We start from the raw sequence: 123,304 nt of genomic DNA on the forward strand, positions 1-123,304 counted from the left end.
GAAACGCCCGAAAACGCAAATATCGGAAGGCAAAGATCGAAAATCAAAAGATCTTAAGTCGAAAGATCAAAAAAAAAAAGGGTGCATGTTAAACGGTACTATGTATATATAATATATATGAGTGGTATGCGGTGAAATTATATCTCTTTTTGTCATACAGCCTTGTTTAATGTGCGCGCGCATAATACGGGAGAAAAAGCCTGTTCCCCTTGTTCCTGTTGTATCCTGCTCGCGCAAATTAAGTGAGTATGTACGAAGGAGGAAGAGACCCTTTTTTTATCTTTCTACTTAAGATCTTTCGATTTTCGATCTTTGCCTTCCGATATTTGCGTTTTCGGGCGTTTCACTTTCGGTCCCGTGAGGTAGACCCACATATATCATATGTATATGTAGATAGATGAAAGGTAAAGACGTCCAACAAGGAATAGTCGTCGCGTGCTCGTAGGATGCTCGCCTATTACATATGAAGTTTGTAACCTTACAATTCCTCTTTACGTTGAACCAACTCGGTGACGAAAACGTTGTGCACAAGAATATGCATATATGAACATGCAATTGATACCGTGATGTTTAGCCTAACATCAAGCAGGAGCATTAAGCCAGGCTCCACCGCAAACGGAGCTAAAATAACGTATATTGATGACCAAAATGATCAATATGGCAAAGTATGAAAACGATCGGATAAGAGATAAGAGATATAAAAAATTACCACTAACACGAAAACCATGTGAACTGTATAAGAGGTATGTAAAAAAAAGAGGTGAGAGGAGTTAAAGGAGAGCGAAGCTAAAAATTACACGAATGACGTGAATCTCTACTGAAATGAATGTATGTATATAGAAGTTCGTGTGGAAGTGCACCACATATGTACATATGTAATACTGGAAACAATACTATACGTGTGGGTGAGGGGAGTTGAACCTCGCCTCGTTCCGCTTGAAACTCGTAACCCATCCATTAACAACAAGGCTGCTACGAACTCTTTTTAAACGCTCGCCTCTGTCCTGGTGGAGCTTCAGCAACTATAGAAATTAGCCATTGCGAGCTGAGCTCAGCTAGGGATGACTCTGCTTTGTTCGCAGTAGAGCTCCCTCGTGATGTTTTAGCCCAACGTCAAGAGGGAGCATTATATACATATGTCCCTCTGAACATTGGCTCAATTCAGTGACAAAAACTTTATGCTCAAAAAATACTAATATGTAAGCAGAAGATGCCGGTCTTTTGTTACGACTAAGCCAACATCGAGAGGGGGCATTGCACTTATCTGAATTTTTGGAGTGCAATGATGATAATTCCTCAAAACTACAGACCTGGTGCACACTGGGCGTTAATGCGCTTTTTGTGTCCAGATGTGCGCTTAAAGGAAATTTTAAATAAATAATAGTTCTTCGTAAATATGTAGCTCTAATTAATTGTATTTCAATTGTTCAGTTTCTTAAGCTGTAATTTTCTTCCAGTATTTTGCTCGTTGAAATTAATGCAATGATGATTACAGACCTACAAAACTACAGACCTGGTGCATACTGGGCGTTAATGCGCTTTTTGTGCCCAGATGTGCGCTTAAAGTTAGAATATAAAAATGATAGTTCTTCATAAATATGTAGCTCTAGTTAATTGTATCTCAATTGTTCAGTTCCTTAAGCTGTGATTTTCTTCCAGTATCTTACCCGTTGAAATTTTAATGGGTGGTTTCGGAAAGGAATTGATGTGATTTGAAATTAAATATTTATTTATTTATTTTATTTTATTTTATTTTTATTTTACATATATACCAGGAAGGCCTTACAGGTAAATCCCAATGCGCCTTCCTGGCCAATTACAAATACAAATACAGCATTTTTATTATAAGTCGTTGAATTGCGAGACACTGAAAAAACTCGCAAATTAACGAGACATCTATGAATTGTACATAAATTTTTATTGTACATCAATCAAATTTTTCAAATAGTGGTGACATAGTACATAGGTCGGAAGGATTTTTAGCCAATTTTTTTTTCCGGGAACCGTTTCAACAATGAAATCAGAGAAAATTGGCAAACTCTGATAGGAAACGATCAACCTGGAGTCACAAATCCAGGTCTGACCAACAGCATACTCTGAAAAATTCATTTTCATTCAGGGATAGAACCCGGCACCTTCTTGACGGTAAGCAGAAGCTTAACGTCCGAGCTATGCTGCTGGCTATAAATATAAAACTTATCTAATATATAATTTCGAAAGAGACTTTGTTGAGAACTTCGTAAACAAAACAAAGTTTATCATAGGATGACAATTCAATTGGTTGAATATTATATTTTTTTCGATCCTATAAATTTAATAAAAAAAAATGAATATATTAGATTATCCATGTTTACGCTGTTTATATTACAAATACTGAGCGAAGCCGGGTAAAACAACTAGTAACTTATAAACCAACAACGTGGAATAGTGGTTAGTATATTATACTTTCGAGCAGAATGGTCACCGTTCGATTCCCACTAGTAGCTGTAGGCCAGACCCTGATTTGTGACTTCAGGTCGATCGTTTCCTATCAAAATTTGCCAATCTTCTGATTTTCATTGAAACGGTTCTTGTAAATTGGCATCTCCTTTACAATCTCTCTTGCAAATCTCAAGCTATTAGGCGTCTTGATCTTCACCAATTTGTATAATAAAATGCTGCAAAAATGTCTCCATATATGTCACTGTGGATGATTTTTGTATGAATTCGCATTGTATAAAAATGCTTGTAATGTATTATTATATAGTAAATGTATCAATACACACGTTGCTTTGGAGCCATCTGTAAAGGCGACTGTACATGAAACAAAATATAATTAAATAAAATAACTTTTGAATAAAATAAAATAACTTTTGTACGTATGTAACGGTGCGATAACGCATGTAACGGTGCGTTACTGCACGTTGCAGTGCGTTATAGTACGTTATGGTGCGTTATCGTACGTTATGGTGCGTTACGGTACGTTATCGTATGTTATGGTGCGTTACGGTACGTTATCGTATGTTATGGTGCGTTACGGTACGTTATCATACGTTATGGTGCTTTATCGTACGTTATGGTGCGTTATGGTACGTTACCTTACGTTATGGTGCGTTACGGTACGGTATCGTGCGTTATCGTACGTTATGGTGCGTTATGGTACGTTATCGTACGTTATGGTGCGTTAAGGTACGGTATCGTGCGTTATGGTGCGTTACAGTACGTTATCGTACGTTATGGTGTGTTATCGTACGTTATGGTGCGTTACAGTACGTTATCGTACGTTATGGTGCTTTATAGTGCGTTACGGTACGCTATTTTAAAAAGTTATCAATACTGCATTAATAACCCAATTCAGCCAAATTGTGCAATTATCACTTTTGCGCTCTAAGGGCGCAATTTGGAGTTCAAAACTTCTTGAATTTGAGACCAATTTCAGAGCAGTGCGGTTACACCTCCCTATGACTGAATGAGTCCATGAATCTTCTATTGTTCCCTGACTATTTAGCACTGTAACCATTTTTTTATTATATACATTCAGGGGGTGTGACATTTCAAGTCAATTAATGTAAAAATAATATTCCGTAAACGTCGTGTCGCTTAAATGAATGCATACTCATGATTTACAAATGTTCTGTAGTATTTAAATGTAACTGGAAAATATTTATTTTCTATATTTTATTTTTTTGTCGTAAATTATTTTCCAGCCACACTGTCCCATTCCACGCCGCAGTCGTATTTATTCAAATTGTAGATTTTGGATCAGTTTACCGGAAGTCTGTCTAATGAAATTTCAACAGATAAGCCCTAAACGAATGGCGTAAACCAAGGGTCGACAAAGGATGTATTTTTTAGCAGGCCACACCATAACGTAAAATTGTACTTTTTAACAACCATGTTTTCGATTTATTCAAACGGTTTCAGGAAAAGAAATCTTGTTCAATATGCAAATAGAATATGCTCTCTTTCCAAAATGGTAATAAAATATAGAAAACATGTTTTCACTCATATTTTCAATAGTGCCGTTATTACATGGAGAGTCATAATTTATGACCCATAAATAATATCTAAGTACACTTTGGCTGTTACACTGCATTTGCCACAAAATGCGTATTCAGTATTTGACCAACACCCCACTTCATCAAAACTTCCATGCAAATATGTACATATAATTGTAAATCAAAATTTATCTTCCACTAGGCAAATTATTTATGTTATGCTAAATGCATGGAATCATATGATAACGATTGACTTTGGCCTGATCAGATCACTTAAGATATTTTCTCTTGCGTACATTCTAAGGAAGTGCCAAATGTGTAGAGTGAACATTCGCGATGCTTAAATCAAAATGTGTCATAAGAAAACATTTTTTATATGTAGCAAATTGAGTTGTTTGGCAGATTTTCAACTGAAGCCTCAGTACATTATTGTAATAGGCTAAGGTAGTCTAATCTTTCTAAATTTATTATTTTTATTATACCTTCTAGGCAGCACCCAACATATATTTCGAGACAATAAGCTAGTGCCATTAGAACGCTTAATGCTTAATGCCAATGGTATCGATCTCGTTAAAATATTATATAAGTTATAGTATATTCATTGCTTTTAGGCCATGTATATTAAACCGGTAAACTGAAATGTAGATCAATCATAAAACTGACCAGTCTAAAAACTCAATTGAAACTTTTGAAGATAATTTAAAATTGAATTGAAAGAAGTTGAGACACATCTCAAAGATTTACTGATTCACAATATACATACATATATAGCAAGGTGATTAACAAAGGTTTTTTTTTATTAGGTTTCAGGAGCTATTACTTGAAATAAGAAAATTTTTAATTGAACGATAATTGTGCGATATATCTTCGAAAGAAAGAGGCAAGGAATATTAGATGAATTTAGCAAGAACTTTACTGACTTTAATGTACTTTATAAAATTTGTAGTTTCTTATAGTATGAACCTTTGATTAATTATGAATGAATATAATGTCCAAAGTCGAAAACCATCTCAATGATTTTTCCAATGAATCTGAGAAATTTAGAATTACACTTGATTGAATTGGAAAATGACGTTACGTTGACACAATTGAAATCTTCTTATATATAAATATGGAATGTATAGAAAAATACTGATAATAAATATGTAATTTATAGAAAAATACTGATGTTTAAAGGACCGTTTATGACATAAAATTTATAAAAATAAAAGAAATTATTCTGTATCTACAATTATTTAACGATATTCTGCCTTCGAAAATGAATATTTTTAGTTTATATATAAGTATTTTAAAAAGCAAAACGCCAAAAAGTCGATCGCCATGAAAATTTAGATGAAAAGTATCTTCCAACTTCAAAAAGGTTGGGTTTTGCGAACCCTTGTTTTAGTGTATTAAATATAAACGTTTTACAAACAAAATTTTTGGTTAAATGATCCAACCTACATTTTACATTTTGTCTAAAAGAACAGTGGCTAACTTTCACTCATATATAAAGTTATAGAATATGATCAATTCATGGCAAAGTCCTATTGAAAAATCAAAATTAAATTTATTATTTAATTTTGACATCTTTGTAGGCTGTTTTCAGTAGGAAAACTATAACCATTTATGAATTTTGCATGAAAATATCATTCCAATTTAACTTTTGATAGGTATACAAAATAATAAAAATCGAAAACATACCACGAAAAAAGGAAATCACATCCAATAATACAGTATTCAATTCATCCAATAATAGTATTTCATCGTGCCGGTGTTATTCAACCGCTTTATAGGGACGTCCATTCCTATCGACATGCTTTGCGTGTCCTGACAAAACGCACGTGTATTACATAAGTGTGTGGCAATTGGTGCCCCGAGGCGCAGCCCCCGTCCCCTCGCTGGCCCCTGTTAGTGGATAGCAGCGGGGGCGGCGCGCCAGCAAATTAGTGTCATTAGTCCCTGCTGGGAGAGCCGCAACTCACGGACTCCACTAATATAATCTTATGTTCGTCCTGGCATAACACGCTCCGTGTACACCACTGTGTTGACCGAGTGCACGATGGTGCCTCCGCTCCGTGATTTTCTACCCATTACATATACCTATATGATCAGAATTAGCCAACATAAACCTTTCATTTAATGCTTTTTTATACAGCTATGAATTCATACTAAAAATAATACTAGCCAAATTGTCAAGAGTTCCTCAGGTGGGTGAAAGTTGGAAACTAAAACCACCAAATTTGGTATACTATCTCACAGTACTCTTACTTATACTCTAGATCATTTTTAAAATTTGACTAACTTATTTCAGCCATTTTTAAAACTAATCCTCATCGATAATTTGATTTTTAAATGTTTTTTATTATTACGAAATTATGTTCACAATACATCTTATATCTATTTTAATAGCTACTGATCTACTGATCATTTTCTATTTTACAATTTAATTTAATTTGGTTAGTAATCATAGTATTATATTATTCTAATGTTAATGTACAGCATAATAGGAAAAAGAGTTCAAAAACCTATTAACAATTCTTATAAATGCTCATAATACATCTAATAAATAATATTAATTAAAGACTCTCTAAAGTCGATGACCTAAAGCAGATTGTGTTTAGGTAATCTGTGTGTTATACCTGAAGGGTATAGACATTTTGTTGTAATCACCGAGACTCTTCACAAGTGTGTTAGTATGGTTATTAGTCATCAATAAGAAGCATTGCAATTACTATCAAAATTCACACATTCACCGTTAAGTATTTAATACATTATTAACGAAATAATTGTCTGTGACTTTGTTACTAAACTGATGATACCTATTTCTTATGATTTTAAATACATATGTATACAAAATGTTTAATATTAATTATAAATATGATATTTATTATTAATTATTTAATTTTAATATTATATTAATTATTATTTAATATTAATATTAATTAATTATTATTTAATATTAATATTAATTGTAATATTAATTATTAATAAATATTTAATATTAATTGTTAAAATGTTTAATATTAATTTCATATTAAAATATATAGGGCAATTCTTATGTGGATGAGTATTTTTATTACATACCTCTTCTTATTAGAGCTGTAGAATCATTTCAGAATTTACCGACTCTGACTTGAACGATTTTAGTAAGATGAAATTTTCTTACCAAAGTATAAAATTATTAATAGTAAGAATAATGGTGAATGGTGAATGAATTAAAATAAACTAAAAATCGGCATGTAAGCTGTTATATTGAATTATTGGTAATGAAATTGCTATAAATAAAAAGTAAGTACATTTATAGTGAATGAGTATAAATTTAATATATTATACAAACAAATCAATTGAATAAAAAAAAAGTGAAATTCAGTAAAAATGAGAATAAAAAATGTGTGAGATGGGGAAATCAATCGGTTTTGACTTAAACACATCAAAATATATACGTGCAATTCAACGGTTTATTTATAATGTAATTTAAATTCATGATTTTTATAAAGAAATTGTCAAATTTCAATTTATTAGTGGATTTACTTCAATAAAATTGGAGACTCTAGTTGACCGTTATACTATTAGAAAATAATAAAAAGGAGTCGGAGTCGGTTGATTTTTTACAATCCTGACTTCGCTCAAAATGCTACTCCAACTCTAGGATAGGCCTTAATTTTTATCAACAATTTATCTTCACAATAACCATATACTCAGTATAACTAAAAATCATAAATTTTGTATAGAGAACATTTTTCCTTGTATATCATAACAAATTATTATAAATAATATTTCAAATTGATACAATATTTAACGTTTCTTTTTAACACATAATAGACATAATAGAAGAAAAACTTATTGAACTCGTATCAATATCTTAGTGTTGTAATTTTCAATTTATTTCACTTATTAATGAATGTATGTTGTGCATTTCAGATCCTAACATCGAGGAAGTAGGAGAACAGCTCGAAAAGTCCAATTATGGTACACCAGACTGTTGTTATGTTCACTGTGGAGAGGAGCTGTGCTACAACTGTACGGTTCTTCCAAACAAGAAACAAGTGCCCGCGCCGTCGTGCAGCGGTCCCCCACCATCACCGATGACCGCCGAGTCATCCGCCTCTGTTACCACGGCCTCATCTTCTGTTATCATCTTTTTCATTGCCTCACTTTCGATTCTCAACAGTGCGTACAATAAAATAGTGTTACAAATGCAACTGAACTTAAATTATGTAATACCAGTGGACGCTTTGACTTTCGATACTGTTTATTATTGTATTAAAAGAATTATGAAAATTATTCCATGTACAAGGTTATAGTTATACGTTTCACAAAGGTGGATGGGAGGGGGCGCGCCACCCCCCGACCTCCTCCTTCAGCGTTGGCAAATCGGCCCGCTCACCGAACTGCGTACACTCCTGACGCTGTCAACTTCATTTCTGCTGTCCCTTTTACACTCTTCTCCCAAATAACATCCGAAGAGCAAAGCAATAACAATAATAAATATATTTTAATACGAGAGCGAGTATTAACATAAAATAAATTAATAAAAAACACATAGTGATAAACACAAATGTACTTACTCATCTCATAGTTTAATAGCAACTTAAAAATAACTTATAACTTTATCAAGAGAAAAAAAGTGATTATAAAACTAAAAAAAAATTTTTGGATTGTAAACTCTCATTCAATTAAAGGTTTCATTTGATTTTCATACCTAAAATCAGTGGCAGATTTATTGGTATATAAAAATAAAAATTGTATATATATATATATATATATATATATATATATATATATATATATATATATATATATATATTTATATATATGTATCAATTATTATACCTAATATAGTATATGAAACGTAAATATTCAAATTCAATTAAGTAACTTTTGGTGTAAAATTATTTTGAAAAATTTTATTGTTACAAAATATATCATTTAACAAAACATGTAGGTTCCAAAAATCTGTCACTGTTTAGAATGCAAATCAGTTTGTTTATTGTAAAAATTATATCGAATTACAGATTGTGTGTTTGTGTAATCACATAATTCAATTGTTAGTGTTGCCATACTACTCGCCTTAGCATTATAATTTGTGTATGACGATTCAACATACTCTGGCCTTAAAATTTTTAATATTCGATAATGTTATTAATCGTTGAATCTTTAATAAAACAGTACATGTTAGTTCAACAACAATCATTAAATTGTTAAATCATGTACGTACGGATTTGACGTATATTTTCGATTAGTAATCATGTCGCAGGAAAATTATATACGCACATGTTTTCGTATTCTCATTTTACGACGTGTTCCCGCGAAGAAAGCGAGGAATTCGTTAGAAATTAATCAAAAAAAGTTCTTTTGTACTGAAAATGGATCTCAAAGTTTATTTTAATTTCGATTAGTGATACCTTTGTAATAACAATTAATTGGTGCTTTATTTTTAATATTTTTTTTAACTTTTACATGTGTATATATTATATATTCACACCAATAAGTGAAAAATGTAGCTTTAATGTATTTTGTGGAAGTTGGCAGCATCGGGAGACATTTTTAATTTTATTTAAATTGTGGAAATTTGTCTGTTGTTTTTTTTTTATTATTATTATACCAATAAATGAAAAGGAACGGTATGAATGTATCGAGTTAAATGGTCAATTTATTTGTCAAATATTTTTTCTGCATTAAAGTGAAGTATTTATGAAAAGATCTAACGTGAATTTTCTGAAATATATCGCTGCTTATCTTTCGTCCGGGTTAAAATTTCGATTTGCTAATGAATGACGTCTTATTTTATTTCTTTAACCACGAAAAACATTAATAGCGAGCCAAGATTGTCCAAATTGAATATATTGTGTATGTATACATATGTACATACTTTGGATTTTGATATAAACATAAGGCTGACTTTTCCCCGGGAATTTCACTCGTCGAATGATCGTTGCAATAAAACTATTTCATTTGTCTCCTATGTATTATAGTTTACATGTGCCTGTGTGGGACTATTTTTAATAGAAAACAAAATATTTTAGACGAATTTCAGTGATAATAATATTTATATCTCACCTTGATGAATGTAATGTGATAGAAATAATACACATTTGGACAAACTTGCGCTTAATTTGGGTGTCGAACACATTAAAATGAGACATGCTCCCGAGTTATTTTCACTTTTCTATTCTTCGAATGAAACTAAAACTCATCCATTGTATCGTTAGATCTGGTTCACAACAGAAACACTGTGATACCTATATATTTTAGTAAATCAATCAATGAATATTTATTGTGATATTATTGATTAAAGATGTCAAATACTATCCGTAATCACAATTCAATGAATAACTTTTGAATTGTTGTATATTTTACGTCTATGAAGTTTGATGATCAATACATAAATATATAATTTTCAATTTTTCATGTGTGTGTTTTTCATTAAACTTCTTGTGATATCTTTTAAAGATTTGTCTGTGAAATTTTGTCGTTAAAACTGTATATTATACATATGTGCATATTATTTTGACTTAATAATATTTACTATCACTATTCTGAAAAAAATATATAATAAAACTTTACTTTTATATACAGAAATAAAACTTCCATTAACATTTAATGATGTCTAATAAAATACCTCATTGTAATCAGTCACCTACATGATTAAAATCGTATTGTTATCCGTCCTGGAATTGTCACATATTTTGAATATTTTAATGTTTGATGGTAAAATTTTAATTCGCTATAATATAAAGAATGCTAAATTGTAAATGAGATCCATAAAAATCGCTTTTTTATTCAAAACGCAATGTATTTATTGTTGATTTGATTGAATATTGGTCATCGAACTTCTTGCAGGTTTAATATTAATCGGAAATTTATAATGCGGGTTATTTATACGAAAGAATATATTGTTGAATGTGGTTATATTTAATTATAAATTCATACATCATGGTATATCCGTAAGATTCGATCTTATATATGCTTATAGTTGTTAAATTTATAATTAATATTATAAAGACACAGCCGACGTGTTTGATTATGATTTTTCATATTTAAAAAAGAGAACAGATATGAATATATTGTTGCGCAAGCGTTTATGAAATATATAAAATAAAGGAAAAAAGATATTACTCAAAAAAATATTTGTCATACAAATGAATTGATTTTTTAATACATATATATCTTTGTAACTATTGATTAATTATAAAGAGAAGAAAATTGTTATAATAAGTGTGGTTGAATTATGATATTTATAGAATTTAAAAAGGAGATTATTGTAGTTGTTTTAAATAAATGGTATAGTAGTTACTTAAAAATACCGTCTTATGAAGATATATTATGCCAGGGAGAGAAGCGATTAGAGAAAAAATAAAAATTGACACTTTTATCCTGTGTGCTGAGATTGTCTGATGTTTATGAACCCATTCGAATTTCTCTCACTAACGTAAATGATAAATTTTCTAATTACCCAATATCAACAAAAATCATCAAATTTTTTACTATTCGATAATACTTTTCATCTTGCATGAGTGTTAACCTTATTGCGGCATCCAACCCGTTAAAGTACACCATCAACACTTTTCATAGACATTGTTGCATCATCAGAATTCGTCGCTAACGAACGTGTGTGTAAACACTTATGCTTCTATTTACATTTATATTTTTACGTACATTCGTTCGTACGTATTTAATATCACTGAATATTGTTTACTTAATTTTATTTCGTTATGTTTAAATGTGTCTTCCTTGTCTTCGAATACAATTAAACCGTAAATCCTTTAAATACTGTAGTGTATATGTTGAGAACATAGAAATTTATAATAAAAACAGTAAAAAGATGTAAAAAATAGACATTTACATTTCAAAGCAGTATTATTTAATAATTGCTATAAAAAAATTATGGAATACAAAAATTTGAATTTTTTTAAAATTTTCACCCACATATATACATATGTATAGTAAATTTAAATATAATTACTTCACTACATATCTCTTTATTCACTATTGTCCATGAATATTTTTATAAAAAAAAAACAACTAAAAAATTGGAAAATACAAACTTACACTATTTTAACCAGTCAAATGGATGTTAAAACTGTTCAATTTTTTATAATAATTACAATATATAACTGCATATACTATACATATATAAGTAGATAAAATAAAAATTCAAGGTAAATTGTAGTAAGATCAAATGATATCACATTTATTGTAAATCTTAAATGAAAAATAGTCATCTTGCCTCCATTTGACTGATTAATAAAGTAACCAAAAGGATTGAAGTTTTGCTTTGATGTTTTAAATAAATAAATAGCTTGGGTTGTTTTTTCAATTCATTTTTTTTTCATTTTATTAAAAAAAAATATTTATTGATTTTCTTATTTATGTATTTATGCATATTCTTGGTTTTTTTTTACTTGAGTGAACAATATTCAGTCCACGTGTTCTATTCATGTAGTCATCCTACCGAATTGTCATGTTGTACAAAGATTTTCGAAATTCTCATTATCAATTTGTATGAAATTATTAGAGGTGTCCCAAACCTTGATATTACTATGCTTAAAATGATAATTGTGCAATACTAGGTTTCGTTTTCCAATCGGTAGTTCAGTTTTGGAATCAGTATTCTAGCGTTGTAGACACTCATCTCAAATCATTTCATCTGTTTGATTTAATTACCAGTTGTAAAACTTTGAAAGAATACATATAAAATTGTTTAATTGACGAATTGAATTGTAATAAATGATATGGAAGAAATTAACTCTTATTTGACGACAAAAATATTCACTCATTTATACACTCGTTTTTTGTGTGTCAAATTTGCTAAAATATAATCTTTTAAATGCATTGATAATAATTCAAAAATCAGTTTATTTCAAAATAAGTAAGTAAAAGAAATTAAAACTTGATATATGTATTTAGATCACAAGAATGTGCTAAAATCTGTATTTTTTTTTAAATTTCCCAAATCCAATACCTATGAATTCAAGGAATGAATTTCTTTTTTTTATTGTCATTTATTGTAAAAACAAATTAAGAAAAAAACATTTGAAATCTATTTTTTTTTCAAACATTTGATAACTAAACAAAATATTCAAATTTTGCTGATAAATTGTGATGAAATGTTTTGAGATACGAGTAAGCCATATTATAGACTGTCAGTGATGAAAAAACACCATAATTTAGAATACTTGTAATTGATGCAAAAAAAAATGTTTTTTTAATCATCAGCAACATTCTAAGAAATTAGTTATTCGAAAGAAAAAAAATTACCCACCTAAGTAGACATCTTTCATTATCTGTGTGTTGTCTATCCTATTGCAAAAAAAAAAACATTACAGGTATATCAAATGATAAACGCAAAAATAAATATAAATATAATATATTAGTGAGGAGAAATTATACATTAAAGTTGTTCATGTGTATGAAATAAACAATACGAGTAAATAGATATATATATTTAAATGATTAATTAAAAAGTTGAGGACCTTAACTTCGTTATATGAACGTGAAGGCCCACGACTGTCTTTTAGCCGCACAATGTATGTAAAAATTAAATTAATGAATAGTTGTAATATGTACATTGATTAAAAAGTTATTTATCGATTTTTTTGTTACTGACAAAATTGCTCATTCAAATCTGGGAAACGCAGTTGTATAGAAATTAATACATACATACATAAACGTTAACATTTGACTCGTCTTGTGATAACTGTTGTTATAGTTGTAAATTGAGATAAATTTATATTTTTACTATCGTTGCAACTTCCATCTTACACAACAAATTATAATGTATATCGCAACGATAATGCTAAATATATACATATATATATATATATATATATATATATATATATATATATATATATATATATATATATATATATATATATATACATATATGTATATACATATGTGTGTACGGTGAAGTCTGACGACCAACTGTTATTTACATATATATGAATTTGATCAGTAATGGACGGCAGAACATATTGTTGACTTTGACCAGGGTACAGCCTAGAATATAGACGCTATCGACTGTCTCGTTATAAATAAAATATTTTTCATTCATGTGACACATTGTTAACATTCGATTTAATTAAAATTAATATCCTAGGCTCAACCCATGTATGGTCCATGTATTGAATACGTCTTACACTGACGTAGTGGAAACTGGAGAATTTTAAGCGCGTTTTAATTTGTATTTCGGAATAGATTTTATCACTATTGAACTATACTTTTCAACGTTTGAATCCATTTATAAACATAATCTAATTTCGCTAGATTAGGATGAATCTTAACCGTGATAGTTTGATTCAATAGTGTACGAAATATTATTCCACTTATTATTATAAATTGCTTTATTTTCAAAAATAATGTTGCCAATGATTTTAAGAGGCATTTTAGTCGATATTTAATTTTTCAATGTCGAAATCATTTTCCTTGCATGGAACTATGTACTTTTATGTAACATTTTTCTCGTCTACGTCTACGATTAATATTAAATTTTGGTCACTTTCTTAAACTCTAATTGTAACTTTCACTCTCACTAATTAGACATATATTTGCGTATTTAATAATATATTAAAATAAATGACCAAAAGTGATATACCTAATGTAAAACATTGAGAAGACACTCTTGTTCCAGGATTTTGGGAATTTATTTTCTTTCGGGTGAATCCTAGTAAATCTCGCGAATCTGAAAAAGTTGGCAACTCTAATTTAACGACGTTACGGTTAGATATATATTTTTTAGAGTTTCAAGATACATTGAGTGTGCATTATTACAGGCTGCATTCCCAGATTTGACGATGACATAGTTTGTATGTATTTATTATTTTCAGCAACTTCATTACAAATCCAATCCGACTCTAAATCACATGACTGCCGGTTTTCGAATTAAAAAATACCAAAGCCTACAACTTGTGAGATTACATATGTGAATCAATTTTCGGTTTTTGCTTCGATTATGATAAACATGCACTTTGTGTGATATTTAAAAAATATATGTAATCTGCTATTTTTGTTCGTTTTTATATAATATATATATACTAACACTTTTAAACATGTTTTTCAAAAAAAAAAAAAAGGATTTCATTCGACAAAATCATTGCATTGATCAAAATATAATCGGCAAAATTACTAAATAGATTTCTCGTGCATGTTGCACTTAATTAATCATTTACATCTACACCAATAAAAGATTTTAATATTATAGTTAGTAAGAAATCGACAAACTGCTTCAATTTTTAATTCTACAGAATGTAATTAGTGTTAAGAAGAAGGCTTCTTACCTTAAAAATAATTAAAAGGTGAGCCTCGCCTTACATAAACGCAATATTAGTATTAAAAAAAGTAAACAAAATTTGTAAAAATTATACAAATTGTTAAATATGTTGTTTAAATAAAATTGTTTTTATACATCGATTCAAAATGCCAACGCTTGTGTCGATACTAATAATATTCAATCTCGGACTGTAGCGTAAGACCACTTACTTATCAATTAGTCGAATAAAATGTTTGATTTAATGTGACATTATCATTGAAAGCGACAATTTCGGCGTTTTAGTGTTACATTATAAGCATTTGCACAAATTTTGATAATAATGATTTTGTCGTGGACAATCAACTTTTTTAAGCGAATATACTTCATTTAAACTGTTGATTTATTAATTCAATTGTATGCACTTGTTAAGAATGTCACCGCAATTATCATTTCCGTATTCACCTCGGAAAGTATCTCACAATTTATATATATATCGTAATTTTTAATAGGACCGGCAGTCAACCACAAAAATGGTGCGAATTTAATTCTATCACTGATTTAAATGAAATTATTATAAATAATGTTAATCGAGCAAATGCTGTGTAATTAAATCATTTTTTGAAACATTTTAATAAATCAAACTGTAAACACCAATTATTATCAAATTGATTTTTGAAAAATTTTCAATTTGTTCAATTGTTATTAATAAGAGAAAATAACGTTTTTCTTTTCTTTTTTTTTCTACAAATGCATGAAACGCCATTTATTGGTTTTTCTACTTTTTACATCAATAATACAAATGAAATACCAGTAACGTAACTATCGTCCTCGTGTTCAAAGAATCGTCTGGCCAAATTAGTTTTGTGACCGATTCAATCAGAATATTAATAACTCAATGATTCAATCCGATATATATAAAACCACTCCGAGACTTGTTTTGGCGAATGTTATAGAATTTAAACTCAAGCAATTATTAAGAGGCAGTTGGACTTGTTGGCTCGGGGATTGTCTTTAGTTACGTTGCTGCGAAAATACAAAATATAATTACAATTCAAATAATGAGCCTATATACATACTATATATGTATATATACGTACATATATGGGTATATACATATGTATATAAAAAATAGTTTTAATCGATCACTTTGCTCCGGACCGTTGTATTAAACGGTGGCGGTGGAAAAGCGATCGATCGATGTTCGAAACACTCGTGCACGCATACTATTATAGAATAAATATTGAATTTTCGTTTCCATTATTATTATGATTATGATTATTACATTGTGGCACAATGTTTTGTGCTTGGTATTAAATGTTTGATTTGTTAAAAATAACTTTGTATGAAAATAACACGATTAACCCAAATATGTCCACATCGACTCTTGGGCGAAAGCGATGAAAATGCGACAAGATTTTCCTCAATTATATATATGTAGTATTACGGTCATAAATTTGAAGTTTGGTCGAATGATGTGCACAATCTCACAAACGCATGTGAACGTATCTGGGTTAATGTACCTTTTTTAATGTTAAATATTAATTAAATGTTAACCAATGCTGCCCACATCTTAATATTTACTAGCGTAAAGAACATCATTTGGTTCAATCGATATAAATCGAACCTTTCGACTTAACCGTGTATGATTTGCTTAGATAGTTGTATTTTTACTTATTAATTTTCAATTACAATATTCAATTATATTTTTATTCCTTTACTAAGACATTACAAAAAATTGTTAATAAAAAAAAAATAAAACATATTTTAGCCGTATCTCAGTTTTTAAAGGTGATTATTTTGTATTCATTTTACAAAAATTCACACACACACACACACATACACATATATCAAAATTGCACAAATTTTATAAAATATAGGCCGTTCCAATGTTGGCACAACCCATTTGAATTCAAAGCCACTTGTTCAGCGTGTTCAAAGTGTTTGATTCACACATATTTTAGAGTGATTAGTTCCTTCAATAATTAATTAATTGCAATATAAATGTGCACAATTTTTTTTTATTAATATTGAAAATTCTATTTTTACTCACAAGACATTAACAATACAGAAATAGCGTTTTATTTATTTTTTACATATTATGTTGTGAATATTGTGATCAATTTAATGCATTATTATGTATGTGTATACTTTTATTTGTGAATTCATCAAAATATTACACCAAACTATATAAATTTTATTCAATAATAATGAAGTATATGTGATACTTGTCAAATAAGCAAGATATATTTATAGCCAACATCAGCCACTTTGAAAATTTTCAATTTTGTTTTTTCATTATCATTGTTATTATTATTAATATTGTTAGAATGAGTTTGTAATTACACTATTTATATGGGAAATTTAATATGTTGAAATTTTTCCCTTTGTAAAACAGATTTTAGGACGAAATGAAAAATAACGTCATATGATAAAAAAATGTAATTATTGAAATCATAAGCAAGGAAGATTGTAGATAATATTATGGAATAACTTGAGAAAAAACGGTTAAATAAATATGAAAAAGTTTTACCATTTGTTTTTTAACCAAAATAATGAATTATTGCAATCAATATTCTGGTCTGTTTCATACCAAACACTCCCACAATATTATATCCCATGAAACAGATCGTATGTACAATCATTTGTTAAATTATGTAACTTATACAATAACCTTGTCAAACAAGATTTGGTGTTTTTCTTTCAAGCGCTTAACCAAGGAGATATTATTATATTATTATTAATTCTCGTCATAATGGTAAGTACATGACTATCACCCATTTCATCTCGGAAGTATCATCATTTCACTGTATCAAAAAGTAATTTCTTACCCTTTTTGGATTTGGAAAACCCTTGAAATCTCAAAGAATTTAGTTACATAAAAAATTACCCCTAGCTCATACATATCAGATTCGACATAAATTGCAAAAGCATAGTTTGTAAAAATTTAATGCAAATTCTCACTGAACCTTAATATATTTTTTAGTATTTATTGCAGATATTGCCAATAAATACCACATTAGTTTTCATTATACTCATACATAATATAAAAAATGAAATAACAACACATGATCAATTTTAAAATAATGTATATTTTTTAAGTTGAGTACATTCATAAATTAAAACAAAAGAAAATACAGGTTTATTCAAAAACCAGGCGTATTGAGAAAAAAAGTCAAGCTACTTTTTCACATTTCACTAAAAATATTTATGCACAAAATAATATTGAGCATCACAAATACTTTTATTATCTAACAATTTTATAGATCAGAATAAAATACACCTCTGTATCGACGCAATCTGGCCGTTGTACAATATCACTTATAATTCGTCAATTTCATAACTTCCTCCATATTTATTTTAAATTGATAATATTGAATTTATTAAAAATATATATATGTATCTTTCCATAACATTTTCAATCAATTTAACAGCATATTCTATTAAAAAATAATCAATACGTGCCAACTATTCGATTACAATGAAAACTACACTATTGTATGAGCAAATGCATTTTTAAATAATTTTCTTCAACACATTATTATAATTGACAATCATACAATGAAATCAATGAAAAATTTACAAAGTGATTTGTAAAAAAGTAACCAAAATTATAACAGCATGTGACATCTCATCTACAATGCTAACTTTTTGAAAATGAACATGCAGAATGCTGAAATTAAAGCCGCGATGGGAACAGTTACCACCCAAGCAAATATTATGTTCCTAAAAAAAATAATTAAATATTAATAAAATATCAAAATATTCCAAACATTTCGACAAAGTAATAATCACCTAAATATTTTCCAATCCACTCCATCCGACTTTCCTTTTGAATACCCAACAAACACAACCGAGCCGACTTTACAATGAGTAGTTGAAATTGGTATGCCGATTTTAGACGCAAGGAGCACCGTAAGTGCAGCTCCTATTTCAATAGTGAACCCGCTAAAACAAACCAAATTCAATAGATGTTACTTTTTTTTCACTTCTAAAATTGTACATAAATTGTAATGTAATAAAAACATACGTCGATGGGGTTATTTCGGTAAGATCTTCACCCACAGTTTGAATAACCCGACGACCCCACAGCCACAACCCAAAAGATATTCCAACACCACCATACAACAATATGAGCAATGGAGTCTCAGATGACTGTTGGGCAGATCCATCTTTATATAACAACCAAAGACCGACAACAGGACCAATCGCATTACTAAAAGAATATAATCACTTTTTCAAGTTAATGTACATATGTAGAAATTTTGTATAATCATTAAATAGCATACCTAACATCATTTCCACCATGTGCGAAGCTACCGAACGTTGCCGTTAATACTTGAAGGAATGAAAACAAATGACCGATACCACTCTTCCTCTCCTCTTCAGCACCGTGAATGCCGATTCTCTGCCGCCTTGCCTCCTTCTCGCCCATGGTCTTCTTCTTCATTTTACCTTCCATTATGAGAGGGACAGCGCTCGAATTTGGTGTCAATGAGGGATTGAGATCCACTAAGCTCACACCGCTCTGAACGCTCTGCAATTTGGCTATAGACTTGGCGATGGCGATACTGCCGGTCGACATTCTGTGCCCTAACAACCGATGATCCTTGTGCGGTTTGTTGCCATTTATTTCATGGGACGGCTGCAGCGCTATGGTCACCTTGCACTCGGGCACACCACCTTCAGTATCACTTTTAGTTTTGGGCGCTTGAAACAACTGCTTCAAATGGCTAGGTGGTTCCATCTTGTAATGGTTTTCGTGTATGCCGTCGCCAAAGTTTCTCAAGTAGCTGCTTCTGTTCGAATCGTAACTGTTGGCCAACTCGCACGGATTGGAATCGACACTTTTAGAAAAGCTTACAGTGTCGTCTATGTATCTTAAGCTTGTAACTGTTAAATCTACATTGTTCAAAGAGTTGACGTTGTAGTCGGTAAACTCTTTGCGCAAGTGTCCACCTTTGGGTGGACTTACGCTGGTCGACAAAACACTATTACAATCTTCAATAGATGCCAGCATAGCTTTGTTTTTATTAATGTTCATTCCTGTAAAAGATTCGGGCATCGATCGTCCATTCATAGATTGCTGCTCATTGTGCATTCTACTCTTTTGATTGTCGTTTTCGTTTGACGGTTGATTAAAGATTTCCGTCGACTCTGATACTGTACTAAGCGGTGTGTGCCATTCATTGGGAATGTTATTTTTCTTCTGTATCGGATCTTCTTCATCATTTTCTTCTATCGGATGTTCAGGCGATTTAATGGGAGACATATCTAAAACAATGTAAATTAATTAAGAATTTGATAACGGTTGGAGAGAAAGTAGCGAACTCTGCGAACATGTATGTGAGTTTAACCAACACTCAGGATAGTCACACATGTTCTACCAGGTTGCAGAGTATCTACAATTCTATCATACAAAATATTGCTTCAAAATAATACAAAACATACCAGATCCGAGAGTGAAATTTGGACGAATGGTTGAAACATCGGGTGGGTTCTTATTGTGGGAGCCGTGAGGAACAAGTAACAACCATGCTAGAAAAGCAGCTATGAAACCAGCTCCAAGACCGCATACTAGTGCTCCCCACATTGGAATACGATCCATATAAAGTACTAGAAATTATAAAACACATTTACATACATACAAATCAAAATTAAAATACATCAATTCATTATAAACGCTTAGTATTTACATTTAGGACCATCGTGAACTATACTGAAAACATTGACTAGAACAGTGACTCCGTAAAATAGTGGTAAAGCTTTATAGCCATTAAGCAATGGATGTTCGGTGTGGAGGATGCCACGTCTAATAATCATAAATATCACAACAGAAACTAAGCCGCTCATCAACGGAGACACAAACCATGAAGCAACTGAAAATTTTAATTCAATTAATCAACCATTCAAATAGATTATTTCAATTCTTGTACCAAATTATAATATCTTCATAATTACCAACGGTGGCCAAAATCGACCATCTCATTCCATCTAAACCACGGGCAACTAAACTGAAACCGACTGTGGCACCTACAATGCTATGTGTGCCAGATATGGGCAATTTCAAGAACGTAGCGATCATCATCCATGCAGCGCTGGCTATCAAACTGGACAAGGAACCCAACATCAGCTCACGTTCATGATCTTCATAAACGCTCACATCTAGTATTCCTTTACGCATTGTATCCGACACCTTATATCCTAAAATTTAAATGTTTACAAATCATTACTTGACAGAAAATGCAGTTATTTAAAAAATAGACTTTTTTTGTAATTAAAGTACTACGAACTCAAATATTGCATAATTTAAAATAAAATTAACACTACAAATAAATGTTCGTTTTTTTATACATTATACAAATTTACAGTTTTCAATTTAGGAGTAGCAAGATTCAATTTAGAACTACCCTGTTTCAATTTAGAACCTCTTAATTAGAGTAGATACTATGAAATAGTATACCAAATTTCATAGCTTTGAATTGAAAACTATAAATTGACAAAAAAAAATTCATCTTTTTATGGCATATCAAATATGGCTTGATTGTTATACATTCCATGGATTGAAGTTGAAAAATTCTTACATTATGAGAAATAGAATGTACAAAATTCTATAAATCATAATACCATTTCATATAATAAGAAAGATTTGTACAGTTATCATTAATCCTTACTAGAAGAAATTATTTTAGGACTAGTCCAAATTTTGATTTCATATAGGTATACATATATTAGATATACAATATGTTAAATCATATATGTATATTATATAAATAAGTAACCTTGTTCGTCCCCTAATTTAATTAATATACACTTTTATAACAAATCGTATAGTACGATTTTTATTATTTTATTGAATTATGAACTTAAACGAAATATAAATAAAATTGGCCTCAAAAAACAATTAAATTTTTGGTAATATACAATGTATTTTTGAGTGTATAATATTGAGAGAAATATATTAATCAAATTTCAGTGAAGTAATATAATATAAAGAAACACAAGGTTGACATTGCATAAAATAATAACAATGTTGCAGATCAAATATGTATACACAACTTTGTAGATATGCATTTTATGTTCGTGTGAATGTGTTGTATGTATGTACATATACATACATACAACATATATTCATTTTTCATCTGAAAAACATGTCAAGGTAAACAAACACTATTAGAACACTTATGCCTATTTAAGAATTATATGTTACCTATTAAGATAGCTCCAGCGATTTCAAAGACGGTTGCCAGGTAGCATGCTTGTCGTACGGTAAGAACCTTGGCTCCAACGCTGGTTCCGAAAGAATTTGCCACATCATTCGCTCCGATACCAAATGCCAATATAAATGCTATTATAAATCCGACGACTACTATCCACAGTACAGAATCAGCGTACGGTTCCAACATTGTCGTATCCTTAGACCACTCGATCGGTTGAAAATAAACGGTGAAGACTCAAATCACAAGATTTTGATTATTTAGTGTAATCATTGCTGATGCATAAATTTTTCCATCAATGCAAAATCTAGACTGCTGTGGTCAAATGTTTATTTAAATATTTATACGTTGAAAAAAAATCACACTTCTTTAAAAAGTAGAAAAATATTTTGATTATTAAATTATTTAATAAATTTCAGTTGAAAAATGATTCGTTCCGAAATGGACAGTATGAAAAGTATGCAAAATGTCTGTACTTGAAATGGTTGAACACAGAATAAATTATGTATATGTATATTATAAGACAAAGTATAGCTGGTTAACAAATAAGAATGACTGTTAAAATTTGAGATTAACTGGAAACATCGTAATTGTTGGTCTCTTCACGGAAATGCCTTTGCGTTTGAACCATATTGATGCCGAATTCACCGGAGATTCAAACGAATGAATGATTAATTATTATAGGCGATGACTGCGGCAGTGGAAAGGGTCGACTCTAACGAAGTTAAGCTGGTGAAATCGAATTATTTCGATCCTTAACTTGGTTGTCAGATAGTAACTGTACTCCTCGTTGAAAGGGTGGAAACGTGACACCGATGAAACCGCCATAAATAAGCCATTTCTGAAAACAAAAAAAAAAGCATAGTTAGCATTCAAAAAACCAAAACAGGTGAAAATGAAACGCAGCATTTAATTCTATCGATACAAATTATATTTTCTCATATTTTTTTTCCTTCTACATATTATATTTCATATCAAAATTTATTTTATTGGTCACGATTCAATTATTATTCAAATTTGTTTGATATGAGTATGTTGGGTTGTCAACTTCTTAATTTGTTTAATAAAAATTAATTTCAGAATGTGAACTAAAAAAGCAACACGAATAATTTTTTAAGCAAGCCAATACTATAACATGTGTACTATTCAACCGATGCGGTGCAAACGATCGAAAAGCACCAGATAGACTGAACCACAGATTAACGACACTTGTACGTTATGCGTGCGCACTGCTCGCACTTACACTAAGCGAAATCTACCCGAAGTCCCGATATATCTACTCTGTATACGTTCTGTGCTTCTGATACTTTAGTTCCGAATTTTGCCTTATTAAACTGGCCAGAAATATCCAACTCAATTTTAATAATTACCATTTTAATAATTGCATCTGTGCACATCGAAAGGTTACTCGTCATCTGATGTGCAATCTATCATTCGTGAAGTCGAGAATTGCGTTTAAAGCTGCCATCCAGCTAATCTGTGGTTCAGTCTATCTGGCGTTTGTCGATCGTTTGCACCAAACCCCTATTTAACACACTGTTTTTGGTGCACTTATCTTGTATTTCATTGCATTTCGTTCTAATGTCGGCCACACACCATCAAGACTTGATGATCAAGTCCATCGTCAAGTTTGGATGATACAACATACATACATTTTGGATCGGTGGCCCTTACGGCATAAATGATGAAGACTCGAAAAATGAACTCGTACCAAAGCATTAAGATTAGGAGTGGGGGTAGATGATTTCGTCAGCTACTCCCACGAATCTCACATATACTATACGAGTGTACATTGATTGATTGTAATAAAATAAAAATAAATAAAATATATCATATACGCGTACTTGTCCCGTAAACCATCTACCCCGATTCCTAATCAATGATTTGGTACGAGTTAATTTTTCGAGTATTCATCAACTCGGAGTTTGTGCCGTAAGGTGGACGCATATTGGATGAAGTGTATTCAATTTTCACTTTTCATGCAAATTGATAGTCACACACCTTCAAGCATACTTTATCCGATCTATCGTATCATACAAACTTGACGGTAGACTTGATGGTGTGTGCCAGCCATTATAAGAATGGAATCATAACCAAATAAGATTCTGAGTAATGTTGTGACATAGCACTAAATTCGATACTATATAAATTACCGTAATATTCAAACATCACAATTTACCGAATCGTTCCAGCAAATCGGATGGCGTGATTGCAGCATTAAAAACATCTTGTCCACATGACCACAGATAAAAGACTCTTCCAACGGAAATCAAATAACGATTAGATAAAGTAAAAGCAACCAACGGATTTTTAATGGAAAGCGTCTTACTCTCTTTTGCAACTGATATGTTGAAGGAGATCACAGTCCCTTCCACCATCACACGCCGCCGTGAACAAATTACAACTAACCAAATGAACGGTTGACGAATTCAAAAGGTGTACAGTACAAAAAATTGTTATACAGAGAGAAAAAAAAACTAAAGGTATGTAGGTATAAGTATTGCCGGTAGCCCACCATCCCAGTAGGTGCACAATGGGCACAAAAGAACCATTATGTGATCTGGGCGAGAGATTCAAAAGCAGAACCACTCCCCTGGCAACCTTGGTGACAATATGCGCATTTTCTATGACAAATGCTCCACATAGCAAATAAATACACACCGGACATAACCAAAACACCATAGTATAATTTCAGCATGTATTCAATTGCCAACATAAACAGTCAACAACATTCGACTGGGGTTAACTCTCGTGGTACTTCATTATTATTAATAGCAATTAAAGAAAACCAACAAATGCAATGATTGTAAAAATGTCAACATGTTATAAATCTGAAAAAAAAATACAAATCAATCTCAACTACAGACACGTGTGATAAAATCTCCCATTGTATATGTAGTGTATACTAGTGTTGTGTCCGATGAAATATCATCGCATGGCTTATGGCTAAAGCCCGGACCCAGAAGGTGCCGCGTATTTTTCAAATGTTGTAAATGCATTGTTAAAGGTTTGCCGAACCTTTTTTACAAAGGATTTACAACAATGGAACAATGAGCGACCCCTTGGCTATCCTACCTCTAGTTATGGCCATAGAAGTAGAATGCATAGAATCGCTCTCAGCCTCCAAAAATGTTGCTACAAATATTCTGCGCGGCAGAGTTTGTTCACTGTTTGCTCATTGTTTGCTAAACTTCGTCTTTCTCTCTCATGTCTCTCTTCTGACTTTCCGTCTCTCTCTTCAATGGCTCGCTTTTAGACGATACTAATGTTAACAATGACCATTCTATGCATTCTACTTCTATGGTTATGGCATATTAAGTTATTAAATAATAAAAAATGAAAAGAAATGTGTCGGTCCTGTGTTTGATCTGCACGCGGTGGTATTTTTATCAAATACCTTTTAAATATATTTAATTGTTTAATATGAAAAAAAGGTACAAACTACCTACCTATCTACATATAAACAATATAAAACACCAATAGAAAAATTAATTAAATAATTTTTCAATAAATGGCGCTAAATGCTCAGAGACTGGATGTGTCTAGATTAGGAATAGATTTTATATTCGGAAACTGTTTAAAATTGTGTATTTAAATCTTACTATATCGTCGAAGCATAATCAAATGTTATTTTGAAAGTATGAAGTAAATTTAAATCGCTGGTTGATGATGAATCTTCCTATGGAAATTGTTTTAAGCAATTCAGTTTATATTATTCACGGAAATTCGTTTATTCCCATTTTTATTTCAATAGGTAGTTGTTACATAGGTATTAGTATATACATAATATTGAGGTTGGAAATGGGCCCGACAAAAGGGCCCACGCAAATGTTGAAACTTACATTTCGAGACTAATAAAAAAAGCTAACAGATCCTTGGGCTGTTAAAGCAGGTATTAGTTGTTTGTGTATATCGTAAGAAATTTATTTTGTTGAAATACCCAAACTTTAGGTCCCAAAGTCCTATAAATTTTTACACACGTGAAATAGTTAAAAAGTTATTTAATTTTACTGAGGGCCCATATTTTCTAACAGATAGTGGGGCCCACATGCCATCGGGTATGTTCGCTTGTATGGCCAGTCCGCCACTGGTTGGAGCTGTGTATCCAAAAGACTGCTCAAAAAGGTGTCTTAAAACTAGAATCGCATTCAAGACTAAATAATCCATCTGTGGCAGGTACGAAATCTAATAGTAACAGTTTAGAAACCTGCCATTGTTTAATGTATTAACAGAAACTCAATGTTTGGAAGGATATCTGCACTTTTTTAGACAATTAATAGAGAATATAAAAAGTGAATCCACGCCGGATATATTGCTATTATTGATGGCAACAAAAATTAAATATGAAGAGTTTGGTTGTGCAGCTCTAAAATCTATTTGGTGTCCCGTCAATAGTGTGGATGCTGAAAGGTATTTTAGTAAATACAAAATAAATCTCAAAAAATAATCTGTAGAAATATGTTGAGTTTTAATAAATTTTAATTTGTATTATATTTTTATATTCATATTTTTTGTCTTGGTATTTTTAAATTCGTGTTTTTTGTCTTTGTTTTTTAATATACATATGTACATGTTTTTTTCTTTGTAATTTTAATTAAAAAACATTTTTGAATTTTTCTATTATTTTTTAATTGTTGTGTTGTCTTTAAATTGGATGTATATAAATTTTATTAAAATTCATCGAAATTGTTTATTTAAAATTGAATTGATGCTAAATAGACGCATAAATTGAACATTTTTAATGCCCTAAAACGCTAAAATACAAAATGAAAATGCTAAAATTGACAAAAATAGATGCCTAAAATACGTGTCTCTAATGATGAGACAAAGTTGCACCTTTTCTAATACACATGTTTACCACGTGTATACGTGATCAATATCATCAGCTAACAAACTCTGAATTAGACAAAGTGCTTCATTTAAGAAATCGATCCGAGATGGTAGGGGGAGTCAAATGGCGAATGGTTTTCGTATACAAGTCGGCATACTTTACGATGATCGATACATAGGCCTCCTTCTCCACATAAAAAAAAACATTCTCTTCCATCGACATTTTATTACTATTAGTCGGTGTAATAAATACGATACAGACTAAAAGATGAAAGACGATCTTAATTGAGATCAATTACGCGGTCGTTACGTGCAAAACGCACGCTACCCACTAAAATAGACCGATTGACCCCGGCACTCGGAGGGTTAACGGATTTTTCCGACACGTGCGAAAAGCGAAATGGCGTACCTACCTACACGTGACCCTAAAATTATGATTTAACTTTTGAGCGTATTGCGATTCACTTGAGTACGAAAATATATCGGTTTTATAACGTGTTTTTGCAAATACAGCTTCATACAGTGTACAAACATATTTGCACTAAAATCCCGTGATGTTTATTCTTGGTTAACTACCGTCCACACATAAGCTTCTGATCTGGGAAATTTGTTTACGTTTTTGTAACGAGCGCAGCCTTATCAGAAGATCTTATCAACAAAAAATAATATACATAAATAGGCATACAGATACATATTATATGTATGTGGGCCAAGTGTATCTACGCATGACCTGGATACCTGAAAACGCTCCTAGTTATCAACTGCTGGAGTATCGAAACGAAGGGTCAAAATTTCTATTCCTATACAAACACAATTTATAAACTTTCATTGTCGTAAACTCAAACATAAATTTTCAACTTGAATTTTGCCGATGTCGAAGCTCTGAAGTGCTTTAATCGATTGGTGCTATAAAAAAATAAGATGTTGATTTTTTTAACCTAATTTCCTTTTCGCAGAGGTCTTCTTTTATCGTGTTGGGAAAATCGGGGCAAGGTCTCAGATGGAAGTGTTCCAAGCAAATTTTCCAAAAGTACAAACTGACGCTGACGACAAATCGAGAAAAAAATCAAAGACGTCTTGGTCGCATGTTCCAAATTTAAACATTAACCGCAATAAAATGATTTTGATGAACGCTGAAAATATCCAAAAGGGGTCGTACACCATTAAATGTAATAATTAACCGAGTCTATATACGCTATAAACACTGAAACACTTTGCATGAAGCTGCCACGTGATCATTATAAACGTCAAACTGTATTATTTATTAGAAATGTTATGAACACAACTAATGATAGAAAATCAATTTATAACAACTCTAGCAGACTGCTTCGTTCAGATGCCAAAATGTCTATCTTCGAATATAGGAATGCATCATATCTTTCGATGGTCGAGAAAATTTCAAAGAACTCAACAGTAACCATAATAAATAAACCGACCGGTCTATGACAGGTACTATTGAAGGCAAAAAACCGAAAAATGCGTACAAAGGTAAAATTACATTGTTATTACGAGCCATTGATGTATAATACACCAATGTATTATACATACATCAATGTTACGAGCATAATGAAATGTTCGAAGGGATTTTTAAAGCCCTCAACGCATTGCGAATAATAAACACGAATAAAAAAGCGCCATTTGCAAATCTCCTTATATATTAAATGTATGGAGATCCAACACCTATGAAATGTGATGTTTTCTGTAAATAAATTAAGTTTCAGTTGAATGGCTAATACAATCAGCCGTTATTGGAAATACATACATTTTGAACTTTTATAATCAAAATACCATCGAAATCACGCAAAATGGTGAATTTAAATTCTTTTTAATCATTCAAAACTAATCATAATCCACTTATTTAAACTACAATAGGTAACTGTTCGCATATTCCTTTTTTTTAATAGTAAAAATTTTTTGAATGAAAATATTCTAATTTGTATCTGTTTTTTATTACAAGATATATCTTAGTTTCACTTATTTTCAAGATGTGTATATTGTTTGTTTGTAGACACATATGACTTTTTGTAATTTAACGTTATCTCGATAAGACGCAAGTTTTCCATTGGGTCTACTGTTTGAAATCTAAAATTTATATTTTTCATGTTGATATATTGAAATGTGACTAGCTGCCGCGTTATCAATCGAAATGAAATGATCTAAATATATATGTATGTATTATTCAGTATATGATCATTTTGCAACATGACCATGATGAAATAATTCCGTACAAAAATAGATCTGTCAAAACTGGCACGGAAGTGCAAAATCAGAATCCAATCCAGTTTAATGTACGCAACTTCAACACGGAAATAGACAAACAAAAATACGAAATTGCTATTTTACACGACAGCTCGATTAACCTTCAATACCTATGTACATACATAGGGTAAAGGTGCATGCATACATCTAAAAGGTCGGTAGAATCAAAAAAAGTACTAAAAGAATTTTCAGCAGACTGAACAGACAGCGGAAAATGAAAACCCATCTATGTATGTATGTATGTAGCTGCTACGAGAGAAGGCGAAAATTACCGTTGTAAAAAATTCACTCATTTTACGACATAACCGCGAGCGGAGTTTGTACGTGCGTATATGCAATAAAAATGAAATAAATATGTATTTGTAATTCACTCACTCTTTGTGGAGGGTTTTTAACGGATATCAAGGGGGTTGTAAAGGCAGAGGAGACTGTCGCGACGAGCGCCTTTTTTGCTTTATTGGACAGAAATGGGCGCCAGTACGTTCAATGTGAACTCAGCGACCCATTGGCGCCAAAATCATCAACCGTTGGCACACGAAACTTGATTTCACACTGATTTTATTGCATTTTTGGTATTGAAACACAATTTAAACACGTCAAAGTAAAAAATTGAGCATGGTCATTAAGAGGGCTGTACACCCGAAACCTCATTTTTGTTGCCGTTCCTTTCTTCGATATATACATATATTGAGTGAATGCGACAATATATATCAATATATATTGAGAGAATGCGACAGTTGCGCTTCGACCAGATAAAACGTATTTTAAATCGACAAAATCGAGGTTTCGTATTCTATTTTCTCCTCCGAAACTGGACCAATTTAAAAAAAAAATCATCATCGGTATGAGAAAGATATTTTCTGTGCAACTATGCGCGTATTTTTTTTTAAATCGACCGTTAAATAAGCACGCTGGACTCTTTTCGTGGGTGTAAAAAAGAGGCGATTTTATAGATGTTTGGCGGCTCCTAGCTCATATAAAAAATAACTAATCAAAAAAATAACACGATAGATGCATCCCAATGGTGGATGTCCATAGCATATTAAAAATTAATTTCTCTAGTGCCATAATTGAGGAAGGGAGAAGTGTAATACGTTTGTATGGACAAGGCGCTGGTGTCCAGCCCTCTTAACTATTGGGTATTAAAAACGGTTCGGTGATTATTCAAAAAGCGATCGTAACATCTGGCACCCAAAAACTCCATCAATCCATAGACACCACGCGAAATATTGTGCTAACGAGAACTCGAGTGCCAGACATTCCGTATTCGCGATTTTTGTGGCTACGATTGTCGTGCGCGCGATTAAAACATTTATAAAGCGGCAGCACTGACGTCATATTTAAAAATATTCCTTTTTATGTATATCTACTAGTTGTTTTACCCGGCTTCGCTCAGTATTTATAATATAAACAGCGTAAACATGGCGAATCTAATAGTAAATATTCATTTTTTTTTTATTAAATTTATTTGAATCGAAAAAAATATAATATTCAACCATATTATATTGAATTGTCGTCATATAAACTTTGTTTTATTTTCGAAGCTCCCAACCAAAAATACTTACATACAAAGTCTCTTTCGAAATTATATATTAAGATGTATATGTATTTCGGCTTTAAAAACGAGTTAATTATTGCTTTATATTACTCTCTTTCCTTTTTAATGCCTAAAATATTTTTAATTCCAATAATTCATAAAATACATATATAGAGGAAACGGTACAGTTATTGTTCGGTATATAAATATTTATTGGCCGATTGAACTAAAACGATACACCAGCACCAACTGATTGAACAGAAGTAGCATTGGAGTCGCAAAAGTCAGAAGATTCTTAATTTAATAAGTGGCCAACAACTGTACAATGTCAAACTGTAGCATTTCGAAAAATATTAAATTTTAAAAATTTATTTAATTAAAATGTTAACAAAATAATACATTTTGATTTGCTGCTATTCTTATCATAATTATTAATTTAATTTGTTATTGTTATTTATTCATTATTATATATTTATTCATCATTATTATATATTTAACATCAGTCTATTTGAATTAGATGAATGATTGTTATTTTATTCTTTATTATTTTTTTGTGTATTAATTATAATAATAAAATAAATAAATCAGAACCGGTAAATGTATTAATATTAAACTTATTAATTTCTCACTCCTGGTCTAGTTCTAAAATTCCTGCTTTTAAAAAATCATAAAGAGAAATAAGATAGATAAGATAAAAGTTATGTGCATATCGTGCAAATATGTCAATCTAACCATTCGTAGCTTTAATATGACTCAATAGTAATAAGTTTTCATATTTTTAGATTATTGATTAATTCATTGGGTAAAATGGTTTCCAACGTACGATTTTCGTAAATTATGTTATGCCATAATTTTCATTTGAAGACTCTATTGTTATTAATACACAATTGACTTTTTGATATAGATATGTTTAAAAAAAATGGTTAATTTGAATCAGTAAAAACATATTCAAGGAGATACACACATGCATAAGATTTCAATAGCATGGGGTAAATTGGTTTTTATTATACCTATAACTGTACTTTTATGTCTTACAGCATTTATGCATGTAATTGGATGATTATGAAATAAATTACAAATGCAATCGAACAATGTATGTATGTAGCTCCAATTAACAACCTCTGCACAGTGCCGCCACCCTAAATATCATTTCAAATATCACGACAGTAAAATTAATTGAAGACCACCTTTCACCTCTCACCGACAATGTGGAAAGGTTAACGCATTCAATAATAATTTAATATTCGGGAACAGTTGCCTGAATCAAAACGACGTTACCCAACGATGCGTTTGATTATTTTCCCAGAGAAGTATTGTCAAACAAGGCCGTTATAAATAAACATGTCCGTGACCGACAAATGTCTAGGACCGCTGAATAAATATGTATACGTTTGATAAACGCGTGTGTACATTGTAACATTGAATTCTCGTCAATTTTAAAATCTTTAATTCCTCCGAGTGACGAAATATAACGAAGTACCGAGAATCCCGCGAATTCAATCACGAAAGGGGGTGACTCAACGCTGTGAAATCGCGCACGGAAAATTTTTATTGCATTTAATTTTAATTTTAGACGTGCGATCAAACGAAAACTTCGCAAAATATAAACAACACACTATTGCAGGCCATAAAAGATTAATTTTATTTAAAGAGGGTACCATTTGCCTCAAATTCAACGTTCTCTTTTCGATGCACTGTCGAGTTTGTCAATAATTTTAAATGATCTATTATGCCTACAAAGTTTCACTTTGAAAGCATCATCATCTAAGTATAGGCAGTTGCGTTAATAATTCGTGTTTAGTGCGAATCGACTTTTCTACCTGCCTAGTGCCCAAATATGACAAAAATCCAATCACTAACTTTATTGCTATACTATAACTTTCTTCTACCTGCGTATTTGACTGCATATTATGTAGTCAAATATGCAGGTAGAAAAAAATTACTCTATTCAATAATCCCACTATCGGTTTTCAATGGAAATTTTTCATGAAAACATGGCCGATACATGTTACAAAACATGATTTATTAATTACTAAATGTATGTACGATAAATTAATACATACGACAATCGCTGCCACAAAAATCCGCGAATATGGAATAGCTGGCACTCGAGTTCTCATTAGTACAATATTTCGCATGATGAATTTTTTCGATGCCAGATGTTCCGTGATCGAAATTTTAGTGACTTGCGCGAGATCGCTTTTTGCGGAATAATCACCGAACCGTAAATTTATATATACTTTTCAAGACCAGTAACTTAAATTCTTATATATTGAAAACACCTCGATTTACAAATAAAAAACGCTCGCATCCGATAAACATAATAATATGATAATTATTACAAGATTTAAACATGACGACATTGATAAAAAAATAAATAGAATATGAAACGCACACGGGACAGCGTATTGGTGCGAGGTGTCGTGTGGTCACCCTAACCTAAAAGGGCATGCAAGATGGTATCGATCGACATCGCGTGTCCCCAGCCAAACGTCAACACACCGCATGCCCCGAAATCAATCAGAAGCGCGCTCGATACGGCGAATAGCGATCGATAAGCAACACGGTCGAATGGCAACACTGGCGTTTGGCGCGCCGGAAGCGTACGCGATTCGAAACGAAGGCGTTCGCGCCAAAACGACAACCATCAATTACGCAATCGTCGGCCATACGCACTTTGGCGCCAACCGTTGAGGGCTCGAATACCTGTAGCGCGCTATTTCTGGCTCGATGCAGATACTCGAATGTATTTGTACGCGGCGTAGACGGCGTGCGGCGATCCACGTGCCCGCCGACTGGCCGATTATTGATCGGACGGGGCGTCCGCTGGGTCGAAGGGGCGAACGGTTATCGTCTGGGGCCCGCTATAGCCTGGCGACTCGACTCGGCTGTCGGTCGACTCGGCGTGTCTTCAGCTCACCTGAATGTGGAGCTGAAAGTGCGGGGAGATGCGAGCAACGGCCGCCCGCTACGCACACTCTCTCAGCTGTGCCACGCCGCCGCCACTGCCACTTCCAGCTGGAGAGAACACTGGCCGCTCGCCCAAGGGTTGTTCGCCCTTCGCGCAAAATTTGAATCGACGACGCGACAAACCCTTTAAGATACGTTTCTAATCAATTCATTTGGATAAAGGAACGTTACAGTCGCTGGCCGTGATAAAGTCACTTACATTTTCAACCCTGTGACTTTATTGGGTCACTATAATAAAGTCGTTGGTCATGCAAGAATTGTGAAATATGTATTTCAAAATACTTAAAACCATCGCCCCAATTGAATTCAAATTAATAATGGTGTAGGGCGCGTCCTTCAAATTTTACACCAAATTTTTTTTCCGTAAATTTTCACTCACCCCTAAAGCAAAAATTTATATTTTACAACAAAAATGATTTGAAAATCAAAGTGTAAAATGCTGATGTCTTTTCTTGTCTGACGGGTAAAGATTTAAGGTCTGTTAATCAAAAACGCCACTCTGCCTGAAGAAAAGGATCTTTGATCAATGCGTTTTGCCAGTGATGACGTATGGATGTGAAACTTGGACACTGAACGCCAAGATGCTAAATAAAATCCAATGCACTCAAAGAAGTATGGAACGCTGTATGCTTGGCATAACGAGGAAAGACAGAAAGCGGAACACGTGGGTGAGAAATATGACAAGGGTAGTGGACATAGTGGATAGAGTGAAGAGATTGAAATGGCAATGGGCGGGTCACGTAGCTAGGAGGATGGACGAAAGATGGACAAAAGAAGTGCTTGAATGGTACCCGAGAGAAGGCAAAAGAGTAAAAGGAAGACCGCAAGGAAGATGGGTGAACGAAATTAGGAAAATGTGCGGAATGATATGGATGAGTGTTGCGCAAAACAGAGACGAGTGGAAGCGTGTTGGAGAGGCCTTCATCCAGCAGTGGATGGCGAATGGCTGTAAATGATGATGATTATGATGAATACCTATCCAGCACGACCCGAATACTCCAAGTACGGACAGTATTCTTTAGTACATTCTATATGGACGCGCATGAATGCGTAAATGCGCATGCGCGAATGGAGTATGAATACGTCCATATAATGTACCAAAGAATACTATCCGCACTTGCAGGACACCTGCAGGATACGGGTAGTGCTGGATAGGTATGAACAGACCTCTAAGCGTAGAAATTTAATGTATGGCATCATAAAATATCAACAAAAATTTTATGAACAAACTTACTGCTTAATTTTCTTTTATGGAAAAATATTCATCTTTGCTTTTTGTATAATTTTATCATCCACTTTTTAACACTAAGCCCAGCTTTAGTCGGGCAGGGTGGATTAGACGGGCACCGTGCCTGCGCCGATTACTAAGTGCTGTGTTGTATGGGTGGGTATGCAATGTTACTGACGGGTTGGATGAATCCACCGGTTAGGATTCATCCGGTCCGCCTGATGCGTACCCATCCATACAACACAAAGTCTGGTGCAGGCGCGGTGCCGGTCTAATTCATCCTTCCCGTGTAAAGCCGAGCTAAACGTGTAAACCTCCACAAATCTTCAAATCCAATATTTTTATGTTATTTTTTATAGATATTCCAAATCCCCTTCTATGTAAAAGTTTTCAAATAAAATTGTTAAAAATAAAACAAAAAAAAGTGGGATAAACACAACGACAAAACAATTAGCATTACCCCTTGAAAATATGTCATTCAAAATTTATGCAGTTATATTGGCGCTGTGAATGGTTCGGTGATCATTGATCACAAAGCGCTCCCCCAAAATTCACTAAAATCTCTATAACGGAACATCTGGCAGACGAAAAGTCCATCATACTAACATAACTATCATACTAACGAAAACTAGAGTGGCAAATATTCTGCATTCGCTGTTTTCATAGCAAAAATTGTCTTTGTGACCATCGCAATATGACTAATAATCCAATTACCCTATGAAAATAGTGTCACTTTAATTAATGACATCATTATTCAATATATATTTATACGTATAGATATTTGTTTGTAAATTTATCGGTGACGTCATTCTGCTAGTCTTCTAAAACTTTTCCACATTCGTATCTTGAATTTTATTATGAATAATCATTACTACCACTTATTACTGATTTTATTTGTAAATTGTGTAAAAATAACGGACGTGACATAAAAAATGGAAAATGAAAGGGAGTCAACGTGGAAAAAAAAGTGCAAGGTGATCGAATAAGGTGTTATGACTGTCAAGTGACAGGCTGTCAGTGCGAGTCTGCGGAGTGGACGGGTGCAATGCTCGCTGTCGGTGTAGTGTCGTGACGTGTCTGGGGCTCCGCCCCTGATCTACAGCCCTATGTTTCGCAAACTTAAGGATAAGATTGCCGAGGAGGTGAAGTCATCGCCACAGCGGCTGCAGCAGTTTGCTCAAGCCGCTCAGGTCGCTAGCTGCCCGCGTCATATACATATATCACACCATAATCACTAATAAACATACAAATAAATGTCGACTACATATCCATACATCACAATCATCATTATCTACCAAATATAGTTTAATGTACTTCGATATTTAATATCTAACTCTTCAGTGACAGAACGCCCTCAATTTAATAGTCCTTTCGACAACTTGACTGACTGATAGCCAATAGCCAATTTTCTATTCTACCAATCTTAGCTATTCTACGAAATTAACAAATTATTGAAAATCAAAACGTGAATAATAAATCTGAGAATCTTCACAATCAGTGTGTATTTATTACTACACACCTTTATGTAAAAATGTTTGTTTAACATTAAAATTTATAGTTTTGAATTAAGAACCACCTAATATTTATACTAGCTCATGATACTCTTAAATTATATTATATTATAGTTATGGAGCAGATTATATTATAGCTCATGATAACTTAAATCATAGATGATTTTTGAAATGATAATGGCCCATATAGTATTTTCTAAAAAATATATTTTTTTTTACATTCTTCCAACTTTCACCCGCCCGAGAAACCCTGCAATTTGGCTATATAAAGTAAAAACATTCACCACATTTATAAATTCCGTTCACCCTATTAATTCTCTAAACACCTCAAATACTTGTTCAATCATTATCAATTTATAATAATTCAAACTAAACATTACAGGCAGCTGTAACATCAGCCTCAAGCAGCATATCAGACATTTCAAATAATGATCTATTCACCATTGCAGATGACGGTGTGTATATATACAAATTTTCCACATAAATGTAAATATTTTAAATACTGTCAGTACTACAATATAATCTGTTTCAGACACTCCTCAAAATTCTCCATATCGCAACACGAATAATTTAACGCCTGGTGGTTTTCAAGATGTTTCTTTGAGTCACACGCCTTCGCCCCTCCATTCCAACTCGTCCAACGATAAACAAGAGACTGGCGATACGCTTGCTCCGTTGATTAGCAACCACTACAACAATACTAAAGGAGCTGTAGATAATTTCGATAATGGAGGATCTGCACCCAATTTGGGAATGTATCCACCATTGCCGGGGGGTACCAGAACGAGGCGATTGTCCAATAGTTCAACTGCTAGTGATGTATCATTTAGACTTCCTAGCTATGAATCGCCTGGTGGAATGTTTCACTTACAAGTAATCGTAATTTTCTTTATATCTGTATCATATTAACTGAATGTTTCTTCTAACTACATACATGTCCTCTTATTTTAGTCTGATTTGGATATATCTGCTAGCGAAATGGAAGACAATGTAACTGTTCCTGCCCAATTAGAACGTGTGAGTAAAGAACACTTATATGCAGCTTATAGAAGAACTAATGAAAAATATAATAAATACAGGGGAAGGTACACAGACTTAGCAAGACATTACAAAAGCCTCGAAAGAGAGAATGCCAAAGCTAGGGTAATATATTTTTAAAACACAACTCCATTTCTGATTATTTATATTCGACTATTTTACTGGTGAATTATACGTTTCAATTATATGCATTGTTTGCAGGCTGTTCTAGTCGAAACACAAGATAAGGCACTAAGACGAATATCAGAACTTAGAGAACAATGTCAATTAGAACAAAGTGCCAAGGTTAGTTAAAAAAAAACTCATATCTAGTGTTCAAGCATTTTTTTTCCTATCTTTTCTATCTTTATTTTCTGCCAGGCACATTTGGAGAATGCCCTTCGTTTGGAATTGGATGAGCGTAACTTGAAAATTGAATCGTTAAACACTAAAATAAAACTTCTACAATCTTACAGTTCCAGTGTATCTGATCCCAGTGGTAATTCGACAATTGAAGGTATTAAATTGACCTTTAGGTATTATCATTTTAAAATTGGTGCATTACATACGTATGTAATTTCTTTATGGTGTTTATTTTCAGATCCAATAAAAATTGAAGAAAAATCAGATTCAAAGAAAACTGTTGTTGCCGATTTAATTAACATTGATGACAATAGGTCTACGACTGATACAAATAATATTGAGGAATGTCCAAAAGATAATTTCACAGAAATACAAAATAAGCATGCTTCAGAAATTCAGAATCTGAACAATAAAATACAGAAATTAGAACAATTATTAATTAAGTGTAAAGACACTATCAAAACTCACAAAGAAAAAAATTCCCAACTTACTACAGAAATTCAAATCGTTTCTGGTCAATTAGAAAAGAAATGTTCTGAAAATGAGCAACTTGGTAATAAAATAATTGAATTAACTGATATCACTTCACAATTAGATGAAGCGAAAGAACAAATCAAAAAACTACAAAGCGAATTAGACAGTTTCGAATCCATAAAACAAAATGACATTTCAGTACTTAAAAACGAATTGACTACAGCGAAAGAGGAAATTTCTAATTTGAATGGTAATATAGATATGCTCAATCATCGAGAAGAAGAAAATGTCATATCACTGGCTGAAAATAAACTCAGTATACATAAAGAACTAGAGAGTAAAGAAAACGAAATAAAATCGTTGAATAAGACATTGTCGAAACTTAATTCTGACGTAAAAGCAAGTGAAATAGTGATCACAGATTTAAAACATAAACTGAAAGACTTGGAAGATGACAAATCCAGATTTAAAGAACAACTTGTTAACTTTGATGAAACTAAGGATCATATCTCAAATTTGGAAGGTAAACTCAAAGAACTAAGACTCAAAAATCAAGAATTCGAAACAAAATATGCGGGGCTCGTTGAAAACTTTAAATGTACTGAATTACAATTGAAACAAGAAGCTGATGAAAAATTAGCTATTATTGATAGAAACAACTTTTTGGAAAGTAGAAATAAACAGCTATCCGACGAAAATGCTTCCAAAAATAGGCTTATATCAGATTTGGAAAAAGATGTTATAGATATTAAGAAAACTGCGAGTGACCATGGTGGGCTCATAACTGAACACGAATCTTTGACGAATGAACATTGTAAATTGAAAAGTGATTTTGATCAAGTTTTGACCAGCAAAGAATCATTGGAAAACGAAGTAAATAAAATAAATGATGCTTTAAAAAATGCTTCAGACACTATTGAAAAACTGACAACTCAAAATATTGAACTTCAACGTAATTTGCAGACTTTGGATGCTGAAATGAAAAATATACAGGCCAGCAGAGATGAATTGAATACTGTAAATTTGTCAGTTAAAAATGAACTCGATCAACTTAAACTGAAGTATGACACAGAAATCAAAGAATTTAAAAATAAAGTCAATCATTTGGAAAATGAACTTAGTGCTAAGTTATCAAACAGTGACTCAAACGAAGAGGCAAATCTAAAAAAAAAGGTAGAAGATTTACAAAATCTACTCAAAACATCTACACTTGAAATAGAAAATAAATTAACTGAATATAACACTTTGCGTGAGGAATTGAAAGATTTGCATGACAGACATGAAACTAAAATTGCAGAATGTAATGAAATTAATAAAGAACTAAATGATGTTAAAATCAATTTTGCAAAAATAAGTGATGAAAAAATTATTTCTGATGAACATGCGCAAGCTATTGACGTTAAATTAAATTCTTTACAAAGTGAATTTGATCAACTTATTGTAATTAAAGAAAAATTAGAAAAGAAACTTTCTGCAGCTGAAGAAGAAAATGAAAATGTTAAATCTAAAATAAATAAAATGCTAGATGACATAAACCTTTTACAGAATGAACTCACATTAGTACGCGATTCTCACACACAGATATTATCTGAAAAAGAAAATATTGAAAAAAAGATACTAAAAATGGAACAATATAATAATGATAAGGTTCATGAAAATGATACCATATTGCAAGAGAAATTGGTAGAAAACGAGGCTTTGAATTTAAGTGTCGCTAAACTTAAGACAGAGGTTGATAAATTGACCAATGAAAAAGAAGAACTTACTAAAAACTTAAATGAAATGAAAGAGAACGTTAATGAAACTGACAGTAAACTAAAAGAATATTCTGAAAACAATCAAGTTTGGCAATTAAAACTTTCTAATATTCTTGATGATAATAATACTTTACAAGAAAAATGTGGAAAATTCAAACAGGAAAAGGAGATTGTGTTGGAAAAAGTTTCAGTCTTGGAGCAGAAACTTAACGAGTTTGATTCAGTAAAAGCACAGTTTGAAGAAGCCAAGTTAGAAAAAGAATTTTTGAATATGAGAATCAATCAATTGGATACTCATTTAAAGCAAATAAATTCTGAAAAAAATCAGCTGTTATCTGATCATGAATCAATTAAAACTGAATTATCCAAAGTAACAAATGATAGACAGTACAAAATACAAACCCTCAACGAAAATATAACAAAATTAAAGAATGATTTACAAAATTCAGAAAAGGAACAGGCTAACGTTAAATTAATGCTAGAAGAACAAAACAAGGAAAAAGAAAAACTATCCATTACGTTACAAAGTTTCACCGATAAAACTAGTGAACTTCAGAAGCTGCAAGAAGAGAAAATTTCTTTAGATGCTAAAAATCAAGAAATTGTAACAAAATTAACTGCACTCGAAACTTCCAGTGCGGAGGAAATCGATGCACTTAGATCAGAATTACAATCAATACAAAATAAAAATGAACTTCTTGAATCTAAATCAAATGAATTAAATGAATTGACTAAAAAATATGATGATTTAAAAATCGATAGTGATCGCCTTAATGTAAAAATCAGAGTTTTGGAACAGGTTGAATCAGAACACCTCGAAACTATAGAAAAAATGCATTCTTTGAAAGACGAAAACAATAAAATGTTGTCAGATATTGAAGGACTTCAAAATCAACTTACAAAAGTTTCAAAAGATAACAGTGAACTTAATGATAAAATCCGAGAATTGCTCGCAAGCGAAGAATTGATTCAAGCCAAGTATCAAAAAGGTTCAGAATCTTCGGTGCCACGAGATGAGCAAACTAGATCAAATTCACCCCCAGATCAAGCTGCATTGGAATTACAACTCAATAAATTGACAGATATGAACACGCAATTATTAGAGCAGTTGAGAGCCAGTGAAGATTTGAGCAATAGAATTTTAGACCTCGAACGTCAAAATTCAATACTGGTCGAAGAAAAACTAGAGTTAGAAGATCAGGTTAAATCTTCTATGGATCGAGATGAGCAGATCAGTAACGTCAACGAATCAAATGTAAATAGTGAACTTAAAAAATTACGCAACAACAACGAAGATATCATTAGAGACAAAATGGAACTTGAAAGTCAATTAGCAAACTTAGAATTGATTAACAGGTCAAACGACAGTAACACTAGGATTTTGGAACAAAAAAATGAAAAATTGAAACTGTCTAATGAAAAATTAGAAAGGCGTCTGGACGAAGCGCTTGTATCCCTCAGTCACATCAGGACTATGGAAGAAAACACAGAGTTGGAATATCTTAGAAATATTCTATATGAATATCTAACCGGTCCAACAAATAATAATATGGTGTTGGCAAAAGTCTTAGCTGCCGTTGTCAAATTTGATCACAGACAAACCCAACTTGTTCTTGAAAGGGAGAAGGAACGCCAAGGAGTCGTAAGTTATCATTGAATGCTTTTAAATTTAATGTACTTTACAATTTTTAAAAATCCTTCCTGAAAATTTCAGCTTGGTCAGTTGGGCTTACTGTGACAGGCCTCGCCACATATTTCAGACTACTTTCGTAAAATGCGATCGTTAAAAATTTTGTTATCCTGATGATTAGTTGTGTGCATTTTTTTATTAATCATATGATGATTCCATTGGTATTTAAAAGAAGTATTGTTATTGATTTGAATATTATTTATTATTATAAATGTATCTTAAAATTTTAAAATGAGAGATTTGTGCGTCTAGTGTTGTGATAAAAATGATGTATATTAAACATTCTAATTTTTTTTTGAATTTTCATGATTATTCAAAAATATTTTTATTTATTTTTCTTGTTAAAATGTCTGTTAGAATTACCATACATATGTAGTATAGTATTATAAACACTTAATTTTTTTTACCAAAATTATCATTTTGACCTTATTACAAATGGTTTTATCTTATAGTACTTATGTACTTCGTTTAGATTTTCTTTAAGCATATGTATATGAAAATTGAAATATGAAGTACTAAAATTTTTGTATGTATTAATTCTGAAGGGCTTGAATTTTTCCAATATAAAATATATTACATAAGTGGAATTATTATATTATAACTTAGATCAATTTTATTGTACATTTAGATATACATACATATATTATATTAATACATATTTAATATTCTATTAGTTTAATTGCTACATGTTAACATTTTTACATTAGTATAATATAATATAAAAAAATATACAAATTTTTACGATCACAATTTTGACCACAGTACCTCTACGTGAAAGGTAACTCAAACAATTTAAACCTTTACATACGAACGATATTTAGAAAATTATTGAACAATATTATTTCAAGCTTAATAATGAACCCGATTATAAATTATTACAAACTATTTTTTTTTGTTTATTCTTGACAATTGATGAAAATCATCTAGTTTTTTCATGATTTTATAAAATATTTTTAATTTTTAATGGCATTCAAACATTTTTAGTAAAACTAACCTATTGAGATATGTTCTAATTTTTGGATACCAGTTCTAGCGAGCGCTCAAACTGCATGAGATGAAGTACAAGAATGTTCTGTATTATTTGCGATTTCAAACATTTATATTTGACCAAATAATTTCGTTTCAGTTTCATTGTTAGTTTACTATTAACAAAGAAAAACATTTTTTACGAATAGTTAAAAATGACTAAATTGTCAATAGAGTTTTAATAAAAGGCTGCTTAACACGTGCCAGATCAATGTATGATTGTGTAAAGAAAACCTCACAGATTGTGATTGTCATGTTCTAATTAATTTCAAATTTTTATATTAAATATTTTACTTCTAAAAAATATGTTATTGAAGGAGATTCGGTTTGATGTTCAATTTTGTGAGTGAAGATATATAAATGAAATTTCCAGTTTAGCAATACAGACATTTTTTTTTGTTTTTACATTCGCAAAATGTAGATACATATTGATTTTTGTAGCATCTTAGAAAGCATTTATTTTTTAATATTGTCTATTAAACATTTTGCTATTTATTATATTTATATGCATAAAAATAAAACAATTTCACATCCATTTCCTATTTATTTATAGTACATAGATTTAATATTTCATATATGTATATGTATATTAAACTAAAAAGAATACCCTTTATTCCATTTCAATAAAAAGGTTGCTGACTTTTGGAATAGGTCTTAGACTAACAATACCTTTAAAATAGTTTGGGGGGTTAAATAGTATTTTGTATACCAAAAAATTCTTCTCCAGCATCGGAAATTGATATCCTTTATGATCAAAGTTGCCAGGGTGACAAGCATAGAAGTAGAATGTATAAAATCGCTCTCAGCCTCCAAAAATGTTGCTACAAAAACTGCGCGGCAGAGTTTGTTCATTGTTTGCTAAACTTCGTCTCTCTCTCTTCTGACTGTCCGTCTCTCTCTTCGATGGCTCGCTTTTAGACGATACTAATGTTAACAATGACCATTCTATGCATTCTACTACTATGGTGACAAGGCATCGATAGGAGTCATTTAAATGGGTAAACGGACTACTAGTCATATGTAAACCGGTCGCTCTAGATCGATCACACGTGATCACCCATCACACTAAAACTGGTCACACCCTAAAATCGGACACGAGAAAACTGGTTGACCGATTTTAGGGCGTGACCAGTTTTAGTGTGTCGGGTGATCACGTGTGACCGATCTAGAGCGACCGGTTGTCCTGTGACCGGTTCACATTTAACTAGTGATCACCGAACCATTTAAATGTTAAATAAATAAAACATGAAAAAAGCAGGTAAGTAATCATTATTCATATAATAATCCAAGAAAGTATAGAAAATCTCTTTCTTTGTATCTGCTAAAATAATTCAGCCATTTGTCTTGCATATTCAATTTCCTTGATCTAATATCTGAATCAGAAGTGTTTTTCTCCAAATAATTTTTCATGGTACACAAACTGGCTGAAGAGAATCTGTATTGATAGCATCGATGTTTTTATTTGTAAATATACAACAGTACCTTATATTGCTTCCCTTTAGCAAAAATGTAAAGCAATATGTGGCGGCTCGCTTATACGACATGGTCGAGTTTGGTTGCCTTCCTGCGAGTGGGAACCAACTCGGCTGGGTTCGGAGAGCTACTACTCACTCTGTCTTCAGCTGTCATATAATAAACACGTGCATTAACATGCCAGTCGTCTCATTCGTTCATCCTCCATACTGGTGACCCCCGACATCGAGCCACGCAGCCTCGATCAATTTCAACATGCCGCTCATCCCTGCCTCGCCGAGCCAGGCGGGGAAGCTACCCGCCGCGCCCCCATCGCCATCAACACGCGTCGCGGCCCGCGGGTGACAATAAACGAGCAGACACGGCTACCTACCTATCTACCTATCGACTGGAGTCCAGCCACAACGTCGACGAAAGGTGCTTTAAAAAAATGGGGGAGCGAATGAGACGACGATCTTGACAGCTGGATGTGGAGTCATGCGCGATCCACTACACATAGAACGGTCATCCAGCACCACAAGACATACACCACCTCAGCACCATCATCATCATCATCATCAAGGCCCCGTCCGTCCCCACGAGCGTCGTCACGCCGAGACGGGCGGTAGCGCTACAACACCTCCACGAGCCACAACGACTCACAGTCCAGCTCGGAGTATCATCAACCACATCGATGCCCCTGCCGCCCCCGCCGCCCCACCAACCGACATCAGCCTCGGAAGAGCGGCGCCGGCGCAGCATCGCATCGCATCGGCGCGACCATCGAACCACCCACCGTCCTGCTCGCGACGTCACCGCCCTCGAATCTACCGACCATTCAGGGCGGTACACCTATGTACACAGCGGATGACCCACGTCAACATTTTTTTTTCTCCCCACGTAATAATTTTTTCTCTTTGTGTAACAATAATTTTTTTCTTTTGTAAAATTTGTTTCTTTGTAATTTTGGTATCGCTGATGCTGGGGGGGGAGTGATGTGGCGGCTCGCTTATACGACATGGTCGAGTTTGGTTGCCTTCCTGCGAGTGGGAACCAACTCGGCTGGGTTCGGAGAGCTACTACTCACTCTGTCTTCAGCTGTCATATAATAAACACGTGCATTAACATGCCAGTCGTCTCATTCGTTCATCCTCCATAATATATAGATTGGGGAAAATGGAGAGAACAATTTTTTGCCGTTTCAGGGCGTATGACAAAAAAATCTGCAAGATTTTAATACGGGAATGGGTAGTGTAAAGGTCTGTTCATACTTAACAGCACTGCACGGCTTCAGCACTGCACGACTCCGTTTCAAATATGTCATTTTATTACATTTCTATTCATATCTACCTACACGTCGCGGTCACATCACGTTTACAGCAATTTGGCCGAGTGCAAGGCAAAATCGGCTTACTTATACATTAGAGGCCATGACGATACGGCGCAATATTGCTTACGTCGTATTGTCGAGTACTTGCAATATGAATGCATACACGTGCATTCGTAGCTACGCGTCAGAATACAAGTCAACAAAAATGTTTCGACGTTTATCAAATGAAAAATAATGTATAATCGCGTTGACGTGACCGCGACGAGTAGGTAGATATGAATAGAAATGTAATAAAATGACATATTTGAAACGGAGTCGTGCTGTGCTGAAGCCGTGCAGTGCTGTTAAGTATGAACAGACCTTAAGGCATTAAAGAACCATGGAGGCGTTTTGATGTGCATCCCATATTAAAAAATAGAAAAACCGAAGGAGAGTTTTGGACACTGTATAAGGAGCTTGTGGATGATGGACAATTTTTTTTTAAATATTTCCGTAAAAAATTTAATTTTTTTTTAAATATTTGCGACAAAATCATGTCGAAAGATTGAACAGCTGTCAACTGTCACTATCGATAATTGGTCCAAAATAGCAAAGCGACAGACTCATGGCACGTAATTCGCGAGTATATTTCCACGATGGCCAAAAAAAGGGATGCGATACGTTGACGGATGTTGCTGTAAGGTATGAACAGGATATTTCGGGTACCGCTGTAAGCCTGCCGTGGCGTAAACGTGACGGTTGATATGAATATACCCATACAAAATGTACCAAAGAATACTTTTCGTACGGCCGGATACCTGCTGAAGTCGATACATGCTGACTAGGTATGAACAGACCTTAATGCGGTGACATTTCAATTAATATAAGATGTATGGCAGCCATACTTGACTTATCATAATAGGAAAAGATATTAACAGTTCATAACAACAATGAATGTGAATAGTCAAAATCAAATGATTCGTGTCCGATTTAAATTTTACGTTTTATATTCAATAATAAATATATCCAGATTTGGAAAAATTATTTGCACTGTTATTTGTAAAAAGAAGTATTTCCCCTGCTATTTTTTGTAAATGGTTTATTTGTACTGGTAGCACTTGTCAAACTTAACCTCAACGTAATTGTCAAAAATGGTCTCTAGAATTAAATTAGATAATTTATTCAGAATTGCCATCGGTGGTGGAATTGTAGTCGTAATCACTGGATATTATCTAGAAAAGAAAATTATAAATCGAATAAAAGAAACGGAATACTACGTATCAGGTGTCCAGGCACTCAAAAGTCATCAAGGAGCATGTCAACTCTTAGGCGAGCCCTTCCGAGTTGTAGATTGGAGCCCAAAAGATAAGTCCAACAATTGCGACGGAGATACAGCATCACTGCAATTCCCTGTAAACGGTTCAAAAAAAAAGGCCACTTACTACTTTTGGGCCAACAGAATTGATGAACGTTGGATAATTACCAAAGCGGAATTACAATTTATAGACGATCCTAATCGAAGATTAGTCGTGGTCAAAAGTAATCCAACGGATGAAACCATAAAACTTTAAGTAAATAATTCATTATACTATCATAGTATGTATTATTATCTAGTCTATAATAAAATGTAACTAATTTAAATGATGTTTTTAAATATTTATTCCTCTTCAAATATCGTCACGAATTTCTAGTGACCTATTCTTCATAATGAAAGTGAAAACTATTGTTCAGTAATTTTGGAGTAATAAGAATACGGAAATAGTTCATAACAGAAATTTTAATACTCGTTATAGCAAAATTTGCAAAAACATTCTTAAGTGTACGAAAACTCTTGATTAAATATTTTAATACTAGGAGAGAGTGAAAAGATATTTTGTATTTCGTTTCAATATTTTATTTTAAGATATAATTTCTTATAGGAAACATGTTAAAGTCTTATATGTAACAGAATATTTCTATATAATATAATATAAATTAATTAACAATAAATACGTATGTACTAAAATTGACATTTCAAATTAAATTTTAATAGATTCAAATTTTATTATATGTTTATATAGCTAATTATAAAAGTAGTAAACTATTATATTAAGAACATGTGTTCTTTGACTAACTGTTTTCACCCTAATGTTTTGATTTATATTTCTGGTCGACTACATCCCTGCATAACAACAGTTCTACCTTGTTGGAACCGAGATAGCTCTTCGTCCAAAGAACAATCACTATTTTTTGCATCATTTTCTGATATATCATAGTGTAATGTTGTTATATTATCTTGAACATTTGCTTGAAATCTGTCATTCATTTGATTCAAACTTTGCTCAATATTACGGTAATGAGATTCATTCTTGATAAACATGTTTGCACCTCGATTCCGAAAATTCACACTATCCCTGCCTTTCAGACTGTAATGATTGTAATTTGAGTTAATTCGCTGAGATGTTAGACTGAAGACATTTGCATCATTGGTAGCTCTCTTTTCGTGTGATGTTTCCGTTCTATTCACAGCATAATTATTTTTATATTTGGATTCCGAGTTGAAAGGAATCTTTGTAGGGTCAGTACTTGTAAAGTTATATGATTTCCGGCTCATGTCGTACATTTGGCTGCAATGTGAAGAAATTGGTACACTATAATTCATACTTTCAGATGTTTTCTTATTATCAGCCGTATGAGATGTAAATTCTCTATCCATTTTTTGATCTGTCTGAGAATCAATATCTGTAGATTCGTTATTTTGTTGGAATCTGTAGTTATTACCATTTTCAATTATGTTGGAATTGTAACTATCTCTTCGGTTCGTATAATAATTGGTATTCTGCTGTTGATATTTATAATTCATTTCATCTAATTTATTGTATTCTGAATAGTTGCGATTATCATTGCTTATTTCCTGTTCTTTGACGTTGCTGTCATAATTTGGTGCAATCACTACGATTTTATTGAATGGCATATTACTCATTTGTAATCCTGAAGTGTTTCTCTCTTGATTATGTTTAAATATATCCGATGCCATCTTACTACAGTTGCCATAGTCTTCCTCATATTTTATATTCAGCGATGAGTCGTTTTGTTCAGCGTTTTCCTGATTTTCTTTGAATACTGTTCCTGAAATTAAGCCACACGATTGTTTTTTATATAATAAATTGATTTTTATATAATAACATTTAGAAAATGCTGTCATATTAGGTGTTCATATGTTAACATTTTCGAAATCTTTACTCACCGTTCGTTTTATATTTTGTAAGTCTACGATAGACTTGCTTTATTCTTTGAATATTGACCTTTGCAGCCGTAGTATGGTCTATCATCGGCAGAGGATAGTCTTGTCCAATTATACAGCGAGCACTCTCTTGAACCTCTCGGGGTGCTAACCATGGCGCATGTATGTATTGAGTAGGAATGTTCTGTAATAGTGGAATGTATTTTCTATAAAACAAAAAAAAATATTCATATTATTTTAAATCCATTTCCTTTTTTTTCCTTCAACAAATAATGTCATGGCATCGTAATGGATTATATTCTTTGAAGCCTTATATGTATGTGTTCAAATTGTAAACCAGCACACGTGTTGAAGAGGGTTGATAATGAATTCATATGAACGACATAAACCAATTGTAACCCTGATTATATTATAGATTGATGCCGAACTGACTGACAATATACATTTAAAGTTACTTTTTTTGTCTTCAATGTAGAAGTGTGAAAGATTAGCTAAATGTTAAGAATGACAAAAAGAAATTATATTAATTGATGATTCTAAACATTGATTGTGAATATAACCCATTACGAACGATGGTGTGGTTTATGCGTGACTGTTTATTGTGACGGCTGGGAAGGCGAGAAGGAAGTAAAGTGAGATGCAACAACATGTTTGAATTGGTGCCAACCTGTAGGATGGCAACCCAGGTTCGACCATATCGTGGGGTCCCCCCCCCCACATTTTTCATCCTAAATACAATTATCGATCAAGAAAATGTTATTAAACATTTTACTTAATCCAGCTCTATTTAAGTGTGTCAATAAATTATACTACATAATACTTATTTCACTATACCTTATATAATCACCACATGGGTCGGCCTTGCGTCCAAAACGCACAGGACAATAGCAATGGAAAAACTGTTGGAAAAATGACGAGCAACTCAACCACATCCAAGTCCCAGCATTCACAGACCAATCAGCGTCCAATAGAAGCTCCTCAAATACCTAAAAAAAATACTCATAATCATTCATTCGAAATGCTCTTACTCCAATTTCATAAATAAATCAAAAACATTGTCAAACCTTCATGCCTTCTTCCCACGAGATCCAAAGATCACCGCGCGTTAAAAAACAAGCCACTGCATGCCTTGCCAAATGATGAATCCAACCCTCCTCTCTCAACTGTATCATTATAGCGTCGATCCAAGGGTAGCCAGTTTGTGCGTTGGCCCATTTTGCAAGAGCTTCATTATTTTTGTCCCAAGGAATCTGCACGCATATTGGATTCCCTAGCATTTTGTCAAAATTTGGATTTTTCGTGGCCGCACAGTAAAAGAATTCTCTCCATAGGAGTTGGCCATGAAGTGATAATGGTGGATGAGTCCTTTTGATCTGCTTGTATAAATCTGTCAGTTGATGATAAAAGAGGCGCGTCGATAAACATCCAAATCTGTAAATTTCGTTTCGTTAAAAAAAATTACAATATTAACTATTTGATCAAATTTATGATAAGTGATAGGCAGATATCTCGGATCTGGGGTAAAATATATGTATATATATGCTTAGACAAACTTATCTAACCTTAAATATGGAGATAGACCAGTTTGGCTTGCCAGCAGCGACTGTGGAGTCATTTTCGGCCTTCCGAAAGAAGCAACCCACGCCTTTCTCTCCAAGTGTCTTTCCAAACGAGCAAGGGCCTCACTCTCGCCGCCATACCAGACCGGAAACCGCAGACCATCGGTTTCGAATCCTGGAAATATATAGAATAAAAAAAAACGACGACGGATTCTCGAAAAATGAAACGAGAGATGAAATAAAATAAATTTCAGTTCGATTACGAGTGTTTTAGAAGGCTTACCCAATTCTTCCAGGGTAGGCACACCATATATTTCATCGTGGTCGTCATTTAGCGGTGTTCTAGCTCTGCCTATAGTTCTTTGAGTGATTGTAGCTTCAGAGTTTGATGGTGGTTCCATGTCTGCTATAACAGTTTGAAACTGGTGGTATGTAAGCGGTGCACGTCCCCCATTCTTCTCTATTATGCTAAAAAAAAAGTGACTCCATGATCTTTCTGAGTGAAAAATGCTACCAAAATTTAATGATTCAATCGTACTTGTCCAATTTGTAGAGTGTGTGAGAAACTTTAGAAACGACGGTGATCCCGATTTCATTGCACATAGCCAGTATATTTTTATCTCTCACTCGACCGAATGGTTCTGGGTCCTCTTCAAATGTAAGACTGGTCGTTCCCCATTCCTTGAATAGTTTAGGCAAGGCATCTGCTGGTTGACCACGAATAACAAACAAGCGAGAGTTGAGCTTTCGAAGACTCGTGTCCAAATCTTCGAGGCATTGGAGCAGAAATCTATGAACAATCAATATATAAAACTAAAACAACACGCTTTCATAACCTAATTTGCTGTTACACTCAATAAACTCTACCCTTTTATATATTTACGTACACTTAAAGTATGTATGAAATACATAATTTAAGCTATTTCGTCACGATATACATATATTTCGTCACGATATACGATATACGTAGATACACACGATTTGTTTGTAACGTCATTCAAATTCAAAACGTCCACGTAATAAGGTGTTGCGAAAAACATCAATAAGAAAACAAATATTTTAGGTATGCTATATAACCGAAACGTGCTATTTTCGTACAATTTAATAAACGACTCTTAAACACACACAATACATACAAATGAAAATTTAGTCTATAAATATTTTTTTAATTAACACGTATTACGTATCAATCGAGACTGAATATTGAAACTTGAATAATAAGAGGTAAGTAAAAAGAGATAACAATTCAGCTGCCATTTGTAAAACTCTATACAGATTTGCAAATAAGAAGTTTCCATTCTCATGAACTTAAAAAAGTGTAGAAATCAAATGAACACCAGACGATAACAAAAAGCTCCAATTTCGATGTTGTATCAAAAATGAAACAGCATTATTTTTCTACATATTAAATATATATGAATATATATATATATATATATATATATATATATATATATATATATATATAGCCAGGGGCGTCATTTCAGCTTTTCCCAGGGGGGGCAAAATTTTTGACCAGTGTAGAATCCCCTTTCTGGGGAGGGGGAGTGTATGATATTAAAAAAATTGGTGTTTCTTAAAAATCTATTTCTTTTAATCAGTTTTTTATTTATTTTAATTCATAATAATACATTAAGCAACGTAGATAGTCTCCTTCAAATCTAGGGGGGGGGTGGTTACCCACCCCAGCCCCTCTCAAATGATCCCCCTGTATATAGTTATTTATATTTAGGACCCAAGATTTTTCCAGAGTAAAATTTATTTATAGAATAACTTTATTTCATATAAGAAGGCTATTTTTAATTGGGAGAGGGGTGGAACCCTTACACCCCACCCTCTGAGTGCGCCACTGTGCACTAAAACTTCAATTCAAAACCATTTATTAAACCAACAGTTCTTACTAATACCTCACGCAAATGTAACGACGTACCGAAATGTCGTAGAAATTCTACAACGTGACATCCCAAATTTGAAATGTTATTTCAGTACACGTCAATGCCATACATTTACGTAATTATTTATTTTAAGCCGTCCAAACATAGGGGAAAGGGAAAATGTTGGGACAAATATAACATCGGATCCTCTTCGCACCTACATATTTCCAATTACCTTACAATCTATATCCGGACAATGTTTATTATTCGATGCGGTCAGGCTAGGTATATCCCCTGCACAAATGCATACATAAAATGTTGATAAAATGTTACGTATTTTATGCACGTTGGAGGCAACGTGATCATGTTCGTCACGTGACCATCAATGCGTTCGTCTAACTACGTCCCTATACTTGGAATTTCTATCCCCCCCCCCCCCTTCTCCCAACACACAAACTTCATTGATTTATCTTATTGCAGTTTAAAGCAATTACTTGTAAGCTTGAATTTGCTGCGTTGTTTCCCCACATGTCACTAATCAAAAGTCTGAAAACTTTCGACCATCGAAAATTGCCCACTTTCAATTCACTGTCGGAAAATAGCAAAACACTCGGAACATTAAATCGTCATAAAAAATCAATGAATCGTACTAAAAATCTACACACCAGATACTAAGCAAATCCGCTTAAGTAAGCGTAAATATGTAATGTTTTATTTTCTAGTGCGTCTGGTGTTGTGTAACAACAGATGATAATGTTTTCCTTATTCATGAATCTATGTATGTATATTCACGCTGTCCTACATTCATTTTCTCTCCTTATTGTAATTTTACACGACTATGTATATTCCTAAACCCTCTCCAAATGTACTTTAGAATACTACTTATAATTATTGTTAAAGTAAATAATTTTAAACGATTTTAGAAATACTGATAAATTTCTATTTTCAAAGTTTTATGGTTTATAATATTTGATTGAAAATTTTAACATGTGGTTTTCAGAATTAAAATATTTGATATGATATTTTACCAACAACAATTTGATTAAAATGCTTCGTGTAGAGAATATCTATTCAGTTGATTCTTAATCTATCAAGCGGGTACATTTAGGCTAGAGCACAAAATGAACATAATGAAAAAGTGTGTCGAATATAGGTAAGAATTTCTTTGAGTTTACAAAAATATTTCAACAATATAAACCAGCAGAATAGACTAGCGGTTAGCATATAATACTTTGAGCAAAATGGTCACGGGTTCAAATCCCACTAGTTTCTGCTGGCCAGACCTTGGATCTGTGACTCCAAGTCGATCGTTTCCTCAGAATTTGCCAATTTATCAAGTTTTCATTGAAACGGTTCGAAAAAATTGGCAACCTTACCCATTTTCTCGCAAATCTCGAGTTTTTAGCTATCTCTAATTTCGCTGAATTGTATAAAATGCTGCAAATTTACAAATTTGACCATTGATGTCTCCGTGGATGCAAATTGATATGTATTTACTTTGTATAATTTTAATTACACTTGTATCAAATGTATAATGTTTCTGGCCAGGAAGGCTCATTGTGGTTACCTTCATGGTATAAATTAAAAAAAATATAAATAAAGAGATTCCTTTCCAAATTTATTCATTTATCTCGACAAAAAAGTTATTGTCCAAAGCATTTGAAGATATCAGTCGGAGCCAAATTAGAGGAAAAACCAATTTATTTAGAGTAATATATATATACATATAATTTTAGTAATTATCTATAATTTATATCTATTCAGCATTGGTAATTTCTAGAAATGTGAAGTTTCAAAAAGTGGATGTGACATATACATACAACGTATGTTATAAATGCTGAAATCGGCTGCACCACCGGAAAAACATACATATATGAATTTCCCGGCCAATCGACATGGGAAAAAATGTATTTTGGTTTATTCTTAACTACATAGTTATATTTATCACTGCATACATTCAAATAACGCCAAGTTAAAGAAATAATCAAAACTTAATCGATCTCCCAAATTAACAAATATAATACATACCTCCATTTATTGATGCCAACATTGGATGAACCAGCAAACCAAGGGTCTATGATAAAGACACACCTGAAGGTGGTAGCAAACTTCAGACCTTCACGCAACGAAGGATTGTCATGAAGACGAAGACCCTTTCTAAACCAATGAACGGTATGCTTCTCTTCAATTGTGTCCATCTGAACTGGAGTACGCGATTAATTTGTGAAAAATTACTGTATCTATGTATGTATGTATGTAGTAGAGATCTCTTATCCCTGAAATAAAAACAAACAACGAGTTATATTTAAAATGTGTATAAAATTAGCACATACAAAACTCCTGAAATAGACTTATTAATTTGTTTACGCGGGTTATATTAAGCTCATAACTTTTTTGAAAAATATTTTACTAAGTCTTCTTTTATTTCAGTCTTCATAAACACATGCGGCATTTGAATAGGGCTATTTGCGGCTATTTACGGCATATGGGGTATTTTAAGCGTATCACGTTGAACAAAATAATGGAAGGACAAAAGGTCGAGGTAAAAATTTTTCATAACAACGTGGGACAGATTTATATAGACGCAAATAAAATTAGTACCATTTTGTATTTATATGTCAGTAAAAAAACATACATTCATAAATATATAGAATAAATAAAATTTAAATGATAGTAATTCCAAGGGGTATACCTCACGGCACCGAAAGTGAAAAGGTCGAAAAAGCAAATATCGGAAGGCAAAGATCGATAAACGAAAGATCAAAAAAAAGGTGCATGGTAAACGGTACTATGTATATATAATATATATATCAGTGGCATGCGGTGAAATTATCTCTCTTTTTGTCATACAGCCTTGTTTAATGTGCGCGTGCAGGATACGGGAGGAAAAGCCTGTTTTTAAGTTTTAAGCTCTTATTCCTGTTGTATCCTGCTCGCGCAAATTAAGTGAGGATGTACGACGGGGGGAGAGAGACTTTTATCACACGCCACTGATATACATATACATATACTAACCGTTTTTCATATGTATGCATGATAAACGAATATTTTCGACTTTTTCATTGTCGACTTTTTCACGGTCACCCAATTCCAAGCAAAATCGCTCATATGTACATATGTATATGAATGCATAATATTTTATTGAGAAACATATTATACACGTAACCATAGGAAAAAATCTAGTTTGTGTAAGATCACGCAAATTTTTTTTTACAATCCATAAGACTACGGAGAAAAGGGAGAGTTAATCTGGTAAACATTACACCATATTTATCAACTTCAACGCAAAAGAAATTGTATACTTTATTGAATACTTTCAATATTGGCTATGAAATTGTAATATTTCGGTCCATGACGTCTGCAAATTGAACGAGCTCTTCGCCATAGGTATAAATTTACATATGGAGGGCTCGGCGGTAAATAATGGTAAGCGACATATGTAAATTTTTCTGATAATAAGAAAAAAACGTTTTAAAAAAATTGTTTACATTGTTTGCGACTATAAATGATGGTAGGAATGATCTGAGATATCACTGCCATCTTGAGAGAATTTGGAACGATTTACGAATATCTGTTGTAAAAGTCTCATACCCATTTTTAAACTAAAAATTCAATTTAAAAAATTTTGGCGTTTACCATTATTTACTGCCGAGCCCCTCGTATGTTATCAAAACTACCACCAGATATTATTCAGAATTATGTAATATATTCGTACCGTATTCTATTTCCATAAAACATGCTAAACAAATTGCAAATGTACATACAATATACAACAGAGGGGGGGTTAAACTCTCTCTATCTCCGTCACACAGCATTAATTATGTGCGTGATAGAGATATAAATATGCAGTTCTAATATGCGTGATTGGCATACACTGTATGTCAAGTTTGGTTACACTGTATGCCATACAGTGTAACCAAACTTGACATACTGGAAATTTAATTTGTTAAAAATAATCCACAAACGACACATTTCAGGGAAACTTTAGATATACTGAATTTACTAAACAATATTCAAAAACATTTGAACTTGTTTTGTTTAACAAAACCAAGTCACATGAATAATTTATCTGCAATTTCATAACAACAAATAAAATCATACATGCATACTTATACATACATACAGGGGGAGGGGGGTAAGCTGGGGTTAAAGTTCCAGGGCCCGGACTACTTGAGGGGCCCCCTGTTGGGACGTTCGACTGATCAATATTGATATTTTTTATTATCTAATATATAATTTCGAAAGACACTTTGTATATGTATATATATATGTATGTAAGTATTTTTGGTTGGGAACGTCGAAAACAAGTCAAAGTTTCCATGACGACGATTCGATTAATTAAATTTTTTTTTTTTCGATTCAAATAAATTTAATAAAAAAACAAATGAATATTTACTATTAGATTCGCCATGTTTACGCTGTTTATATTACAAATACTGAGCGAAGCCGGGTAAAACAACTAGTTCTACATAAAAATGTATATATTTCTTTAATGCTAAATGTTTATTATTTTTTGATACGCACATTCTTTGTGTCCATATTCGATTATTTCCATAAATAACATTTAACATATACATAGCTATTTTTCTAATTGTTCTGATAGATTTTTAGCATGCTAAAAATATATCTATTATAAATATAGTTTGTCATAGGGTATGGAATTATTTTTCCAAGGCCCGGAATTCCTCTCGGCGGCCCTGCATATTTATGTATATAAACATACATATACATTGTATGCGTTACATACGTTTTCATTTCAATATATTGTATTGTATTTTTGTATTTTTAAAAATTGCCGTGAAATTAAGCCGCTAAAAATAAAAATCTACCTTTGAAATCGCGTTCCCTACTTTCGTTTGATCCTAAATTTGCGTTTTCATTTCATTCCATCAAAATAATATATTTTCAAATATAATTCTATTTTTATAAACTGACATAGAATAAAACAACTAAAAATAAAAGTTTGACTTTAAAATTACTTTCATGCACATTCATACACTTATTAATTACTAGCTGTATTACCCGGCTTCGCTCAGTGTTTATAATATAAACCGCTTAAACATGACTAAGCTAATTTAATTAAAAAAAAAAAAAAATTAAAAAAAAATTTAAAAATTAAAAAAAAAAATAAAAAAAAAATAAAAAAAAAATCAAAAAAATAAAAAATAAAAAAAAAATTAAAAAAAAATTAAAAAAAAATTAAAAAAAAAAATTTTAAAAAATCAAAAAAAAAAATCAAAATTTTTTTTTGCCTTCTAGGGCTTCGCCCTCGGCGCCCCCCTGAGCCTTTGCCTTCTAGGGCTTCGCCCCTCCACGCCCCATGAGCAATTGCCGTTTAGGGCTTCGCCCCCATGATCAGTTGCCTTTTAGGGCTTCGCCCCTCCGCGCCCCCATGATTAAAAGCCGTCTAGGGCTTCGCCCCCCTTAGTTAATGCCTTTTAGGGCTTCGCCCCTCCGCACCCCCATGATTATTAGCCGTCTAGGGCTTCGCCCCCCTTAGCTAATGCCTTTTAGGGCTTCGCCCCCCGCGCCCCCAAGATTAATTGCCGTTTAGGGCTTCGCCCCCCTTAGTTAATGCCTTTTAGGGCTTCGCCCCTCCGCACCCCCATGATTAAATGCCGTCTAGGGCTTCGCCCCCCTTAGTTAATGCCTTTTAGGGCTTCGCCCCCCGCGCCCCCAAGATTAATTGCCGTTTAGGGCTTCGCCCCCCTTAGTTAATGCCTTTTAGGGCTTCGCCCCTCCGCGCCCCCATGATTAAATGCCGTCTAAGGCTTCGCCCCCATGATCAGTTGCCTTTTAGGGCTTCGCCCCCCGCGCCCCCAAGATTAATTGCCGTCTAGGGCTTCGCCCCCCTTAGTTAATGCCTTTTAGGGCTTCGCCCCTCCGCGCCCCCATGATTAAATGCCGTCTAAGGCTTCGCCCCCATGATCAGTTGCCTTTTAGGGCTTCGCCCCTCCGCGCCCCCATGATTAATTGCCGTCTAGGGCTTCGCCCCCCTTAGTTAATGCCTATTAGGGCTTGCGCCCCATGAGGCTGGGCCCCCCGCGCCCCCTTCGGGGCTTCACGGGGCTGCGCCCCTTGTGGCGCCCCCTTTTGAGCCCCATGGGGCTGCGCCCCATGAGGCTGGGCCCCCTTCGGGGCCCCACGGGGCTGCGCCCCTTGTGGCGCCCCCTTTTGAGCCCCATGGGGCTGCGCCCCATGAGGCTGGGCCCCCCGGGCCCCCTTCGGGGCCCCACGGGGCTGCGCCCCTTGTGGCGCCCCCTTTTGAGCCCCATGGGGCTGCGCCCCATGAGGCTGAGCCCCCCGCGCCCCCTTCGGGGCTTCACGGGGCTGCGCCCCTTGTGGCACCCCCTTTTGAGCCCCATGGGGCTGCGCCCCATGAGGCTGGGCCCCACGGGGCTGCGCCCCTTGTGACGCCCCCTTTTGATCCCCATGGGGCTGCGCCCCATGAGGCTGGGGCCCCACGGGGCTGCGCCCCTTGTGGCGCCCCTGGCGGGGCCCCATTAAACTACTCGCCTTGCGCCCCCGCGGGGGTGAATCCATCGAATCGAAAAAAACAAATCGGCGCCCATGGATCGAAAAAAAAAAAAAATCGAATCACGTGTTCGATGACGTCACCGATCTACGGACGACGACGACGACCAAGGATACATACATACATACATATATACAAAGTCTCTTTCCAAATTATAGATTAGACTAGCTGTATTACCCGGCTTCGCTCAGTGTTTATAATATAAACCGCTTAAACATGACTAAGCTAATTTAATTAAAAAAAAAAAAAAAATTTAAAAATTTAAAAAAAAAATAAAAAAAAAAATTTAAAAAAAATAAAAAAAAAATCAAAAAAAAAATAAAAAAAAATCAAAAAAAAATTTTTAAAAAATCAAAAAAAAAAATCAAATTTTTTTTTGCCTTCTAGGGCTTCGCCCTCGGCACCCCCCTGAGCCTTTGCCTTCTAGGGCTTCGCCCCTCCACGCCCCATGAGCAATTGCCGTTTAGGGCTTCGCCCCCATGATCAGTTGCCTTTTAGGGCTTCGCCCCTCCGCGCCCCCATGATTCAAAGCCGTCTAGGGCTTCGCCCCCCTTAGTTAATGCCTTTTAGGGCTTCGCCCCCCGCGCCCCCAAGATTAATTGCCGTTTCGGGCTTCGCCCCCCTTAGTTAATGCCTTTTAGGGCTTCGCCCCTCCGCACCCCCATGATTAAATGCCGTCTAGGGCTTCGCCCCCCCTAGTTAATGCCTTTTAGGGCTTCGCCCCCCGCGCCCCCAAGATTAATTGCCGTTTAGGGCTTCGCCCCCCTTAGTTAATGCCTTTTAGGGCTTCGCCCCTCCGCGCCCCCATGATTAAATGCCGTCTAAGGCTTCGCCCCCATGATCAGTTGCCTTTTAGGGCTTCGCCCCTCCGCGCCCCCATGATTAATTGCCGTCTAGGGCTTCGCCCCCCTTAGTTAATGCCTATTAGGGCTTGCGCCCCATGAGGCTGGGCCCCCCGGGCCCCCTTCGGGGCCCCACGGGGCTGCGCCCCTTGTGGCGCCCCCTTTTGAGCCCCATGGGGCTGCGCCCCATGAGGCTGGGCCCCCCGGGCCCCCATTCGGGGCCCCACGGGGCTGCGCCCCTTGTGGCGCCCCCTTTTGAGCCCCATGGGGCTGCGCCCCATGTGGCGCCCCCTTTTGAGCCCCATGGGGCTGCGCCCCATGAGGCTGGGCCCCCCCGGGGCCCCACGGGGCTGCGCCCCTTGTGGCGCCCCTGGCGGGGCCCCATGGAGCTACTCGCCTTGCGCCCCCGCGGGGGTGAATCCATTGAATCGAAAAAAACAAATCGGCGCCCATGGATCGAAAAAAAAAAAAAATCGAATCACGTGTTCGATGACGTCACCGATCTACGGACGACGACGACGACCAAGGATACATACAAAGTCTCTTTCCAAATTATAGATTAGAAGATAAGATAATATACTAAGTTATTCAAATAATTATGATTATTGTTGACAAAAACACATACATACATATGTATAAGCATATACGTAGTTTACAAAAAAATGTTCATTTCATAAGATAGGTACACATTCTTATATACATACATAAATAATTAAAAAATATATTACCATTGTCAAATGTGAACTATGTATGAGTCAATCCTAATCACGATTACACAAACGTTTCAATCCGACCAACGTAACTTTAATGCAAAACTTGAACACAAATTTTATTGATAAACATTTTACTTATTAAATCAAAGAATTGTTCAATGCGTTTTAAATGTTTTAAGAAAAATACACTTTTATTTATTATTATGTAAAACAATTCATAACAGTTGTTACACGAACTGAGGGCAAATAGTGAATGTTCGAATTTAGACACTCTGGGGCTGTGCTTGACTCTCTGCAACGTGACTTTGTATATTGCCGTTGTCTACAATAAAAAATATCTAATGTATGTACATATGTAGTTAATCAATTTTCATTTCAATCATTTAAAACATGCATAAAATAATTAGATGCAAGTCAATAACTAAACTTCGCATTACTTTATTTTCAGATGAAATAATACAAAACTAAAACTATTACCATATACATACATAAGTATCGTTCGTGTCGTGATCGTGTACAGACGTTGATTACGTGTGTGGCGATTTGGACAACGAAATTGTAACAATTAAAAAATTAAAAATAAATTTGTAATATATAATTATGTGTACGTTCTAAGTGTATAATAATGGCATCAGAACGCATAAGTGAAGTAATAACAATTGAAAAAAAAATTATGGACATTTTGACCACAAAAACTAACAGTATATCAAATGACAATAAGACATTTTTAATTACATCAGTAAAAAAATTAGTTGAATATATTTGTGAAAATGAAAATAATGATAAGGAACAATTTTTGGATGTAATATGTGAATTAAGAAGTGAATTTAAAAATTTGAAAAACAATATACAAAAAGACATAAATATAATAAAAACCAACAGTGAATTAAACATTTTAAAAAGTGTAAATAAGAGTGAAAATAGTTTAAGTTATGCAAATGCACTTAAGAAGAATAATAAAGACATAACAATAATTGTTCCGAAAAAAATCCAAGAAACGGACAAAACAAAGGAAGAATGCAAAAGTTTAATAAAACCCAAGGAACTAAAAATAGGAATACAAGGGGTTAAAAAAATCGGTAAAGGGGGCATTGCTGTAACGTGTAACAGTGCACAGGATAGTATTAAATTAATAAAAGAAGTAGAAAATAAATTAGGGGAGAATTATAATGTTAAAAGAGGGGAATTAAAAAATCCCAAAATTAAAATTGTAGATATGTCGGAGGAACTTACAAGTGAACAGTTGGCTGAGTGTTTGATGAATCAAAATCAAGAAGTTATAAATGATGGTGAACTGAAGGTGTTAAAAATATGGAAAAGTAGAAAAAATAATAAATATAATGCGATAGTGGAAGTAGATTGCAATACATTTAAAAGATTTATTGAAGATGGAAAAGTAAATATAAATTGGGATAGATGTAGGGTTTTTGAAGAAATTAATATTCTAAGATGTCTAAATTGTTACGGATTTAATCACAAAGCGGTGGATTGTAGAAACAAGGTGACATGTGCGAAATGTGGAGAAGAAGGGCACAAAAGCGAGGGATGTAACAATAAAATAATAAAATGTAATAATTGCTTTAAAAGTAATAATAAATTAAAATTAAATTTGAACACAAATCACGGACCGTTGGACACTAAGTGCAGTGTATATAAAAGAAATATAGAATTAATGAGAAATAGAATTAAGTATAATAATATATAGCAACCACCAAAAGGTATCGGTATAAATGTACAAAGTTTTTTTGCTCACAAGGATGAGGTTTGGAGTTTAACTGTAAGTCAAAAACCATTATTTATAGGTTTAAGTGAAACGCATGTAACTAGTGATTTTGAAGATTTTGAGCTGAATATAGATGGATATTGTGTTTTGAGATGTGACTCTAATTCTAGACATACGGGTGGGGTACTATTGTATTTAAGGGATGATTTAAGTTACGGTAATGTAATAGTTAATAAGGTTGATGGTGAGTTTTGGACAATTGGTGTGGATCTGCTTGTGAATGGAGTTACTGTGTTTTTGCTAGTAATTTACCGCTCTCCGAATGGTAGAAGTGGAAGATTTCTTAAATTTTTAGAAGAATTGAGTGAAAGAAGTATAGATGTGAGTAAAAATATAATTATGTTTGGGGACTGGAATTTTAATTGGTTACAGACAGAAGAATTTTATGTAAAAAAGTTGAGAAATTGGGTAAATGAATTGGGTTTTAAACAAAAAGTGACGGAAGCAACGAGAGTGAATAATTTATCAAGCTCTCTCATTGATTTGGTTATAACAAATATAATGGATCTGCGGTGTGAGGTGAAAGATGTACCGAAAATAGGAGACCATTCTATTGTCAACATGTTTTTGGGACAGCGGTTTAGTAACGGAGGACTTAAAAATATGCAGGTGACTGAAAGAGAAAACATTGATTATCAATTGATGAATGAATTGTTAAAGGAGTGTGTATGGGGAAAGGATGGTGATAGTGTGAATGAAATGTGGGAGATAATGTATCGTAATATAACATATTCTAAAAGTAAATGCGTAAAAACCACAAGAATCATGCATAAGCATAAGCTGAAACCTTGGTTTACCAAGGAAGTAAAGGAAAGCTTAGTTGATAAGAATGTTAGTTATAAAAGATATAAAATTATTAAGGCTATGGATGGAATCCAATTAGAAAAGGCTTGGTTAGAGTATAAAAGAAAGAGGAATAAATGTGTGAATGTTTTACGTAATGCGAAGAGGGATTGGCATGAAAGAAATATTGATGGTGCAAAAAAAGATCCCACAAAAATGTGGCGAATAATTAAAACTTTGATTTCCGGGGGAAAAAATGTTTCTTTGAATGAATTAGAAGTCGAGGGAGTAGTATATAATGATAAAGAGGATATGGTTGAAAGATTGAATGAGTTTTACATCAATAGTGTGAATGATATAGTTAATTCAATACAAACAAGGCATAATAGTGTGAATGATGATATTAATTTGGGTTTAAATAAGTTTGAAAGGTTTAAATTAGTGGAAATGGAGGGATTAAATGGTGTATTGAAGGGCATGAAATCAGTTTCTAGTATGGATGGATTGACTCTAGATATTTTAATCAACACTTGGGACATGGTTGGACCTCAGTTACTGAAATTAATAAATGAATCGTTAGAAGTGGGATCCGTCCCGGATGCATGGAAGGTGTCTACTATTGTACCGGTACCAAAGGTTACGGGCACACATAAAGCCAGTGAAATGAGGCCCATCAATATGTTACCAATTGTTGAGAAGATGCTGGAGGAAATCGTTATGATTCAATTGAAAGAGTTCATTAGTATAAATGATTGTTTGGTTGTGGAACAGTCTGGATTTAGAGTGAAACATTCAACAGAAACCGCTATCCAATTGGTGGTTTCTGATTGGATGGAGACGATGGATGAATCTAGCATGGTTGTTGGAGCAGTTTTTCTAGATTTTAAGCGAGCGTTCGAGACAGTAGATAGGAATATTTTATTACAAAAATTATATAAGTTAGGAATAAATGGTATAGTATTAAAGTGGCTTCAATCATACTTAAATAATAGAAGGCAAAGAGTAAAAATTGATAAGGTGTTATCCTCTGAATTTGTAACACCTCATGGAGTGCCGCAAGGGTCCAAATTGGGACCCTTATTATTTATATTATATATAAACGATATTGTTAAGGTAATTAAGATGTGTAAAATACATTTGTTTGCAGATGATACATTGATATATATAATTGGAAAGAATGTTGATGTAATGTCTGAGATTTTAAATATAGAATTAAATTATGTGAATGACTGGTTGTGTGAAAATAAATTAAAGTTGAATGTGAATAAAACAAAAATGATGTGGTTGAATGGTAAAAATAAAAATATATTGAATGAAATTAGAATTGATGATAAGTTAATTGAAAAAGTTGAAAATATAAAATACTTAGGTGTATACATAGATTCAGGACTAAATTTTAAAATGCACGCTGACTATATAATAAAAAAAATGGCTAGAAAAGTTGGTGTATTATGTAGATTAAGAAATATTTTAAGTAAAAAAAGTAAAATTTTAGTGTTTAATTCAATTGTCTTGCCACATGTGGTTTATTGTGCCACTGTGCTTAATTTGTTTAGTGGCCAAGATTTAGAAAAAATGCAAAAAATACAGAATAAAGCTATGAGAGCTATTTTGAATGTGAGTAGATTTAAGAGTATTGGAAGTATGTTAGATGAATTAGGATGGATGAGTATTAGAATTAGTCTAAATATTAGTACATTGTCTTTTGTTTATAAGTTAGATCATAAGTTATTACCTAAGTATTTTGATGATTATATAATAAGGAATAGAGATAAACATAGTTTTTATACTAGAAATAAGGACAAACTAGTTGTAAGTAGAGTAAGAAAGAATAAGACGGCTGGGGGTGTTTTTCACAGGGGTGTGCTCATGTATAATGCCCTCCCTGAGTGCGTCAGGTCTGCTAAAAACATGGATGCATTCCTGCGAGGTGCGAAGAGACACCTCTGTGAGGGACAGTACATATAAGTTAATTATAAATTTTAGAGTTAAGTATAATAATTAAGATGTATTTTTTTTTTAAATTAGCTTGATAGCTAAAATATATATAAATAAATAAATACATATGTATGTATGTACTCTTACCGGTTTATATTATACTAGCTGTATTACCCGGCATCGCTCGGTATTTGTAATATAAACTGCTTAAACATGGCTAATCTAATGGTAAACATTTTATTAAATTTATATTAATAGTTTTATTTTATATAAATTTATTTGAATTCTCAGGTTACACGACAATTGGTGCAAGTCCAAAATGTTCAACGACAAAATGTACCCGAAAATTAGTGCACTGACAAAATGTACCCGCGACAAAATGTTTAAGCGACAAAATGTTCAAAAATGTTCAAAATGTTCAACCGTATCCAATATTTACGTATTTAAATTGAAAAAAAAAACTTTCCGAGCGTATGAACTCCAGATTACATTGCATTAGTTTATATGGCAGGGCTTCTCAACCGTCTCCAAAATTTACTTTATTTCAAATGAATAATTTACTTTTTATCGTACACATCGCGGGCGTTATTAAATTAGTATAAATGACAGGGGTTCTCAACCGTATCCAATATTTACGTATTTAAATTGAAAAAAAAAACTTTCCGAGCGTATGAACTCCAGATTACATTGCATTAGTTTATATGGCAGGGCTTCTCAACCGTCTCCAAAATTTACTTTATTTCAAATGAATAATTTACTTTTTATCGTACACATCGCGGGCGTTATTAAATTAGTATAAATGACAGGGGTTCTCAACCGTATCCAATATTTACGTATTTAAATTGAAAAAAAAAACTTTCCGAGCGTATGAACTCCAGATTACATTGCATTAGTTTATATGGCAGGGCTTCTCAACCGTCTCCAAAATTTACTTTATTTCAAATGAATAATTTACTTTTTATCGTACACATCGCGGGCGTTATTAAATTAGTATAAATGACAGGGGTTCTCAACCGTATCCAATATTTACGTATTTAAATTGAAAAAAAAAACTTTCCGAGCGTATGAACTGCAGATTACATTGCATTAGTTTATATGGCAGGGCTTCTCAACCGTCTCCAAAATTTACTTTATTTCAAATGAATAATTTACTTTTTATCGTACACATCGCGGGCGTTATTAAATTAGTATAAATGACAGGGGTTCTCAACCGTATCCAATATTTACGTATTTAAATTGAAAAAAAAAACTTTCCGAGCGTATGAACTCCAGATTACATTGCATTAGTTTATATGGCAGGGCTTCTCAACCGTCTCCAAAATTTACTTTATTTCAAATGAATAATTTACTTTTTATCGTACACATCGCGGGCGTTATTAAATTAGTATAAATGACAGGGGTTCTCAACCGTATCCAATATTTACGTATTTAAATTGAAAAAAAAAACTTTCCGAGCGTATGAACTCCAGATTACATTGCATTAGTTTATATGGCAGGGCTTCTCAACCGTCTCCAAAATTTACTTTATTTCAAATGAATAATTTACTTTTTATCGTACACATCGCGGGCGTTATTAAATTAGTATAAATGTCAGGGGTTCTCAACCGTATCCAATATTTTCTTATTTAAATTGAAAAAAAAAACTTTCTGAGCGTATGAACTGCAGATTACATTGCATTAGTTTATATGGCAGGGCTTCTCAACCGTAATATAAAATCTTATAATGAAAATAAATAAATAAAAGCCAAAATTACAAATCTTTTCTTCATATGAAATAAGTTGTATTCAGTTGAAAACAAAACAAAAATCATTTAAACATAATATGAGCATACAAAATAGATAAAGAAAAAAGATCATCATTTGACATGTATTTTTAAAATCATTTTTAAATTTATTACTTAATTTTGTAATAATATTTATTTTAATAAATAAACAATATTCAATTAAAATAATACATCATTAATTGTAAGATTAAAAGTGATCTGCTCTCAAATAATGGAATCATCATAGTTCGAACTGTTGAAATGCACATGTCATTAAATTTAAAACATTAAAACACAAAATTTATCAATTTTCAGATTAAAACTTTCAGATTAAACAGAAATTATGATGTATTCTCTTATATTTTATAAAAACTTCCATAATGCATCCTCTTCAACACCTTGATTTTGCAAAACCCGTGTTCGTGTGTCAACAGCAACATTTCCTTTTAGCAATTCTAAATCCATGTACATATGTATGTCAAAAAACTATCAAATTTTAACATGTGAATTTAGAGATCACTATTCATTTAAGCTGATTTCCCTCATTTTATGTATCCTCAAGTGTGTATGGTCAATGGTTCAAAGAATGTTTTCTTTCGAAGTTTTGGGTGGTTTTAGATAAAAAAGCCAATAAATTTCACTAAACGTCTTTTAAGTTTTGAATGTGCTCAGATTACTATTCGAGTGTTAGAACGAGATTCTGCTCACAATATTTGGAATACAAAATTTTATGTGAAATTTTAGTCAAAGTATTTTTTAATTGTACTCGAAAAACAATGTTTACATCAATCAAAGTGCCAGGGTGGCGATTTGATTTAAAAGTTATATTATTAAAATTTCTAGTCATAACAATAAAACAATAACAACAAAATATTTCTTGACAATAACAATAAAACTTGACTCTTTGTTGTTTTCGAGAAAGTTACAACCAACAGCCGCAATATTTCCGGGTAAGTTTAAGAAATAAATACTCATTTGAAACGACATATGCCATTCATAAATAAACAGACAAAGCTGTTTTTTGCGTAAAGGGCTGTAGTGCACACAATATTGACTGTGACTAATTACTACTTTTTATGTACGTACGTATCTTAGGGTTGCCATAATTGTCGGACCACCGAAGGGGACTTCCCCCCCCCAAAAAAAAAAACACTCATAGCTTTCATAGCTTTATACACTCGAAATTCATAGCTTTGTTATAAAAAATTGTGCAATCTTTTAAAACAATGCATCTGTACCAAATCTAAAATCAAACAATATAGATTAATAGGCGATTAAATTTAATAAAACCAAATACAACCTTACCTTAACATTTTAATTCATACGTTCTTCTCTCGCCTTTACTCTTCTTTGAATTGGGCGACTTCATGTTTTCGTTTTTTGGAGCAGCTCTTTTTCCCCTTTTATATAATTATATAGTTCAATGCACGACATTTTATAATACATACACTTTTTTATAACACGCTTTTCACTGTGTCAATATAATGCGAATTGCGCTCATCTGTTCAGTGAGCTTTATGTAATTAATGAGAACACACGTTCAACATAGGCATTTTGCGGTGGGTTGGTGAACAAGTATTGTTAACTTGATAACCTTATTAGAACTTTATAATACCAGAGAAATTATAAATTTATTACATAGATATATGTATATTTTTCTATAATAAATGTGATCGAGCTTATCAACTGTGAATAGCTAAAAATTATTATTCTAATGCTACAAACCGAAGTTGAAGAGGACATTGAAGAGATTTCGAACCCACCATTTGCCTATTGTCCTAGGGTTTTACGCAAAGAAAAAAATGCATTCAATAGCCTCTAACATGAGGGTAGTAAAATTTTATAACCCATTTGTCTTTTTACATATTTTCGTCCATTTGTGTAGACAATTCATCTGTCAATCATAGAACTAATTTCAAAATATATTATTGTTTTGCCATCTCTATTCAACGCGCGTGATTTTTTTTACATTTACATTTTAATTGCATTTTACATCAATCGTGTGTCTTTTACATGTCAAAATGAAATTTTGTATGCAACTCTTACGCATAATAGTTAGTTGTAAATGATGCAATATTAATGTGAAACATAAAGGAGGTATGTAAAAATAATTTTAGCTGGGGATTAAGGAACCCGTTGCCCAAAAAAAAAAGGTTGACTATTGTAAATTTCTAATGTCTGCCTTTTTTACATACCTCCTTTTTTCTCCAATACAATGTCCGATTCATACATTTGTTTTTTGTTAAACACTAAGTAAAATCTCTCCATCATAAATCCTAATAGTCGTAATTCGAGACTTGATTGTAAAATAATACATTAAATTTATCTAAATTAATATTTGATATTCTTGCCTTATAATTGTATAATGAAATATTAATTTTAAAAAAAACTTTCATTTTACATATAGCTTGCGAATGTACACTAGAAGACTTATTTGCAGAAGAAATAAAATAATTGCATTTTTAAACAAAATTTTGGAAAAAAATTATGTGAATTTGATTTAGAGACGCCGTAAAGGTCACATTCAATGTTAAAACTCGAAGTACACGTGACCGCTGGCTGGGAACTGTTTTATCAAAATAAAACGTGGCGATCAACGTTTATTTATTTATATATTATCTTAGCTATCAAGCTAATTTTAAAATTACTTAACTCTAAAATTTATAATTATCTTATATGTACTGTCCCTCACAGAGGTCTTCGGTGTTAAACTAATTCAATGACATACGCTTAAAAACTAAATTATTCATTTGAAATAAAGTAAATTTTGGAGACGGTTGAGAAGCCCTGCCATATAAACTAATGCAATGTAATCTGCAGTTCATACGCTCGGAAAGTTTTTTTTTTCAATTTAAATACGTAAATATTGGATACGGTTGAGAACCCCTGACATTTATACTAATTTAATAACGCCCGCGATGTGTACGATAAAAAGTAAATTATTCATTTGAAATAAAGAAAATTTTGGAGACGGTTGAGAAGCCCTGCCATATAAACTAATGCAATGTAATCTGCAGTTCATACGCTCGGAAAGTTTTTTTTTTCAATTTAAATACGTAAATATTGGATACGGTTGAGAACCCCTGTCATTTATACTAATTTAATAACGCCCGCGATGTGTACGATAAAAAGTAAATTATTCATTTGAAATAAGGAAAATTTTGGAGACGGTTGAGAAGCCCTGCCATATAAACTAATGCAATGTAATCTGCAGTTCATACGCTCGGAAAGTTTTTTTTTTCAATTTAAATACGTAAATATTGGATACGGTTGAGAACCCCTGACATTTATACTAATTCAATGACATCTTAAAATGATATTCAATGAGTCACAATGACATTCGCTTAAAATGTAATTGTTCAATTTAAATAAGTATATGTTGGTACGGTTGAGAACACCTTTAATTTATAATAATTTAATAACATCCGCGATCTATACGATAAAAAGTACCATATACATCGATAAATATAATACAATAAAAAGTTACTTTTGCCATTAAAATAGGATAATTTAGGATTTTTGAACATTTTGAACATTTTTGAACATTTTGTCGCGGGTACATTTTGTCGCGGGTACATTTTGTCGCGGGTACATTTTGTCAGTGCACTAATTTTCGGGTACATTTTGTCGTTGAACATTTTGGCCTTGCACCAATTGTCGCGTCCCCGAATTCTCATTTGTTTTTTGTATTAAATTGACTGTCACGAACAAACATATATAGTAAGTCTCTTATAAAAAAATATATGTACACCCCCGGGGTCTGCGCCCCCTTGGGCTTCGCCCTCGGCGCACACACCCCCGGGAACTTCGAATCCTTTGAATCGGAAAAAAGCGAATTACTTGTTCGATGACGTAAGAACAATAGACTGTCGACTAATTAGATTGACGAAAAATACGTACATACATACGAACAAACTTTAGTGTTTTATATGTTAGATACAAAATTCAGAACAATTGAACATTCTAAAATAAAATTAATTAAAACATATGTGATTATTTAGGATCAGAATCCAGTTAGGCAAGATCAACTTGAGGTAGGGCAATTTGCTAATGACCCGCATTATATCAAATAAATAATATACAGACAACTCTCTTCTTCCAACATCAACCTAGATATTATATCCTTAGTACGGGTAATAAGGGTATATTTTTTCATTCTGAATTTGGAAAAGGTGATATTATTATGTATAAAAATTTTCTTCGCGATTTAAAAAACGCAAACAATAAAATTTAAGGTAAATATAACATTCTTTATATTTTACACGACTCATTTTAGTTTAAAAAGTAACAAAGCAATATTTGGGAACGAATGAAAAATTCATACACTCATACAGTCATAATTCTCATAATAATTTAGGGGGAGCTTGCAACCCCCATAGCCTCCCCTCTGGCTACGACGATGCTATGGACTTAGTAAGGTAAACGGATCACGCACATGACAATCGTTGTCACGAAAATCGCGAATACGGAATATCTGGAATCGAGTTCTCGTTAGTATAATAGTTAACGTGTGTAAATGTTAACTATTATATTATATTATATTATTATATTAACTAAATGGACGGAATTTTCGGGTGCCAGATATTCCGCGATCAAGATTTTAGTTACGTGTGTGAGATTGCTTTGTGCGGAATAATCACCAAACCATTTTTTTTAATTTTTAAATTGACTGGAAATGGTTTTTATTTTTGGTTTCTGGATTCAATTATCTCCTAAGCCACTCAATGGATCTTACTTTTTTACATGTAATAAAAATGATAAATTTTATACACTCATATTTTTCATTTCAAGTAAAATCCGACCGCTAGTGATAACGTGTATCAAATATACAAACGATGTAGATAACGCAATTACTTAGAGAATCCATGCCTCTTGCAACGTGACTATAATGGAAGTACGATTATATGTATGTACATGTTTCTGTACGGTGTGCTACAAAAATCTTTGAATTTTCCTTTCATACGTATTAATTGAGAATTTCCATAGATACTATGATGAAAATGACATAATATTTATCGACTGCATCCCATTGTTTCATTACGCAATATGAAATTCGCAACAGTATCATATTGCGTATAACTAACTGTATGTGTTGTATTAATGGATTCTGCTTTCCTGCATTTTAAATCATGGCTAGAAAATTGAATTGCAAATATTTTATACGTGGTTGGTTGTATAAATTTCAGCCAATAACGATCGAGCGATTTTCCGTACTTCTAAATAGCAATAAAAACAGCAGTAGCGTTGATTGAATAAATCTTTTATTATATATACATGAATTATTTCGTATCGATAATTACATAACCAGTGGTGTCACCCTAATGGTTTCCATGGATTTCCGGAAACCTGTTATTTAATCTAAAAATTAATATAATTTTTGTTAAAAATTAGACAAATCTTGAAAATTTCATGAACTTTCATGTAATAATAATGCCTTAGACGAAAAAAATGTATATATAATTATATTTTCAAAATAATTTTTTTGAAAAAAAACATTGGAAACCCGTTGTTCCAAAATTAGGGTGACACCACTGTACATAACTGTTTATAAGTCTATTAGAAAAAAGCATTTACATCAATAATTCGAATGGAAGAAGCACTACAGTTGTAGACCATGTGATGAGCGTTGGCTATTTGATTAAAATAATATTTTAACACCAATTGATCTAAAATTAATATATTGATATCAGTTAGTAATAAAAAGGAACGCCATCAAAAGGTATAAAATATACTCAATAATATCACAAACATATGTAGTTCTTACTAACGGACACGCATTACTAACGGACACTTATTAGTAGAGCCCGGATAACCAAGGTGCCGTTTATTGTTCAAATTTTGCAAATGCATTGTTAAAGGTTTGCCGAACCTTTTTTACAAAGCATTTAAAACAATTGAGCAATAAGCGGCACCTTGGCTATCCGTACTCTACTCATTAGGGCAATCCCAATACACGTTCCAAGAATTTTAAAAACAAGAGAGAGCAATAAAAGAATCGAAAATAGGTTTTGTACGAAGTTAACAATACCCATAGCGGTAAAAAACCATATTTGGCCTAATTACTATCCGCCCTCTAGTTCTTATACTTAAAATTCATAACGCCAACGACTAGTGGTTCGTATATCTACATATTATACATATATTCTTTGGTTGTAATTTTCACACGTGAAAAAATGAAACAATAACTAAAACCAAATGCGTATTAAAAATTTAATCTCTATCGTTAATCAATATTCATTTTTCAATTTTAATTTGTGTTTGGTGGAACAGCTCACGAAGCACTTGAAATAACGTCTTTGGCATGTGAATATTTTCAAATTCATAAATATGTTCCTACTATTAATATAAGATAAGTTCTCTTTTAAATAATTTCACCTACGGTGCGTTCTAATAGCGTAGAAAAAAATCCAATTTAAGAAAAATATTTCATACAATATTTGGGTATTTATGCGAAGTAAAAAAATAAATAAAAAAATTGTACTTTTAAAATAATTTTCGCCCGCGGCGTATTTAAATATTGAAAGAATAATTCATTTTCAATTAACTAGTATATTTGAATGCAGAAATGTATACATGTATGTGTTTTTTTAAGATTTACCTTTTATATAAATTGTACGATATCTTTTTAAATTCATGCCTAATATTTCATTCTAGGATTGCATACAAAAAAGTGGCTCTAAAAACTACAGAGATGTTACAAAAAATACAACAACTTACCAAGGTGGTCAAAATTGTAGCATTTTTTTAAACTTATCTATTACGATTATTTTTCACCATCGTACTGGCGGATTTCATTTGAATATATATTTTTGACCTAACTGTGCAAAATGGCAAAGTTTCAAAACGATTGGAAGAATGTAGGATATCAAACCCAAAATGTTGTCAGACGAAAGAACCAGGTGAAGTATAGAAGAGGCTTGTAAAAAAATGTAAAAAAAATGCAGTTACTCGCGAAACCCGTTTTGTTGATGAAAGGTAAAAGCGAAAGATCTCATTTAAATGAAATAAACTATTGTTGTATCTTATTCACTACTTTAATTTAAACTTTTATAAGGTTTGATTGTTCTTTCTTATGACTTTTTATTGTTACGAAAGTACGTATTCTTTCTAATTACTTAATCCGTCTACTGATTTTATTATTCTGGATGTGACCCGTGCATAATTTTTTTCTTAATTTGATCATCGCTACTAATGGGACATCCCTGTCACAAGATAATGAAAAGTTTTTTGAGACAGGGTTGAAAACTTGATAAATTGGCAAATTCTGAGGAAACGATCGACCTGGAGTCACAAACCAACGTCTGGCCAGCAGTAACCAGTGGGACTCGAACCCGTGACCATTATATTCGAAAGCATATATGCTAGTCCCACTAGTCCACGCTGCAGGTTTTTAATCAATTTTGGTATAAATCAGTTTTTGGCTAGTATTTTATTAAACAAATGGTCAGTATTATATTATTAAATGTCAGTATAAATAACAAATGGACAGTATAAGAATCTGACGTACGTTCGGTAGAACAAATATCAATGCTTGTTGGATGGAATTGTCTAGGGTTTGGTGCATCCGCTCTAAAATCGCCAGATTAACAGAACGGCAGCTTTAAACGTAATTCTCGTTTTCTCGAATGATAGATTGCACATGAGATGACGAGTAACCTTTCGATGTGCACAGATGCAATTATTAAAATTGAGTTGGATCTTTCTGGCGAGTTTAATAAGGCAAGATTCGGAACTTATCGAATCTTCCCTTATTAAACTCGCCTGAAAGATCCAACTCAATTTTAATAATTCCCATTTTAATAATTGTATCTGTGCACATCGAAAGGTTTCCCGTCATCTGATGTGCAATCTATCATTCGAGAAGACGAGAATTGCATTTAAAGCAGCTGTCCGTCAATCTGTCGTTCAATTTGTCTGGCGATTTTAGAGCGGATGCACCGCATCCAATTGTCTAATGCTGCGTACGCCCCAAACCAACGAACAGCCCACAGGCCAACTTTTAAAACCAGTAGCGTAAAAAATATCGAAATAAAAATTAAATTAAAAAATTTAAATAAAATATCAAAATTAAGCTAAAGAGCGAGATTGAGCTAAAATTAGATCATTGTTGATGTTTTGAATTACGACGATATGCATTTACAACCAGAGAAATATTATAATTTCTCTGCTTACGAGCGAAAAAAAATCTTGTTAATATTTTTTAAAAGTCACGATATCGACTGTCCTCTGAGAAAACAATTATAAGGCATCACACTTTAGCCTATATACAGTTGTATGAGTTGATTTGAGATTGTATTTGTATATTCGTGAATTCACTCCCATTCGATCAAAACTCATCCTCTTGTCGGTCATCACTAGAGGTAGGATAGTCACAGTGCTATCCATTGTTCGGCAAACCTTTAACAATGCATTTACAACCTTTGAACAATACACGGCCCCCTCAGGCTCCGGTGACTAGTAATCACAAAGGGAAATAATATTAATAAATAAATCAGCTCAGAGGTAAAATTTATCGGATGATGTGTGATTTTTATATTGTTTTTGTTTGTGATTGCCAACCGACTTAAAATATAGAAATTCTCTATTAATTTTATTTCGACGAAAGAAAAAAAACCCTTTGACAAAACACCGACAACCGACACCGACGGTTTTTGTAAAAGTCGGCCTGTTGGTTGTTCGTTGGTTTGGTGCGTACGCAGCATAACAAGACCGTACTAGCCTTGTGTTGATTCTAACTAAAAATATATACTGGCCTTTTATTATTTATACTGACCACTTGTATACTGAACGATGGATACTGTCGTACTGGCCATTTACTATAAATACTGGCCACTTAATATAAATACTGACCTTTCTTGTTTAAATACTGACAAAAATAGATTAAAATACTTATCAGTAAAATACAAGCCAATTGAATTTTGATTATGGTCGTATATGTAAGCATAAACTAAAGCTTCAGTTTATAATTTGACCTGCAGAGGCGCTGTGACTAATGTCAGTTCAGTGCTACATAACCTGTCATGGCATCCTACCTTCTGACTGGTCTACGAACATTCATCCCTTGTATTGCATCCACACCCTCACACACGGTAATTTCCAATCTCCATTTCTTCCCCTAAATAACAGCTATTCCTATTACTGTTATAACTGTATGAAAACTCTATAAATATATATGTAAAACCACTAAAATAAATCGTATTCCAATTACTATGGGAAATTCATGCTATTCAAATCGCAGTTTCAGCAAATTAGAAACAGATGGCAAGGATGTCGTATGATCCGAGATGTAAAACGTCGAAGATTGAACGCTGAACACTACTATGAACGCCTCCGAATAAACTCTCTAAGAAAAACTAACATCATCCCGTTAGAACTGAGGGATATAGCTGATGCGGAAATCGCTGCATTCCCTAACAGCTCCACTAGTATGCACATTAACAATAGATGTGCTATTACATCACGGTGAATACAATTACTACTCTTTTCGTTCACATAGCTATTTTTTTTTCATTTTCATCATATCAAATAATCAAAACACTTAAAATCTAATTCGTATTGTTTTGGTTCGTAGACCACGCGGTGTTGTAATAGATTGGAGATTGAGCAGAATCGTCTGGAGGAGTTTGGCCGATTACAACAAACTAAGCGGCGTCCAGAGAGCCAAATGGGGATTCACAGGTCGCAACACCGACTTTCAATGGAAAATTTAAACTTATTTGTTTGAAATTAATATAAAATATTTAGTAAATAAACAGTTATTTAAAAATCAATGGTTTTTACTATTTTTCCAACACCAACAGTTGAGCAAGTCAATTACCAAAGAGTGCAAATGAATGATGATATATGTACGTATGTGGGAACTTGTATACATCAGAAAAACTTGTTATACTAACAAGCAACATTTCTTGAAATATTGCTCAATGTTTTAGTTTTTTCAAATTCTATACGCTTACATATGTATAGATTTTATTTCCGTAATAAAAACTATCCTTGTTTTCATAAACTTGTCTACATTTGCAATTTATATAAGTCTTAAATAGATCCTGAAAAATATGGCAACCCTTAAATAACTAAGCTAAATTGGTATCCTACATATCTTACTAAATATGAGATTGTAACATTAATTTGTTTAAACATCACTGACTTACCTACTAATGAATAAAACTTAATCTAAAAAAAATTGAGTAGAATATACGTTAAATGTAACCGAGAATTGGTCGAACTTACACATCAGCATATCTAGTACATATATATTCCAAATTGAAATGTTAACTTATTATCAGGTCAGGTATTTTGGTTCCGATTATATCACTGACCCTCTGTCAAGCAAATGATCTTAAATTCGAAAACTAATTAACTATGGTTCAGATATAATATTGACCACGAGACATTAAATGTGTCAAGTACTTAAAATTTTTGAATAACTTTTCACTCCATTTGTTTTGACACCAATATTTTAGTGTAAGATTCATTCGATCTAAAAACTAATACTTGTTCTGAAAGTAAATAACACAACTTATTATAGTAAATATCTATAGATAAACAATATATGCCAAATCTATATATATATATATATATATATATATATATATATATATATATATATATATATATATATATATATATATATATATATATATATATATATATATATATATATATATATATATATATATATATATATATATATATATATATATATATATATATATATATATAAAACACAAACGATGTACATACATATGTATCCGATAGGCTCCTATGACTGCATGAATCTTCACTGAATTTGGCGCGAATATTCTTTGAAATCTGGAGAATCTATATGTGTAATTAGCTATTTATATATGATCTGATGCTTTCTTAAGATGGCTGTACACCCGAAACCTTAATTTTGTTGCCGTTCCTTTCTTCGATATATATATTGAGTGAATGCGAGTTGCGCTTCGACCAGATAATACGTATTTTAAATCGACAAAATCGAGGTTTCGTATTCTCCAATTATCTACTACGAAACTGGACCAATTTTTAAAAAAATTTCATCATCGGTATGAGAAAGATATTTTATATGCAACTGTGCGCGTATTTTTTTTTAAATCGACCGTTAAATAAGCACGCTGGACTCTTTTCGTGGGTGTAAAAAAGAGGAGATTTTATAGATATTTCGTGGCTATTAGCTCCTATAAAAAATAACTAATCAAAAAAATAAAAGCACAGATGCATGCCAATGGTGGATATCCATAGCATATTAAAAAATAATTTCTCTAGTGCCATAATTGAGGAAGGGAGAAGTCTAATACGTTTGTATGAACAAGGCGCTGGTGTTCAGCCCGCTTAAGATAAAAAAGATTTCCAGTAGTTATTTATTAAAAATAAAAAAAAAACAATTGAATTTCAAATGTGTCTGCGTTTTTCCGACAAATTATCATTACTATAATTTAATTTGATTATGAAGTATTAATAATTTAAAATTTATTATTAAAAAAATAACAAATGAGTAGATATTGAAAAAAAATTTCGACGAGTCGAAGCATTTACTTATTGAAACTCATTCAGAAGCACGAGCCAAAACGCTAGATAAGCCAGATTTAAGGTATGTAAATGTGGTTTATATGCTTCATAAAATTATCAATTGGTGCATGTATTAAGTTTTTATTTTTTGAAACATTGCAAAACATGTTTTTTGGTTTAAATTTGTCATCTTTTCAGGAAAAAAAAGTTATCTAAATAGACTACTTCTTCTAGTAACCAAGATATATACACACAACTATTTGAGTTGCTAATATCATTGTTTAAATAACCCCCTTACAACCAATACTTACTAATCTCCCATTGACTAAAAGTTCAAGCATCTTCAGGCAAACGTACCTATTTATTTTACAACTCTTTTATAAATACTAAGCAACATGTAATCAGTCCACAATCGCTTAAAGTATATCTTCAGAGTTACCCGAGCAACGCCGGGTAAAAGCCTCTAGTTTATTATAAAGGTCAATTATGTTCTGCGAAATGATAGTGAATAAAAAAAAACTAGATAAATTTTCTTTTTAATATTTATTGTACATTAAAACTGTACAAAAATACATATAAAAGATTTGTCAGGAATTTTCTGCTTAATCGAAGAGACCTGCAAACGAAACGAAAACAGTATATTAGAAAACAATTCATTTATATATATATAAAATTCAAAGTACGTAACAGTGAACACATACCGAAACCCATATCTTCATCGGATTCTTCTGGCTCTTCCTCCTTCTTCTTCTCTTCTTTAGCAGCAGCCGCTGGAGCAGCGGCGGAGGCTGCTGGAGCGGCTGCCGATGCAGCGGGACCGGCTGCGCCTACTCCGGAGCCAATGTTCGTGATCAAGTCCTTAACGTTGACTCCTTCAAGGGCCTTGGCGAAGAGACCTGGCCAGTATGGCTCCACGGTGACATTAGCGGCTTTCAAGATCGTCGAGATCTTTTCACCCTGAAAAAACAAAATGAAAAATTAGCATAACTTAAAACAACATACATGCAATAAAAGATTTTATAAAATTTCATATTAAAATGAGGAAATGGTGAAAATGACGTTTAGTGTACTCATCACAGCCACGTGATGTTATATAGGTTAAGACGCAATCGAAACGGCGAAAGACGATTGGAGTTGGTAATTTGGTGATGCGAGGATACTTTTAGAGGGGGTGATCAGATCGGATGGGTGCGGAATGCTTTGGATGATGTGGATTACTTTAGCCGGCTTTCGGGTGAGGTTTCGGTTATTCGGAGTTTGGCTCAACATTTGAAGTGTTGAAGAGTTGACTTACGGTGACAGCGACGTCATCGTCGACGAGCACCAAGGCGGAGTAGACGCAGGCGAGTTCGGCTGTTGAGGACATGATTAGTGCAAGTTGCCAAAAAGAGGCCTTAGCTGCGTATACAGAACAAGCACACTAGCTAATGTGGACGACCACAAGCCAACGTAGGAAATGGCCGAGGGTAGACGTGCGCCGATTTACGACCATGTACCTACCGCTCGTGTCATCGGCGTCCGAAACGCCGCTTTTATTATTTTTTTATTTTTAATTTAATAAAATGTAACTGAACACACTGAAATTGAAAAATTGAGCTAATTTTATTAATTGAGTCAATTAATTTGGTGATATACGTAAGGGAGATACTAATCATAGGTCATGCGATAATCGTTGATCACTCGAATTAAAATAGTACATAAAAATCAATAATTGTTGGTATTTTAATATACTGCCATCGGTTAATGGTGAGCAGGAGTACAATCTAAGATACAAAAGTTACTTGGTAATATTATAAGATTATTATATTTCAACTTTAAGAGGGCTGTACACCCGAAACCTTAATTTTGTTGCCGTTCCTTTCTTCGATATATATATTGAGTGAATGCGACAATATATATATATATATATATATATATATATATATATATATATATATATATATATATATATATATATATCAATATATATATTGAGTGAATGCGACAATATATATCAATATATATATTGAGTGAATGCGACAATATATATCAATATATATTGTGGCGGCTCGCTTATACGACATGGTCGAGTTTGGTTGCCTTCCTGCGAGTGGGGACCAACCCGGCTGAGTTCGGAGAGCCGCTACTCACTCTGTCTTCAGCTGTCATATAATAAACACGTGCATTAACATGCCAGTCGTCTCATTCGTTCATCCTCCATACTGGTGACCCCCAACATCGAGCCACGCAGCCTCGATCAATTTCAACATGCCGCTCATCCCTGCCTCGCCGAGCCAGGCGGGGAAGCTACCCGCCGCGCCCCCATCGCCATCAACAGAGCGCGTCGCGGCCCGCGGGTGACAATAAACGAGCAGACACGGCTACCTACCTACCTACCTACCTACCGACTGGAGTCCAGCCAACGTCGATGACAGGTGCTTTAAAAAATGGGGGAGCGAATGAGACGACGATCTTGACAGCTGGATGTGGAGTCATGCGCGATCCACTACACATAGAACGGTCATCCAGCACCACAAGACATACACCACCTCAGCACCATCATCATCATCATCAAGGACCCGTCCGTCCCCACGAGCGTCGTCACGCCGAGACGGGCGGTAGCGCTACAACACCTCCACGAGCCACAACGACTCACGGTCCAGCTCGGAGTATCATCAACCACATCGATGCCCCTGCCGCCCCCGCCGCCCCACCAACCGACATCAGCCTCGGAAGAGCGGCGCCGCCGCAGCATCGCATCGGCGCGACCATCGGACCACCCACCGTTCTGCTCGCGACGTCACCGCCCTCGAATCTACCGACCATTCAGGGCGGTACACCTATGTACACAGCGGATGACCCACGTCAACAATTTTTTTCTCCCCACGTAATAATTTTTTCTCTTTGTGTAACAATAATTTTTTTCTTTTGTAAAATTTGTTTCTTTGTAATTTTGGTATCGCTGATGCTGGGGGGGGAGTGATGTGGCGGCTCGCTTATACGACATGGTCGAGTTTGGTTGCCTTCCTGCGAGTGGGGACCAACCCGGCTGGGTTCGGAGAGCCGCTACTCACTCTGTCTTCAGCTGTCATATAATAAACACGTGCATTAACATGCCAGTCGTCTCATTCGTTCATCCTCCATAATATATTGAGTGAATGCGACAATATATATCAATATATATATTGAGTGAATGCGACAGTTGCGCTTCGACCAGATAAAACGTATTTTAAATTGACAAAATCAAGGTTTCGTAATGTCCTATTTTCTCCTCCGAAACTGGACCAATTTTTAAAAAAATTTCATCATCGGTATGAGAAAGATATTTTATATGCAACTGTGCGCGTATTTTTTTTTAAATCGACCGTTAAATAAGCACGCTGGACTCTTTTCGTGGGTGTAAAAAAGAAGCGATTTTATTGATGTTTGGCGGCTCCTAGCTCCTATAAAAAATAACTAATCAAAAAAATAAAACGATAGATGCAACCCAATGGTGGATATCCATAGCATATTAAAAAATAATTTTTCTAGTGTCATAATTGAAGAAGGGAGAAGTCTAATACGTTTGTATGGAAAAGGCGCTGGTGTCCAGCCCTCTTAAAGTGGTCATCAACTTTTTTATGGCCAAAAGATTAGTATTTTCCCTACTAAATTTTATATGTATCTGTGGCGGCTCGCTTATACGACATGGTCGAGTTTGGTTGCCTTCCTGCGAGTGGGGACCAACCCGGCTGGGTTTGGAGAGCCACTACTCACTCTGTCTTCAGCTGTCATATAATAAACACGTGCATTAACATGCCAGTCGTCTCATTCGTTCATCCTCCATATATCTATTTAATCAAAAAAAAAATACTGTTAAGAACAAATACAATACTTCTTTCATATTAAAAAGGTATACAGTGCGTTGTTAAGTCGCAAGATAAGTGAATTCTTCAACTCGGGTGAGGATATCTAGTCATATTATCAGTTAAACTATTCAATTTCGATTTTTATGGTGATATATCGATTTACCTGCTCTTTAATTTGGCCGTAACGTGATGAATCATGTATGTCATGTTCATCCTGCTATTTTTGAACAAGAAGTTTTTATCATGGAGTGAAGCCAACATGAAGATTGGGCACTAATGTGAACTACTTATTCAAAAAACTTTGTAATAAGAAAAAAAAGTAGCAGTGAGAAGTCTTGTGGATACTGTCCGAATGAAATAACGGGTTGGCTGACTAGCTAGCAACTGCCGATAAAGTACATATGCATGTACATAGCTGACAAACTCTACGTGTCGTAAACAATGTGTTCCGCGAATATCAAGAGGTTGCGTGGCTCTGCAGTACACCTCCCGAGAGTACGATTTTTATTTTTTTATTTACGTTCGAACACATAAGTTCGGATGTATAATTTACTTATTGCTGTAAAAACTTGTTTTTGTTATAATTTTTATCGTGGTCTCGGAGGTTTTCTATATTTCCATACTTGTTGCAATGTCCCCACTGTTTAAGCAATTTAAATTTACCCAGTGTTTTAGTCGGGCCAGATCGCCACCTTGGTACTTCTTTTTGAACCAGGTTGCCGCCCTGGCACTTTGATAGATATAAAAATTGTTTTTCGAGTACAATTAAAAAATATTTCGACTAAAATTTCACATAAAATTTTATATTCCAAATATTTTGAGCAGACTCTCGTTCTAACACTCGATTACCACAATCGAAAAGTAATCTAAGCACATTCAAAACTTAAAAGATGTTTATTAATGAAATTCATTGGTTTTTTTTTTATCTAAAACCACACAAAACTTTGAAAGAAAACATTCTTTGAACTATTGACCATACGCACTTGATAGAAAAATGAGGGAACTCGGGTTAAATGAATAGTCATATCTAAATTCACATGCTAAAATTTGATAGTTTTTTGACATATGTATATGGTTTTAGCATTGCTAAAAGGAAATGTTGCTGTTGACTTAGGAAATGTTGTTAACACGGGTTTTGCAAGACCCAAGATGTTGAAGAGGATGCATTATGGAAGTTTTTATAAAATATAAAAAAATACATCATAATTTCAACAATATTTGTTAATTATTATTTGATTTTTTTAATAAATATTTGAAGTACCAATATTAGGATACAACCTTTTTTTTAGTAAGGAAAGATGCGGGGGGGGGGGGGGAGCTTCTTTATTTAACACTATACCACTGAATATACCATTACGTGAAATATGGTGCAATGATAATCGTTCTTTTGAATAGCACGTCGACATCCTTCTCAGTCAGAATTGAAACAAAATTCAAATGTAATTTTGCTTAGTGTGAAGTGGGAAGATTTCTCTATCAATGCAATAGTTGTTATATGACGTTTAAAACTATTCGTTCGTGAACGCGTAATGGAAGACGAACAGCTGGCAGCAGTGAGTGTTGAGTGGCGAGTGGTGAGTGGTGACAGCATGCGTTGGCAGCAGTGTGCGCGTGCCTGTTGTTGGTGCGCGTTGCGCTTTGCTTCGCGAGGAGAGTCGAGAGTGTCGAGAGTTTCCAACGCGACCAGCCCAGGTGAAGAGGCGAGGAGGTGCGCCCCCTCGAATCCCCCCGCGTCCCCCCGTCGCCCTTCAGCCCTTCAGCCCTTCGGCGATACGATCGCAAATCGTAACTCGCAATTTACTCTCCGATACCGCAATACGCCGATTACGCATTACCGGCTCGGCTCGTCCGCTTTGTTCTTTGACACTCCCAAATGACCGCCAAATCTGACAGATACTCGCTCATAAATATTCCATTCTCTTACAACATCAAAATATAATTGTCGTCATCCTCCATGTCTACCAACCTAACACGTTCATTTCTTATTTTTTTCCAATTAGTCTTTTTTTTCATTATGCTTTTCCCTTTATATATATATATATGTCTGTATACATACAAAAAAAATTTATGCCACCCATTTCTATTACTAACGTATTGATAAGCATTGATTTCAAAATTTTGTATATAGCCTGTTTTGGTATAGTGTGTGGGTGTAATATTTATATTCCACTGTTTAAACTAATTTTTTCTAAATATTTGCAGATCACAAACTCTGAAGAGAAAAGTGTATAGTAATAAAGATAATCTTTGTAAAACTTCACATTGCGTATGTGACGATGACGAATAGTGAACTTGGTTGATATATGTCGCTCGTTAATTACATTCCAATTGCCATGAGGCTGCACCGTGTAAACGTGAGTCAATATGGACGAAAATCCATAACATGCACGGAATGTGAATAACATTTTTTGTGTGAATAACATGTAAATAAAATGAATGACACTTCAACATACATATGTACACTGTTGCTACTGCGATATCATTATTATAATATATATATATATATATATATATATATATATATATATATATATATATATATATATATATTCATCATCTTTATTGCTTTATAACGAAATCTATCATTGCATAATTCTAGTTAGTAATTAATCATTTTTTTTCAATGACGATTTTCAAAAATTTGAGAATCTCTTATATTAAATTCATATTTGTATCGTTCAGTGTAAACAATCATTAATAGCACGTTTTTCAACTCTTACAATTGCACCAAACAGTTACTTACCATTGTCGATAATTTACTTTAAAATATTTAATTGTCTTTTGTTTGCAGATTCATTATGCGCATTAGAAAATGTTGGGTAGAAACTTGTGAATCGTCTGCAGAACGTGAACAAGATAAAGGAGTTACATTTCATAAATTGCCCAAGGATGATGGATTAAAGATCAAATGGTTGATACAATCTCGTCTCAGTGAAGACACAGATAGAAAACATTGTTTGGTTTGTTCTAGACATTTTAGGAGAGTAGACTTTGAAGCATTGAAAGCTTCCACATTTGCTTTGAAATCTGGTATGTAAATTGTGTAGCAAAATTTTGTATAAGCTGAAAGTTTGTTGACAGTGATATATCATTTTAAAATATTTGTATTTGCAGATGCTATTCCTACCATATTTCCTTGGGGAATAACTCGTTTAGAGGAATTAGACAGCAAGTTTTCATCCTTGGATGTTGCACCGCTAAACACTATGGATGTCGAAAGCTCTGTTGAAAATGTAGGCGAATCGGACGCCATTCCAAATACTGATTTGTCTATTGATAATAACGATACCAAAGATTTAGAAAAGGAAGTAGTATTGCCAAAAGATGATGCAGAAAAATTAGAATGTGTAGATAAAGATGTGTCTTTAACGAATGATCTTGAAAAAATGGAAGAATCTTCAACGGCGGCTGCCGAGTCTTTAATTGAAATGTCCGAATGTTCGCCGGAAGTTGTCAAGCCTTGTGTTAATGTCGAAATTAAAGTAGAGAATCCCAAACCCGTAGAAAATATTACTGAACAAGAGGATGTCAAAATACCATGCGAAGACACATCTATGAGTGAGAAACAATCTTCTAAGAATACTGTAGAAGAAAATATGTCGGAAATGTATGGTGAAATTATCGATGCGGACAAAGATCATCAAGATATATTGGATCCAAAAAGTACAGATTCTCCAATGAATGAATGCCATCCTATTCCTGAAATCGATAGTATTTTTGAAAATTTATTTGAAACACATAAAAATGCAGAAATAACTTCTCCCAATATCAGTATAAATAGCGTAAACACAGAAGATGAGCTCAAAAGCAAAAGCGAATCCGATGAGGAGTCGAATAAAATGCTAAAGGATATGATTTCAAAACCGATGAAACCGATATCCAAAAATCAGTCGAAGGTTGGAAGTGTGGGGCGGCCTAGACGTCGTAGTCCGTTGGCACAAAAAAATCAAATTCGCTCAAAATCAAAGTCTTCAAAGCAAAAGTCGACTTCGAAAAGCACACCTGACGAAAGATCTCTAAGTACTGGTACTAAATCAGAAAAAGGTATTTCTATTTATTCTTTCAATTACTTTATATGTACAAATGTACATTTGATTTATATTTTTTTTAACTAACATTTGCGTGTTTTTAATATAGGTATGTTGGTGCAAGGATCTCGAGTTGAAGCTAAAGATTTTAATGATATGTGGTATCCTGCCCGTGTTGTGGAAGTGGATCATGATGAAATGGAAGTCCTCATTCACTATGACAATTGGTCACAGAGGTGAATTATTTCTAAGCTGAATTATTTCTATGTGTTATGCTAAATTTTAACTTTTTGTTTCATTGTCGTGTTTTTTTTTGTAGATTTGATGAATGGATTTATATGTGGAGTCCACGAATAAGAATTGTGGATCCAACTCCGCCGGCTCTGAATGTGAAACCACTTACGTATGAAGAGGGGGAACGATGCCTAGCAAGATGGTCGAATAATCAACGTTTTCCTGCTACTGTACAAAAAGTTTTATCCAATGGTGACTATAATGTTTATTGAGATGATTTTTTTCATCAGTAGTATTATTTTACAATCTTATTTTTATTTGTAAATGAAGGCCAATATGAAGTGGCTTTTGATGATGGTTTTACACGCGTGACGAAGGCTGCAATGATGTCTAAAATGAATGCTCAGACTAGTCGTGTGTCAACTTCTACCACATCCACTGCATCTGCTACACGGAAAGTTGTTCCAGTAACTTCAGTACTGTCACCAACTCCCTTGCAAAATCACTTATTTGATCCCAAACGAGACCATTTAGGGACGAAAGAAGAAAGGAGAAGTTTAAAAAAGAAGATTGATGTAAAGGAATTGTTTTTTGCACGTAAGAAGAAAAAAGAAATTCCGGTATCCGAAGATACGAAAGTCAATATCAGTGTAACAAAAGATGGTCGGGGTAGGAAGAGAAAAATTAAACCCGAAGAAGATTCATTAATTAAAGGTAATTGATTTGTAGTTTTATTTAATGTTGTATTTGTTTAATGCTATCAGTGGATACAAATTATAATTATTACAGATCCGGTACAAAAGATTAAAAAGAAAATGGAATCACCAATCAAAATTGAGCCTCCTATAAAAAATGAAGTCGATTCGGAAGCAACACCTCCTCAACCTGACACTTCGCAATTTGCTTCTTCTGAAAAGCACAGTAATCCTGCTACACAAATTTCTAACATACTCTTAATTAATCCTTTATCTCAAAGCTTAAAAATCGATGTGCCGGATAGCATAGACTCGCCAAAATCTTTAATCAAACCAACATCACCGCCTCCAATCGAAATAAAAGAAGAAGTGTATGACGAGCCTATAATAACCCCCGAAACATCCATATTGGAGAATGTCGCTACTGCAGAATTAAGCGATATTAAAACTGAGCCATTTGATGATACTGTCAAATGTGAGACAACACCCTCAACTTCACAAGCGCTAGAAATCATAAACAAGTCTGTTCCGTTGAATATATTGGGTTCTCCTACCTCTCATGCATTGACATTGTCACCGAATCCCATTGCAAACAATACGCTGCTAAAATCAATCAGTAACGCGGGTCAAACGCCCGCTCAAACTGTGACGAGTACTTCTACTTCAAAATCTGTTCTCACCGATTATCTCACCAACTCTCCTTCGAACAAATCTATCTCGTCTAAATTCACTTTACGTGCCAGTGATCGAGATTGGTGTTGTCGGTGGGTGAACGACCAGCCGGTCGGCATTGTGATCGAATCGGAATCAGCGCCTGACTCGAAATCCGGTCGAGTAACTATTCAAGTGGAAGACCACCGTCTTCCGCCTGGTTGGAGAAAACTTCTGACCAAACGATGCATCAATAACTCAGCTTGCAAGTGGGATGTCGTTATCGTGTGGTAATTGTTGAGTAAAATTTGAACTACATTATTGATGGTGCGCGCTGTTCATTAAACATTCTTTTGTAATTTTGTTTAACAGTCCAATTGGACGACGTTACCGCACGAGAACAGAAATGCAGGAGCGGTTAATGGAACCCGATCAAAATGAGTTGGAACCTTACGCTCTCGGTCTTTTAGATTTTAGCGCTCATCGCAAGCAAGCCCGTCGGAAAGGTTGGGATGTGAGCACAACTTCGCCGGTCAATAACAGCGTTGATTTTTGTGTGAACATGGCCAATAAGGCGAAGAAGGTCAGCCCCCACAACATTATCTACATTGAACGTTATATTAAGAGCATTTCAATGAATTCAGAATTTAATTCCAGGCTAAACCGGTCGTTGTTATACCGCCTCCACGAGTTGTCGCAGAAGTGAAACCTCCGTCTTTTCATGGAAAAGATTTTGGTGAGATATTTATTATTGTCGTTTTCGAAAATCTTACAGGTTTTGTAAATGTTTGTTGCGTACTCGATTTTCGAGCGTCTTTGCTTCATGACTAGAAATATTTTTTTCATCATGAATCGTCTATGGAAGCATACACCCAAGAGCTGGGCCACACCGAGCAACTTTGTCGGCCGACTAGTCGCGCCACCAGAAAAAATGTATGGAAATGTGAGCGACCAAGAGTTGACGGGTGTAGCACGCCCCATCCAACTGAATAAATTGGTCTGGTCGTCCTCAAAAAAGTTACCCAGTGTGGTCCGGCTCTACTAGCGGGGCTACACTGGGTGACTTGCAAGTGATTTTGCCAAGCATAGTTGCTCATGGTCACTCTTGGTCACCAAACCCAGGCAACCAGAAGCGACCAAGAATAACTAATAACTATAAGAGTTCAATATGTAACTCAATTTACAAGTGTTCGTAGTTTTTTCACTATGTAATCGCCGGCAACTAAACACCAAATGTGGCCCCCTTCAATACAATGCTATACATTTTGAGGAATCACTATGGTTGCTCAAGTAATAAAATCCCCGTGACCAGACCAAACGCCAGCAACTGATCTCGCTGGTCGGATAACTTTACGACTTGAGAAACCAGCGATTTACCTGGTGTGGCATTCTCCATACAACTGCATACATTTGATCTGGTTGCGCAACAAAGTCACAAGTCACTCGGTGTTGCCGGGCTCTAATGGTGACATCAAATAAGGATGCAAGGAAAAAGGATTGGAATATAAAAAAAAGGTTGCAGAATATGGTGTATAATAATACTACAATCTTTTCGAGAACTGTTATAAGAACTAAGTAATATATAATCAAGATAATATTTTTTTTACATTCATTCTATCAAATCCATTACTTTTACAACTTAACTATCTATATATTTTGCATTATAATTTGTTAAATTTTTCTTTTTTTTTTTTAGTATTTGTCGGTGCGTTGAAAGTGCAAGTTATCGATAATTTATTGAGATGTCCTAAAGAAGGTTGCTTCAAAAACTTCCGCAAAGACAACCTCTTGCAAATGCACATAAAACATTATCATCCAGAAATGTGCAAATTCTTCGGCGACACACCAAATGTTGCTGATTTGGCATATGCTCGTACTGTTGTAGAAGAGTCACCTGTGCTAGTTTGCAAAAACCAGTTTAAAAGCGAAGTTGACAAGTACTTTGGTAAACATGATATGTTATTATTAATCCATGATGTTTATGACTTCTATTTCAAATGTGTATTTTATGATGGATTATTTTACAGATTCGGTGTCTGTTAATAGAAGATCGGATGCCGACGATGAGTCTACGTTCAATCAGACATGGAACGCTAATCAAATGAATTCTCCGAATGCTTTGAACGAGGCTAATGTTAATTACACATTTACACCTCAAGGATATAAAGATCACAATGTTTCTATGGAGGAACCCAACCATTGTCCGAAAACGTCTTGGGGAGAGACATCTGACGTCAGGAAGAATCAGGGAGTGTACAACTATAATACGTCTAGGTACTTCACACCCCGCCCCGAGGTGAAGCGATCGCATAAAAAGAAATTGCCTGAACAGTTAGAAGAAGCTAGATCAAAGAAAAAGAAAATACGAAATTTCCCTTATGCGTGGGACACTCCCACTACGGACCACGACGAAACTCGATCCAGCTTCGGTTTAGTCGATCAAATGGGAAATAGAAGCTTTGAACATGGTTTTACTATCAAGACTGAAGCTCATCTTGTAAAAATTAAGGAAGAAAAAGAAGAAAGCAATCATTCTTCTACGATTATTACTGAAAGTATGATCATTATAAAATTTTAAAATGAAATACATAAAAACAATTTTTTTTTTTGATATATTTTTTTTTATTGCAGCCGGTGAAAAAATTAAAATTGTTCAAATGAAAAGAGAAGAGATCATTAACTGTCATTGCGGGTTAGTTTTTTTCATTTACAGACCTTATAAAAGATATATACCACTTAACCCTTTGCCCGCGGCAATAAATATAGCGAACAAGCCTTGTACGCTGCACCTTTTTCGCGAATTTGGCAATCGAGTTTTCGACCTTAAATACAGATTTTAATATTTACTCAAATAACCAGATATGTTAATCAACACATAAAGTATTATTTTAAACAATAAAATACATAATATATCTCGTAGTTTTGGCTTAATTGTCAAATAATCATTCTTCATACAATTGAGACGTATCGTCACCATTGTTCAACAGACGTGACGTCACATAAACGAGGTTTCAGTATGGTTCCACAAAAAACTAATTTTGACTGGTATATATGAATTTTAAGCAAATTGAATAGATGGCACTCAACTCTCAGTAATATATTCAACCAATTTTGAACCTTAAAACAGTTGAAATAGGCGCATATAAGGCTCAAACTCCCGTGCAAAGTTCAGAAATTCCATGGAAGACAGCCGCGCTACAGACTTGTCGCGCAAAGCTTCCATAGAAGACGGCCGCGGGCAAACGGTTAAACATGGCAAATATAATTGTAAACATTCATTTGTTTGTTTTTTTATTAAATTTATTTGAATCGAAAAAAATATATATTTAACGACAGTCAATAAGAAACGAATAACACACAACGAACAGTTTTCATTTCATATATAAGATATATTTTAACAAAATAATGATTTCCAGTTTCTGTGAAGAGGACGGCTTGATGATACAATGTGAATTGTGCCTGTGTTGGCAGCATGCTATGTGCCATAATATTGAAAGAGAATCCGAGGTTTGTTTAAATTTATATTTAATACATTACTTATTTGATTTGTGTGCTTTAACAAGCATATGTCCAATTTAGGTGCCTGAAAAATATGTATGTTTGATATGTTTACAACCTTACCGAGGACGCAAGTCGCAGAAGTATTTACACGACCAGGAATGGTTGTACGAAGGACGCTTGCCCCGAGCGTCCGGGGCTAATCCCGCTATAGATATCCCCCGTGCGAATCTCTTACGTAAAAGTCACGAACTCACCGCAAATTTACTCCAATTGAAAGATCTCATGCATTCTTTGCGATGCAAGATGGAAGTCGCAGAGTAAGTTCAAAGCGCTTATGTTACAGTTAATCTTAATAATATGTAATACGGTTTAAATAAAATTGTAACATTACAGGAATAAGGATCATCCAAAGCTTTACTTGTGGTCCAAACCATGGGAAAATAATTTGGCTTACAACGATAACAACACAGTCGGAATTAAATCAGAAAATATTGACATATCTAGTATGAATTCTATCAACAGTCAGAGTATAATAAACACTGTTGATTTAGAAAAACCTTTAATACCAAATGAAAGATTGGATGTCAATTCCGATAGTATCGATACTACCGAGAAAAACGATAAGTTTGATCAGTTGTTAGATCACATCACCGAAGCAGCTAATAATATAAAGGACGATCCGGAAATGCTTCAGAACAATGGCATTGCAGAACCTCACTTGAATAATGGAAAGTGTGATTTAGTCAACGGTTCGGTGCCGTCTAACATATTCTCGAATTTGTTGGCAAGCCCTGGTGGAACATCCATCGACTTGCCGCTGTCCAGCTCTGAACTAGAGTCACTCACCAAATCTGTTCAAAGTATATACTTACATTAAACTTTTTATACATTGTTGTTTATATACAAATTAATCTTCACTATATATATTCAGTGTCAGCTCCGCAACCTGAAGCCGCCATAGAATCTTCCGAGTGTCGAATTCGTCTGCTGCAACACATTGAGAGGACTCAGGTGTTGTTAGAGGCCAGGCTCGACTCGATCGAAGCACAGATTGCAGGTATTGATCGAATTTTCATTAATCAACAATTTTATTTGATTTTGTGATGCTGAATTATATATTTGAATTTTAGAATTAGAATCTCAGGATCCTTCGTTTGATGATGACGAAACCCCAGAGCATTTCCCACGTACCAAACAAACCATTCAAATGATACTGAGAGACCTCGTAACCCTAGAAGAGCTCGGCAGCATCAGTTAATCATTCAATAGATAAAATGTACGATCTGAAATGTACATTAAAAATTATATTACTGTGTAATTTTAATTACATTTTTAATTTTAAGAAACTAGTCTGTATTATTGTTTTCTTTCTTTAAGGGATTAGTTTTATATTACACTGCTTCCCGGTCTGCCTATATTATAAAGAACGATAATGTTTAATATTACTCGACTAGAATTGAAACATTTCAAAATTTAATATTGAAAGTTTGATTAAAATTTAACAATTAGTATTTTATATTTCAATACTACAACAATGTATAAAAGAAGCTTTGATTTGTTGAAAAATCGGGGAAGCCGTTACATATTTTTAATTTCATATTAATATGATTAGACTTACGATGACAAAAGAAACAAATAAAACTTGTTAAGTATAGAAATGTAGTTTATTTTAAAAAATCAATAAGTGGAAGTGAATACACAAAAATTAAACATAAGCATTGATGAAACAATCGGAACCATATTAACCTATCCTTCGTAAAACTTTGGAAGTACATCACCATGCACGACAGATCGCTTGACACCTTCCTTTGTGATAACACCTAACCTGACGACACCACCCGAAGAACCGTCTCTAGCCATAGCCAAGCTGAGGGTCTTAGTTACAAAATCCACAGCTTCCTTTTCAGTCATGCCCTCCTTGAAGTTAGCGTCGACGTAACCGTACACGTAAGACGAACCAGATCCGCCAATGGAGCAAGGTTGACGTACACACATGCCACCAACAGGCACCGAATACACTTGACCTTAAAATTGAACAATACATTAAAATATCCGATTAAAACAAACCATAAGTCACTTTCAACAATTCATACCTCCCAATCGCTTGTCCCAACCAGCGATCAATATTCCAGCCATCAACGAGTCGCGATAACTGTAACACAATTCACGGAATATAGAAGCTCCAGTCGCCACCAATGGCTGCTCTCCAAGTTCTGTCTTGAGAAGCTCTGCGAAATTCAATGATAAGTAATGTATAAGTTTTGAGATATTTATAAAGCAGCGTACTAAAATTGAGTTTGTGCTCACTGAGATGATATTTGACGACGTCAGCTATGGCTTGGGTGTCAGCGGCTGAACCAGACCGGCAACAGTAGATGTGGTCGGTAATGGGGGTCAGTTTGTCTGTCACTCGATTGGCGATGTAGCTTCCTGTCGTGGTACGGGAGTCGGCACCGATGACTACTCCGTCGGCGAATTCAACAGCCATGATGGAAGTACCGGTGCTGTGTTCAGCTGTGAGCCAATCCGGTTGGCAGCCGGAGATGTCTTGCACGTATTGATTGTTCATCGCGGGCATGATCTTGTACTACTGTAATAAAAACGAACATCATTCTGTGGTTTAGTATTACTCAACTGTGTTAGATTTAATAACAACATACAATACGATGCATATACACAAATTACAGTATTTATTGCAAATACAACACGGTGTGTAAGAATTTGTGCATCATTTGTACAATTTCTAGCTATGTAATGTACAATTTTTAGGTTAGGTCAAACCATTTACTAATAAATACAAATTATTTTGTTTTTGTCGTGTTGTATGATTTACACATTAAAAATAAAATGTGAGTGTTTTGTTTTGGTGTATTTGTATTCAAATTCTCAATAGAATTCTATTCATTTGTATTTTTGACAGGTCATCCTTGCCATGGCTTACTATGCAAGACTTAAAATATTAGAGATTATGATTGATTTAAAATGGTGTTTTATTTAAATTGTAAATTGAATGGAATAATATTGATGAAGTTGTTAAGAGTTATAAGTTGCATACCTTCGATAAAGATGAGTCTAAAAGTTGCCGAAACGTCAAGTCACGACGCAACACCGGCAACTGCTAGCGTGCTGGTCGTAATAGCGTTTTATATCGACCATATCCGATGAATAATTCTCATGTCATGCAATTGTCGAATTTGCTTTTTTAGTCAATTTATTGTCATATATCGTTCTGTTTGGATTCGAATGGTATTCAAATACTAAAATAGGGAAAAAAAGATCGTAGTTAGCAGTTTGGTCTATAGTAATTGACCAAATAGATTTTTGTAAAAGAAATGGCTATAGGGGAAACTTGTGTAATGATAACTAGGATTTAGGAATTGTCTAATAATAGCATAAATAAAAAAGGTCATTTCATAGGCCAAAATGGGCAAATTCTTTATATTGTTCAAGGAATTATTATATGTAATTTATAAAATTTAAGTTATTTTTTAAACAAGAAGGGTATATTGATTGTAATTATTAATATTAAATCAATGGATATTTTATATTAGAGTAAATATTTTCAATGAACCGTGAGGACCAAAACTGTCCCTCTAACATATTTAAGGTTGATAGTAAAAGAAAAGAACCTCCGTTTTATTTCCGTTAGTCTTAAGATATTATTTTATTTATACTAATACTATTAGTGAGTTGACCCACCCTAAAATGATATTGCCCCGGTCACACGAGGTCTACTGATTACTGGTAAATGATTAAAGCTTTAAAATCCAAGGGGACAAAAACTATAGACATGAACATTTACAATAGTTTTTCCTCTACGAGTATGTGTTCAAAGTATCGTAAAATAAAATTTAAAAATTCTATTAATTGTTATTATTTTTACTACGTAAAATCCTAGATTACCTGTTGTTTCCATATTTATCATCATTTTTTGAGAACATACATACATACATATATATTGTATAGTATGTACAATGTATGTTCTCAAATATGTACATACGTTCATTATGGTTCGGTGATTACTGGTCACAAAGTACTCGTCACAGAGTCACTGAAATAGAAATAAAAAGACAAGCATTTTGGTTATACAATGCTCATATTAATGTTATTTTTAGACCCCAAAATTCAAATTACCAACCATTGTAAACAATAAGCTATCTAAAACGATCTCTTCTCCATTTAGCAGCATAACATTTTGCAAGGAGCTATTTATTAAATTAACATCCAAAGAGACATCTTTGGTCAAATTTGTAAATTCGCAGTATTTTTTTAAACAATCCAGCGAAGCTCAGTACCAAAATTCATATCAATTAACATCTACAGAGACATTTATGGTAAAATTTGTAAATTTGCATTTTATACAAATCAGCGAAATTCGACATTGCGGAAAACTCGAGATTTGTGAGAAAATGGGTGAGGTTTCCAAATTTGCTGGAACCATTTAAATGAAAATCGACCGGAAACGAACGACCTGGAGTCACAAATCCATGGTCCGGCCATGAGAAACCAGTGAGATTTAAACTCGTGACTACTTTGTTCAAAGCATTATATGCTGACCATTAATTCTGCTGGTCAAATATCTTGTAAACAAATATTAACACATTAATTAAGGTACCTAGCTCATATCTAGATAATTGATATCGAAGATTTGCCTTTTAGATCCTCACTCCTCAATATGTAGGTATGTATTGGATAGACACAACCAATATCAAAACAATAATTTCCCCGTTACGAATTTGACGTATTTTCCCTTGATGGACATATTTGTGTATTGGGTCGCGTGCTTTGTCACTCAATAAAATGGCGAATTATAAAGAAGTGCACAAAAGTCAATCAAGCTGTCAACGTACACCGTCGTACTTCAGCACGTCCGATTAGTCAACGCTGACGTGCGGCTGATGTGATGATATTTGACAGGGGTATCTCACTTTCTGTCGTAAAGTGCACAATATTTTTCTTGCTATTTACCTATTAAGTGTATTTCGCGTTTACAAATTATCATATTGATTTTGTCGAATGCTTTGTATTTTTATCGAAACTATTTTTCAACAGATTTGTGTTGAAATGTAGATAGGATATATGTATTTAAATTTATATACGGAAACTAGTTGTTTATCCCTGAAGGAGACGATTGATAAAGGTCGTAAAATTACATATTGAAGACGTTTTATGCAGTCTGCGAGGGCGTTAGCAGACAACGGATCCACTGGTGACAGCCACCTGAACTTTATGCATTTTTTAAATGCATTTTGATTGACACCGACGACCTTTGAAAATACCTTGACGAGTGCACCCTATTTAAATTTTCATCACTGTGGAAACTCAACAGAATTCTGTTGAGTTTCCACAGTGTAATATAATACGACTTTTTAAATACCACTATCATTTGTAAAATAATACAATAAATTGATTTAAATAAATTTGTGCACATAAACATAGGTACTTTCAAAATTATTTTTTTCGTTTATCCTGCTGTTGATTTTTAATTCAAATTTAGTCATAGATGGGTACCCTTTTGTGCAGTGAAAGTGTAGTAGCACATGGCGTGCACACCACAATGCATATTATGTAAAATTGATTATTTATTCATCGAAAGCTATGTTGTTTGTCATTGAAACATTTCAATATAGCTGAGCGATTTTATACCTTATGAACTGTTTGCCTAGAATTTGAATTTCTATAAAACTTTATAAAATCGATTCATCCCTTTTTCGCGTTACAACTTGTCTATTGTAGGTTTTTCTATGCTTCTTATCGAAAAGGTGTTTTTTTTTTTTTGTTGCATTAGATTCTACCGTGTGGATGATAAGTGTTAAATAAAATAAAATATTCTATGTATGAATATATATGTACTTAGATAATTATGAAATAAAATTTTATATTTGCGAGTGTGAACATTTAAACTGGCCATTAATTACTATAAATGAGCCATTATAATTGAAATTGGCATAATTTCCCATTTCTTCATTTCGAGAAACTTTAAATATAATATTTTGTGCTAAACAATATTTAAAAATACTGGTGGCCTTTCATACGTTTATTCTGCTTTTCCAAGATTCTGGACATATCGAATTAAAAGAAGTGATAAAAATTTGTGAATTAAGTTAAACAGAAATAAGGTTTTTGAACTGAAAATTGGACTTCCGCCACTTTCAAATAGCACATACATATACATATGTCTGCAGATTTTTTTCACAAATTATTATGAAGTTTTAGTGAGAAACATTTGTATGTTTGTAACCAAATTTTTACTAGATAAAGAATAGATAAAGTTTTTTGATCATGTAAAAATTTAATCTCGTTTTTAAATGTTTTCATTTTTGGGAATAAATAAACAAGTAAGATTTAAAATATTGTCAGCTCAACTAAAACCTCAGTTTCGAGGCGTTTCATTTAATGATTATTAATAGTTAAATATAACGAAGAGAAGAAAATTAATTTACAAATTTTGAAAACACCCAGTGTTTCATAGTTGGATGTCAAGCACTTATGAAGTTTAAAAAAAAGTTAAAGAAAGTAGTAAGAAAAAAAAAGAATGGAAGACACAATAGTCTTGTAAAGAGTTTCCGTTCGGTATGAAGTTACAATTGAACACACATTGCTTGCCAAAAAGCCAAAAAACGTCAAACTGCTGTACCATATATCGAGATTTTATAAAAAAAATTACAGCGACATATTTTCGGCATACATACATGCATATTTCAATGTATTTTTTATAAGCTTTTTATTTGAAGTCACTTGAAAAACAGCACAAAACTAACAAAATGTTAGTAGATTAGCCATTTAAAATCAGCCATTCGGTTGAATTCCGATTTTTATACATCTAAGAATCCCAATAATAACTCAAAAGATTCATATTGAAACTAGTTATTATGGGTGTTTTATTAAATTTATTTGAAAATATGATAGATACATATGTATGTACATACATACAAATATGGAAAAAGTAGCAGAAACACTGATTCAAATTCTTGTTATGTTTCCACACAATCGTTCGATTGCATTCGAAGACGAAAGGTGAAAGCAGATGATGTACTTTTTTGCATTTTTAGATACCCTTTTCAATTTAGCAGGTAAAGTCCGACAAGCCTTTATGCACACATGTCGACATATGCAAAAGTCTACCCTTGAAATTGTTTGCACATTGCATTGTGTCCGGTCAAAATAAATGCATCTGAAAGCGACAGTTGCGTTGCAAACTGCATCGAAAAACATTTTCATTCGACTGTAAATAATTGATAGTTTTTATTAAATAGATACACCGACATTGTGCAAGTAGGCACATAATATATCATAGTTTCCATTTTGAAAAGTTTTGAAAATTTAGATTTTTTTTAAGGTATATTTACGTCGTTGATGATCACACGTGCTCGTTAGTAGGTTACCAAGTGTGAACAACACTTTTTATGGGAAACGGGGAGTAGGAAGTCCACCGGCTAAGAGTAAAATCTGGTCGCGGAAATACCTCGAGGTCCAGGGTACGATCCCGTGAGACTCGGGTTCATTAGTGGCTATCAAAGCTGACAGTGTGTGTTTTTGTATCATCACTCCCTCAAAGTCCCGAGAGACATTGAAAGGTCGCTACAAACCGAATGGAAACTCGTCCCACGTCTATCACTAGAAAGATTAGAATGAAAGCACACAGTAAGTAATATAGATCTTATACATAGATAGATTCCAAATAATCTTAGACAACTTGACCTTCATAAATAAACAGTAGAGTTTTAACGAATTTCCAATTAAAAAAATCTTGTATATACAAAACTCTTTCTCCTATCAACGCTTCAACCAAATACTCGATTATCATCGAGTCTAATTTATCATAAAGTATCTGTATCATTTATCATGTTCTCATGTTCATGTTCATGTTCATTGTATCATGTTCTCAAAAATATTCTTCCGCTAATAGATTATGACACTAGATCATGAAAACGTGATCAGTGATCGATTCTGAGTTCGAATCCGTCAAAATTTCGAGTTCGAACTTCATCTATTGTTACTACGTACATAGATAAAGTGAATATACTGCTAAGAAACGAAAGTTTTAGAAATTTTAATTTTGAACAAAGGATTTCTGGAAACCCATTGGACGACAGCACTAAATAAGTATCCAAAAATTGAAGTAGGTATAATAAAATGGAATAAAAACCATAAAATATCTATTAACGAAGTTTAAAATCAGAGTTCATTTACCAAACTCTGGATGATCCCTAATTTGTATGAATGATGTTGATGCGAGGATCGGAAGACGTTGTAAGACGGTTTGTTGAACAGGGCTGCAAATGCGCGGGCCAGCGTGCCAATTACGGGTCGGGATGCCAATTACTGGGACACATTCGGCATGCCGCTCGGTGATTTATGACACGGCGTGACTCTCAAAAAATGGGGAGTCGTTTCCTGCCGCCGCCACTGGCCCATATGGACAGAGGCGGCGCGTAAAAACAAATTAATCGACGAGAGAGCGACCAATCACTAGCGCAGTTAGTATGAATTCAGATGCGTTCATCATAATTCATGGTTAAACAATATTTGTTCTCGTTTTAATGGTTTTGGTATGGACACACACGATTTCTCGGAATGTTTTTTCTCCTTTTTGAAAGTTAGATAGTTCGACTACCGATTTCTTTTGTGTTAAGAAACGTGTGCTCGAGCCGATGATCGATTCTTTTGCGTTTTTTCCGAGTCATAAATAACGTCCATTGGCACTTATTACCCTCTTTGTGTGACGGACGACAGAAAAAACGATCCTGGACGTTTTGTCACTTGAAATTTGACCATACTCAACTGCAGCTGGCTTTCAGATGTGGGCATTTAGAAAAATAAAAAAAAATTGCAAGGATTATTCGGTTTCTGGAACAATACTAGATAAGGATCTATGAACTTTCCGAGAGACGATTTTCAGTACAAAAAAGAAAACAAGTGAATTATTTTCTTTTTTGTACCAGTATATGTAGTTAAAGGTATTCATTTACTTGCTTAGATACATATACCTAAGTAGGTATACAAGAAAATATCGAATTATGATTATAGGTAGATAAAGTGAATACTAGTAGATGTACTGTTGTAGATACTCGTTACTAGTAGTATTACTAGTAGAATACTCTACTCTTGTGGATACTCGTTATTAAAATTCTATTTTTTTTATCATTGTACCTACTTGTCATTGGATCTCAAATCATCATACAATCGTTTGAAATTCCTCGGCACAATCTTTTTAAAAGTACTGAAATATGTAGAAGCCGAAGAAGTAAACTAAATCTACCGCATTCATATCTTCAAATGTGCTTTCATCCCTTTTTCCTAGAAACCGGACAATTTTGAAGAACTTTCAACATTTTTTTCATCTGTGGACCATTTCATGCATGCGGGAGGTTATTTGTTCAATAGAAGGGAGGAAGAGAAAAAACGGCAAAATGTGCAAACCATTCAAACGTCTCCCAAAAGACGGACAAGCGCAAAAAATAAAGATATGCTAACCGTACGAAAAAGAAATTGTCTCCAATGTATGTAAGCGTATTCACATATGTACCTATATACATACATATGTATGTAGGTATCTACATACATAATTTACGAATAATAGAAATGTTTTATATTTAATTAAAGCTGTTTTGGTAGATATCTACACGCCGACCAAAACATACGTAATACCGGACCCGCATATAATCGATGAGCACATTTACTTGTTAATTTAATATCAATTTGTCCAAATTGATTTTTATTATTATCATGTCAAAATCTGTTTAGAAATTTCCCACTCAAATTTTATCCAATTATACGCATTTTATTTACGAAAATACAAAATTTTTATATTCGTATTTAATATTAATATTATTACCATGTGGTGCTCACTGCACATGGAATATTATATTTTTATTTGTATTTATTATTTTTTTTGTTTCACTATACTGCTTTCTTGTTTATATATTATTCTGTATGTGTGCAAATAAATAAATATCTAATGTTCATCGCCTAACAATTTAAATAAATACATAAGATCTTCGAATATGAGTAATGTCAATATAAATAAAAAATACTAGTGTTTTTACCCGGCTTCGCTCAGTATTTGAAATATAAACCGCTTAAACATGGCTAATCTAAAAGTAAACATTTTATTACATTTATTTGAATAGTTTTACTTTATATATGTAAATGTATTTGAATATTCATTTATTTTTTACTAAATTGAACGTCACGGATTTTACGAACCAAACAAATAAACAAACATACATACAAAGTCTCTTTCGAAATTATACATTAGACTAGTGGTTTTACCCGGCTTCGCTAAGTATTTGTAATATAAACCGCTTCAACATGGCCAATCTAATAGTAAACATTTGATTTCATTTATTTGAATGGTTTTATTTTATTTAAATTTATTTGAAAATTCATTTGTTTTTTTTTTTTATTAAATTGAACGTCACGAATTTTACAAACCAAACAAACATACAGTCTCTTTCGAAATTATATATTAGATTAGTAAATATGCTCCATTTTCAACATTTCTATTTCCATGTGTGCTTTAATTTATTTAGTTTTGATTTTTAATGTTCGAAGTGAACGAGACCTAGAAGAGGAAAAAATATTCCGGAAATGGGCGCAAAGACCAGAAGTGCATACACACCCAAAAAAGAGGGGCACGCGTTTTTGTACCCGTATAGAGGCGCGCACGTGTGTCGTTGCAGTTGAGATGCATTATTGGTTTATTTTTGAGGACGCGCCCTCCCCTCGAATCGTTTTTATCGCGGCTCGCGCTCGCTTATAAATAGAAAGTTTTTTATTCAGCGGGTTTTTAAATCGGAAATTGAGAGGGGAGAAATCGGACCAATCAGAAGCGACAACGGCCGATGCTTTTTTATCGCACGGCAGCTCGGACCAATCACGTGCAAGCATACCTTTTCTAGGCTAAAAAACAAGAAGCGCTTTTTAATGCTGATTGCGCAATGGCGCATGCGTCCACCAATCAAACGCGAGTTTTTTCGCCGCTTATCGTTGAGGTTTCTCAATAGTTTATTTTAAAGAGAAAATACAATCGATAGCATTCAACGTTGCATCCACGATATTGTCTTCTTGTATGTATGGATATATGAATCGTGAGACTTTCACAGATGTGTCATATTTGTCGTACGAAACACAATATCTTGCCTCCCGTAAATAAGTAAAGCTAGGAACCAATACCTCAAGTAAATAAGAGCTAATTCGTTTTCTCTCAAGCAATTTTTTTCTTGCTTCTTAAATTTGCTTATACGTAGTTATATAATTATATACTTATATAGAAACAAAATTGACAACATTTTCAAATAATTTAAATATAATAGTGGGACATTCAATGGCTAGATTTCATTTAAGAAGTGACTTTTTATAATAAAAATATCTATATACATCGAAGTTATCTTCAGCTTTGATTTTGTTTATATGCATTATCTCCAGCAAATATTGACGATGTTTGCTGGCGCAGGTATTAAATAACCAAATACATACATCATCTATCCACACATTCCTCCACCCTACTGTTTTCCATTACTGCTCGATATCAAAAGAAAAATTTAGGCGAATTTTCGTCGTCGGAGTAATATCTCGAATAATGGAGTGCTATTATTTATATAGAATAGAACAAATAATTGTTTTGTCTTCGATTTTCTTTTTTAATTAACAGTGGTAGGTGGTCACTTACTGCCTACTCAGTGGAGTAATATTGATTGCGTACACGTTACTTAATCATCCCGACGAGGAATCCGAATGATTAAAGCACCGTAAGTAACGTACGATATTAATTAATAGTCGGGTACGTGTACGGTGTGAGGTGAAGGAGCGTTCGAAGCGGGTGGAAGACGTGGGTGGACGCTTCATATCCTCCCCCCCCCCGACCTCCTCCTCTACAAATCCACGCTAGGGTGGTTGGGGTGGAAAGTGGGCACGCCATAAAAAATGAGCGAGGGGTCGCGCCGCCATTTTTTCGTTTTTTCTTCGCGATGCCCCCCTCTCAGCCCGTTCTTAGCGCGCCGGTGTAGTCTCCGTCTCCATGGAAACTGCCTCAACCTCCCCTTATACACCCCCTACATATCTTAGTATTCGCCACCCTCCCTCGCCGTCCTCCTGCCACCTCGGCCAGCCTTTCTCTTTCGCGGGAGCCGTAAAAATCGGTGAGCATCTCAAAATGTTCTCATTTTTTATTCACAATAATTTGGCAAGTTGGTGGAGAAAGGTGATTTTACGACCAAATGCTACATATGCACATACTTAAGTAGATCGATACATAGTAAACATGAGTTTAAAACTTCTTTGCCAAAATCAAAAATTTACTTTGTCACGATTCAAATTCTTAAGTTTGATGATATGTACGGAGTACATTTATTTTTATTTTTACGACATCTATTGTCAACATTGTGAACAAGTATTATTAATGGCCAATTACAAACATCGATCATCAAACATTACAATCACCATAGAGTCATTTATGGACAATTTTTTTCAGAGTTCTTAAATATCAACAAATTATGAGATGCTTTAAACTAAAATTTTCCGAAAAAATAGGACAGGATTGCCAATTTGTTGGAACCGTTTCCAATGAATAAAGAATAATTGGCAATCTCTGTTAGGAAACGATCGTCCTTGGAGTCACATATCCAAGTTCTGGCCAGCAACAAAGCCTAGAATAGAACCTGTGACCATAAAATCGAAAGCATTACATGCTTACCACTGATATATGTTGCTGGTTAATATAGGTTTATAGTTAATACAGTTATATATAGGTTTGTACTAGTTTCAAAGCCAATATACATAGGTATGTATATTTATCCAAATAGGAAAATCAGTTGTTGAAACAAAAAAGTAAAAGCGAATGTTAAAGTCAGCATTTGAAACTTGTAAATGTAACTAACGAGGAGAGATAAACGGAATACGCGGGCTAGAAGTATGACAATGGTGGTTGATTTACCTAGTGGTAAGAGTAAAGAAATTGAAATGGCAATGGGCGGGTCACGTAACTAGAAGTGCGAACGATAGATGGACGGAAGTAGTGCTCGAATGATGATGAGGTGGTTGAGAGTTGCTCAAAACAGATACGAATGGAAGTGTGTTGGAGAGGTCTTCATCCAGCAGTAGGTATATGACGAACGGCTGCGAATGATGATGATGATGAAATGTACCCAACTAAGATCGATACTAGCAGATCTTGGTACAATGCGAATGACGATGATGATGAAATGTACCTAACTAAGATCGATACTAGCAGATCTAGCAGTATGGTACAAACAGACTTGAAAGCTATCGATTTTTTTTGCTCGATGAATGTATAGATACCTACTATCTCAATAAATACAGACATACCTACTTACATATGTATATTAGAGCAATTAAATTCATTCATTTCTTAAATAAACAATGATATAAGTATCCTACCTAATTATACATAGATGCATACATAGATATTTCAAACCTAAAAATACAAAATAAAATAACTTAAATCACTAGACACACACTTAATTGTGTACAATAGAAATTTAAGTACATATCGTTATTTTTAAATTAAAAATATATCGTATGGGTATACCAAAGTCAAATTCAGTGTTTGGGAATCAGCGTGAAATGTACTAGGTAAAACCTTGGATGGAGTGTACCTCTATGTATGATTTCTCGATAATAAAATAAATGTGCGGACGCGTACACTCATTCCAGTGTAAAGCTCTGAAACAAAATACTCCAAAAATATAAATAAATATAATTTCACCGCCATTGACCATCATTTTTTTTATTTATTTCATGCTTCATATACTTATATAATTCAATTCGTATATTTATATAGTTTAAATAGCACTGTTTTACTTTATCTATATCCATAATGTTAATATATGAAGTTTTCTGATCAATTTGACTAGCTTTTGACTTTTTAAAATTCTCTCCATCTACATAAGTATTTTTCCTATAGTAAATAAATAAACACAAACCGACTTAATTTACTAAAATATATTTATGAAATAAAATTGCATACATCTCTTCTCTTACGATTCGTTATACGTTTTCTGGTCGTTTTGCAAGAAGCAAGAAGGGGATAGGTTTAAGTATATTTATAAGGCATCGATTCCTTTTTGCCTCCCCCTTTCATACTCTAGCAGGGAGAGATTGTGGTCGAACAAAAAAATGCGTTTGGGAGAAAGCCCCACACTGACGTTTTATTGATATTTTCACATCGAAAATCTCTTCGTATCCATACATGTATTTATTATATACTAGCTGTATTACCCGGCTTCGCTCAGTGTTTATAATATAAACCGCTTAAACATGACTAAGCTAATTTAATTAAAAAAAAAAAAAAATTAAAAAAAAATTTAAAAATTAAAAAAAAAAAATAAAAAAAAAATAAAAAAAAAATCAAAAAAAAAATTAAAAAAAAAATAAAAAAAAAATTAAAAAAAAATTAAAAAAAAAATTTTTAAAAAATCAAAAAAAAAAATCAAAATTTTTTTTTGCCTTCTAGGGCTTCGCCCTCGGCGCCCCCCTAAGCCTTTGCCTTCTAGGGCTTCGCCCCTCCACGCCCCATGAGCAATTGCCGTTTAGGGCTTCGCCCCCCTTAGTTAATGCCTTTTAGGGCTTCGCCCCTCCGCACCCCCATGATTAAATGCCGTCTAGGGCTTCGCCCCCCTTAGTTAATGCCTTTTAGGGCTTCGCCCCCCGCGCCCCCAAGATTAATTGCCGTTTAGGGCTTCGCCCCCCTTAGTTAATGCCTTTTAGGGCTTCGCCCCTCCGCGCCCCCATGATTAAATGCCGTCTAAGGCTTCGCTCCCATGATCAGTTGCCTTTTAGGGCTTCGCCCCCCACGCCCCCAAGATTAATTGCCGTTTAGGGCTTCGCCCCCCTTAGTTAATGCCTTTTAGGGCTTCGCCCCTCCGCGCCCCCATGATTAAATGCCGTCTAAGGCTTCGCCCCCATGATCAGTTGCCTTTTAGGGCTTCGCCCCCCGCGCCCCCAAGATTAATTGCCGTTTAGGGCTTCGCCCCCCTTAGTTAATGCCTTTTAGGGCTTCGCCCCTCCGCGTCCCCATGGTTAAATGCCGTCTAGGGCTTCGCCCCCATGACCAGTTGCCTTTTAGGGCTTCGCCCCTCCACGCCCCCATGATTAAATGCCGTCTAGGGCTTCGCCCCCGTGATCAGTTGCCTTTTAGGGCTTCGCCCCTCCGCGCCCCCATGATTAAATGCCGTCCAAGGCTTCGCCCCCATGATCAGTTGCCTTTTAGGGCTTCGCCCCCCGCGCCCCCAAGATTAATTGCCGTTTAGGGCTTCGCCCCCATTATCAGTTGCCTTTTAGGGCTTCGCCCCTCCACGTCCCCATGGTTAAATGCCGTCTAGGGCTTCGCCCCCATGATCAGTTGCCTTTTAGGGCTTCGCCCCTCCAAGTCCCCATGGTTAATTGCCGTCTAGGGCTTCGCCCCCATTATCAGTTGCCTTTTAGGGCTTCGCCCCTCCACGTCCCCATGGTTAAATGCCGTCTAGGGCTTCGCCCCCATGATCAGTTCCTTTTAGGGCTTCGCCCCTCCTTGCCCCCATGATTAATTGCCATTTAGGGCTTCGCCCCCCTTAGTTAATGCCTTTTAGGGCTTCGCCCCTCCGCGCCCCCATGATTAATTGCCATTTAGGGCTTCGCCCCCCTTAGTTAATGCCTTTTGGGGCTTCGCCCCTCCACGTCCCCATGGTTAATTGCCGTCTAGGGCTTCGCCCCCATTATCAGTTGCCTTTTAGGGCTTCGCCCCTCCAAGTCCCCATGGTTAATTGCCGTCTAGGGCTTCGCCCCCATTATCAGTTGCCTTTTAGGGCTTCGCCCCTCCACGCCCCCATGATTGAATGCCGTCTAGGGCTTCGCCCCCGTGATCAGTTGCCTTTTAGGGCTTCGCCCCTCCGCGCCCCCATGATTAAATGCCGTCCAAGGCTTCGCCCCCATGATCAGTTGCCTTTTAGGGCTTCGCCCCCCGCGCCCCCAAGATTAATTGCCGTTTAGGGCTTCGCCCCCCTTAGTTAATGCCTTTTAGGGCTTCGCCCCTCCGCACCTGACTAAAACATGACTAAACATGACTAAGCTAATTTAATTAAAAAAAAAAAAAAATTAAAAAAAAATTAAAAAATTAAAAAAAAAAATAAAAAAAAATAAAAAAAAAATCAAAAAAAAAATTAAAAAAAAATAAAAAAAAAAATAAAAAAAAAATCAAAAAATAAATTTAAAAAAATCAAAAAAAAAAAATCAAAATTTTTTTTGCCTTCTAGGGCTTCGCCCTCGGCGCCCCCCTGAGCCTTTGCCTTCTAGGGCTTCGCCCCTCCACGCCCCATGAGCAATTGCCGTTTAGGGCTTCGCCCCCGTGATCAGTTGCCTTTTAGGGCTTCGCCCCTCCGCGCCCCCATGATTAAAAGCCGTCTAGGGCTTCGCCCCCCTAAGTTAATGCCTTTTAGGGCTTCGCCCCCCGCGCCCCAAAGATTAATTGCCGTTTAGGGCTTCGCCCCCCTTAGTTAATGCCTTTTAGGGCTTCGCCCCTCCGCACCCCCATGATTAAATGCCGTCTAGGGCTTCGCCCCCCTTAGTTAATGCCTTTTAGGGCTTTGCCCCCCGCGCCCCCATGATTAATTGCCGTCTAGGGCTTCGCCCCCCTTAGTTAATGCCTATTAGGGCTTGCGCCCCATGAGGCTGGGCCCCCCGGGCCCCCTTCGGGGCCCCATGAGGCTGGGCCCCCCGGGGCCCCTTCGGGGCCCCACGGGGCTGCGCCCCTTGTGGCGCCCCCTTTTGAGCCCCATGGGGCTGCGCCCCATGAGGCTGGGCCCCCCGGGCCCCCTTCGGGGCCCCACGGGGCTGCGCCCCTTGTGGCGCCCCCTTTTGAGCCTCATGGGGCTGCGCCCCATGAGGCTGGGCCCCCCGGGCCCCCTTCGGGGCCCCACGGGGCTGCGCCCCTTGTGGCGCCCCCTTTTGAGCCCCATGGGGCTGCGCCCCATGAGGCTCGGCCCCCCGGGCCCCCTTCGGGGCCCCACGGGGCTGTGCCCCTGTTGGCGCCCCCTTTTGAGCCCCATGAGGCTGGGGCCCCACGGGGCTGTGCCCCTTGTGGCGCCCCCTTTTGAGCCCCATGGGGCTGCGCCCCATGAGGCTGGGCCTCCCGGGCCCCCTTCGGGGCCCCACGGGGCTGCGCCCCCCGGGCCCCCTTCGGGGCTGCGCCCCTTGTGGCGCCCCTGGCGGGGCCCCATGAAGCTACTCGCCTTGCGCCCCCGCGGGGGTGAATCCATTGAAACGAAAAAAACAAATCGGCGCCCATGGATCGAAAAAAAAAAATCGAATCACGTGTTCGATGACGTCACCGATCTACGGACGACGAAGACGACGACGACCAAGGATATTTACATATTTACATACATACAAAGTCTCTTTCCAAATTATAGATTAGATAATATCTTCTACAACTGTAAGACTACCTTTATATATGAAGGTACAATACATATCTACAATAATAATATGTACATATACGCAAGAGAATCAAAAGCTTTCTCAAGATGAAAATTAATTTCAGAATATAGTACGTACCTACATATGTATGTACATATGTAAATATATAGTCTTTACACGAATAGGCACTGTTAGACTTTATTATTTTCATTCTACTTACATATAGCTGTAAGTACGTATTGAGATGTAAAAATGTGAATGCATTCATGAAACTGATTTATTTTATACATTTTTATGACCCGCATCCTTATTTGTTTGTTTTACGAGTTAATCCAAACTTTTGGACCACTCAAGAGCGCACACATAAATCGTTTAACGTTCAATTTGAGTATTTCGTATTCTTACTTATACATAAATATATTCAACAGTACAAAGATTCGTTTTTCCTCAAACAACAGAATATACAAATGTTAGATATTATCATCAATTTTCTTTTTATCCATATCATATATACATATGTACCTACCGATAGGTACCTATATATGATATAAAATATGAACATACCTACATATGTATGAGTTGTATCTATCCGCTATAAGGTACATAGATATATTGTTAATTTACCTAGGAGACTTTCACGGCACGCCACTGATACATACATACATAGTTTGTCCACGTACGGCTAAAATTCAAAAATTCAAACGCGATATTTCAATATGAAAATGAGTGATATGGGTCATTTTTATAATCACCAGCACAATTTTAACATCAAATGTAATTGAAGGGACGACAAAATCAACAACAATGTTTGTATTTTAGGTTCTACTGATGAAAACGAGTAAGTACATAGGTATCACGAGCACGAGAGCGGTCGATACTTTTTTCACCAATGCATAAAAAACACCCCCTCAGCGGGAGACTCGGAGGGGGTGGGAGGACTTGTTTTTTTCGCGGGTTGGGGGTAGGCGTCCAGTTTGACATTGCGTAGGACATTCGACGAGGGAAGGGTCGCCATGGAAACCGAGCCCTCCTCCACCCCCTCCGAGGACAGATACCCCCAGCCTCACCCCCTCTGCTCCTCCACGGCCAGGTTCACCCCGAAAAAGAGCACTAAAAAGGAAAGAAAAAAATACACCGAACCCGCCTGAGGGTGGTTCGGGAGGGAGTTTTTATGTGGCGCGATATAAACCACCCTCCCGCCCACACTACGCCCACCCCTCGTAATGATAGCGATATAATCTCGCAAAATTTCACTATATATAAGTATGTATGCGTATCGCAATATATATTATATATATACATATAATAATATGATTGCATTACAGTATTATATTCGCACATTGCAATTTAAAACTATGAATGCCATAAGTAATACAATAGTAGCTTTAAATAGAACTGTAATAATGCCAAATTGTATTGTATTTATTTATGTATGTAAATACCTATCAGTGGCGTGCTGTGACTTTTAAAATAGGGGACTAGGTATGGACAAAAAAATAAACATGCCTATATAAAAAAATATATTTTTAATTTGTTCTGAGTGAATCATCTCGTGATCCGAACCCCTTGCCGTAATTGTACCCAAGAAGTTATGTGTAAATACATATGTACTATTTTAACCAAAAAATGATTTTAATAGATATGTACAAATCAGATCATTCTTAGTAAAAATTACATCAATGCTTGAAGAGATTAGTAAATTAAAAAATGTTTTGTCTTCGACGGAACACCTATGTATATGTATGTAGTATACATATAACAATTCGTCAGTCCCGCGAAGGGAATAGAATTGAGACGGCGAGTCCGTGCAAGCGAACGACGCGACGGACCATATCACAGTTAGTCTTCTGCGCTTAATGGATTCTTTCGCATAAAAAATGGTTCTTTGTTGTTAATTTATTAGAAAAACCATATTTTTTGCTCTCTTGCTTTGATCTCTGCTGTTGATCTTGGGGTTGCTTTTGGGGAGTGATCTAAGGTTTTCCAATCACATTGATTCTGTGTGTTGCTCGGTTTCAAGGATGCTAAGGTTTGTTTTTCGCAATTCCTGGCATTACTATAATTCTATTGTTTTGAGGCTGGTGAGAAGTATCATGGAGTACGCATCTATGATCTGGAGTCATTCGGCCAAAGGTCAATCTATTAAGCTTGAGCTTATCCAAAGACGCTTTCTCCGGCTTCTTTATAAGGAGCAGTATGGGACTTACCCATATTTATTTCTTTCTAGATTTGCTATGGCTATGGTAGGCTTCACTTCTCTCGAACACAGGAGGAGTGTTGCTCTAATCAAGTTCTTATGTTCTATATTTCGAGGTTTTATCTCATGCCAGTTTATTCTGGCGGAGATTAGCCTTCATGGTCAGAAAAAAATGATCATACCTATTTCATATTCCTGAGGCAAGAACCGCGTCATATTCTAATTCTCCCATTCCTTGAGGCCTCCGTATTTTATACTCACTGGATGGTGCCATTAACATTTTTCATATATCTTTTCATTCGCTGCACCGCTTCCTCGGTTAACTTAAATTGTTGATTTCTGGATGACTATGCCTTGAGTTATAGTCATTTGATGATAAATATATTCATATACATATGTATGAAAAATATAAAAAATTCTTTAATGTAAAAAATAAAAATTTTAATTTTAGAAAAATTTAAGTGTAATTAATACATCTAATTGTAAAAAATATATAATAAAATGTACATATGTAAATTTTAATGGCATACATAAACTTGAATATTATATTAAAATTTATTTTAATCTGATTCAGTATTTTTCAATTAAAAATTCAAATGTTTTAACAATTAATATAGATAATTGATCCGTTTCTATGTACATATATCCACTTTTTACTTTATCTTAATGCCAACTAATATTTTTTACCATTGCCATGTTAGCGAAGTGTTTCTTTCAATAATTTTCAATTTTCTCAAGAAAACAAATAATAACGAGAAGAATTTTTATTTCCATATATGTACATACTTGTATTTTATCAGTACAAAATAGGAAACCATTTCAACAACTATTAGATATCTAAAATCCTGATAGTAGACGGTAAATCATTTAAAAAATAAACAACTGCGTAGAAACTAAAAAAAGTTCCAACAACCAAAAATAGAGAAATTCAAATAATTACTAGTTTTTACAATGTGAATCAAGATCTCTCAACCCATTTTAATTACGATAATTTCTCAACTTTTTACATACATATGTATGTATATATATCTACCATTCTTTGTTAATATTAAATACCCATATTCATATGGCCCTGGGGACACATATGTACATATGTACATAAATCCTTACAGTTTTAGTAATGAAGCAATATTAAATTAGATAAGTATTAATTGAAAGACATTTTGACCCCCCTCCCCCCATTTTTTTGTATGACGTCAGTTTGTAGAAAGCGTCGAAGTCGCACTAAACAGTGATCGTTAAATTCTTTAATAAAATAAAACTTGGCATTAAAAAATAAATGTTTCATTATCAATTTATCGCATTTTTAGTATCGCGAGCGCTATACTTAGATAGGGTGTAGCCAAAAGTTTCGCTTGTACGTATTACGTATATGTCGTGGGAATTTTTAGTGCTCGATTCCAACTTACGACCGGGATAACATTTCCAAAGAGAACGCGAAATGGCTTATAAAGAAATTATGAGGTCGTATAAGGCGAACGGCCGCGTTCGATCTCAGCGCAGTCGCCATTTTTTATGGTGATTTTTGACGTATCCACACCGCGTCGTCCGCCATTTTGCTTTATACATTGTCGTAGTCGGTAATTCTTTTTTATGCGTCGGTTTTGTCTCTGCTGCCATTTGTCCCCTTTTTGTTTTACGACTATGATTTATTTTTTATGGCGAACGAATTCACCTCCTGCTCTTTACCCCCTTTCCCTCACTCTCGGTACTTTTCCCGTACCCCTGCGGACCAAACCGGGAGGTCAGTAGAGGTTCATTGAACAAATATAACGAGCTAGTCGAGCGCCAAGGCCAAAAGCGAAAAACAACCCTTATGACATGTATAATAAATAAAGAAATTCCGCCGTTATTAGCTAAGAACCAAGAATTCATAGGAATGTAATGATTAAAATAAAGACGTAACTTACGAATTGTATGTATGTACGTGCGAATTACTGATGCTTGAGACACATGGCTCAGATTACTGATAAAATATGACAATAAACTTAGGTAGTGAGAGACCGAAAAGTCTAATTCCAAACAGCAACAGAGCTGGGCGGTTAGCGTATAGGGCTAACACATAAGGGGTCACCGGTTCAAGCCCTGACCCAGCGGTATTGCTGACAATTCCTTAGATATATGAGCATCAGGTCGATTGTTTCCAATCAAGTTTGCTAATTTATCAGATTTCATTATTGAAACGGTCCCTTACCAAATTACTACCTATCCATACAGTATCCATATCCATAGTCGTACATATGTACGACTTTGGCCACAGGTGTTGCCTTGGGGAAACCTGTAATGGCACCATGGTAGATATTAAAACAAAGTTTTATCACTTTTGGAAACGTATGATTCAGAAAAATCCAAATTGACCAAATCTTTCAAATAGACAATAGGACAACCATCTACACTTTGAAAACGTTTCATTGTGAAATCAAAACGATGATTAAACTATTGCTTAAAATTTTCAGAAAAATACTAGGTACTATTTAATTTTTAGCAGACTATCCCTAAAGCTGTCAGCTAAATTTGGATTATCGTAAATAAAAAAATAATCTCAAATATCTACATACTATATTATTCATGATGACTATAATAATATTAGCCGTTATATAGGTATTTGAAAGTGGCGGAAATTCAATTTTCAATTCCAAAAACACTATTTCTGTTTGACTTAATTCACAAATTGTTATCACTTCTTTTAATTCGATATGTTGAGAATCTCGGAAAAGCAGAATAATCATATTACAGGCCATCAGTATTTTTAAATATTGTGGAACGCAAAAAATTAGATATATTTAATGTTTTGCGAGATATTTCTCTAAATAAAGAAAAGTGGACTTAAACCAACTTCAAATATAACGACTTATATGTAGAAATTAACGAGTGTGTACATATCTACTTGTCAATTAGAAAAAAAAATTATTAAAATATTCATAATTTTTTGTTGACTAGTAAAATAATGTTTGATATAAAATTTGCGACAGTACATACAGTCAAATATAGGTGATTATTTTATTGCACATTTGTCACAATAGGTGTGTAGATTTAGATTTTTCAATGATTCTTCGCCGTAAAAATTATTTACAATGTATACAAAGACAAAATATGAATTTTATTCATGGTTAGTTCGCTATTTTGGCGAACAAAAAAAGATGTAGGTATTCATGAAATACCTCTACTTCAGTGGCGGGCGGTGACTTTTCAAACAAGGGATGCTGTCCCTTGTTTGAAAAAAAAAACCGACCAATTTATTTTTTAAAATTTAATTTTATTCTTCGTTCCTTTTTACAAAATTCATCGATAACCGCATCATAGAATTTTTTATTGTTTTTTAAATTTGACATTATTTTCTTTTCGATTGCAATTAAAGCAAGACCAGAGAGTCTTTCTTCACTTTGACTACTTCTGGTGAACGTTTTAATTCTTTTCATAGTCGAAAATGATCGTTCAGCCGATGCGCTCGTGGAAGGTATCGTACAAATTAATTGTATTAAACTAAATACTTGTTCCAAAACGTCTATTAGATCATCTTTCACAATTAATTCCTTTACGTCATTTATAGATTTCAAATGAAAATCTTGCGTTGAGTACATGTAAATTAATTCGCTTTTTAATTTCATAAAATCAAAGTATTTTCCATAAGTTAGGTGGAGTGATTTAAATAGGAAATCTGGAAAATTATTTTCATATTCTTTAAATTTTTTGACGTTAAAAAATTCGAGAAATTTTGAATTTTCGATATCTCGAAATCGATTGGTTGTATTTACTGAAAGAGTTTCTAAAATTTCAGAATAGTGAAGCTTATACGTTGTTTTCACATCTTCTTCACATTCAGCATATTTTCTTTTTCTATTAAAATTTTTAGTTATTACTTTGTTCCACAATGAATCAAAATCGTCTTTTTTGTTATCTAAATATTTTACAAATTTTTTAATTTCACTTACGCAATACGATATGTCAAAGGTTTTTTTTTGTAAAATTTCAAATAAAAAATCTGCCGAATTAAATATTGCAGAAAATAAATGCAAATTGAAATTGAATTCAAACTCTTTTAAATAACGATGAAGGACTTCAGCATTTATGACAGCATCAGTATCCCATTCGTCTTCGTCATTAATTATTTGATTAAATATTTCCATTAATTCTGTTTGATATTCTAATATCATATTTAAAATTTTGCTATTGTAGTTCCATCGTGTAGGGGCAGCAGTGGGAAATCGTTTTTTTATTTGACAATCGAGAAGGGAAATTCTTCTTGAAGACTTACAAAAAAAAGTTGAAAATGACAACATACGGCTGAAAAAACGTTTGCATCCGGATATATGTTTAACAGATTGCGACAAAACTAAATTCAATCTGTGAGCGTAACAATGGACAAATAAAGAATTAGGACAAATATCTCGAATTTTTCGTTGCACTCCATTATGCTCCCCGGACATTACAGCCGCTCCATCGTACGTTTGTGCAATTAATTTGTCCAAACAACCAAATTCTTCCAAGGTCTCACGTATGTGCTGAAAAAGAGCATTAGCTGTTCTATTGGGACTAACATCGACAAATCCAACAAATCTCTCCTGAATTTCATTATTTTCATCTACATATCTAAAAATAGTAGATAGCTGAGCTTTGCGACTGATATCTGTAGATTCGTCCACAATTATGGAAACAAATTTTGATGCACGTATTTCAGTTTTAATCTCATCTAGCAAGACTTTTGATATTGCGGATACCAAGTCATTTTGTATATGGTTCGATAGTCCAGTAAACACCGTAGAGTTATCTAAATGAGTTTTCAATTTTATGTCTGATTCACTCAACAGATACAGCAATTCAATATAATTCCCTCTATTTTCCGATTCCTGGTGCTCAAAATGTCCTCGTAAAGGTTGTTCTTGTTTTGCTAAAAAATAGATCGCGCTTATTAATTTCGACAAAATGTATCTATTTGCAGTAACTTCTTTGTTGTGCATTTCAATATTTGCTTTAAATTGAGCACTTAAAAAATTTTCTATACGAGGTCCCTTTCCAAATTTTTTAAATTGAGCAGCAGAACATATGTGAGCTTGAGAACATTCATGTCTCTTGCGCGATTTACTTAAATTGTTTAGGTCAGAAAATCCAAATTTACTCCAGACATTCACTTCTTGAGAAAATAAAATACATGGCCAACAGAATAATTTCGTTAAGTGAGCACATCCACAAATCCATGAAATTTTTTCGTATGTTTCTGTGTTAAAATACCTTTTAAATGTTTTTGTTTTAGACTGAATATTTAATATTGGTGTGGGTTTGGGGCTCTTAACAATAATCTCCTTTTCATTAAATGGGAGAGAAGCAAATCTTCTTTTCAGCACATTTTCAATTAAACAATTGCAATTATTATTGATCTCGACGACAAGTCCACTCTCATTGTTATTTTCGATATCCATATTAAAGGCAATAATGAAAACTCGTAAGTAGTGGAACAGTAAACTAAAAATAAAGTTAGACGAAACTAATTTAAATGAAAACTTAATTCAAAAGTAAAAAATAGCCAACTTACAGTATAAATGATTAACTTCGTCTAAAGAAATGAATCGGCTAGCTTTTTGATAAATAACTTGGGGCGTAGCGTGCGGAAATATCGATCAACAGCGGCTTCCAAGTGAAACTCAATAGATAAGCAAACAGAGAAACCGAATCCACCGTAGAGGTTAAACAAGTGTCAACGCGTCCGCGCGAATAAGACAGCCTCATAGTGCGCATGCGCAAATGGGATCGGTCGCGACTCCGAATCCATGACGCGCGCGCACTTCACTCAGCGTCTACTCGCCAGCGTCACTCGCCTGTGGCCGGCCTATGCGAATGCGGCCTATGCGAATCCTTAATAAAAATTATCAAAAGATCCTATATAATGCATCATGTAACAAAAAACACGTGATATGTGAAATATATATCATATACTACATCATAATCACGTACATCACTAAGAATACATCGAAGCGAAATTCAAATATTTATTAAAAATACTCTTGGCTTTTTAAAGTTATAGGGGATGCGCCGCATCCACCGCATCCATGGACCGCACGCCACTGCTCTACTTACCAAATGTTTTATACAGGAAGAATTTAAAGATTTTTACGGTGACCATAAAAAATGTATTTATGTGTTTAAAGTCAATAGATACGCGTCGACCCAATGCCTAGCTATTGTGTAGGCGAGGATTTTTGACCCATTTTTTCTTTCAGTTCGGTAAAAAGCGCTCGCTTTCAGCTATTCACAAGAGTCAAATAATTCGCGCGAAAAAGGAACCGTTCTAGGAAAAAATGTAAAAAATCAACAATGGGAACAAATAGGCTGCACAACGCAACTAATGATCGATGATCCTATTGTAAGTCACATGTAAGTCAGCTGCAGCATACCTGTAATCCACGTGTTGGCAAAAAAGCGCCATAAAACCCCAAAGAACATGACAACAATCCGTGCAAGAATCTAACGACATAATAGAGAGACTTTACAACGCGATTGGTTACGTTCCACTAAAAATTGCTTATTTGCGTCATACTTAATGTTAAGTAAGCACTTATTTTAGATATTTTTATTCCATATTATATTTCGATTAAATTAATGTAGCTTATGAATATTAATGAATAGACTTTTTGACGGCTTTTACAATAGATACATTTGTATGTTATGTGCACTTTGATAATGAAATCTGTAATAGATAGTTTTGCCTAAATAAGACTAATTGAAATTTCATCCTTTTTGTATTATAGATGGTATATAGTTCAGTTATAACCTAATTTAAGTGTATATTTTTGGAATAATTAGAAAAAGTCATGTCGTACGGAAGTTCAGGTAAGTTAACCTTCAAAGTGAACAATGATAGCACCTGAAGATGAAGATAAAGGTGTTTGTTCAATTCAACGCAACTAGCGTTATTGTAATATTTTGCAGGTAAAAAATACCTGTAATGACAATAACAATATTGCTTAGTCACCTTTAGCACAAATACCAGTTATTCGTCAAGCTACTTGATTTCAAAAGAAATTATTTTCATAATAGTCCCTAGTTTTTTTGTACACTTTCACTCATTTACAGAATATTACTAAGATTCTATGTACATACATATATATGGCGTTGAGAGGAAGACTATCTTAAGCGATTAATCGTGGTTGATGATGTAGAAAGAACAAGAGAAAAATGAACAACACTAGTAATTCCAGAGAAAGTTTATCATGTTAGAAGATTACAATACTTAACCGTGATTCACAAGAAGCAAGACATATAGCAAGAAAACGTGTATATCTGTGTGAGACAAATTTTAACGTTTTTCGGGAATATAAAAATTTCGGAAGTATTTATTTTTTTCAGAGACAGAAAAGAATTGGGGGGGAATATATCGACAATAAATCACGATTACAATAAAATGTCGAACCGATTTTAACTGTTCGAAGAGGACGACCTCGCACTGTAAAAGAATTACGTTTATTTTCCAGAAAAAGCTGCGCCCAACAAAGAATGCTTTAAAAGTGTTACAAAATCGCCAAAATTTGCGGGGAGTCGAATGGAAAAAATCTTCGGTGGGTACGTTTCGACAATTGAGAGATTAACCGTGAAACTTTTCCAACAAATGAAATTGACCCCTTGCCGTATTCGGGTGTCAATAAATCTGACCGTTGTCATTGTGTCGATTTGACCCCCTCGCGTCTGGCCACTGTTATTGTGGACGTTCGCGGGTTATTGTTCGCGAACGCAATGAGACTGCTGCATTAGCGATTATCAACAGACATTTATTATTATTTTCCATTCCAGGAAACTATCTACAGTATTTTTAAACGAATGTGATACGCCTACATATCTATCTACAATATGTATGTAAATAAACAAAATGTATAGCAAACTTAATATTCTATCTATGTATTTCATACTAACAACTCTGGGCAAATATTGATTTCGTATTAAAACAATACATAAATTTAAATGAAGTAGCATTTTGATTATAATTGAAAACTTTGCTGAATGGCTTCGTCACATTTTTTGAGTTCCAATATCTATTAGATATCCAAGTCATATGAATATCGTATGATTTTCAATGGTGAAAATTTTCAGTAAAGGTCACATAATTACAAATAATGTGAAATACAATTGCCATGGCGATAAATCACCACATTCGAATGGTCACTCGTTCAGAATTCCAATTACAAAAATGCATTGTAAATGTAGGATTATATGTATTATATTTAGGAGGGGTAGTTCAAATTTGAACATACATACATTACCTACATACAATGAAAAATAACATTTATGTTTTTAAAAACTTAAATTGCTGCTTAAAATAAAAAAAACGGTTTTGTATCATGAAAATTTCATTAAAAAAGAAATAAATCTTTATATGTATAAATTAAAGACATTATAGATATGTTCCATTTTTTAATTAAGTATGTAATTTATTTATCTGTTTATAACTCTTTTTTTTTACAAGCTTTTTACTAGCTTCACTCCACTCTTCAAGCCAAAAAAGAAGTTAAGAATAAGATCAAGTTCACACGTCACTCCTGCAGTGCGTCTCCATTCGAATAAACAAATCAGTATAAGAAAGAAACATCAACGCTCAAAGCTAAATAAATACATATACATATATTTATTTAGCTGCGCCAGACGCATTTCGGATGTAACTGCATGATCAGTCATACATACAACGCTACTGTCTGCTTTTTTCACTTATTTTCGTGATAGGACTTATATTATAACCATGCTTAATAAATGAGAGTGAAAAAAGTAACTATTACAACTTTTAAACTGATTAGCCTGTGAGTTGTGAAGGGGTGGTAGAAAGACGTGTTTGGATAGCTAGCTGTCATCACTTCAATCTAGCACAAGATTCCGATGTAATTTATAATGTGTTCGTTAATGATTAAACTCCTCTAGCTTAATTCCGGAGACATTAACTTACTTAAATTTTAGCTATACCCCCCTCCCCCCCCCCGTATGTCGGTGAGATATCAAAGCGACCTGAAGAGTGGAAGTGGTTCAAAATCAGATCACAATTTTTTAACGGGCAGGAATGCCGCTGAACTAACAGACGAAGCTAATAAAAAGCTTGTAAAAAATATTTTTCAGAGTGGTTCTTATTTTCGGAAAATATGGTACATACTCACATGTCTATGATAATATACGTTGGCTTTGAACGACCCTTCTAGGGTTGCGGCAGATAAAAATGGCGTCGGGGGACGATCCCTTTTGGCAATTTATTTATATGTATTTTTTTCCAAACGATTTTAATGACAGATGCGGGTCGGAATGGTCAGTTGGGTCAGGGGGTTGCTGTGTTTTAAGGCAGGGGTCGAGAGTAAGGGCGATAGGTGGGTCGCACCCGACCCGCTCACAATGAGAATGTGTTGCAACTAGATTAATGTTTCTACAATAAAACGCATTATTTCGCCTCGGACCCCACTACGGCCTATGGGAAAAACACAGTTGCAGTTGCACTTTCGATCATTGTCCGAGAATCCGATCATTGTTGGATTTTTGTCAAAAGATGCGAATACGCGCCCATGTATTAGTGCAGCCTTGAAAACATCCAAAAAATACAATTCACAAATTTTTCATGATATTGAAAGTAGTACATATGTACATACACACATACATATGCGACTATACTATCGGTAACCATGTACATATGTTAGTTGCTTTCGTCATATTAACAGAAAATTATTATGTACTTATACAATGATAATTATGTATATGTACTTATACAATTAACAATATGTACTTATACAATTTAAAATTTGTATATAAGAGTAGATAACGAGATACTATTCGATCTTAGCTTACTAATTATTAAATATGTATATCCAGTGGTGTAGTCGGGCTAGGTCGCCGACCTGATACTACTTTTTTTTGAACCAGGTCGCTGCCCTGGCACTTTAATTGTTATGAAAATTGTTTTTCGAGTACAATTCAAAAATATTTTGGCTAATATTTCATATAAAATTTTGTATACCAAATATTGTGAGCAGACTCTCGTTCTAACATTTGGTGACCATGGCTGAATAGTAATCTGAGCATATTCAAAACTTAAAAGACGTTTTGGTGAAATCTATGGGCTTTTTTATCTAAAACCACCCAAAACTTCGAAAGAAAACAAATCCATACGAACGTGAGGAGAGATAAAATAAGGGAACTCGGCTTAAACCATGAAAGTATTCAATTTCAAAGTTGGAAAATTATTATATAGTAGGAATACAATGTAGCAACAAACTACTAAGATTTAAAGTATATAATTTTTAAGTAACGAAAAAAGCGGGAGGTGGAGGTCGTAAAAATTAAACACCGCCTAGATTATTTTTTATTTAACCCTACACCACTGTTTATATCTATACATTGACTGCATTTTTCACGTAAAATAGCTTCCATGAATATTAATCTAGCCTTTTTTCTCACACATCTAATACATAATTTCGAAAGACACTTTGTATGTATGTAACTATTGTTGGTTCGTAGAAAAACAAATAAATATTCAAATAAATTTAAATAAAATAAAACTATTCAAATAAATGTAATGAAAAAGTTTACTATTAGATTGTTTAAGCGGTTTATATTACAAATACCGAGTGAAGCCGGGTATAACCATTAGTTTCTTATATTTGAAAGTTGGTGAGGTCCAATTTTCAGTTCTAAAAACACTATTTCTGATTGACTTAATTCACAATTTTTTATACTTATTTTAATTCGATATATCTAGAATCTCGTAAAATCAGAATATACAAATAACAAGCCACAAGCATTTTTAAATACTATTAAATGCAAAACATTATATTTAATGTTTTGCGCAGGGTTTTTTTTACATAAAAAGATGTCGGAACTCACTTCTTGTCAATTTTTTAAGTGGAAAAGATTAAGAAACATAAAAATGCTGAGACAAAAAGGTGCCGGAACGCCGTTCCACCGCGTTACATGGGAGAAAAACCCCGGTTTTGTGATATATTTATTGAAATGAAGAAAAGCGGACTTATTCAACTTTCAATTATGACGGCTCATATGTTGGAATAAAAAATATATCGATGCACTATTTAATTTTACTATGCTTTCATAAGAAAAGAAACTATCGTAAATAAAATATATTTTCGTAGTAATTTTATAACATTATTTGGAATTTAGAAACCTTGAAAAAATAAGAAATTTATTTTGACAACTGCCAGCAGAAACCCAAATTTATCGATGACTTATTGTCGTGTTGCTAAATTATGTTTTAGGTGACATCACTATTGCAGCAATCTTAAAATAAAGTAACGTCCATCAAACATAATGACAAAACAACAAAAAAAAACATAATTACAAAACTAATTCTGTGACGTGTATGCAAACTTTAATATGTATGAATTTGAAAATGTATACATACATATATGTACATATACATATACTATGTATATTGATTGTTTCAGACACCCTTATCTATTTATCATAATAAGTTGTCTCATCATAGAGTACCTATTTATCTCTCAAAGTTGATTAAAATCTACAATTGGTTAAATATGAGGGTATGCCTAAATAACAAAAAGGGGACTTTGAGCAACGTCGAGCAAACTTTACTTCCATTTCAATAAAAAATCATGCCTTCCAAATATGAGCTAAACATCAACCGTCAACTTCCCGGTAGTTTTTTTTTGCGTTCGAACAGCATGCGATACTTTCACGCGTATACACACATGATCTAAAAACACATTTTATCTTTATTTTTTTCGTAAACGGTCCAACATTTTTTCCGTGTCGAGTTGGCAACCTGTTTCCTGCACGACGAATTCCTATGAATTGAAACAAAAAATGATTAGCCGCAACGTCTCGTTTGAGGCATATGCGGATGAGCCTTTTTATAATTAATGAATAGATGCATATGGGGATGCGACGGAGATATAAAAAAAAAACTGTAAATAACCTCAATGATCGCCATGTGTTTTTATAATTTTGACTATATGTATGTAAGTATATTGTATGTATTAATACATATATGTATGTATTACTATTGCTGCAGAAAAACTTTGATATTATTATATGTAGATACAGATCAATTTTAAATTCATACCTTACTCATTTTTGAGACAGCCTATACATATACAAAATCGTACATATCACAAAATATTGATCCACATAAAATCGCTGTTTATTTGTTAATTTTTATTATTCTCTTTTTTATTACATGTTGCTTGAACAAACCATGTAAATAATTAAATGTATCATTAGTATAATATCCACATATTACACGTACTTACATCAATGTGATGATGAATTAGGTATAATTCGCATATGTATGTTAATTACTTTATCGTATAATTAATGGCTCTTATTATACATATGTACGTACACTGTAATCATACGTTATAAATACCGAGCCAGCAGCGTGGCTCGGTCGTTAAGCTTC

General features: G+C 34.0%; 9 protein-coding genes and 1 long non-coding RNA gene across 17 annotated transcripts; 4 read left to right on the forward strand and 6 right to left on the reverse strand.

Annotated features, from left to right (window-relative positions):
* Positions 1 to 18,283: 18,283 nt before the first annotated feature.
* On the reverse strand, positions 18,284 to 34,073 carry NaPi-III (Na[+]-dependent inorganic phosphate cotransporter type III). 5 transcript variants are annotated; one of them, XM_077437389.1, is made up of 9 exons: positions 33,974 to 34,073; positions 22,421 to 23,268; positions 21,172 to 21,414; positions 20,907 to 21,089; positions 20,662 to 20,826; positions 19,500 to 20,484; positions 19,241 to 19,426; positions 19,006 to 19,158; positions 18,284 to 18,936 (listed from the first exon to the last, which is right to left on the reverse strand). In XM_077437389.1, the coding sequence occupies exons 2-9, from the start codon at positions 22,614 to 22,616 to the stop codon at positions 18,846 to 18,848; spliced, it is 2,202 nt and encodes a 733-aa protein (XP_077293515.1). In that variant the 5' UTR covers positions 22,617 to 23,268; positions 33,974 to 34,073; the 3' UTR covers positions 18,284 to 18,845. The 5 variants fall into 5 exon arrangements, with proteins under 5 accessions (XP_077293515.1, XP_077293516.1, XP_077293519.1 ...); XM_077437390.1 differs by having other exon boundaries at positions 33,760 to 34,043; XM_077437393.1 differs by lacking the exon at positions 33,974 to 34,073 and adding an exon at positions 33,449 to 33,500.
* A 2,154-nt stretch (positions 34,074 to 36,227) lies between these two features.
* Golgin245 (golgin subfamily A member Golgin-245) lies at positions 36,228 to 42,378 on the forward strand. Its single transcript, XM_077438920.1, has 8 exons — positions 36,228 to 36,441; positions 37,145 to 37,217; positions 37,295 to 37,635; positions 37,714 to 37,905; positions 38,002 to 38,085; positions 38,161 to 38,296; positions 38,381 to 42,015; positions 42,088 to 42,378. The coding sequence occupies exons 1-8, from the start codon at positions 36,358 to 36,360 to the stop codon at positions 42,109 to 42,111; spliced, it is 4,569 nt and encodes a 1,522-aa protein (XP_077295046.1). The 5' UTR covers positions 36,228 to 36,357; the 3' UTR covers positions 42,112 to 42,378.
* A 2,316-nt stretch (positions 42,379 to 44,694) lies between these two features.
* LOC143916794 (uncharacterized) lies at positions 44,695 to 81,463 on the reverse strand. The gene is made up of 2 exons (XR_013261008.1): positions 80,736 to 81,463; positions 44,695 to 44,943 (listed from the first exon to the last, which is right to left on the reverse strand). It is a non-coding gene; the product is annotated as an uncharacterized LOC143916794 (long non-coding RNA).
* LOC143917480 (uncharacterized) lies at positions 46,962 to 47,491 on the forward strand. Its single transcript, XM_077439066.1, has one exon. It carries the CDS (start codon positions 47,002 to 47,004, stop codon positions 47,419 to 47,421), a length of 420 nt encoding a protein of 139 aa, XP_077295192.1. The 5' UTR covers positions 46,962 to 47,001; the 3' UTR covers positions 47,422 to 47,491.
* LOC143917479 (cryptochrome-1-like) lies at positions 47,957 to 54,782 on the reverse strand. The gene is made up of 8 exons (XM_077439065.1): positions 54,535 to 54,782; positions 51,171 to 51,422; positions 50,916 to 51,100; positions 50,636 to 50,807; positions 50,138 to 50,504; positions 49,908 to 50,059; positions 49,077 to 49,279; positions 47,957 to 48,958 (listed from the first exon to the last, which is right to left on the reverse strand). The coding sequence occupies exons 1-8, from the start codon at positions 54,702 to 54,704 to the stop codon at positions 47,988 to 47,990; spliced, it is 2,472 nt and encodes an 823-aa protein (XP_077295191.1). The 5' UTR covers positions 54,705 to 54,782; the 3' UTR covers positions 47,957 to 47,987.
* Positions 75,821 to 76,631, forward strand: mRpS14 (mitochondrial ribosomal protein S14). The gene is made up of 3 exons (XM_077437985.1): positions 75,821 to 75,952; positions 76,102 to 76,325; positions 76,435 to 76,631. The coding sequence occupies exons 1-3, from the start codon at positions 75,884 to 75,886 to the stop codon at positions 76,571 to 76,573; spliced, it is 432 nt and encodes a 143-aa protein (XP_077294111.1). The 5' UTR covers positions 75,821 to 75,883; the 3' UTR covers positions 76,574 to 76,631.
* RpLP1 (Ribosomal protein LP1) lies at positions 78,522 to 79,896 on the reverse strand. Its single transcript, XM_077437324.1, has 3 exons — positions 79,666 to 79,896; positions 79,073 to 79,328; positions 78,522 to 78,987 (listed from the first exon to the last, which is right to left on the reverse strand). The coding sequence occupies exons 1-3, from the start codon at positions 79,735 to 79,737 to the stop codon at positions 78,974 to 78,976; spliced, it is 342 nt and encodes a 113-aa protein (XP_077293450.1). The 5' UTR covers positions 79,738 to 79,896; the 3' UTR covers positions 78,522 to 78,973.
* A 2,287-nt stretch (positions 81,464 to 83,750) lies between the features above and the next one.
* LOC143917202 (protein MBD-R2-like) lies at positions 83,751 to 92,962 on the forward strand. 4 transcript variants are annotated; one of them, XM_077438671.1, is made up of 18 exons: positions 83,751 to 83,890; positions 84,401 to 84,552; positions 84,990 to 85,228; positions 85,313 to 86,242; positions 86,336 to 86,462; positions 86,546 to 86,712; positions 86,791 to 87,174; positions 87,250 to 88,096; positions 88,179 to 88,389; positions 88,464 to 88,542; positions 89,503 to 89,751; positions 89,834 to 90,361; positions 90,438 to 90,498; positions 91,223 to 91,313; positions 91,386 to 91,624; positions 91,701 to 92,167; positions 92,239 to 92,364; positions 92,438 to 92,962. In XM_077438671.1, exons 3-18 carry the CDS (start codon positions 84,997 to 84,999, stop codon positions 92,563 to 92,565), a joined length of 4,866 nt encoding a protein of 1,621 aa, XP_077294797.1. In that variant the 5' UTR covers positions 83,751 to 83,890; positions 84,401 to 84,552; positions 84,990 to 84,996; the 3' UTR covers positions 92,566 to 92,962. The 4 variants fall into 4 exon arrangements, with proteins under 4 accessions (XP_077294797.1, XP_077294799.1, XP_077294800.1 ...); XM_077438673.1 differs by having other exon boundaries at positions 87,250 to 87,630; positions 88,277 to 88,389; XM_077438674.1 differs by having other exon boundaries at positions 87,250 to 87,381; positions 88,277 to 88,389.
* Positions 92,948 to 94,564, reverse strand: Prosbeta1 (proteasome beta1 subunit). The gene is made up of 4 exons (XM_077438706.1): positions 94,363 to 94,564; positions 93,615 to 93,897; positions 93,401 to 93,535; positions 92,948 to 93,331 (listed from the first exon to the last, which is right to left on the reverse strand). The coding sequence occupies exons 2-4, from the start codon at positions 93,883 to 93,885 to the stop codon at positions 93,054 to 93,056; spliced, it is 684 nt and encodes a 227-aa protein (XP_077294832.1). The 5' UTR covers positions 93,886 to 93,897; positions 94,363 to 94,564; the 3' UTR covers positions 92,948 to 93,053.
* Positions 94,565 to 113,397: 18,833 nt separating this feature from the next.
* On the reverse strand, positions 113,398 to 116,627 carry LOC143917279 (zinc finger MYM-type protein 1-like). The gene is made up of 3 exons (XM_077438762.1): positions 116,447 to 116,627; positions 114,456 to 116,376; positions 113,398 to 113,424 (listed from the first exon to the last, which is right to left on the reverse strand). The coding sequence occupies exons 2-3, from the start codon at positions 116,331 to 116,333 to the stop codon at positions 113,398 to 113,400; spliced, it is 1,905 nt and encodes a 634-aa protein (XP_077294888.1). The 5' UTR covers positions 116,334 to 116,376; positions 116,447 to 116,627.
* Between the last annotated feature and the right edge of the window lie 6,677 nt (positions 116,628 to 123,304).

This window comes from Arctopsyche grandis, chromosome 9 (genome assembly GCF_051622035.1).
Source record: "Arctopsyche grandis isolate Sample6627 chromosome 9, ASM5162203v2, whole genome shotgun sequence".
Lineage (NCBI taxonomy): Eukaryota > Metazoa > Arthropoda > Insecta > Trichoptera > Hydropsychidae > Arctopsyche > Arctopsyche grandis.

What these genes read in the sequence shown, in the direction of transcription:
- RpLP1 (XM_077437324.1), bottom strand. Translation starts at nt 79,737, where the DNA reads ATGTCCTCAACAGCCGAACTCGCCTGCGTCTACTCCGCCTTGGTGCTC. An exon ending in ACGATGACGTCGCTGTCACC is followed by an intron (nt 79,329 to 79,665) that starts GTAAGTCAACTC and finishes TTGTTTTTTCAG; the next exon opens with GGTGAAAAGATCTCGACGAT.
- NaPi-III (XM_077437389.1), bottom strand. Translation starts at nt 22,616, where the DNA reads ATGTTGGAACCGTACGCTGATTCTGTACTGTGGATAGTAGTCGTCGGA. An exon ending in CGCTGGAGCTATCTTAATAG is followed by an intron (nt 21,415 to 22,420) that starts GTAACATATAAT and finishes TTTAAATTTTAG; the next exon opens with GATATAAGGTGTCGGATACA. An exon ending in GTCGATTTTGGCCACCGTTG is followed by an intron (nt 21,090 to 21,171) that starts GTAATTATGAAG and finishes TAAAATTTTCAG; the next exon opens with TTGCTTCATGGTTTGTGTCT.
- LOC143917279 (XM_077438762.1), bottom strand. Translation starts at nt 116,333, where the DNA reads ATGGATATCGAAAATAACAATGAGAGTGGACTTGTCGTCGAGATCAAT. An exon ending in ATTTGAAATCTATAAATGAC is followed by an intron (nt 113,425 to 114,455) that starts GTAAAGGAATTA and finishes ATCCAAATTTAG; the next exon opens with CTGACAGCTTTAGGGATAGT.
- mRpS14 (XM_077437985.1), top strand. Translation starts at nt 75,884, where the DNA reads ATGGCATCCTACCTTCTGACTGGTCTACGAACATTCATCCCTTGTATT. An exon ending in CATCCACACCCTCACACACG is followed by an intron (nt 75,953 to 76,101) that starts GTAATTTCCAAT and finishes TTCAAATCGCAG; the next exon opens with TTTCAGCAAATTAGAAACAG. An exon ending in AGATGTGCTATTACATCACG is followed by an intron (nt 76,326 to 76,434) that starts GTGAATACAATT and finishes TTTGGTTCGTAG; the next exon opens with ACCACGCGGTGTTGTAATAG.
- Golgin245 (XM_077438920.1), top strand. Translation starts at nt 36,358, where the DNA reads ATGTTTCGCAAACTTAAGGATAAGATTGCCGAGGAGGTGAAGTCATCG. An exon ending in AGTTTGCTCAAGCCGCTCAG is followed by an intron (nt 36,442 to 37,144) that starts GTCGCTAGCTGC and finishes TAAACATTACAG; the next exon opens with GCAGCTGTAACATCAGCCTC. An exon ending in GAGAGAATGCCAAAGCTAGG is followed by an intron (nt 37,906 to 38,001) that starts GTAATATATTTT and finishes CATTGTTTGCAG; the next exon opens with GCTGTTCTAGTCGAAACACA.
- LOC143917479 (XM_077439065.1), bottom strand. Translation starts at nt 54,704, where the DNA reads ATGGACACAATTGAAGAGAAGCATACCGTTCATTGGTTTAGAAAGGGT. An exon ending in GCCTACCCTGGAAGAATTGG is followed by an intron (nt 50,808 to 50,915) that starts GTAAGCCTTCTA and finishes ATATATTTCCAG; the next exon opens with GATTCGAAACCGATGGTCTG. An exon ending in TACAAAATATAAAACGAACG is followed by an intron (nt 48,959 to 49,076) that starts GTGAGTAAAGAT and finishes GCTTAATTTCAG; the next exon opens with GAACAGTATTCAAAGAAAAT.
- LOC143917202 (XM_077438671.1), top strand. Translation starts at nt 84,997, where the DNA reads ATGCGCATTAGAAAATGTTGGGTAGAAACTTGTGAATCGTCTGCAGAA. An exon ending in ACAAAAAGTTTTATCCAATG is followed by an intron (nt 86,713 to 86,790) that starts GTGACTATAATG and finishes TTGTAAATGAAG; the next exon opens with GCCAATATGAAGTGGCTTTT. An exon ending in TTTTCATGGAAAAGATTTTG is followed by an intron (nt 88,543 to 89,502) that starts GTGAGATATTTA and finishes TTTTTTTTTTAG; the next exon opens with TATTTGTCGGTGCGTTGAAA.
- Prosbeta1 (XM_077438706.1), bottom strand. Translation starts at nt 93,885, where the DNA reads ATGCCCGCGATGAACAATCAATACGTGCAAGACATCTCCGGCTGCCAA. An exon ending in CGTCGTCAAATATCATCTCA is followed by an intron (nt 93,536 to 93,614) that starts GTGAGCACAAAC and finishes TGAATTTCGCAG; the next exon opens with AGCTTCTCAAGACAGAACTT. An exon ending in TTGGGACAAGCGATTGGGAG is followed by an intron (nt 93,332 to 93,400) that starts GTATGAATTGTT and finishes TTCAATTTTAAG; the next exon opens with GTCAAGTGTATTCGGTGCCT.
- LOC143917480 (XM_077439066.1), top strand. Translation starts at nt 47,002, where the DNA reads ATGGTCTCTAGAATTAAATTAGATAATTTATTCAGAATTGCCATCGGT.